Source organism: Pezoporus flaviventris, unplaced genomic scaffold (genome assembly GCF_033815535.1).
Source record: "Pezoporus flaviventris isolate CSIRO_AGI_PZ_B2104156 unplaced genomic scaffold, CSIRO_AGI_Pfla_v1 ptg000002l, whole genome shotgun sequence".
NCBI classification, from domain to species: Eukaryota; Metazoa; Chordata; class Aves; order Psittaciformes; family Psittacidae; genus Pezoporus; species Pezoporus flaviventris.
Window position 1 is genome coordinate 31,241,380 of NW_026892550.1, and position 138,865 is coordinate 31,380,244.

General features: G+C 41.7%; 4 protein-coding genes and 1 long non-coding RNA gene across 11 annotated transcripts; 3 read left to right on the plus strand and 2 right to left on the minus strand.

Moving 5' to 3' along the window:
- Positions 1–38,071: 38,071 nt before the first annotated feature.
- LOC133279977 (uncharacterized) lies at positions 38,072–39,329 on the minus strand. The gene is made up of 2 exons (XR_009747027.1): positions 39,209–39,329; positions 38,072–38,553 (listed from the first exon to the last, which is right to left on the minus strand). It is a non-coding gene; the product is annotated as an uncharacterized LOC133279977 (long non-coding RNA).
- Positions 39,330–39,455: 126 nt separating this feature from the next.
- Positions 39,456–77,845, plus strand: ACSL1 (acyl-CoA synthetase long chain family member 1). Of its 3 annotated transcripts, XM_061474214.1 has the most exons (22): positions 39,461–39,579; positions 44,172–44,267; positions 48,619–48,846; positions 53,602–53,716; positions 54,139–54,203; positions 55,473–55,574; positions 58,632–58,731; positions 58,889–59,067; positions 61,806–61,838; positions 61,991–62,042; positions 62,828–62,901; positions 63,892–63,969; positions 66,197–66,331; positions 67,952–68,086; positions 68,798–68,893; positions 69,897–69,969; positions 70,647–70,735; positions 74,571–74,687; positions 75,035–75,178; positions 75,764–75,865; positions 75,942–76,013; positions 76,203–77,845. In XM_061474214.1, the coding sequence occupies exons 3-22, from the start codon at positions 48,652–48,654 to the stop codon at positions 76,341–76,343; spliced, it is 2,097 nt and encodes a 698-aa protein (XP_061330198.1). In that variant the 5' UTR covers positions 39,461–39,579; positions 44,172–44,267; positions 48,619–48,651; the 3' UTR covers positions 76,344–77,845. The 3 variants fall into 3 exon arrangements, with proteins under 3 accessions (XP_061330206.1, XP_061330198.1, XP_061330215.1); XM_061474222.1 differs by lacking the exon at positions 44,172–44,267 and having other exon boundaries at positions 39,456–39,579; XM_061474231.1 differs by lacking the exons at positions 39,461–39,579; positions 44,172–44,267 and adding an exon at positions 40,341–40,365.
- A 1,376-nt stretch (positions 77,846–79,221) lies between these two features.
- CENPU (centromere protein U) lies at positions 79,222–91,567 on the plus strand. Its single transcript, XM_061474199.1, has 12 exons — positions 79,222–79,367; positions 79,530–79,668; positions 80,674–80,788; positions 82,152–82,257; positions 83,103–83,193; positions 84,293–84,365; positions 85,395–85,512; positions 85,905–85,983; positions 87,079–87,126; positions 88,911–88,972; positions 90,203–90,359; positions 91,051–91,567. Exons 2-12 carry the CDS (start codon positions 79,618–79,620, stop codon positions 91,186–91,188), a joined length of 1,038 nt encoding a protein of 345 aa, XP_061330183.1. The 5' UTR covers positions 79,222–79,367; positions 79,530–79,617; the 3' UTR covers positions 91,189–91,567.
- On the minus strand, positions 91,513–107,163 carry PRIMPOL (primase and DNA directed polymerase). Of its 5 annotated transcripts, none has more exons than XM_061474151.1 (13): positions 107,051–107,163; positions 102,981–103,165; positions 102,506–102,597; positions 101,408–101,549; positions 100,557–100,704; positions 98,294–98,584; positions 96,493–96,655; positions 95,254–95,351; positions 94,765–94,851; positions 94,574–94,682; positions 93,387–93,469; positions 93,256–93,302; positions 91,513–92,172 (listed from the first exon to the last, which is right to left on the minus strand). In XM_061474151.1, exons 1-13 carry the CDS (start codon positions 107,091–107,093, stop codon positions 91,885–91,887), a joined length of 1,776 nt encoding a protein of 591 aa, XP_061330135.1. In that variant the 5' UTR covers positions 107,094–107,163; the 3' UTR covers positions 91,513–91,884. The 5 variants fall into 5 exon arrangements, with proteins under 5 accessions (XP_061330135.1, XP_061330162.1, XP_061330144.1 ...); XM_061474169.1 differs by having other exon boundaries at positions 91,878–92,015; XM_061474178.1 differs by lacking the exon at positions 107,051–107,163 and having other exon boundaries at positions 101,408–101,544; positions 102,981–103,121.
- A 1,282-nt stretch (positions 107,164–108,445) lies between these two features.
- On the plus strand, positions 108,446–118,641 carry CASP3 (caspase 3). Its single transcript, XM_061474244.1, has 8 exons — positions 108,446–109,391; positions 110,109–110,245; positions 111,310–111,405; positions 114,050–114,174; positions 114,654–114,782; positions 116,725–116,900; positions 117,373–117,490; positions 118,384–118,641. Exons 3-8 carry the CDS (start codon positions 111,329–111,331, stop codon positions 118,608–118,610), a joined length of 852 nt encoding a protein of 283 aa, XP_061330228.1. The 5' UTR covers positions 108,446–109,391; positions 110,109–110,245; positions 111,310–111,328; the 3' UTR covers positions 118,611–118,641.
- Positions 118,642–138,865: the final 20,224 nt, after the last annotated feature.

Here is a 138,865-nt window from a genome sequence, read left to right on the forward strand (position 1 = left end):
AGGCATGAGGATAGTTTGCAAAGCCCAGATTTGTATGACTTATAAGGAAATGCTCTGGAGCAAATAGAAAGCAAATGAGTTTTCATGAGCATGAGATTGTCAGAGGATAATGATTCACTGTTCAGCTGAAGGAAGAGAAAGGGTAAAAAATATATGGGTGAAAAAAATGGTGAGCTAAGGGGAGTGTGTTTCAGATCCTGAATCACTTCTGTATAAGCCGTGCTGACAGCTACTCTGTTTTTTGAGGATTGTTCCAAATTCATCATCACTTGTCTTGAAATGAACTTGAATGGTCCTAAAAATAGCTTGGTACTGGAGATGCCAGTCTTTCCAGTAATTTCACTAAGATGTCATGAAGATTACTGGCTATGCGAAGCAATCCTCTACCCTCATTTCCATGGGAAGATGATGTTCTGTCTGCTGCAATACAGTGCTTTAGGAAACGGCATCCTCTCAATTTCTACAATTTCCAGTGTGTCCTAGCTATCTTTGAAGATAACCCCTACTTATGACTGACAACTGCAGAGGTAGGAAGGTCTCCTGTTCTCTAACCTAATAGGTGAGCCATTCAAAAAGATGAACAGGGATCTCACCAAGTGCTGTGCCAACAGAACAGATTTTTCCAGGTAATGGGGTAAAGCAGCAACTTGAGGATCCCTATAAGCTGGCTAAATCTCAGAAAGGTCTCCTGACAGCATCTTTCCCCTGCTGCCCATAGATCTGTGCAGAAGGAGCCTGATAAGAGTTTTTCCCACTCTGGTAAGAGTCACACTGATTCTAGCAAAAGCCAGGAATCTGGAGAAACCCTATTTCAGCAAAACCAGCCCACAGGAATGCAATTTGTAGTAGCTAAAGAGGAATCTCTTAGGTATCTTCATGAGTGAAGCATCTGAAATGCGAAAATCCTGGTCACCTTGGACAAACAGGTGCTCCAGCTGCATCAGTCAGCCTGCAGTATGTGTAACAGCTCTGAGAACAACCAGAAAGTCCATTGTTCCAAACCCTTGGAAACCTAATAAATGGCAGCTTAATGAAGCAGTAGACTTTGCTGATGCCTGAGCACATCCCACATTGTTGTTTATGTGGAAGCACTTGCAGATGTTTGGCATAGAAATCAAACATACAAAGCCAACATACTGCACTTCAGCAAAGTGTGTGCTGTCACCTAAAAACACACAGTGGAAGAGAGAAAGAGTTCATCCCGGGGAGCAATGTTTTAGCAGCTTTCTCTAGTGTTATCATGGCCTGCAGAGCTCCACGTTTCTTCATGCTATCTTCAGACAGTCTTCCTTGTGCCCTGCTCCTGGCTGCCAGTGTGCACTGCCTGGGAAGAGAGAACCTTCTACTAATTAACAATTAACTGAAAAAAAAAGAAATTAAATTTTTAAAACATGTAGAAGTAAAACTTACCTGACTTTAATCCTTCACCTGAATGGCCGCGTTATCCTTTCTGCCTTGTTTGGCAACTGGCAATCCTAGGTGAAGAAACCAGTTGAGGAAAGAGTCCTGTTGTGGCAGATCTGATTTACAGGGCTGGGCTGGGTTGCACAAGCTCCTGCTCCACTGGGGAGGCCAATGGGGCCACCAGCAGCTTAACCCACTGCTCCATGAGCAGGCTCCTTTGCTTGACTAATTGTCTAACAAGGGAGAAGGGTGATGAGAGATAAAAATTGAAGCTGGTGCTTCCACAGTGAAAGTTTTTCTCTTGTGCCTGCTCTGCACAGGGCTGTGTAACAGCTGCTTGTGTGTAAGTGGTGAACTTGCAGGTCTAGCACCTTGGTAGGCACCTGCTGCTTGCTCAGTTCTCTTAGCACAGAGCCCCAGCCGGAGGAGACTACCAAAGCACTGCCCATCAGCAGAGAGGAACACTGCATTTTAGTAACAAGGCATCCAGGGAAATTTTGACAACTGTTTTATGCAGACGGAGTTAGCAACATTCACAAGTACATAGGGTACCCAGTGGCAGTTGTAAATAGTAGACTGGGAAAGGAATATCATCAAGTTCCTCCAAGAAAACTATTTTCCTAGCATCTTTTTGTCATTTTCCATTCCCTTTCTGTCCTTTCTTTTGGAATCCCTCCCTCCACTTCTTCATTCTCTCACATGGGGCCAGGATGTACACAAGCAGTCTTCTGCAGATTGCTGTTCCTTCTGATTAGTGTTTTCATGGAGGTGGAAGTCACAACTTCCCCTGTTTGTGTTGGACCTGTGATCAAAAACCCATAGCAAACACGTATTAGCTTGGCAATTAGGAAACCAGGCTGTCTAAAGATGGTATTGGTCCCGGGTATTCTCTTCCAGAGCAAAACTAATTCTATTACACAATCACTGTGCCTTTTAACTCCAAAACAGTCCATTTGAATCTATCGGAGTAATTTCATTAGCACCAGAGGGCATTAAATTATGTCTCTGATGGCGCTGAAAGCCTCTGTTTTCACATGGTGGCAGTTTCAGCCTATTTGATGCTTTTATTTAGACCTGCATGTTCATCTGCTTGATTCTCTAAGCACAGAATAAAAACAACTGAAGTGTCAGTACAAACCTTCTTAATGGCTGTAATGATTTTTGCATTGAATTAATATTGATTTCCAGGGAAAAGGCAACTTTATGTTTTAAGGCAGCTAGTGTCTGCAGAAGACTGTGGTTTTTCAGATGTGTGTGGAATCAAAAGGTTAAATTCAGCTCTACTGTATTTCTTCTGAACTTAGTGAACTTACATTAAGGATAGATTGGAGCAAATGTTTCTGGACAGCTGTCAATCTGCTCTGGTCTTTAACCTCAGTGTTACAAAAGCTCTAAATTAGGTCTTGGGGTTCAGTTTGGTAACTGAGGGAGATTTCTTCTTTGATCACAGCTACTGAGTACACAAAAGACTACATGAGCTGCACAAACATCTTCTAATGCTGATGTTCAAGCACAAGCTATTGCCAGACAGGTGTCAGAAGGATCCGTAAGTGATCCAAAAGCCAGGGAATGTGTACCATGCAGTAGGGCATGGGGCAGGGAGCCCACAGCTAGCACCAGCTGAGATGTACTCTTGGCAGTGCTGTATGGAGGTGCCAGCTGCTGTCTGGGAAGTAGCAAAGCCTGTTAGCCAAGTTGGGCATCTTGGTATTGTGCTATATGGCATATCTGGGACATACCTGGGAACATTAATGTGCTACTGCTCAGGAGACAGCAAAAGACCAGCTCATGATCGTCTTACAATATTTATTACATAATGCTCAACTTCTTTTTTGAGGGGTTTTTGTTTTTTGCAAAGCTATGGGAGTCCAGAAAAGAGAAAGAAGCAGCTTTCATTAATTACTTTTATACAGACATTCTTCACTGGAAGAAGTTTGCTTACTGCACCGTGAAGACACCTTCTCTTTCATTCAAAGCGCTTTTTTTATGTGCTGCTGTTGTGTTATGTGCAGCCTGTTGGAGAGGGAGAAAAAGTACAGCCTCAGGCAGAAGAGGTAAAGGGAGAAAGAGGAAGACATTAAAAGAAAATTTAGGAAGAAAACCAGACTGATTTTCTTGATTTGATCTATTATACTAAGGCATAATTGTTCAAAGAAGCTGCATTAACAGTCACCTTTAAACACCCTGGGCAGAAAGCTCAAGGGAGCACTGTAGGAAATTGTCCAACCCTGGTAAAAGGGAGAAGTACATTGCTTATTGAGCAATTCTCCATTTGTAATCCTTGTTAAATTTCACTCTGATCACTGAGCACTGATTGGATGTGATAGCAGAACTCCTGCATTTTTCAGGTCAGATAGCTCTTCCTCTTCTTCTAAGAACTAAATTTTCCAGTACTATTTTGGGGTTCAGATGCCTTTATTTAGCAGTGTATATTTCAGTTTCCAGACACACAGAAGTGTATTTTGTAACATGCTTGCTGAAGACAAGTTGCCAGTATTCAGTATCCCTTAAGGTGTATGGTCAGAAAGTTCAGGGTTTTTAGAAGTTTAAACCAGATGAGCTCAGGTACTTGTTTAAGTATTTTGCTAAATAAGGCTGCATCAAAAACTGTTTCTTTTCCAGTGGAATTTGTACTCTCAAATCAGTGCGAAAGATTTCTCAGTGAGGTGCTTAACTTGATAAGCGAATAGCCAAACAGCTAAATAAGCTATTCCTGAAGGATTTTTGTTTTCCTGTGGTTCTCAGAAAACAGCATGCATGGAAGGTGACACAATCTGACCTCTAAATGCTGTCAGGATTGGTAAACAGTCCAGGGTATCTCCCACAGAACAGGAAAGCTCTTCCAACAGATACAGGCTTGTTGCATCAATACTAGGTTTACAATAAATAGTGGATTTGAGTTTTTCCAGTATTTGACCTACTTTTTACTGTCCTTTTGGTAGAAAATCATGTTTTCTCTGTCTGACTTTTTCAGTATTTGTGGGCTGTATTTGAAAAGGAGCTTTGAGCCTCACCCCAGGTGTCCCAATGGAGAAGCAGAGTCCTGACCCTTCACTTAATCACAAGGATGCCTTGCGCAATGCTAGAGGTAATTTACATCCCTCAAAACAGGATCCAAGGTTGAGCCACTTTTGTGCTGCAGCCAGGTGGTTGCTCTTGCCAGACACAGAGGAGACAGTGGCTGCCTTCCTTCTTGTCACCAATGCACTGGTGCCTGCGTTCCTTTGAGTAGCTTTTCCTGTATGGTTTTTCCTTGTTTCTTGGTTGGATACTTTGACTTCTACAGGTCCATTTCACCTTTTCAAGTCCTGCACAGTTGCCGTTCATCCTTTCTAATGCATCATGCTAGGAATTAGACTCCTGGTGCCTCCTGATGAAAGCCGGGTTAATTCTGAGCATTCTTCAGATCCATAATAAGGCACTCAGAAATGCTGGATAGACTATGCCATGCTAGCAGATTTGATGTTTTTCTCCAGGATTTGGTCCAGAGTAGCTCATCTGACAGCTGCAAATCACAGTTCATAAGAGTCCAAACAGCATGTATTTGACTTGGATTGAAATGTCAGCCAGGTCTGGACTTTGCTCTTCACTGTCCTTTCATTCTGTGTGTTGTACAGGTTTGTAGTCTAAATCACTAATAATCTATCTGAGGATTTATAAGTCAACATTTTCCAAGGGAGCAGGGGGAGAGGGAGGCCCTTTCACCAAGAGCTTGGAGTACTAAGGCCACAACAATGCTGACACGTGAAATACAGAAGAAGACCTTGGCACTGGCTATCTTTCCAGAGCATTCCCTGATTTTCTGTGGACTTTGGCACTGCTTTCCTTCAGGTCTCTCTGACTGATATCTGCTTTCATCTGCTGCTTCAGATTCTCCTCTGTGTAAAGCTGTCCTGTGTCAGTGTGATGGGGGTGCCCTTCTTTGGCTGGGAAATTTTCTTTGCTTTGTCCCAAGTTCATTCTGAATCTCCCTGTGGCATCTTGCTAAATGTTGTCTTGTCTGAGATCTGAGTCATGTCTCCTTTTAGATGTTCACCGAGCTTCTCAAAGGTAGCTCTTCTTGCACTTAAAAGCATACCACTTGCAGGTCTCAATTTTATGAGGCACCTTACTCATAATTTTTTTGTATAACATTGCACAGTTGGCTTCAGCTGCCTTGGTTAACTGGAAGCTCCTTCAAACCCCTTTTGAGCTGCCTGTTAGCAGAAATCAGACTAATTTCTGATTGCCATCGTTTTTGCTGGGACTCAGGGCTTGTAGGTAGAACAGAGGTGACGTCTTCTCCAAGGCGATTCTCCTGGTTTCTTTTCTTGGTTCAGTAAACACTAGGAGTCAGGGCTCTGGCAGAGATCTGTGTCTTTTGGTGTCTGGGCTCTACCTGTGCAACACTAGGACCTATTTTACAGCAGCCTAGTAAAGATCTGTTTCCCTACAAGAGTGACTTGCTTTTGCCCTCTCACTCAGCACATGGAGGTGACAGGCAGTCCAGTGAGGACTGGAGAAAAAAAAGGTGGTGTGATGGCTCAAAAGTGATTGAGCTGCGGAGAAGATGTGGCAGGATGGATGTATTTTGTTTGGTAACAAGGTGAGATGGCCAGTCCCTGTGAGACACTGATGGACAGGTAGACGTTTTTAGTGGGGCAGTGCATTTTATTAAGGAGGAACTCAAGCAGCAAACCTGGTTTATTCTGACATTTCAACACTGAAAGATAATATTGATCCACCTACAACCATACCTCCTTATTCTGTTTCTCTGGTGCTTTAGGTATTTGTTTTCCCTCTTGAGGTGTAAAAAAGAAGAGGAATACTAACCCAAAATGTAGTGTAAATATGTAATGTCTTAGGAATTACTTCCTAAGGTAGTACTAGGTGGGATTCTTGGAAGTATTGCCATTTCTTTTGATCTATGCCTTGCAACTAGAGACTCTCCTGGTAAGAGGTGTGGTGATATTTAGACCGGTTTGTTTACATCATTTGAAAGTAGCCTTTAAGCTAGGGATTTAACCTTTTGCTGTTACTCAAGACAATGTCATTGAAATCAGGAGTTGTAGCTGAATACATATTATCCTGATTGAGTCAGGCTGCACTTTGCATTTTAGATAAAATAGAAGCATTGTATCCTGAAATTTTCACTAAAAGGTCTCTAAATGCAATAAGGGATTTTAAGAACACATGGGTATATTTAAACCTTAAATGTGTTTAAGAAAAACATTGTTTAAAAATGCCATCATGCTATGGGGCTAAACCAGATTTGAGGCACCCCTGCCTGCATTTGTGTGAATGTCTGTTTTATATGGAATTGCAGCATTGTTTACAGATTTTTTACAACTAATGTGATACAAATAAGCTTTACAAGCAGTAGACAGGTATGATCTGTTTCAAAAGGATAATTGAGTTAAAACTGTATAAACTGCTGTGACGTGCTTGGTTTTCCTCAGCAACACATTGAGAACATTTTGTGGCTTGGGATAAAGGCTGTTAGAAGGATTTCAGTGGGACCACAAAGCCGCTTTAACTGCCAGACAGCTGTGCAGGGACTCCTCCAGTCTTTGACTGGGTTGTGTAAACCTAGTCTGATCTGGTTAGCCTTTAGATATATGGGCCCACCTATAAATTACAATACTCATATTTACGTGGGCCCTCAGCCAACAGTGAGAAGCACGGGTGAGTTAGCATGTTGAAATGTGCAGATGTGCGCATTAATATGCAAGAATGTTAATGTTTCTGAATGTCTTCCATCAAAATCTGTGCTTGTCTTATTCCTGGGAGACCTGAGGTTTTTGGTTTGTTTGGCTTTCTTTGAATGCAAAATCACTTAATGGGCACCCTGTGCAGGTTGTACCATTATTGTGAAAATGAGAGCCAGCTTTTGTAACCTCCTCCCTTCTTTATTAGGCTCTCTCTTGCCTCAGTGATCCTCTCATTATCTGTACCAATGGGAGCAGAGCAATCCTATTTTGTCCCCTCAGGGCACCTCAGCATTTGTGAATGGTTAACTCTGATCTCAGATAACTGGTTGCTTTCTTGCAGGAAGCCCAAACCAACAACATTATTTTAACCTTTTACCTACATAAATTTTCCCATAACAACTATGGTTCCCTCTGCTCTGTCTCCCTTGCACGCCGAGCAAAAGATTTGTCAGTATTCCCAGTAAATATGTAACACCTGTTACACGCAAAGGACATACACGCACTCCCTGCAAAATACTCTCCTCCCTGACACGTTATTCGGGAGTTGTTGCTGCTTAAGAAATGCAAAGATGACCCTTTTAAACAGTTTTGCAGTTTATGGATGGGTACATGTTGCTCCAACGTGTGTCACAACGAGGTTGGCAAAGACAGCCTGAAAGAGAGTATGGGCCTGAATTGCTACAAAAGTCTGATGAAATGCTGTGGAAAAAGCAGTGTTGCAAGGCAGGCAGAGGTGAGCCGCAGGCACAGCACTGGGGCTGCAGAGAGGACAAGTCCAGGCCGCAGGAAACTCAATCAGAATGTGTAAAGGTCAGAAAGTCAGCCTCAAGTGTGGCAAGCTGTGCTGCGCCCCTCTTGCTGGTGACCCTGAGAAAGGAGCCCAGCTAAGCCTAGCTGTACAGATCTAATGTGATCTGCAAGGTCAGGATGCATCTTAGATGTCTTTTGCTGATCAGCGTGTTTAAAATATAGCTTGCATCCACAGCAAGCTTCATGGACCTGACCTCCTCCGCTCAAAGGAACTGTATAGGGGCTGATGGAACTTTGTAAGAAGGGCACCTGGACTATCTTGGCTGCTGCACATAGGGATGTGGCCACAGAGTTTGCAGGGACATGGCAGGCTGCACTTTTATATTGAAAATGTCAAAAGGGAAAAAGAAAATGTTATGGTGAGTAAATGGTGAGGTGGAGGACAGAGACTGTTAAAACTGATGCAAATTTATGACTAGTTTTACTGAGCTGTAGGAAAAAACACAATGACCTACAGATCACAGGTTTGAAATCTCTGCATACCGAGCCAGGAATTAAACCAGTAATTGTTCAGACACAATTGTTTTCAGCATGAAGGTTGTTGCTTTCAAGGAACACTGCCATTCTGCTTACCCATCTTAAGATTCCAGCGCAATCTTCTCCTTTCCTTCCACTTAGCTTGAGGGCCAGTAAGACAGTTGAGCAAACCAAATACTTAAAAACAAAATAGGAAGGAATTATGTTCTTATGTAAAGCAGCCAAGCTATGAAATGTTCTGCCATAGGTGACTGAAATGTTGTTGTTAATTATCGTAGTGCCTAGAACGTTGCTCTTGGACCAGGTGCTACTATGTTCTGAGCAAATATTCCAACCCCAGGGAGCTCAGTCTGGGACAAAGGCTAAAGGCCTTTTGGGAGGGTAGAAGGAAACTAAGAAGCTCTAGTACAGCTTGATAGATGGTAGTCCCAGCACACCTTTATTAAAGGTTTTTCTGAAGGGCTTCTTCTTAATGCAGTGTATTAAGAAAGTATTGAAATGGAAGGATGTAGGAAAATATGGGAACACCTCAGGAAGGCTGTGCCTAAGCGTGGCTGTCAGTATCTGGGAAAGCCTTTTAAGATTGCAGTGGGAGGTGAAAATGGCTGGTTTAGGACCTGGGCAAGGGGAGGTGATGGGAGAAGGTGTGAGCTACATCCATCATCTACATAGGACTCACCAAGGCAAGTGAGGAGTTAGAGGAAAGAGCAGTGCATCAGGGAGCAAAGGCTTTTAAGCATGCAGGGGAGCAGCTGGTCCTTTACCAAGCAGTGAGTCCAGGAGCATGATACCCAGCTGATGTACTGGGTCCCAGCAGAAAAGGAGCAGGTAGGGTTTAAAGCTCCTTTCAGGACTACTTGCTTGCCCAAGGAAGAGCCCTGCAGTATAGCTACACTTGTTGCTAGTGGTTCCCCTCTGGATTATTTTGGGGGAAGCACTGATGCTTGCTCTGAAAGTATGCTATTTTGTCGAGGGATTTAAATGCTCTTTTTCCTCTCTTTTTTGTGGAATAAGCTCTGGCTGACAGATTTTGTTTGTTTGCTTTGTTTTGGGGGTGGTGCTGAGATTGTTGTGATTTTTCTGTTTTGTTCTGTTGTAGTAGTGGTGGCATTTGTTATCTTAGGTTGGAAGCAAAATCAGGCCCTGTGAAGATGAAGAAATTCTGATCTGGAGGATAAAAGGAGAGTTGTGGGGAAATTAATATGGTTAAATTTTCTTGGATTAAATCAGCAAGATCTTGTGCAAAGAGAACTGGTGGAGAGGCATAATACAGAGGAGATGGTGTCTCTGGAAGAGGAAAGAACACTGTTGTGATGAGGAGGACTATCCTTGCTACAGGATTTCTCTCAGAGATGGTCTGTAGCATCAATCCAGGCAACAGGTGTTAGGCGGAAAGAAGTTGAAATGGGAGGGAAGGGGAAAGGAATCAAAAGTATAAGAGGACACAGAATGGTGAGAAATAGCACCATGCTAATGGATAAGAGAAGGTGAAGCCAAAAAAGAAGAGCTAATGTGTACTCATTGCTTGCAAATCAGATCTCATGGGATGAAGGAGTGTCTCAGGAAAAAGCGTAGGGAGTTGGTTCCCAAAGAGCACCCATACATTAGATGAGGAACTGGAGACAAACTGTTTGCAAACAACATTTTAGTTCAACACCCTTCTTTAGAATGGAAGAAAAAAGGGCTGTGAATAAACTGGAGTTGTGATAATAATAAGAAGGATGGAGTGGTTGCTTGAGCAGAAAATGGAACTGCTGTGGATGTGACAAATTGAGAAGACAGAGGAAGAAGAGTTTTGAATCAGAAGGCTGGTGGGAAAGAACTACATGAAGTTTAGATAATCACATGGCAGAGAAGAGATTGTACAGGTCTATATGAGGATGATGGAGATAGTGGGGATTACAAGCAGCAGCAGCAGAGCAAAGACTACCCGCCTTCAGTCTGTTCTCCTCCCTTTCTTGGGTCTGATCCAAGCTAAGAAGTGTGAGAAAAATTAGATACTGTACTGGATTTTAAGGTCAGGGTATATTTGTCTTTGTAAGTTTAGCTGCAGTGCTTGAAGGCAGAAGCCTTGAGTGTGATTAAGCATCCCTTTCTTGACTTATTTTCAAACACAGTGATCTTCTTTCAGCCAAATGGGTTGGGTTTTGGCATCATTTGGGATTAATTTAACTGCAAACAAAAGAATGTCTGGTTTCCGTTTTGACCTCATGGTTCATAACACAGTTTTACTCACTCTGAAGTTTTTCCTACTCGCTTGTGATTCCTAAACAGAGCAGGTATTTTCCCTTTGTCTCTCTGAAACCATTTTCTTATGACTGTTTGTGGAGTAAACTAAATGTGTAGATGCCAGATGTGAGATAAAATATACCTGTGGTGGCATGTAAGAGAGCCCTAGTGTTGAGAGCACATACACTGACGTGTTACACTCAGCTTTCTTTGGAACCAAAGTAAACAGGTAGGATTAAACAGTGAATTAGAATTAGTTTTGCAAGAATACCCATATAACCATTCCATAAACAAACTTAACAATACAAAAAGATGCAGAGAATGATACTAGCCTAGCACTCCCTTCCCCTTCTCTTTCCCAACCTGTTTTGAGATGAAATCTGATTTACTAAAATGGTATCTGCTAATACATAACAGCTCACAACAGCTGAATTCCTTTGTGTGAATCTCTGCTATTGGTTTATGATGTGATGCCAGCCTATTCTTAAACACTTCTAGTAAAAGCCACACAGGAGAGATATATGGATTTATCAAATGAAACCGATTTGAAGGCTATTTTAGTCTAATCATTTTGATTTCTTTGTGCAGACAAACTTTGAGTTTTCATGCAGCAACATGTCTGCTTGCACCACACTATGTCAAAATGCTTGGAGAGTGGTAGGTACAAACACGTGTAAACGTAAAATTAATGTCACACCCAATCAACCACAAAGTCAATAAATGAATCAGGAAAGGTAATCCCTTTTGAAGACCAGAGTAAATACAGGGTATTTCTGTGCCCTCTGATAACAGTTTATTGGAGTACCTCATCACTGTTAGGTAGTACCAGCACAGTGGTCTGCAAAGCAGAACTTGGTTGTTACCCAGTTTTAGAGAAGGGGAACACTGATACTGAGTGTCTTGTTCAGGAGTCCTGAGATAACTTCAGATCTCATGGTCATACCCGAATTTCTGTCTCTTTATAGTATGTTAAACTAGTTGCTAATGTGTAAATATGGCATTAGATGCAAGCAAAGTTGACAGTTTCCCAAGGGTAGACAGGCATGGGCAAAAAGAACGGAAAAACTCCTGAAGGAGGAGTTGGGGGGACACAACACACCGAGTTGTTTTCTCTCCTCTTTTCTCCCCAGGTCAGCAGCACCATATATGTGTATTTTGCAGGTGATGAGAAGGGGAACAAGACTAGGCCGAATACTGTGAGCACTCATGCATGCAAGGAGCTGAACTAAACATCTAGCTGTTCCTGGGATCAGGAAGCTCACTTAGCTTTATCACTGTCAGGTTCTCTGAGGCAGCAGTGCCTGTCAGAACCCTTCTGCCCCTGCTGCTCTGTTGAATTTTGGCCTCTCCAAAGGGGAGAGCAAAACATGCAATTGTGCTTCATCCTCAGAGCAAGCACAGTTCAGCTGTGCCTAGACTGCTGAGAAATACTGAGCACTCAGGATCAAGCCGTGTGCGATTGGTACAACAGGGCTGCCAGAGCAAAGTCAAACCTCTGGCTATATGTAAGAAGAGAAACCATTGGACTTGCAACAGTGGACTTCAGACTGTACTTAGGGGTAATAGTTTGACTACAGACTTAAGCCGGCAGAAAATCTATGACCAAGGCAACCTTGGTTAGTGGAGCTCAGAGGACATAAATCATGCTTTGAAGCATTGCCTTTGGGAACATTTGTAATGTCTTATTCTGCACCTTTCAAAAGACAGACAAAGCATTTAAATGGAGTATTTGTTTTCTGAGGATATTCAGGATCAAAAAGAAGTCATGAAGCAATAAAATAACTTAATAAACAAAGTATTAATATAAAAGCATATCACCCTGTGTAACATAATGCGAAAGTTATCAATAACTGGTCATCCTCAGAAATTTGCAAAAGAAGGAATCCCTCTCAACACAAATATTTTCAGGACAATGTAATCAGGTTTCACGACTGCAGTATGTCGGGAATAGAGACAATTTTCCCTACTACTCTGAGAATGTTATAACAACATCCCCAAAATGCAAAAGTTCGTGGCCTTGGAAGTGGTCCGTGCCTTATTTTATCTACCATTAGTTGATCAATGCCATCCTTTGATAAATCTGTGCCACCTTAATGCAGAGTGGATCAGGAGAGCTAGGTATGCCATGCTAGCTGAGCTCTACTAAACTACAGTGATGTGGCCACCCCACCATTTTCACTCACTGCCTTGGAGCTGATGGCAGAAGGATTTGGTGACCTCTGTGAAGTATAATATAGGACGCATATGTATAAAGTCCACAGATTCTGATGATTCCATAGCAAGAGAGAGTGGCTTATAGATTAAATATATAGCCAAATGAGAAGTGTGCTGGAAGGGTTCCATCAAGAAGTCTCCTCAAAGCCAGTAAGATGTGTTCCACAAGATGAGAGCTGCCTGTAGGTGAGAGTGCCCTGCCTGGGCAGCAGGGGAGGGAGTGCTGAGGGCTTTCAGGTCATAGAATCGTAGAATCATAGAATTGTTAGGGTTGGAAAGGACCTTAAGATCATCTAGTTCCAACCCCCCTGCCGTGGGCAGGGACACCTTATGCTAAATCGTATCACCCACGGCCTCGTCCAACCTGGCCTTGAACACTGCCATGGAGGTGTAGCTTGTTCCTTGTTCAACATAAGCCTCTTTCAGAGCTACAGGAGCTGTCTTGTCCTTTCTGCAGACTCTCTTCCTCCTGACGGCTGAAGGGGCAATGTGAGATCAAGCACCTGACGGCTGTGAGCCAAGGTAGGTAGACTTTGCCTCCCATAGCTTGCTAGGGAGATGCTCAGTGGCTGTGGATTAACTACATGTGGGGTTGTAATGAACCCTTTTGAGTTTTCAAAGCCATGAGGGGCTGTGTGACTGCTTCAGTATTCCTGCAGAAGCTGCAAGGTGGGTAAAACTGTAATGATGAAAGTTTCTAAGTGTAGTTGTAGCACAGACAAAAGGCTTCAAAACAATGCCTGAATGTCTCTCAGTCATGCTTAACGTTGAGTGAATAAAACCCTTGCCACATCCCTTGCCATATGTATATATGACAATTTGCATGCTCTCCCAAGCTTGGAACAAAAATAACTTGGTGACAAATAATCTTTATGTGATAATTTGAAATTATTTTCTCTACAACTGTTGGTCTACAAGCTGTATTTCAATGATATAAATTACATCCAGAAATCTCTTAATGAAGTGAATTTTCTAGAACATGTGACTATTCCAGCGCTTGTGGGCAGGTGGGGAAAGAGTGGCTGACTTGAAATTCAGGGTTAAGATCCAGTTTAAGTTATTGGTGGTTCTGTGGAAGGCAGAAAGGGCAAGACTAGGTGTGAGACAGGCGTGATTACATTTGGATCACAAATCAGATAGCAGTTTCAGAGTGCTGGTGGCAGTGCCCTTTGTCAGTGACCGCGGCTTTCCGTGGTGATATTGGGAAGGCATGTGCACCGTTTCGGTGTGGCTCAGGCACACTAATGCCACTGTGCCAGTAATAGCAGTGCACAGATCAGCTGAGGACATGCAGCTGCGTTTCCATCCAATGCACTAGAGCAGCTGACATGGAGTTCGTGGCATCCAGGCACTCTGATGCCAGTGTGAAAGAAGAGAGGACAGTACCTGAGCTAGCCCAAAGCCTGCCACTGCAGTGTTAGCTTGTCACAGCTTCACATAGAAATTCGACCTAGCAAACCTTAGGCTGCTACCATCTGATGCAAGGTAACTTTTGATTCGATAGCAGGAGTTGTGAAACTAGATTTATTGTTGGGAAACCACAACAATATCCATATCGTCTAATATCTAGGGTGGTGACAAGCTGGTGTTATGAAAACCTTTTGAACACTTTGTATGGAAACAAAGATGGAATCAGTGCAGAGCCAAGCGTTCATGAAACTGCTGGGGCAGCTTCTCCACTGCATCTAGTCTTTGCTGGGTGCAAAGGGTGGATGCCCAGGTACGTGCAGGCCTGGGTAGGGGTGGAGGGCACTCCTTAGGAGAAGCAAAACTGGCCACTCTGCTTCAGGGAGCATTTCTCATCTGTGCAGGCTCTGCTTTTCAATTGCCTGTGACTGGAACCCTGGACTGTGTTCTACCTGACTTCAGCATGAGGGCATGACTGCAATAATTTACCAGCAGCAGCAACCTGGAGAGCTACCTGTATTACAGTCACAAGGGCAGTACAGTCCTATACGTCATCTGCATTTTAAATATGCATCTGTGCTGTACTGACTACAGAGAAACCGAGGTGTCAGATAAGAGTATGTGATGACTGAAATGCAACTGCAGACCGAGGTTGCAGTGCAGGCAGACAGACAAAAAACAGGTAGAGCCTCTTTGTAATACCTGAACTTACTTTGTCTTTAGCAGCCAGGAGATTTGAATTACGTCTATATTATGTGAATGAAGCATAGCTCACTCAAATGGCAAATCAGCAGTGTTATTTTGAATTAAATATCGAGCAATTTTATGGAAAATAAAGTCCAAAAGCATGCAAGAGGCATGGAGCATGTATGGTGTGTGGGGTGTGCTCGTATACATGGTCATGACCGTGCTGGGGATGGAGAAGGGAGCAAGGAGCAGGGAGGGGCAGGCTTGATTGGATGTGAATAATGGGCTTGATTTCCAAGCTTTTCATCACGAAGCCTCTTCCAGACTGAAAACTTTCCCGTTCTTCCTGTCTAAAAGCAGATTTCATGGCAAAACAATTCCAAGACTTTGGCTGTCATCCAAACATACTTGGAGCTGTAGTATTTTAGCTGGTCAGCAGGCTCCTTTAATTTTTCTGTCATGCAGCCAAGATCTTGCTGTATAAAGATAATCCCCAGTTCAGCTTTACCATCTGAAATTACTTCTCCTTAGGAAACAGTGCTGTAGGAAAAATAGTGTTTGGTCTTAGTGACTTTCTGTAGACTGCTAACTGATAAATCAGTGTGATTTATGTATATATCAGCTATATCTTGTCTCTTAATAGGAGTATAACAAACTGATAAGTTTTGTGTAAAAATAGCAGGTGACAGATATTTACATGAATTTCTGTAGGCAGCAGAGAGGGAGATTCTTCATTGTAAAGAGTACTTTTAAACTTTTAAAAACTCTTTCTTATGAAACTATTATTATGCACCTTTATTGTAATCAATAATAATGTGGGCTTGTGGGAAGAAAAGTCATGTGATGGCAGGCTACGTGAAATGAAGTTGTAAACTGTACTGTTGCTACTTCACTTTTTGGTCTAGTCTGCATGTGTCTTGAATCATTTTAAGGGCAGGATCCAGAAACCCTGATTGATAAAAGTAACCTGACTGCAGGCAACAGGGTTGCTCCCTGTAAACCATTTTGTCTGCAAGGGCAGGATGCACACACCCTGAAATTACAGCAGTTAAGTTGGATGGTAATGCATTAGAAAGTATTTATTCTGCTCTGTTTAATTTCTTTTTTGGATTCATTGAGCTCAGCTTTCTTGTTCTTCGTCACTAAAATCTGGGGAGGTGACTGTGGTGAGCAGAGCCTTGCAGGGCTGAGTACTGGGGGCTGGATCTCTATACACTGTATGAGCTTAGACCAGAAGAGTTGCTTCTGCTGCAACACCCTCATGGTGCTGGGCAGATGCTCCATGCCTGCACTGAAAACACAAGATTTCCAGTCTTTTCATTTTGTTTTTTTTGGATGGGTGGTGGCAGGAGGGGAGCTCATGTCACTAAAATGAACAATAGTATAAAAAGGTTTTAAGTCACTTTATGCATGACTGTTTCTGGATGTGGATTTTACCCCTTCCTCTGAGGGGGTAGACTACGCTGCTCAGAATCACAGTTAGCTTTTTGTGTCTGTTTTGCTTACTGATTATTCTGCAAGGCCTTGGGCTTTGATTGTCAATGCATGTTGTTTCCAGAAAGCAATAATAATTGAACAATTGCAGTGGTCTGGGTTGCAGGCATCTACATTAGCTTGTGTTGACAACTACTTTATTGTGTAAGTTCCTATATAGTGTCTGTCCTTTTCAAGGACTGGCTGTGGGGAGACTGCTTTGCCTTCAATGGGGTGGCATTATTTTCTGCAAAGCAGTGAAGTTGAAATGTGCCCGTGTCCAAAATTCCTCTGGGCTATCATTTTTAGTATGCTTGCACTAATGTCTCCTGATCGATTCTACTAAAATGGTCTTATCAATGACATTCAGGAGATACAGCTTATTGTTTTCCTCTTTGTTTTCTTGTTCCATCTGGCCATAACTGTGTCACATTCAAAAGAGGACTGCTGGCTTTCCAATGACAATAAGGTTCCCACTGTGCACACTTAACTGGGTGAAATTTCTGTGCTTACTTTTAACCAGCATCGCTACTTCACAGATTCTTGTAAGCAGTGCATGTCAAGTATGTGAGGAGCTGCCAGCAGTTGCATTGTAATAACTTGGAGGGTTTTTACCATCTCCAGAAGGATACTGATTTTCAGTTCGTGATCTTCTCTATATTCACTAAGTAGTTTGTGTGGTTTTAGAAAAATAGTATCTCTGTTCACACTGAATATGACTGCTATTCTGCTTGTGAGAAAACCAGCTCCGGAAGCAGCACTGTGTGTATAAACTACGTTTACATTTACTTACTTTTACTTCACATCCTGTGGAGCTGCGTTTGGCTTCCTTCTCACTTTCCTGCCTACCCTCCCCCCATATTTACCAGGTAAATCTCAAATCTGACATGTTTTTTCCCAGGATGCTCTTGTTCCTGTGGTAGTCTCTGATGTTCCTCCTGTGTGCAGCCTAGTAACTCCTCAAGCCTGTCCCAGCAGTGGGACAACTGTCCAGGGAATGCCATCTAGAAGTCTGGAGGACCTCTCATCTCCCATCAAGTGATGTGCAAGTTTTCACCCAAACCTTGCATCTAGGATTCCTTTTACTACTGTTTTCACCTGGCCTTTATATGGTCTCACTACATCTTTTTGCAGCACTGTCATTTTTAGTGGGTCATTAAAGGCAAGTGATACTGCTTATTTAACGCTGCCTCCTTCTACAGTTTACTCCTCCTGAAAGGCCTTCATGCTGACAAAGAGGTTTGTCCATAGTAGATGAGTGTAAGATGGAGGCTTTACCCTGGAAAGAGGCTAATTTGAACAAGTTTTCAACGTATCTCAGGGTCTTTAAATGAGCTTAAATTCACTTTAAAGAATAAAAATAAAAAAATCCAGCATCAGTGACACCCCCACCCCAAGTTCAACAGAAAAAATAATTTATGAGAGAACAAAAAGTAAATGTTACCACTGGAACTCCAGGCTTCTGCTCATCAGTTTAAAGGGAGAATAATTGCTGGAGCTCAGTGCCGTTATCCTGGGGTTTTGTGGTCACAAAGGGGAATCTGAGTCTGAACTCCAAAATTTGCATCTCATCCCTCGATTATCATTAGCTCCAGAGAGTTGTGCTGCATTTGTGCCAGTGTGTCTGACAGATTCCAACACTAGTTATTATTTTTACAACTCGAAGGAGCCCCTGATCTCTTCTTCTGCAGTGTGCAAACAGAAAGCAGAAAAAGGAGTCCCTCTCCTCCTCAGATAAACTCTGACCCAATTCAGGCTAATCCTGGGAAGGGTAAGTGCCGTCAAAATCTGCCGGGGAGTTTCAAGAGGAAGAGGACACAGAAGAGCTTTGTGTAACATACCGACGTATGTCAAAGCTTAGTCATGTATTAGCTCAGCATAGATGACGTCAGCCACTCTACATCCAGCCTTAGCTTCATTCTTTCAGATATTTTAGTGTTATGGAGGTTTTGGGGGATGGGGGGGGTGATGGAGAAAGATACAAGATGAAAAGTCAGCTTCAACTCATGATTCTGCTTAAAGTGACCAAAAATCCCCAAGCACAAAATCCTGTTCCACCAGTAGCTTTTGCCTAAACGTGGATGTTGTAGACCTTTTTCTTGACAGTTAGAAAAGAGAATTTTTGCTTCCTTTTGTAATGATCACTGTACAGAGATGATTGAACACGTTTTGTGCTCTGGCTGCAATTATACTGCATGAATCCTGAAAGATTATGAAGGGCACAAAGGCCTGAGTATCATTTTAGAAACAAGAGGCCTCAGTGCTGATGTATTAGTAGGGAAAGCCCAAGGGTTAAGTTCATGACTTTGCCATGTGTTTGAACGTGAGACTCGCTGGCTTTGATGCCGAGTCGACAACGTGATTCAAGTTGGGGTGTGCCTACATCATTTCTAAGAATGTCTGCAAGAAAAAGAATTGAGGAGTTTGTCAAGCTGTGGGCAACAAGAGAGTAAAAAAAAAGTCAGTGCTCCGGTTGCAAAAGGAAGACTTGTTTTTATTGACCTCTACTGCAATAATCTTAGATATCAAATGTATTTTATGCAATTAAAAAAAATCAAAGATGACAGTTACAGAGTAAACAGAGTACTGGCATTATTCTGCTTTGAAGATTGTTTTGTTGCTTTTAGTGGTTACTAAGACAAATACTTGATATTGGGAAATTTATAAAAGGGAATGTACAGAGAATGGGTAGGATTGTGGGGTTTTGTATTTCTGTTTGTTTGGGGTTTGGTTTTTTTTTGTAGGCAGTACTCAAGAAGTGACTTTAGCACTAAAGGGAATTACAAAAATACCAGCTGCAGCAGTCCATCCTGAGTGAAGAGGCACAGCCAAGGCACAGCTGGCGAAAGAAGGTTTTGTCAGGGCACTTACTAACCACCATCGACATGGCAAGACTCCTTACATTTCTGGGTGAAATAAACCATGCCAGCTCTTTCGAGTGTCATTGTGTTGACATCAGGGACCCTTGCCAAACTGTGTTGATATGGGATTGTATCTTCTGCCACCTTTCCCTGAATTACATTAGGGAGGTTTTGCAACACAGATCTGATCTGTTTAAGTTAAAATAAAAGTAAAGATTCTTCTTTTTCAAGCTTATTCTCTAATATTTAGGCACTAGAGTAACAGAGAACAAGTATATACTTTTGCCACTTTTCATTGGAATCTTAGAAGTAGGCATGCAGGCAGAAACATTCTGGGGTTTTGCTCTATTCTTGTTACTCATTTTGCTGTGTGGCCAAATCAGTGCACTCCTCTTTGCCCTTCTTTCTCAATCTGTGAAATGGAGATAATGCAGCTTTGAGATTTGGGATGGCTGGGCAGTGCCATTGCAGGCTAAATCCCAGGGCAGTTTCAGAAACCTGAAGGAGTCAGCATCACTGTGGCTTAGTTGGGAACAGTCCTGGTTTGGTCCGGGTATGTGTCAGCACAAAAATTGACCTCAGGAGGGTATGTCTGAAACTGTGACTTTTCTACTAGTGATTATAATGCTGTGAAATACGAGGAAAGATACGTGTTGTTAATGGAGACGTATTTTTGATGCAATCAGAGATGTGTCTTGTGGCTGGTTCTGTGGTAGCTGTAGATCTGGAAGGAAATTAGGAAATGTGGTTGTGAAACAAAAAAAAAGATGTTGACTGTCTCACTAGGAGACAAATACTCTCTTTTCCATAGGAAACCAGGAATTGACTGCTTTATTTAGTAACTGGAAATGAGATATATTCAACTTCAAAGGGAGTTCTTGAAAGGCTGGCTCAGTTATACCAGTCTCTCCTCAGTCACACTCCAGTTTACCCTCTGGGGAGTCCTGTAAAGTTGTCTGTGGTTTGTTTATAGCCCCACCACCTCCTGACTAAGACTTCAGAGGAGGTGCTGGAAAGATAGCTGTACCTGCAGGCAGCACCTGGGGAATTGTCTTTCTGTCAGAGCAGAGGCTGTTAAGCTCCCATGTTATTGCCCTCATTCCTCTCTGCTTTGAAGGGAACAGAGTGTATCTGAATGACTCTTTGAGTTTATATGTGGTTTATAGGCATTGTTTTTCAAGAAAATGGCAGCAGAAAGAGATCAGACAAAATCTGTGCAGAAGAGATTTAACATACTTGTAAGGCTTTAGTCTAATGTGACATGTTAGCTGAAAAGTAAAATCTCAGAGAACATTTATTGGCGTGATAGGAGGCTGGTGTCCTCACAAGTACTTGTTTCTAGCTCTCCATTCCCCCTGTAAGCCCTGCAAGGACCCCATGCCAGAGCTTTGGCTGCATAGCTGATGGCCAGTGTAGCTGGTATACTCTCAGTTTCTTACTGAATGGTGCTTGGGATAGGAAGGGGGCATCAGAGAACTGATGCATGCAAGGAGTAAAATTATAGCTGAAAGTTGTCTCTTTTCAGTTTTAAGCCTTTAGGATTTGCAGGCTCCCACTGACCACACTTGGCTCACTGCACAACCCCCAGGAAGTTTCTTAATATACCAGAATCTTGTGCTGACACAGAAAGGGTCAGGGCTTCCTCTTCTCTTACTGCATGACATGCGTAAGAGGCTGATGATCCATTGCACCACAGGTAACTCCAACCAGGAGTTACTACCTGCTTGCACCTCTCTGCACATGAGAACTTGCCTTGAGGCAGGGCAGTGTGGGCTAGAGCCTGTCCTTGTCTCTCTCTCAAAAGCAGGGAGGGGAGATGCAGCCTCATAGAATGTAAGCCCTAGCACAAAGGAGAACTGGGCTGAGCATCATGCTAGTGCTCCCGCTGTGGCTTCCCCCCATGGTGTCCTCAGGGCTCTGTGGTGTGCTTGGCCCCTGAAAAGCGGAGGCCAGAGCTGCTGACAAAGAAGTGTGTCACCACCCCTGCTCCCAGAAGCTTGTTGTTCAGATTCTGATCTAGAGTGGGAGTGGAATTCGGGATCTTTTCTTGGGTGGTTATTCTCCCTGCTGTATGCACAGCCTGCTGCTTAGGGCAGGGGGAAAAATAGGGCAACGGCAAGCTTGTGGGTTGTCTTCTTGAAGCTGGGGTGTGTAAACCGTGCTGATACTATGCTTGGGAAGAGAGCTGGGCATGGGAAGAGAGGTTAGGCTGTGTGCTGGGGTTAGATGGCTGGTGTTCCAGAGGGAGACCAAGCAGGAAAACTACTGCCAGGGAAGAGGAATGGGAATAAAGGAGAAGGAAGAGGGATTACTTGCCAAGAGAGGGAGACTGGAGCAGGGAGCTCTTGCTGTAGAATCAGAATTTGGCATCACTGATCCGTTGTGGATCCTGGGAGTAAGGGAACAAAAAACTGTGCTGACATAGAGCCTGTTTGGAAAGATGCCTGCAGGCTCAACAGCCAGGTGGTTTGTGTTCACAGGCATGGTGAGGCTGAGGGAAAAGCGGCTATCTGCTGCTATCTGACCATTGGCCAAACTACATACTTAAAACAAATAGCAACTTAGGTCAGTGACCAAGTTTTATAGCCTAGGTTTGTGCAAGGGTCAGGTACTGCCCTGTCTCCTAGATTCCTGCCTCCTGCAGAGGGTGTTATTTTTGTTCCTGTCTCAGAACTGTCATCAATAAGATACAAAGTCGGCGCACTTGGTTTTTAGGTGTGTCCAAACTTTCTGACCTAACTGCAGTGCATAGGTGTCATTCATGTCTTCCTGTTTGTCCTTCCCTGGTAGCATCGAAAGCTTTTTCCCTTCCTCCAGCACTTATGTGAATTAGCTGAGTTTATCTGAGTGCTTGAAGCCTAGTCACGGCAGTTTGGCCTCAGGGTTGCTGAAGCACAGCTTAACCTAGTCAGACCTCAGACCCTGGCCTTGCACTACAGGAGCTCCCTGAATTTAAAAGGAGCTCCTCTTTAAAGGCAGCTGCAGTATTAAGATACCTTTGTACTGGAGAGGGCAGCTCAGGACTCCTTGTTTCTTTGACATGTCCTTGCGCAAACATGCCAGTGCATGGATAAACCTGAACAAATACTAGTTTTCTTGGACTTCCACAGGGAGCACGGGTGAACATATGGCTCAAGCCCTTGCTCTATCAGACTGCTCTGGCATGAGGCGCTTCCCAGCAGCATGGCTGGAAAGTGGAAAGCTATGAGTGGTGGTGAATGCAAAACTCAGCTGCTCTAAGGAGGTGTCAACTCTATAAACAAGCCTTTAAGTGCTAAAGTTTCTCTCTCCAGTCAGGAAAGGGAGGGAATAGCCCACCTGCAGACAATTTAATGCTAAACACTTCTCCCCTTCCCAGTTCATTAAAATACAACATACTTGAACTGACCCCAGAGTAGAGTTTTTACCCAGAAGAGAGGGCAGGTGCCAGGGGTTCACTGGACTTTTACCACTATTGCTGAATTTATGCAGAAGATGGTCTGGTTTTGATGGCTGTGATCAGTAGTGCAGAAACATGAGAGAGAGCTGCCTTTGGATGGGGTGGGTTTAGAGTTGGGGGCTAAATCTCTGATGTAGTTCTTACCACTATGTGCAAACGTGTTAAGGAGAAAGGAAACAAAAGGTATGTAATTACCAGACAGTTACAGTGAAAGATGGAAAATAATTTCCAACCCATAACCTTTAAATGACTTTGTAAACCTTGCAGGTTTCCAACTGCTTGTGTGGTGTGGATGTAAGTGGGTAACGATGCAAATGAAGCATTAGCAATCCACACTAATAAACTGATATTAGAAACTGAATTAGCTGATAAGGGTAATCCAGAGGAGTAGGAGCTTCTGGAATACCTTCTTTTAGCATGTTACTGTAGCTACCATTTTGTTTGTGTGGTCACAGAGTTTTTCCTCCTAGCTGGGCTAGTCAGGAGGTAAGAGGCAGCTGTACAGAGCCATGTAAGAGGGTAGGTCAGAGTTGTGGTTGCTACCTATGAAGACTAAGGGCTTGCTTGGAGATGTTGTTACAACTGTCTTCACTGTAGTGCTCACCTCTCTTGTGCTTCGACGAATTGTGTGGGATGGATCATGTCAGAGCTCTTACAGCATTGCTCCCTGTCTCCTTGTGGATATTCCCTCTTGGGTTTTATGGTTTTGCAGTGCTGATCAAATGCCCTGCCAGTATTGAAATTCACTGAAAATTGGCCTTGCTTTTTATCTTGTCTCTCTCACCCAAACCCCTAGTGCTCTTCTTCCTGTGTGCTTGAGATTTTTGCTTTGTTTAAAGTGATAAAGCCTTCATAATAAAATCCAGGCTTGCATTTTAACCTGTTAGGGCCTACCATAGAAAGGGAGTCCTAAATAGCTGTTAAGATAATTGAGAGTTTGCTTAAAACTGTCAGAACAGCCCTTCCTATCAGTCAGAAGGTACCTTGGGCCATCTGATTCAGGTTCAGCCTAAGCACTCTGTTACTCATTCCTCTCTCACTGAAGGTTTATTACTGATGCTTGTAAAGAGCTTTCGTGGTAAAAGATGTAGATATTCGAGATGTGGATCTCAATATTGTACTCAGAATTCATCACCTATATGTAGGTGCTTTGTACTAGTTATTTCCAGATGGAATTGCATTTCCTGGAAAATGGTATAACTAGTAGGGGAGTAGAAAAAGTGTAAGGAAGCTTGCCAAGGAACCCAGTGAGTCCTGGGGTTGTCAAGCTTCCCATTGTACAAACAGATGTGAACACCATAAGATAGCAAAATATCAATATTCAGATAAGCTAATACTATAACATTTCCATCAAAACAACACTCAGATGCTTTTTCTTTCAACAGGTGATGCATGCAAGCAGCGCAGCATGTTTGTGCATGTATGAGGTTTCAAAATTTAAGTGGCTGTGTAAGCAAAGCTGAGTAGGGGGTTAGGGAAGAGTAGCCTGTTATGGCAAAGGATCAGTGCGAGTTCATATGTTTTTGGAGGTCTGGGGATGACTGAACTTCACTTCAGTCTCAAATCACTATGTGGAAGAGAGGATTGCTGGAAAGACTGATTATTGGTCCTAATTTCTCCCAGAAATTAGAGGTTAAAGAAGTTTTGTCTGTCTTCACACAAATGAAGCTTGCAAGCTTTTTTGAGAAGAAAACTGCACGGTTTCTTGAAGGAACTGAGGAGGAGTCAAGTGCACTGACCTACAGTATTTGGCATTTGACTAGGCCTGAAGGCATTTCAAGGTATGGGATGCTGCAGAGCGTCGACAATGTTGGGAGTATCACCTGGAGCTGGAGACATCTCTGCTTCTTTTCTCCTGCAGGACAGTAGGGATAGCACTAACTTCCTACCTTCTAATGGCCACAAATGATAATGAACAGCTCTCCACAGTTGCACAGTGGCACTGGCTTGGAACTCAAAGTGAAGGCAAGTCTTTGGTCATTGCTTATTTGCAGCTGTTCCCTTGCAGGCGATGCACACTGAGTTCTGCAGAGCCTGCTATGAGGAGTCTTGGATCTGCTGTATTGCAGGGAAATAAAGCTGAAGCACAGTCTACAGGGACTGTCTGCAGAGCTGTACTATGTCATGTTCTGCTGTGACAAGGAGATAAATGGCCACCAAAGGCTGAGTCTCCTAGTGACTGCAGAGAGGGAGCTGTGCTCGTTGTATTTCTCAGGTCATGCTTGATCTATAATCAGCTATTCAAAGCCATCTAGGCTCATTTGTCCATTTAAGTGGAGTGTCAGCTCTGGGCTAATCTTGCCAGTTATCTGTCTTGTACCACCCAGAGCACTAGCACAGATGTCTCTGTAGCACTTATGCATCTGGGTGTTTTTTTATTCTGTTTATACCTATGATTGCTTTATTTTGCTGCACCCTGTGAGGATGCATGTGAGCTGCCTGCAGGGCCTGGTTGAACTGAATGGGAAGGCTTTGGAAGGCTTCACCTGGTCAGGGTTTTGCACCCAAGGGCAGGGTGGATGCTTTATCACAAGAATGGTGATTTTATCCCAAGCCTGTGGAAAGGTGCTTGATCTTCTTTCCTTATAACCTTGCTTAACACAGCAGCTGATCTTGAAGGTTTTCATTTTTCTCTTTCCTAGCTCAAAGCCATGCTCCTGAGAGCCAAACTGGGAGTGATTCCCAGTCCAGATGAGATACTACCTCTCAGGGGTACCTACTGCCCTGGAGAGAGAAGCAAAGTCTATGGACAGTTTTAAGTGACCCAGTGATGTTAGTTTCGAAAGTTTTCGCTGGCTTTCTCTTTTTATTCCATCTGGGATTTGGATTACCCAGCAGTGCATGTGTCAGCTCAACCCTGTGACCTACAGGGTAACCAAGGTTCCCTAAAGGGGATAAATGTTGTTTTAAACACTGGATCTTTCAACTTGGTTCGCAGTTTACCAATGTGATATGCAACTTGTGTAAGACTGATCGTTTCTAATGCTATAGAATAAAGGTTGATGCCAAGACTGGCCTGATGTCCTGGTGTGGGAGATGTGGAATAAATGTGCTGGGGTAGTAGTGTATCAGAGGAAAGGGCTCCTCCTAGAAAATGCTGCCTTGGTGTGACAGCAGCATCTACACTGTCAATGCACTGGAACAAAACACGAGTTAGGAAGTAGTGATTAAGATATTAAAACAAATTTTCATCAAGTTACCCTGTGCTTACCCTGACAATATCTTCTTCCTACCCACAATTAAAAAATTTTGCTGTTGCTATTGACTTCACCTGGAAAACACTCTGGATATTATCAGGGCAAGCAGCCTGTTGAAATTTAGGATGGATATACCATTAGATGCCCGGTGCTTTAGTTATGATGTTAAAATACTGATAAGGTGTGTAGTCACTACAGCCTGTACTATTTATTTGCAAGCCCATTCAGTCAGGGTAAGATCCTGGTTGCATGTTTCTCAGTTGTGCAGAGATCTTTTGATTAAACATGTCTCTATAATCTTCGTGAATTTAATTTGCACTGTGTACTTTCAGGTGCTGTACATGTAAATGAGAATATTCCCCATTTTGTCAGTCACATGATGAACCTGGATATTGGTTGAACACTTTCTTTTCTTTCCACTCAACCTAAGTATTCTTGTTGCTTATGAAATTCGTAGCAAGTCTAATATTGTTAAATACAGGTTGTTTTCTGGATAAGTCTACTTAAAATGTATGCACACAAACTGGGTATGAAATCGGATAAAGGAAGCTGGAAGTCTATAAGATAGCATCATGTTGAAAATGAATGTTTCATAACCACCCTGAAATACAGTATATGAGGTCTAGACTTATTTATAATACTTGGAAACAGGAAAGAGAATTACTAATCCTGACTAACCTATCCCAAGCAAGTGCTTTTCTATAACCCAAAGGACTGAAATAAAATCCATTGGTTTGCTTGCTTTGGAAAAGAATCAGTTTTTCTGCATGGAAGGAAGCAGGACAGAAAAGTGGCTTCTGGGGAAAAAAAGGGGGAATTTAACAGGGCTGCAAATCCCCCGTGGTTCTCCCTGCTGAGCACATCTTCTCACTCTTGGCCTTCTTCCCACTTTGCAAGGAAACAAGGATCCTAACACAAGGTTTTATTAAAAACCCACACTTTCCCCTGAGAGGCTGGAACACTTTTGTGCCAGAGAGTTACTGAAAGAAGGAGAAAGTGAGCATTTTACTGAGCAAGGGTGCCTGAGGAGGAATGAACTCTCTTTGTTTTTTGTTGTTTGGGTTTTGGTTTTTTAATTTATTAAGGAATTAGGTCTGGATTTGGAGTTTCTGGTTAAAGAGGAAACATTAGGCAAATTGGAGATGACCTTTTTACAGACCTCACCATGTGAAAAGCCAGGGGAATCTTCTCCTGTATTTCAGCGGAAGTAGGGCTGAGTCAGACTAACCTGAGGGTCCCTCAGCACCAAAAGTTAACTTCTTTCTGTTGGGCTGGGAGTCATTTGTAAGAATTATGATGCTCAAAAATAATTACATAAATCTTGAAATTGGAATGTTATCTGGAAGATGCAAGTAGCTTCCTATGAGTTTGAAACAGTGTTTTTGACCTTTCACTTTAAATTTTTTTCATGTTTTTAGTTCTTAATGATAATGAACAAATTACTTTTACAGCTGTGGTATCAAATAAGTAAAAACCAAGACCCTCCCTCCAAAAAAAATATATATTTAGAGTTCTGCTTCCCAAGATTTAGACTGCTGTCTCTGTAACCAGAGGTGCTTTGCAAATCCAGTTTGGTGAGGAGGCCCTTTTGTATTGGTATTTTTGCATTGTGTTTTGTATTACTCTATCACTGTAAAAGCTCAGTAATGGTTCTTTCTTGGGAAATATTTTGATGTCATGATGAATTTGGATTCTTGAAGTTTTAAAATTGTCAGAGACACTTTGGTCAAACCCATTTGCTTTGGTACTGTAAAAGTCTGTGGGAATCACTTATGGATGCTGAAAGGAAGTTTTTACTTGCTGGAGAACTTTCCTTACAAGACATGGTCGTTCTAAAGTTCTATGTGCATTTAAAATCCGATCGTACCAAGGTTAGATACAAGTGTGGAAAAGCAGTGCCATCCTACTGTAGATAAAGACTCACTAAGCAGCAATAGATATTCCAGGCAGTCCGCTGTACCTGAGGTGAATTATTAATATCCTGATCTATGTTCTGTTGAAGCTAAAGGGAAGTTTTTCATCAACTCCAGAAGAAGCTGAAGGAGCCTGTTAGCTGGCCTCAGTGTTCAATGTGGCCTGTGTGCATATGTAATCACACTACAGGACTGCTAAAAATGGAGTGCTGGCTTATTAGTTACTACAGTGATAAGGAGGAGATTATTGCTGTATATGGTCTGTTTGGGTTGGTTGAAAACGTTGAAGAGGATCTCTGCATTCCTGCTCCCCCTGCTTTGTATCTCCATTTCACTGTTCTTATCAAATTAACCTGTCAGAAATGTCCTCGTGGTTCGCACCCTAGGTTACAGTAGGCGATAACAAATTTCAGGGAACACCTGCTGCTGTGCTTTGGTTGGGTAGATTTTCGTGCAGTTTAGGATGATGTAGCTTTTACGTTGTGTTCTGAATGGCTGCGTGATGCTGCTGGATGCTGATGCATTTCTGTGGCATTCTAGGCGAGCTCAGACCTCCTTCTCATGACAGGGAAATCTCCTTCTGCACAAGGCAAAGCCATGCCCTCCGCCGCTTCCTGGGAATGTGATAAAGGTCCTTTCATCCCTGTGAAAGCAAGATCTCTGATAACTCAGCACAGTTCGTAACTGGCTGCTTCAGGGTTTGTGGCCTGGGCTTTGAAAAGGCGGTTTTTTTCCTGTGCTTAGTGGGGTAGATAACGGTCGAGAGGAAGTTGCATTTGACAAGCCTTTGAAGGCAAAAAGAGAATATTGAGTGTACTGAAGGAAAATGAATGAACTCGTAGTTTTACAAAGATTCAGCACTTACCACCGGCGGTTCAAGATGAGTCTGTGCTTAGTAAGAGGGATGTACTACGAGACACACCTGGTGGAACGTTGCTTTGATGTACTACGAGACACACCTGGTGGAACGTTGCTTTCTATCCAAAGAGGGTACAGGACATGGGTGTCATGCATGCTTATCCCCAGGGTGCTCTGCAGCCCCAGCTGAGGAGATCATAGCCCATCTGAAGGCATAGCAGAGCCCTGCCATTATAGAGGGAGGATAAAGCAATTTCCAATGAGGGGAAAAATATTACCACACTTCCTGGAAAAGTTACTGGCTTTTGGATTATTTTTTTTCCCCTTTATCTTTTGTTAACAGCTAATTTTAAATTTCTAAATTTTCTAATTTGTTCCCAGCTAATCTCTAAACTGTTACCTAAAGATTACCTGTGCTTTATATTGCCTGTTAGGGTGTGTTAGTTAAAGAGAGACGAGGGATGTTCTCATTTGCGCTCTTGTCATGTGAAAGAGCCTACGCAAGCTGCACGCTTATAACTTTTTAATGTCAAACCGTGCAGGGAATGTCATGGTTTAAACCCAGCTGGCAGCCAAGTACCACGCAGCTGTATAGGATGCTGAACTTTTAACCACATTTGAGATTTGCTAAGCAATTGTGAAGTTTTTTGTTTCACTCTTAAAAAACCATGGGGTTAGTGAAAAGCACAGCACCTGCATTTAACCCTGTAAATGGTCAGTTAATAATCTAAACACAAAAACAAGTAAGTAAAACCTTATTTGTCTGGGTTTATGAGATAATTTTCAGCTTGTCATTAACTCAGCCAAGCCAAACCAGTACGTTGCATTCCCCAATGATTTGTGCCAAATCACGTTTCAACCCTTAGCAATTTTAGCAAGAAGTCTATTTTAATTTTGCTTTCTTTTAAAGAAATGGACTCAGTGTTCCACACTAATCCTGCTGCCTCCTCCTCCTTCATGGTCACTTCAGAAAAAACCTGCCCTAAATGCGTGGGGTCTTGAAGCTCTGTCAGCAAGCCCTTGAGTAATGGAAACTGCACGTGTAGCTACCACAGTACCTGCTGCCACGCAGGTGAGATGGGAAAGAGAGTGCGGTTTTCACTCCCTGGCCAAGGGCTCCTTCAAGGCTTTGGGGTGAGCATTGCCACCCGTTGCCCTTTTTATACAGAAGCAGCCCCTCCAGGGGAAGCCAGTCCAGCCCAGGAGGACAGGAAAACACCCTGGCAGAGCAGTCTGGTTTAGAGTACACAACATCCCTGTGCCCGACACCAGAGCTTCACACACTGTCACCGATGCTGAGAGCCCCCGTCTCCGCCACGACCAGATACCCCAGGCAGTGCTGTCTGCTATTGCAGGGAGCATACCTTAAAGTTGCCCTTTTAAATTGGTTGGTTGTATGATTTCTCTTTAAATGTCTTTGTAATATTGATTGACTTCAAAATGCAAATAATGAATAGGGGGTCAAATAGGAAAAGAGACTGTAAAATGTTTATATCTCTTGAAGTAAAATAATTGCTTTTAGTTTACCTAGTCTAAACTGAAATTTGGCTTAATCCTGGCCAAAATCAGCACACCAATTTAAATAATTTTTATTTAACATTCAACTTCAAGTCTAAACTTAAAAAACATTGCTCTTTTTAGCAGTTGTATCAATCTATTGATTTCTTAGCTCCTAACTCTGCTTCTTTCTACAGGTAGGGAGAATATATATATGCTGCTGTCATGGTTTAACCCCAGCTGGCAACTAAGTACCATGCATCTGCTCACTCCTTCCCCACTAGTGAGATGGGGAAAAGAATCAAACAAAAAAAGGTAAAACCCATGGGTTGAGATGAGAACAGTTCAATAATTTAAATAAATAATACTAACACTAATGAAAATGGAGAGGGAGATAACAAGGATAGAGAGAGTTATAAAACCCAAGACAGACAAGTGATGCACAATACAATTGCTCACCACTCGCTGACTGATACCCAGCCTGACCCGAGCAGCGCTCAGTCCCTTCCAGGTAACTCCCCCCAGTCTATGTATTGGGCATGACATGCTGTGGTATGGAATACCCCTTTGGCTAGTTTGGGTCAGGTGCCCTGTCTCTGTTTCTTCCCAGCTTCTTGTGCCCCTCCTCACTGGCAGAGCATGAGAGACTGAAAAGTCTTTGATGAGAGTAAGCGCTGCTCAGCAACAACTAGAACATCAGTGCGTTATCAGCGCTGTTCCTAGACTGAAGCTGAAACACAGGACTGCCCCAGCTATTAGGAAGAAAATCAATTCTATCTCAGCTGAAACCAGGACAGCTGCCATACGTTTCGCCCTGTGAAAAAAAAAGTAATTATGTAAATAGTGACCCAACAACTGGGGTGTTTTGCCTGTATATCAAAATTCAGGCTGCTCACTTGTTTTTGAAGGTGCTGTATGCTTTTGTTGAAAACAGGTCCTAGCCACTGAGAAGCAACGATTGTGCTGGGTTGTTTGGTGGCATCTGGGACTCACTAGCCCATTCTGGAGGCTCTAGATCTGTTTCCTGAGTTAATATCTTGAGTTTGAAAGAGGCAAGGTCCATCATCCTTATTGATGCTTACAACAAAATTGGATTTTATAAAGGCAATGAAAAACATACTATGGTGAGATCCTGGTTAGGATTTTGAGGTGCTCATGTGTTGCTCATGTGTTGCTCAGGTCAGAACTGGCCAGTGTTTGTCTGCCTGGTCTGCTGGCAGAGTGCACAGTACTTGCATCCAGTTGAAACCTGTCTCTGTGTTCTGTAACATGCTGTAAGTGCCATCATACTTCATGTACTTTATGGATGCCACATTTATGGTAGTGATTAAGAGACTCAGATCTCTTAACCTGGTAGAGATTGAAGCCTCAGAAATACGTAAGAGATGTAGTCATATAAATTTTTATTATCACATAGAGGTTAAACAACCTTGGAATAGGATCTGCCACTCTTCCACTGTTTCATAGAAGAACATATATGGAAGGAACTTAATGTAGTTATTTTTGAGATACAGAAAATTAGAGGGGTTTGGGTTTAGTAGAAGTTTGTTGCTGATGATGGATATTTCTAGACAGATTTGGGGAAATCAGTTTTCTAAAGTACCAATATGTGGGTGTCTATGAATGTTATGTAAAAATAAAGCCAAGCACTTCAAATAATAATGTTTAAAATTATCAAGCAGTTTGTTACATGAGGTAGTACTCAAATATTCCTCCAGGCCCATCTCTATGTTAGAAATTGGAATTTCATTACCAGGTTGCATAGTAAAAGATATCCTTCCAAAGATAAAAGCCTACCCATCACTTTAAAAAGTGTTGGATGTAGCTGACTCTAGGAGGTTTGCATCTTAAAACATAAGAAAAGAAACTAGAGAATAAACTTGGACCATTATGCCTAAGCATGTTCATGAGCCCCTCCCACAAGACAAGAAGTTACACGTCATCTTTTCGTTGAGTCATTCCCCAGTAGTGACCGCTGATGTGCCACCTCCTGTCTTGTGCAGGGTAGGAGAAAGAAAGAAACCTCAAGCAACCTCCACATGTGCCTCTGGGCAACAGCTTGAACGCTGGCTAGGGGACAGCAGCTTGCAAGGACAAACATGCTCCTGTATGGGGCAAAGGGTCTTGCATCCGGTGCCAGGGATCCCTCTGCTCCAGCTGGGCTGCCGTGCTGTGTGAGGCAATGCAGGGTGGCACTGATGACAGGCCATGGCTTGAGCCAGGAAAGATTTGGGGCGTGATAAATGAGGTCTCCACGGTGGGTGGTAGGGATGGTATGTGTCATGAGTATGGCAGTTGGACAGGCTGGGGAAGCACCAGGTCAGAAACAATGGCTTGACCAGCTTGTACTGTTCAGGAATGGGATAGGGAAACTTCATTTCCAAGAAATACTCACTGTCCCAACTCTAAAGCTTGCTTGGGTCTGTGCACGATTGCAGGGTGCATGCTGGCCAGTGCTTTCAGGCAGGGAAATGGTGCCAATACCTTGTAGCTATTTTGTGTAGACAACTGGATGTGTGCTCAACATGTAATGTGATCGGGGGTAGTTCCTGATAAAACAGACAGGGCCAGACGATGCTCATTTTCCACTTATCGACACTGTTTTACCAAGGAGAGGCATATTCAGCCTGTTTTTCACATTTATTTCCTATAAATGCAAGTTTGCATAGGAAGGTTTGTTATTCACAAGCCAGACCTATTTGTTTTCCTGTGCAGCAACATCTTGGTGAATCACCCCATCCATGGAAATGTTTCCACCCATTTCCAGAGACAATACAGATGATTTATGATGAAGGGCCTTGACAAGTCGTTCTTTTAATCCGTGGATTGGCTTTTATCCCAAATGAAGATGTAGTTTTCTGACGTACCTTGTTGTGGAATACTTTAATAGGGTGTATGCTGGCCATGCTGATCTTATCCACGTCCTACAAGCCTTTTATTAAAAATATTCCCAGGGCTCGTCTTCCCAATAACGTTAACCTGTGTGTTGGCTCTAGCTCTCACCCTGTCTCAACACAGCCTTACACCAAAGCATGAAGGAGTGTGCAACCTCAGTTTTGTAGCCAAGAAGGAGCATTAACTAAAGCCTGAGCTACTTACTCATAGCTCAGCTGCCAGCCTGAGCTCCCTGCACTTAGTCCCCCTTTCCCACAGGAGGCAAGCACTGGAGCAGGGCTTGCCATGCATGGGAATCATAAGGTTTGTCCACCAGACTCTGCTTCAGCATCTTTTGGTGCTTGGTGACTTACATGAGTGGCTCCTGTGGATCTTCTCCCTCTGTTGAAGCCAGGTAGCTGATAACTTCCAAGGCCTGCTCACACATTATCTTGAACCGGCATCTGCAGGCTCAACCTTTTTTGGTATGTGGTGGGCTACAGCAGTAGAGATGTGGGGCCACCCTTTCAAAAGCAGAGCTCTGTTTACACACATGGTTTAAGTGTTGCGACATCAGTGTTATATGGAAATGCAAATGACAGACTTGATGTACATGTTCCAGTATGCAGACGTGTTTCATAAGAAATAAGGTTTGTTGAGGCTTTTTTAAACTTGGCGCTAATTTAAAATCAGGGCATCAAGATCACTATGTATAACCTCTTTGCCTTTTGGAAAGGCCTTGGTTCTCATTAATTCTGTGTTCCCTTTCTAACCCCTGTAGGCAGTAACACTGAGATGGAGGAGCCTGAATGAATCCTTGCAGTGGCGGAGCATGCTTTTTAGGTGCAAGTTTGAGGAGGCGAGCCCTTAAAAGCAAATGTTCCTTGCCATGGCATCTGGCTTGCTCCAGGGGCTGAATTTGTGCTTATGCACCAGTACTTCTTAGAAATAGTTGCAAAGCGGTGTGGGTATGTGAAGATGTGAAAACGTGCTGTGCATTTGGAGGTCATTGCTGCTGAGGGACATTCTGTATAATGCAGTCTGGCACTACTTGATGCTCTCGTGTTTGGTTTTGTGTTAAAGGTGTGCTAGTAAGCTGTAAACTCTACCAAATACAACCACTTACTCCTTTTAGCAGCCAGAAAATACCATGTTCCAGCAGAATGCTCCAGCAGAAGGGATGGTATTTTATTTTTTTGACACAGGTACTTTAGTTTTTAGTTGGAGTTTAAACATAATAAATATTTAACTTCTGAGCTTTCTTGCTTTAATGCTTTCTGTGTAATATTTTACTTAGTATTCAATTAAGCAGATGGAACATTATTGTCGGTTTATGTGTTTCTGTAGTAAGCTTTAGACATTGCAGCTTCTGTCTCAAGTAGATGTCAGAAGCAGAGCATGTAAACTTTGTCTTTTCTGTGTAATGCCTTTGACCCTCAAAAAAATAAACACACAGAGGAACAGTGACTGGGGAAAATATTTTCCAAGAGGAAAAGTGAAGTTGCCGTGTTTGTATTCCTCTGGCAGAAACAACCAGTAGAATATCCTTCTTACTCAAGTTGATTGTTTGGATGAAGCAAGTAGTAAACTTGCTAGTAAACATGTATAGCTTGGAGGAGAGAGCGGGGGAAATGAAGCCTGTGAACCAAAGTTCAGAGGAAGAAAAATGACTGGTGGCAAATGAACTGCCTTAAACACTAATCTGTTGTTGGTTTATCCTGGCTTTTCCAGTCCTGTGTCATTATATAGGTACCTTGTCATTTGAGGAAATAACACTTTTGTAAGCCTGACATAAGCAATCTGAATCAGTTACAGCCAGATTGTTTTCATTTTACTGGACAGAATGCTATTTCCATAGGACTTCTCTGTCTCCTTCCTATCTTCTGGGGTTCAAACTCACACCCCAGTGCTCTGGGAAGGGCAGTTGCTATGTGCTGAGTGTAAACTAAATGGGGACTTTGTCAGTTCATGCAGCTGCTGCCATCAGAAAATCCCAAACAATAAACTGCATATTTGTCCTCAAGGGGCTAGGGAGCAGGAGAAGGAGAACTATTTGGTAAACAGACAGTAACAGAAAGTGGAAGGAAGAGCAGGAACAGCTGAAAAATCCTTCCTGTGTTAAAAAAAAAACCCACAAAATCTTCAAAACCCAACAAAATCATTATGTTTAAAAACATGCAGTTGTTTCTTAAGTTGGCTTTGTAGTTTTTTTTCGATTTTTCCTGAAAAATGTCTCTCTATATTTATGTAGCCGTGTGTGTATGGGTATCTATCATGTCTCTATTCCAGTATGCAACAGAAGTTCTGCAATTTTTTCTTTCCTGTGTTTTCAAACAGATGATTTTGTAAACATTTTATTTTGCTGGTTAGGAATCTTGTGTATTTCATGGAACTTTTATACGTTCATGACTTCTTATTTCTGTCTTTCTAAGTTGAAGAACTATTTAAGTGTGACCATAATAAGTGTGACCATAATAAGTGTGACCAAGCCATGGTTTAGGCTGGCCCTGAGCAGACCTTTATTCAGAGCCCTGTCAATACAGCTTATTCATGACATCAGTGTGTTTGAGTTTGTGTTATTTGTGTGTAAGGAAGACAGATGACTGTGGTCTTCAAGAATCCTTCCAAATACTTTTTTCTCTCTGACCTAGGATAGAGTTTCCTATTTCTGCATAGCTCTTATTTTTTTGGATATTGTGCCCTATATGATGTATTGTTTCTTAGATGAAAATGCACGTGTATAATGACATAGACCTGGAAAAAAAATGGCATAAAAATAACCAGATTCAGTTGTCCTCAACAATGAGTTCATCTGCTGCAAGCCTAAGATATCTTATTCTAGTCTCTTCTTCACACACTACCGTTTTGTTCCAGCTCTAACTGTCATACAAGCTCAAAGAAACTGAAGTCCCCAAGTCACTGTCTTTCAATGTGTGGCAGGAATATGTGTGCTCACAGCCAGAAGGCCACCCATATCCCGGGCTGTGTCAAAAGAAGTGTGACAAGGGGTAATGGTTTTAAACTAAAAGACAGGAGCTTTAGACTAGATACTAGGAAGCAAGTGTTTACAATGAGGCTGGTGAAACACTGGCATGGGTTGCCCAGAGAGGTGATAAATGTCCCATCCCTGGAAACATCCAAGGCCAGGCTGGATGGGGCTCTGAGCAACTTGATCTAGATGAAGATGTCCCTGCCCATGGCAGGGGGAGTGGACTAGATGATCTTTAAAGGTACCTTCCAACCTAAACGACTTCATGATTTTATGAATACCCCAGGTGACATGCAGCCAGACGTGTGCCATATATTTATGTGAGATTGGGGCACATTGGTGTTGCTGCCAGGGCTCTGGGGACACCTGCAGACCTTAATGGCCTTGAGCAGGCTTGTGTGGGACCCTCACCCATGCTCCTGCCCAGTGGTCCAGGGGATCCACTTAAGCTATACCATACCCAGCCCTGCCCCTCCTCTCCCAGATTCCTGTGTTTTTCCTGGATGGAATCTGGAGGGACATCCAGCCCTGTCTCCCTAGACATGTGTCCCAACCTTGTCTCCAGTCCTAGTGCTGGCTCCTGCTGTTGCCCACTGGGTCTCCACATGGGCCCTAGCCCTGAACTGTCACCTCAGCTTGCCTAGGGCTGTTGGTAAAAGCACTTGGTGTCACCCGGCACACTGGGGGTAGAGCATTGCCTTTGCTGGAGTTGCCCTCAGCTCCCTGCTTACTCCCTGCTACAGAGTCTTCCTGCTCCCTGGCATTTCCTATCAGGACTTACATTCTCTTTCTCAAGTGTGTGAAACAGTTACAAATGTAAAACGAGCATTATTTCATTTCCCACTAGGAAGGGGGTTGACAAGACATAAGTAACTATGCCTGCTCCATGGACCCAGTAGCTCATGTTTTTTAATTGCAATGTACGCTAGACATTTTGAAGGGCTTATTTACATAACATTTCTTTGTTTTTTTTTTCTCTTGGGATTCCACACAAGTGTTAGCAGATGCAGATACAGTATGGTAGAAGGCTGGGCAATCTGTTTTGTATAAAAATTATACACTTGGGATAACCCAATTCAGTACAGTGATGTGCATGCCCTGTAAATCAAAATAAAAAGAACACAGCTGAGATATTTTTTCTGGCAGATGCTTAATTTATTTTGTCAATGACAGCAAAGATAGGTATGTAAGAATAGTACTTTGATATCAATAATATTGATAAATACTAGTGCTATACTATTGACAGATACTAGTGCTAAAGAGGTTATAATATCCATACATTGCTGAAACAGAAATCCTCTGGTTTGGGTAATCTATTTAGAGGATGCTTGGCCTGTTGAGGTAATGGTCTTGGAGAGAAGAGAAGTCCAAGGAAGCTGATTGACGTTTTGAGGATCACCTTCTCCAAGCTCCGTAGTGGTCCATCCTCATGTGCAGACAGTCAAGCAGAGACGATCCTTTCCCTCTCCTCAGCACTGGGAAGGCCACACCTGGAATGCTACATCCAATCTGGGCTCCCCAGTACAAAAGAGACACGGACATACTGTAGAGAGTTCAGTGAAGGGCCACAAACATGGTAAACAGACTGGAGCTTAGCCACCACAGATCACAGGAGCCCCAGCTTCCTTAGCTCCCTGTGTAAGACAGTCCGATATTGTCATTGTAGGTGTACTGATCCTACTTCCCTGTTGCCTGTGTATGTTTTCCTACATTGTTTGGTTGAGACAAGGTCCCTCTCTTTTCTGAACAGCTGTGAAAAAAAGCCAATTTCAGAGAGTAATGTAGTCCATGGATCTATAATCTTGTGTCAAGTAGGAGTAGAGAGGTGATCCCTGGCATTAGTGAGATGCCTATTTAAATATTGCATCACTGGAACTTTCACAGTCTCATGTTGATGACAGGATTCATGAAAAGGTAAGTACAAGTGACAGACTTTTTAGAAACTCTCTTTCCAGTGAGAGAAGAGAAAATCAGTTCCCCAAAGTTTCCCTGAGAGAAGGCTAAAACGTGGCCTCCGTCTTCAGAAACCCAGATGTGGAGAAAGATGTGATAATGAAGGAACAATTAGTGTAGTAGATACAATCATAATATGTTTTTCTGTTTGGCAGATGGAACCTAGATGCATTTGGCACAAAACATAGTCACCAGTGCCTGAGACAGTGTATTTCTACATCACTCTATTCCTTCAAAACCCTGGACGTAGTGCAAAAACCACTTGGCAGAGACTGGCTGTGTCTACATGCGCATGAAGTGTGGTGCAATAGGAACAAACCAGCAGAGCCCGACCATGGCAGAGCAGCTAAAGTCTATGCTGACAGTGCTCTAGGGCTTTACCCGGACAGGCTCTAGTGGTGCCATGGACTCCATGCCCATTAGCAGATGCAGCCAGTCAGATGCACTCCTGGATTCTCCGCTTCCACTTTCTTTCCCAGGAAAGGATTTTATTTTGCATTTTAGAGCCACTCCACAGTGTGAACCCAAGTTCAGTTAAGTGGGGACCATCAGCAGCTTCACAAGTGCTCTCCCCCTTTGTGCTATAAAGCGAAATACCTTGTTCTTTTGTTAAAAACTCTAATTTGCAGGAAGTCGTATGCTTGGTATACTCCAGTATAAACTGAAGCATCAGGGAATGGTGGTTCTCTTCCTGTAAAATAAAAGCACCTCCAGTAATTTACAAATTATAGATATATATATATGAATGTGTACTGCTGCATCCTCCACACACACTTAAATACATCCAAATAATACCAACGAAAAACAAGAAAACTATGGCAATGCAGAGTGTGCAACACAGTGGGACTTTGAGATGTGGCTGATGATTTACAGGTCGAACGGACTACAGAAGCACCTGGCCAAACTAAAACCAGCTACCCATCAGAGGTGGGTGATGAAGCCCTGACTGCCTCTGCTTTACCAGGGAGCACCTCAAACCCGCAGCCCCCTCACGAACAAGGTGAACAGATGATTCCGTAGGCTTCAACAAGGTCACTGTCCCCTTCCAACGCTTTCATACTGAAGCACAGGTCCTTGTGGCCTAGGTATGCGGGATGCAGATGTCTTTGCGAAACTGTAGGAACAGCTTCCCCTGCCAGCTGTCAGCTCGGATCCGTAAGGTGTGAAGCGGCGCTCCCAGCAGAGCCCATGCTCTCACTCCCCTGCGCTTCCCCCACCGTTTGTGCCCGCACGTACGTTGTTTCCACCGCCCTCCCCGCAGAGCTGTATGGGTTACTGAGGCACGGGCCGGCCGACACACCGCAGCGCTGCCGCGGGCGGTACACAACCGGCCCCAGGTCCTCAGCAGGCCGGCGGCTCCCCCGTGCCCCGGCGGGGGAGAGGCAGGGTAAGGGGCGGGGCGGGGCGGGGCGGGAGGCTCGGGGGCGGGGCAGGCCCGGGCCCTAGTGCCCGCCGGGTGGCGCGAACGGGCGGGGGGGCGGGCTGGCGGAGGAGGCGGGCTCGGCACACGGACACGCCGCTCCCGCCGTGCTCGGCTTAAATAGGGCGGCGCCGAGGGAGCCGTGTACAGTCGTGGTCGTCGCCGTTGTTGCCGCCGCCGGCTGGAGGTGAGCGGGGCTTGGGGGTGCCGCCGCCACCCGTTCACGGGAGTGTAGGACGAGGATGAGGCCGTGTGCCCGGCTGCGCTGAGGAGTTGGCGCAGGGCCGGGGGCTGTCAGGGACGTGCTCGCCGCAACCTGCTCGGCCGCCGCTGAGGTGGGCTGGCTCCGCCGGGGCCTGCCGCAGCCACCGCCGCTACCCGGCCGTTCACCGCGGGGCTAGGGCTGCCTGCGCTGGTGCTGTCACCTGCGGGGCCGAGAGAGGGGCGGTGGGTGCCGGCAGGGCGGTGTTGGCGCCGATCCCCTCAGGCAGCCGCTGTGGGGATTTCCCTTCCGCCCCGCGGTGGGGGCAGCGTCCCGCGGAGCCGCCTTGGCTTCCCCTTGCACAAAAGCCTCCAGGAGAGCGAAGCCGGCTGCCCCTGGCCTCCCCCCGGCGCTGCGGCAGCTCCGGCTGGCAGGGCATTGTTCGGCGCCAGCGCTGCCCTCCCCACGGCACGGGCTCGGGCCAGGCCCCGTTCCCGGAAAAGCAGCCCCCCGCGCTGCCCGCAGCCCAGACCCGCAGTGGGGAGCGGGCTGGGGAGCACCGTGCTGCCCGCCAGCCTCAGCGCGTTATGTGTGGTTGCTGGACCCTGCCTTCAACTAGGTCGCTGTTACTGGCATGAGTGCAGCAGCATGTACTTGAAGCAGCTTTTTTGGCGGTTTGGTTTTTTTTAGATTGTTTTTTTTCTGTCTGTGCAGCTGAGAGCATGTATGGAAATGCAGCGTGAGGCACACTGGCCTAAAATGGAAGGTTCGGTGAGTTTGACTTTGCAGGCCTCCTCTGCTGTTAGGTAGGACTTGCAGTGCTACAGCGCAGGGATTTAGCTTGGTTGTATGGTGCTTTTGTTCGAGGGTGCATACATTTCTTGTTCTTGTTGAACAGGAATTGCAACACTTGAAACCTTCTGAATTTCTAAAGGGCACGTCTGTGAGTTGTTTGGGGTATTATAGACACCCTCTTGGACCACATAATCCTCGCTTGGGTTGGTGGCTGCAATATGATGGACATGTCCCGTGATAGGAAAGAGTGACATCTGAAGAAACTGCTATAAAAATCCTGTGGTTATATGCCTGTACCTGGACCACAGAGCTATTTCATGTGGTGTTAACAGACTTTTTCTTTCATCCGTGTTGCTTTACAGGGAGCCATACAGTCTTCTGAGCCTGTTCAGGAGTATTTGTATTTGCCTCTCTGCTTTGGAATGTGCTGTCAAACTCAGAAGCTGAGATTTCTCAGCTCAAGAGATTTGGATCTGACTTCTTGGATTAAGAAATTCTGAGTGTAAGAAAGCACTGAGTTTACTGAAACATACCTGCTCTTCTTGCAACAATAGCAGTTTTAGTAATGCAAAAACTGAAATATAGAATTGCTCATGAAACCATGCTGTGACTGCCTTATCCTTTATAAAGTCCAAGGATATCTAGCTTGCTTGTGTTGGAATACATCTGAGGATGGCTGATGAGGAAAACCTAAAGCCTGCAGTTGCAAGTAGCTGTTGTGTGTAATGTAATCAAGGTCTTGAGCCAATAGTTTTAGCCTATTCCAAGGACTACATGATTATAATGAATTTAAAAGGCACCTTCTAAATTTGGTGGATGCTGTTTTACATCTACAAATTGGCCAAGATGAGGTTTGAGGTAAGTGCTTTTGAAGCGAATCCCCAAGTAACTTTTTGCTTCAAGGGCAAGTACAAGGTTGGCATCAGTGGAAAAGCAAAGCCAGTAGTTCAAAATGAAAGGAAAGACAACTTTGAAGTAGTTATCCAGGTGACTCTCTTGTTGAATAAAGTCTCTGTAGCTGATTGCTACCTCATTGCTACACTAAAAATAAATACCCCATGGGATTTTCTGAAGGAGATAGAGGTGGGTTATACCTTCTCTGTCCTTAGTGTATCAATCCCCAGTGGTGAAGAGTCAAATGGCTTGTCTTTCTCTCTTTCCCTCCAAGAAAACAACCCTGTGACTATTGTAATCTATAGCAGATAGGAGTTGTCTTTTGTTTTTCTAAAGCTTGGTAATACAGTTAAATGGGTGGACTCAGGCTAATGACAAGATTTGTCAAATGCGCAGCAGAAAGAGAGATATTCTGGCCCCAGGAAATATGTTGCTTGATAAATTAGGCTTCTGGTAGTCCAATGAATAGACTGCCTCCTATATCTTACTTCCCTGCTGTGCTAAATTACAAGTTCTGATATGTTAAATCTTGTAATATGTTAAATGTAACCAGTGGTAACTCTCCAGAAATCCTCATAAAAATGAGGGGAGATTGTTCATTGCATGCAGGCTCGCAATACATGTGGCTGAGGGGAGCAGTGCTGTGCAGCACTGACCTTTACAGGCAGTAGGCTGAACCCTGGTTGCAGATGGGGGGTTTGCATTTCTGCAGGTCCTGCCTGACTCCTAGAACAAGGACACTTGATAACACAAGGCTTCTGCTCTTCCTTGCTGCCTTTCATGTTGGGAGCTATTAATCTACAGAGTAAAGTATTCCCTTGGGGTTAGGATTTGAGTCTTGGTAGTACTGGAAGTTTGCTCAAAACCAACTGAAAAGAACTTGCATGGCTTTATAGAGTTAGAGGAAAACCGGGTTTTGTTTTTTTAGTTGGACTCCTTAAGGTTTAGAGCAGAAGTGCATGATGTCCCACTTTCAGAAAAGGACTTCTGTCTTTTTTTGTATGAATTACTGTCTTAAACCCAAAACTCTTAAGCTTTTTAGTTTGATACTGCATGTGCCTTATGTTGAAAACTTGGCCTCTGCAGTTGGGCTGCATTAATAGGCTAGTGAGGATGGATTAGTTTCCTAGGAAAGCTAGATGAAAATGCTTACTATCTCTTACTCAGAGGAAATGCAGGGATACCTTAATACCCGAGGTCAAGAGGTTACTGGGTATGTCATAATCGTTCTTATGATGCTGGTGTTAGGAGGTCACTTGGTGAGCCAGTTGCTTCTTTTAAGTACTTGCTGATCTGGCCAGCCTCAGTGTTAAGGGTTATACTTTTTTAAAACATCCTTCTGAATGTAAACACTACCTGGTGTGATGCAGTGTGGCTTACTGTGCCTAACCCAGGTTGCCTTCTGCTAGACTTGAGGTGACAGAAGTGTGAGCAAGAAACTCATTCTTGCAGAGTCTTGGGTGAGTACTTGGGGCATGTGTTAACCTGATGTAGCATACTGAGCTATCTGAAAACTAGCCTTTTCCTCAGAGGGCTAGAATGAATAAGTTTGAAGGATCTATTCCAGCTGTTAATGCCGCAAGAAAGCTTCTAGTTTGTAGAAATTTGCTTCTGTAGGGTGATTTTCATCTACACTGTATTTGGATTGAGGTTAAATTAGAGTAATGCCATGATATACTTGCAAATAGAAGTTCTAGGGATGGAATTCTAGTGGAAAGTAATTTTAGCTGCAAGATAGATGTTTGTAAGTATATTCTGTGGTCTCAGAAGGTTGGAAGCTAATAAGACTGACATGTCAATGTGTGCATAGGCATGGATCAAAGGAAGCTTAAATCAATCACTGTCTTAAAGGTTTTAGTGGGAACTATAGGTTTTCCTTAATTTTACAGGGTTACTAAGTGCTGTTTGACAGCTATAGTTGCACAAAAGGCATTAAGTAGCTTCTTGTCATGTGGTTCAGCTCCTGAACTTGAATAAACTCCAGTGACCTCACTGGTGTGCACTCAGATTACTTGTTGGACATCATTAAGAGGCAAGAATCCAGGTGTTGTTCCATAGGGTTGCAGCCAAATGTCTGAGGACAGGGCTGTGACTTTTTTTGTTGCTGGGCATAGAGCCTTGACACATCAGTAGTGTATGTACTGCTTCTTAAGGGCTGCAGCAAGAGTCTTACCTTCAGCTGCAGCTTATGAAGTAAATCACCATGGCCCATTTGATGGGGCTGAATCCAGCTTCTAGGCTGCTTCCCTCTAGTCCTGCCTTGTCCCAAATGCAGGAACAGAAACTGAACCAGCAGAGGCCATCTGAACCATTATGTGATGCCCTGTGGTTACTCAAAGCCAGACTGGGGAGCCTAAGTGGGGTTGGAGGTGGGGAGGGTGGTGAATATTAAGGACCTGCTTGTTCCATTCTGTGCATGGGATACATTCCTCACTAACAGCTTTTTAGCTCCTCCCTCTTTACTGTTGCTGGAAAGTGTATTTGTCAGCTGCTGTTTTAAAAGGAGGGTTTGTATCTCCAAAGCCTGGCTGGGTGATCTAAGCGATTCTGGGTAAGATATTTAGGTATTTTAATGGGGGAATAGGGAGCAGTGGAGGAGCAGAAGGAGGTTGGAAGGTGGGTGGAGGAGGAGGGTGATGGTGGCAGCAGAAAAGTAGTGGATTAGACAGTTCAATGTTAGTAGGTTTGTTCAGGAGCAGTTTAGTCCTTTGTGGCTAAAGAGAGACTGTCACAGCATACATGCGATGACAGGCTGCACCACAGGAGACATCTTGCTGTTGCATTAATGTTATATAAGCCTTAAACTGAGGATTCTCATTTGCTGTACCTTGAGGTTAGTTGCGGTTTCCCTCCTTTCCTCCTGTGGTTACAGTTTGGTGCTGTTACAGGCAGTTGCAAGACCTCTGTCAATTTACTGCCTTGACTGCAGGACGGGGGAAATCCTGGGAGGACTTGCGTGTGGTGTTTGGAGTTGCATGTTTAAGGTTTGTATTACAACAGTCCATCTCTTTCAGGAGTTGTGCTGTCTTGTTTCCTTCTGGGAGTTAATGGTTACTTTTTCATCTAGACAAAAGTTGACCTAGCTGAGAACTAGCATCAGAACTAACCCAGGAAAACGGTGTTTGCCAGATCACTTCCCCAGTGTGAGCACACTACCAGTTGAGTGCCTGGCCAGCACAATGAGGGTTGTGGGAGCATGTATATGGGACAGGTTGGACTGATTAGAATTTAAGATGATTATACATGTACTCTGAGATTAGGATTATGTATTTTATTTGGACAAAAGGATTTCTCTTGTTAATAGCCAAAGCTATTTGTTTCACTCTCTTTTATGCTCAATAAAGAAGCTAGAATATAATTCTCTACTTCATCTTTCAAAAAATGAGTGATGAAAGACTTAAGTAAAACAGATCCATGGGAGCTCTGCAGCATAACCTGTAACAGTAAGAAAACAACAATCTGCAATGGCAAGTAGCTGTGAGGATAGCTCAAAGGTATATGGGTCAACTTGTCTTGTAGCTTTCTCCTGCCTTCAAGAAGCTGTGAAAATAACACAGCCACATCTTTTATGCCATGTGGTAGACCTTCCTTTATAGCAGGCCACTGCGGCACTGGTGTGCTGTTCATCTAAATATCGTGATGGAGAGGAGGAAAAGCCATTGGTTCTTGGGGTTGTTTTTTCTTTGCAATGCAAGGGGTGACGGCTGCTCTCCTGTTGTCTTCTGTTGCGCTCAAATGATGTCTGGTTATGGATAGACAATAGGCAGGCTGATGCCTGCTGTAAATAGCCCATTGTGTGCTGAGAGTAGGAGCAGCAAAGAACAGCAGTCCTCCCAACTTCGGTCATTGCCTTGAGATACTGGCTCTGCTGTAAGGAATGAGTCTTGGGTGCTGTGGGGGGTGTGTGCATGTGTGTGAGGGAAGAGCTGGCTTTGCATGAGATGTACAGAGCTCCTTAACCAAACTGATGTGAGGAGTTCAGATGGATGCTTTCATGGGTTGGATTTCAGGAACTGTTTCTGTGGTGGTGGCCAAGACAGGCAGCTATCTCTGAAGCAGTTTTCCCCTGTTATTAAACCTACTTTTGCATATACTTTTCTGTATTTTTTCTGAACTTGAAGACAAACCAAGGTCTACTGGTTGCATCAAGGAAAAAGTGTTTTTGACCTCAAACATTGTCTCTTCTGCTGGAAGTGTTTTGCTACATATATCAACCTAAGTATTGCAGGCTGGTATTTCTCTTACTGGGGATCTTCTTCCTGGGGTTCTCCATCTGTAACTTCCAATCACTTGCTGTATCATTTCTCTCACTGGGCCTCAGTTTGAGTGTCTTTTCCTTGTGGTTGAGATCCTGTCTGGATGAGAAGCAAGTGCAGGACCTGAGTTTGTGAAGTGACCATGGCTTTTCTGCTTGTAATCAGTAAGCAGGCTTTGCTGGGCCTTTCCTTGGGGAAAAGGACTGTAAGCCAGATCCTTGCTCCACTGGGAAGATCTTTGTATTTCAGTCTAAAAGCTCTAAACTGCTCTTCTTGGTCTCAGGCAAGATCCTGGCTGTCTCATGCAATCAGAGTATGAGCTAAGTAACCATTAAGATGGATCAAAGAACACTCGGAAGCATCAAAGCCCCATTCTTTGATGGGGCGCATTTGGATCCATATGTTAAAAATGCAGATAAATTCACCCTGTTGCATCCGGCTTCATCTTAAATACAGAAAACAAGAGTTGATATGACTTAACAGATAGTGTTAAAGCTAGGAATTGCTTAGTCTTGCAGAAAACTGTCCTAATCTTATTTGTTGGGGTTTTTTTTGTGCTGATGAGGCAGAAAGTGTAATAAAGTCATCCCTTAATATAAACCTAAGCAGTAAAATGCATCATTATATAACTGATAATTTGCAGTGTACCTGCTCAAGAAAGGTTTGTGATACAGGCTGCTCTACAAACAAGTTTTCAAGGAAATGAAAAGCAGTGGTGTGCAGCTGAAATTGCAGCAGTGCCTTGACTACAATGGGACTGTTCTGTGAATGAAATGGTCATGTTTATTTCAGTTCTTGTTAGCTGTGATGGCATCACAGCCTTTTGAAAGAGTAACTCTCTAATTACATTGCATTCCTAAATCAATAGTCTGTGTGCAGGACAAGTCATGACTAAAGCTGAGAGGAAAGCAAGTATCTGTTGTTCTAAAAGTCAAAGGTGCTTATTGTGGGGATTGAGGAGGACTGATCTTAACCCTTACGTACATTTATAGTCCCCTTTTATTCCTAGTTTCATAACATGGTGTCTATGATATATGCAGAATTAACTTATGAACCAAGAGTTCCTTGTTGGAATTACTCTTTATTCTTATTGTTCATCGGTGTATATTAAGAGGTAGTTATCATACCTGCTTTGATGCTTAAAAAGCAATAGCATGGTAATACTAAAGTAACTGATTTATTTTTTATGCTGGGGGAAGACAAAGGTGTTCCTAGTTAATATTTCAGTTCTTCTCTCCTTCCATTACTACAGCCGGATGTGTTGTGGATTTTGAGTATAGGCTGCTGTGTATCACAGTGCAAATAACCAAAGGGCATTTCTGTAGTGCCCCTGTACTAGGTATCTAGGTGATACAGTCCTGCACCCTAAGGCTATGCTGTAAAAGAAAAGGGAGCAGGGAGAGAGAGGACAGTGCCTGAAGGCTGGGAAGCCTCCAATGGGCCTGGGGCCATTCCAGAGGTGGAACTTGATTCCATCCTGATGCTGCCCCCATTCATGACCTTACTTCAGCCTGTCCTTCTGCTAACATTGTGAAACCATGGGCCCTTTGAACTAATTTTATGGCTTTTTTTTTTTTCTATTGGTAGCAAATCCTTGTCCAAATACTGGTTAGACATTTTGTGAACAAGACAACTCTTCTGCTGCCTGGTTGGGTAACTGATTGCAGCAGTAAAGATTTCAAGGGCGGGCTGTAAACTAGAGATTTTCCTTTAGCAATCTGAAATCTTAGCCTTGTCCGGTTGGTTTTAAAACTAATAAGCATAGAAGTCTGCCTGTTTGGATTGCAGTGTCTCTTACACTGCCATCCTGCAGCAGTGTATGGTTACATGGTATGTTCTATCTATTTAAACACTTATTTTGACGTTCTGTAGGGCCTTGGTTTAATTTTATGGTCTGTAGGACATGGCTGGACCTAAATCATCTAAGCAAATAACTCCTGCTCTTCAATCAAGCAGGAAAGTGTTGCTTCCCCCCACCCCACCCTGACAGCAGCCTTTGTCAGCTGTCCCTATGTGGCCGGAGGCTGGGCTGGTGACAGCGGCTGTGAGCAGTGCTGCCAGCCGGGGGGGCAGGCGGGCGCCGTTCAGCAGGCGGTGGGGTGCCTGGGTGCGGGTTGCCATTGGCCCGGAGCAGGCTGGCTGCCTGCTGCTTACCTCTCACCTACTGGGCAGGAGCTGGTGGGTTTGACATGTGACGAATGTCCCGGGAGACCTTGGCTGTAGAGGAGTACACCAGCTGAGCTGATGGCAATCCGTTCCGTCCCCCCCATGGCTGGTTCTTGCTCTGGAATATCCGTGTCAGAAAGCACTGGCAGGGAGCAGCCTCTGTCAACTCTTCCTTCTGTGTGAACACGACAAATCGAACGTGCTTCCTGTGCTTGATTATATTGCTGTGTGCTGCTGCCTTGGGCCTCCTTAGATGCTGCTTTAGCATGCCTCATGACCGCAGATAATTTGCTGGCATGGTGCTGGGAGAAATAGGAAGCTTGCTAGCACAAGAGGAGTTATGGAAGGATGTTGGCTTTGAAAGCAGCTTGCTGTAGTGAGCTTTCTGTACATGACTGAAGGGAGAGTAAAAAGAGTTTATTTTCCTGGATTTAAGAGATGAAAAATCCTGCTCCTGCTATGCTACTGTAGGATTAGGATGCTCTCTATTACGTTAAGGCAAGCAAGTTAACATCTTACAGCCCTGACCTCTCTCTCCCAAACTTCCCTGTTTGACACTGTTTAAACAGTCTCCTGGTGCAGCTATTCTACAAATAACTAGTTTGCATTTGTGAAATGCTGTCCGTCAACAAAATGATTGCCTCTTTCTATTTTGAAATGCAGTGTCTGTTAAAAGCCGTATTAAAACCCTAAAGGAATTGCCTCCTGTCAGCCCCACTTTTCTGGAGTATGAACTACTAATTACTTGCTTATTTAATTGCAATACAGCAGTCTAAAGGTATTGCCTGCTGAGTGGCAGATAATTTTGATAGTGGGAAGCCAGTAGGACAATGCATACATCACTCTCCCACAACAACAGTTAACTGAAAGGGGATTTCAAATCTTTCTGTGTAACTTTCTTTCATATCACCAGATTCCAGCATCGCGACAACTGCACTGAATTGCAATGCAAGCACATGAGTTGTTTAGACACCTACGAATGCCAGAACTTGGGGATGTCAGGCAGTATGTGCGCACCCTTCCGACCAATACGCTTATGGGCTTCGGTGCTTTCGCAGCTCTCACAACTTACTGGTATGCAACAAGACCAAAAGCACTAAAACCACCATGTGATCTAGCAATGCAATCTGTGGAAGTAGAGGTAAGTGACGCTTGGTGGATGCTGTTGTTCACTGTTGTTCACTGAATGCTGTTCATTTTGAAGCCTAAAGGTGGCATTGAGAGAGACCAAACACTGATTTATAGATGAATGTTTCTAAACCTGTAGTGTGTGGGGAATATATTTCAGGGTGTGTTTGGTCTGGGGGGTTATTTGAAATATGGCCTGAACTCAGTTTTTTGGCTTTCTGAATTTGAGAACTGGTTTGAGGGTTATTGAGGACATGGTGGTAGTAACTAGCATGGGAGAAGAAGATTCTGCTAAATTCTGGATGTGCTAGCTTAGCTTTTGTCTTATGCTTTTTAGAGGCAGGCAGAGTTATTGTTAGGTGGTGGTTGTTTTTTTTTTTTAATAGTGAAGCAAAATGTGGGAACAGTCTGACTAGGAGGAACTGCTGCTTAGAAGCAAATACAGGCAACTGATTACATGGATGGGGATCCCCAAGCAGCAGTTTTATCAATTCCCCTATCAACTATAGAGTCAAGATTTTACCAGTTATTCTTTCAAGAGTGCCTCTGTGTTTCTTCAGGGTAGACCAAGGTGTTTTCTCCTTTTAAGGAAGGAGAGAGCTTTGAAAGGCTGTGATCTTAAAGGGAGATAATTACAAAACATAGGATTGTAAGGCTGACAGTTTCTTGCGTTACTCTTGATAGTCAGATGCTACCATCACAGATTTTCTTAACACTTGCAACTGAACTCCCACCTTATAGCACATTCTTCTGTGTGGATAGAGTGTACCTAGTTGTCCTGTATCAAATGCAATTAACATGACTTTGTCTTTAAGAGTAGATGCGACTACAAACTCATGTAAACATATATGGCAAAGCAGTTTGGAATTTGGAGTAGGTAAACTTTAATGAACTTCAGCAAAGCAAATGCCTGTCATAGTCTCAAATCAGGCATTTTCTTTGCAATGTTTTGTGATATTGAGGTTGAAGAATGAAGCATTAGTTGGCCTCTCCATTCAAAATCTTAGTTAGTACTATTTATTTCCTATTCTTCCCTGTATGGCATGCAGTAAGCTTACTGTAACATATGTTACTATAGCAAGTAATGGTCTGATACTAGAAGTATACAAAGGGGAAAGTAAAACATACTCTGGTAATGTAATAATTGCCCAGAATGCCCATTTTCAAAAGGTATTTATATACATGTGTATAGTAAGGGTTCAGAAGTTAGTTCTTCTCTTGGTGAGCTTTCCCAATCCTAGCAGCAGCCACTTAGTGGGTGCAATAGTCTTGTAGAACAGCATGTTTTGGTGGCTGGAATAAACTAGCAGGGAGAGCTTTTTCCAGCAGTGGGGGGCCTCACTAGTCAGTATGGCCTTCAACAGATTTGAGGGGGGTGTGTTGCATTGGAAGATGGTAAAACTGTGGCTCTTAACTGGCCATAAACCCAATGACAGATGCTTATTTGCTTGAGAATCTTGGCAGCCTTCTCAGTTCAGTGCCTTTACTTCTTCAGCACTGCTGGATTCTGTAATTGAAATAATTATTTGGTAGTATGAGACGTCACTGAACTGCTTAACACATCATTGATCCATATTGTACTAATTAACATCTCTCTGATCAGAGCAATAGAGATATAACAGCATTATTTTTCATTTTCTCTTTAGAAAGTTCATTTTAATAGGAAGACTGAACAGTAGTAAAACTTAAATGAGCACCAGTTGAGTGCGTTAGCATGTCTTGGTGATAAAGAGCTCATGTTTTGAGAACAGGTTAAAATGAGCAAGATCAATCCAGTTTTGTCTATTGACAGTTCAGTTACAGCCTTTAATGTTGTAAACTGTACCAAATTAATCAAATGAGAATGTATGTTTTGAAGAAAGTTTCAAGTGTCTGTTAGAATTAGTACTGCTGTAACAGTAACAAGGGTGTAGTACAGGGCTTGGTATTCAGTTTCTCATTACATTTTGCTTAGAATTTCATTCAGCTTACTCCATTCTCTTAAACATGTGTTAAGATGGATTCTCTTCCATTGAAGAAAAATACCAAATACTGCTCTCAAGTTCTGGCTTAACATTGTTTTTTCTGGCTAAGTAATACAATATTAAAATGTCTTAAGGAGTAAGCAGTGTGGTCCAAAAAAAAGGTATGGCAGGAGGCAGTTAATTTTCTCTGCTGTTTTAATATCTAATCTACTTGTTCATTAGTGGTAACAATTTTGAACTATAAATAGGCTTATGCTTAATTCTTACTTGTGGTATATTTCCTTGGCCCAGCAAAGTTTAAATGACTGGACTAGGGTTTCTAAGTGTTCTGATAATAGATCTTAATAACTTTCTGTGGGAGGAAAATGATCCTATTTACTGCTGCTCCAGGTAACTTCCCATCTCTGGAAAGTTTAGATTTAGTAGGCTGACACCCAGTTACCCATTTTAACAATCACTGAATGAGCATGGAGACCGCACACTTGGTTGAATATTGATACAAAAAGTTACTGAAAGATACACTCTTTTAGAGTAGATGGCACAATTAATAGAGTACAGTCTTTAAAGTATGCATTCTAAGATTACATTTCACTGAAAGAAACCCTCTTGTGTTCAGAGTTCCCAATCTAATCTCTCTTCAGTGGATCTTCTCAGAAGTATAGGTGAAAATCTTTCAGGATCCACTTGAATCCCTTCCGTGTAGGAAGGGAGACAAGATTAATGAAGGGTTACTCTAAATAAAGCCTGACTAGTGCAAGGCAGCATTGCTGAGACTCATGCTGTACTCAGTCATGCACTATATTAAGAATTTCAGTGCTACAGTGATGGTAGAAATAGGGCATTTGTCCTGTGTTTTGCAAGCTTGTGCACCCTTAATGTCTGTAGTTGTAGGCTTATTTGCATCTGTCTGCTTGTGGATTGCTCTTTCCTCTGGTGACTGGTAGCTGCACAACTTTGGCTGTTGAGTGCCTGTGTATGGCTGTCAAATATTAAATATTGCTTTAAAGCCCCAAATACTTCTGTTTGGCTCAATTTCAGCTAAGGCATGAAGGAAGGAATATAAATAAACACTAGGATGTCAGTGTTTTCTAGTAGTAAGTGTCTTCTGCATTTGTCACCTGCTTTTTTTTCTTCCTTTAGCATGGAAGACATGGAGAGAAGTATTCAACTCATGAAAACTTTTAAACCTAATTACATTTTCCTGATACATTACCAGAACTCTAGCTTTCCTTGTCTTTCAGGAATCACTTGATTAGACATGTGCTTGTCTCCATATGAAGTAATCAGCCTTAGCTGTTGCATGCTTATCTAGGGATTGGTATGCTTTAAATTATAATGGCTGGTTTGAAAACTCTAGTTTATACTTCTTGCTGCTCAGAATATGCATGTTGGTGACCTAAGCACCACTTGCTAGTATACTTTCTCTCTCAGGAAAATGAAAATTTGGTCTCTTGCCTCTGGAGGCATGGTGGAGCCAACAGTATATTTTGACATTACTGCTAATCCTAAGCAGCCTGTGTCAACAAGAAGCAAACCCTTGGCTTGAACAAAGGAGTGGCAAGCACTGCATTACACATAGTGTTTTGTGAAAACAAGCTAGACTTGTTTTAGTGTTGTTTTTTCTCTTCTCTCTGCCTCTAATGTACTAGCTCCTTTCTGTGGACACGGGCAATATGACATCTTCTGCAGATGAACCTGTGTTTATCTAGTTTCTATAGGAACAGATGCACTCTGGTTTTCTAGGGTACTTTGAAAACAGGAAAATATACTAATGGCCAGGAAAAGCCTATTGCATATGAACAGGTTTTTGAGGTTGTGGATGAAGAACAACTCTGGCATAGATTTAGCTAGTTCATGATTTGACTTTTGTAAAAGAGCCAGGAGTTGACAGCAGCCACTGATAGAGAATCTTATTCTCTATCTAAACCCTCTGTTTAACCAGCTAGGTTCTTCTGCTAAGAACTCCTTTGCAGGTGTCTGTTACCATAGCAGGACTAATAAAGATGGCCCAATAGTACTTACATAACAGCAATTTGTGAAACATGATTGGTATAAAATGAGATGATTTAATCACTCTAGAAAAGGCTGGTTTTGTATTGACTTCCAATTGTAGCCTGTGTTAAATGCTCACCTGCTGAAAGATGGTGATTTTAATCCTCAAGGTGGTATTGTCTTGACTGCCTCTGACAAGATCAGGAGGAAGCCTTTTTCGTAAGATGGAACTTTAAATTGGATTAAAGGGTTCAGTTTTTATCTGCTATAGAGTATTTCACTTATGAGAACACTTGTTCAGGGTGGTGTTGTCCACCCTTAATCATTTAGGCTTTGAAACCGCAGTTTGAAGTGTGATTATATTTTGTAATCTTAATCAGAAAAGTAGATTAGGATCTCAGCATTAATACTGTATCTAGAGAGTTGAAGCTGGAGTGATTTAGAAAGCTTGATGGGATTAATTGTGATACATACTGCAATAATAGTGTAAAGCATTTCTTAAGAAAAACCCCATAAGGACTGTCAAAGGGTATTCTGTCGCTTATTTGTTCTGTACTGTTATAGGTAGCTGAGGAGGAATAAGATTTTTGCCTGGCAGGTTTTTACTAATGCAGGGAGCAGTCTGACTCTTTAAACAAAGTCCTGGGAAGCCTTGCCAGTCTCTTCACTGAACTAAAAAGAACTGAAGTTCTCCGAAGTTGAATTTGCCAAGGCTCATAACAATTTAATGGATGAGGTGTTTTTATTTCTTCAGGAAATTCCTGTTCATTTATAATAAACAAGTGTCTAACCTTCCTAATTGGTTTCCTTAGGGTGGTGAACATGCTCGAAGGTCCTCTCTTCTTAGCAGCAATGAACTGTTGATTTACTACTACGATGATGTGAGAACAGTTTATGATATCTTCCAAAGGGGTGTGCAAGTATCAAGTAAGTCTTAAGCTAAAGATACCTTTTTTCAACAATGTGTCAAGAACTAAAGGTCTGGGCTCATTTGAAATGCACTTGGGGATAGGGGATGTCTATCTAGCAATATGATAAATGTATTGGATGTAATTTTTCTTGCAGGCAAATATAACTGACCTCTTGTGAAGCAGAGCTGTGTGAATAAAGTCAGTGCTGTGTTCCTTTAGCCTAAACCAACCTTGTCTCTATGCCTCTCCCCAGCTTCCCTTCCTGACACCCCCCACCCCACCATTCCACTCCCTCCAGAAAAGAACCAGCCAACTGGGTTTGTCTCTGAAGGTGTCTGCAAAGAATCTAGAGGCTTACCCCCATGCATGTAGTTAGTGTGATGTCAGGACAGAGGAGTCGGGTTAAGTTTTGAGTAATTTCTGATCATCTTTTTTTAGATAATGGTCCATGTCTAGGTGTTAGAAAACCAAACCAGCCATATGAGTGGATTTCCTACAAAGAGGTAAGTCTCTAATCCAGTGCTAGACCTGCTTTTGCTTGCTGAGACCATTGATACAACATCCAGTAATGTGATATAACAAATCTTAATTATTTATAGATGTTTTAAAGCTGTAGTAGAATATTGCAGGAAGGTTCTAGCTTCAACTACAGTGTCTTGAATAGCATCAGATACTCTTCTCCCTTGCATGTATCTCCTGCACTTAACTTGGTTTGTTAAATTTTTCAGAATTTGTTACCTTGGCAGGTTTTAGCATTTCATTGCTGAATTGTTTAGGACTTGGGGGCTGCCTCTAAAAGGCTGTAGCTTTGAAGTAGTATTCTGGGACTCAGACTGCTACTACTTTAGGTGCTTAATTCTGAAACCTTCATTTTACACTAGGAAAGATCTTATCTGCAGGTGTTCCTTGTGCTTCTTGACAACTTGTCTCCATAGTGCTGAATGATGTTTGTATAGGGTGCTAAAAGATATGCTTCTAACTACTGGCATGCTCCTTAATGATAGCTAAAAATACCTTTATGCAAATCTTTGTTCACAGCTGTGCACTTCTAGGTTGTTCCTGATTTAATCTGTTGTTCAAATTTGCATAAACCTTGCCTGTTACATACTGTTAGGGTCATTAAACACCTTTTGTATGTAGCAGACCTCACTTTTTCCAAGGTGATTTTGCCGGACACTTGCTAGGTGCAACCTGTCTGTATTTGCTGTTTGAATCATGTGACTAACATGGATTCAGGTCATGTGCTATGTGGAAAGAATTTAGAAAATTGCTTTCCCAGGTTTCCTTTATAGACCTAGCTGTGTTTTGCCTCCTTGTTCCCTTCCTTTTTGAAGGGGAAAATGCTATTCCCATAAGCACTGTGAATGAAGCAGAAGGATGGCATATGTGTAGTGCCTTAGGCTGAGCAAAAATATAATCCTAAATCATTCCATGATCACTTGTGTAGTTCCATACAGATGCAACAAAACAGCCTTTTCTGTGTATGAGCCTAACATTTGAACCTACACTTAATACTTTCAAGTCCAACTGGATTAAGTGCCTTTTCTGCTGCATATTGAGTTCAAGTGGTGTATCTACAGTCAGTGCAGTGTAATGGCACTGCAGTGTTTCAGTTATCAAAGTCGCAGAGGACATCCAAAATAGCCTAAAAAACTTCGTCTGCTTCATACCAGTTATTGGCCTTCTTTTTGTTAGACCCAAGATAGAATAATGTTGAGGGGTATAAACTGAGCTTGCTCTCAATATTTTTGTTTGCTTTTTTGCCTCTACAGGCTTTAGACAGAGCTGAGTGTGTGGGCTCTGCGTTACTCCACCGAGGCTTCAAACCATCTCACGTTCAATACATAGGAATCTTTTCACAAAACAGACCTGAGGTAACTTGACAGTGTGTGTATTGGTAGTATAGCTGTTATTGAAGTGTGCCACTCCTCTATCTGTTGCTTTTTGGCAGTGTGCTGAACTTCCCTATTAGGAGTCCATGTGGTGTTGGACAAGCCTATAAAGGCTGACACTGTAGAACCACAAGCCATAAACTTTGTCTTTAGCTAACAAAACCAGCTAGCTGACACAATTATTAGAGTCCTGGTGTTCTGCTCCCAAAGCTGAATGCAGAATGTTGGATAGCAGGAAGAGAATTGGGGAATCCAGAAGAACTGAACTCATTCTCCTCTTTCCAGTTTATAGAGGAAACCTGTTTAATGGGAAGCTAATGTTGTACTTAGAGAATGTAATCACCATTTGTTGTCTCTTAAAAAGTGACACTGGAGTGCAAGGTAATTGAAAGTGGTTGGAAGTAATAAGGTTGTGTTAAAATGTTTCAAATCACTTAGTGATTAAATATTTGGACAAATAATAGGGGAATTTGGACAAATATAGGAGATATTAAATATTTGGACAAATAAAGACCCTGGGCACAAAGATTCTGGGAGGCAGAGCTGCTTAAGAAGGCAAAATTGGAAGTTAATTGCAGTTTAATAAAGGGGCATAAATACTAAAGAGAGACATAATCAAAGAAGACCTGATAAAGCAAAATGATGTTACAAACCTGAGACAACTTTGGGATATTTAGATTGATTAGCTGGTGTCTATCCATTTTAACCCAGAAGTGGTTCTAGATTACTGTTTCTAAAAATATTATGGAATATTCTGTAAATATTTGTTCTCTGGAGTTGTTTATTAAACATAGGTTAGAGAAACTCAGTCCTATTAGATAATTTATGTGCTTAGTGGCCTGAGCTGGTACTTGCTGTGTTGGCTAATACAAACCTGTACTGAGAGGGGACTGTTTCTTAAGTTTTGTCAGAATTATGCTGTCACTCTTGATTAAATGCTCCCAGCTGGATGCCATTATACAGAGCCATCTACAGTGTTGACAGCATTAGGAATTGTATCAGTGTCTTGGTCGTGCTGGAAAACAGCTTGCTGCTGGGTGTCTTCTGATTTCAAGTTTGCCATTGAGCCTTCCCTCCTGTCATTAAAATGCAAGTTATGTGATAAGTGACCTTGACCCCCTTCCTCCTCTTCCAACCTACAACACGAACTCCCCTAACTCTAGCCTTGTATGGATGAAGTAAACACAGTTTCAAGACTCTTAAATTTGCAGTTGTTTGCTTGGGTTTTCCTGCTGGAATTCTGGTTCTAACAGCTACTTTTTTTTTTTCCTGTAATAAAGGCTGGGATATCTTCAACTAGGAAGCTGTTAAATGACATGGTGTGACTGATTTTTCAGTCTCCTGAAAAAAGTAGCATTATGAACTGGAAGTGAAAAAGGGAGCTGTGGGAGTGTTTTACCAGTTTGAACTGTTTCTCTGTAGACATCTGTGTGCAAAGTCTTTGGCTGCAAGGCCAGTGGATTTTCTGAAAGAGAGCACAGTAGTGTGATCTGCTCTTGGATCACAGAGACAAAATGTGCTTGAGTTGCATTGCTCCAGCAGGCTTTGGGTTGGGTCAGGAATGAGCTGGAAAGACTTGTTTAAAGCAGCAATTTTAAATCTGGGGTTTTCCCTGCTGAAAACTACTGAATGGGTGTTGTAACATCCCCAGTATAATTGCTAATCCAGACATGAGATTGAGATTATTTTTTTTGTGTGAAATGATTCACATTTGTCAGTTCATGGAACAGCTGCTGGGGAAGCCCCCTAATGGGGAAAATCCTAGTATGTTACTTGCTTAAATGTTCACTAAAAAAACCAAACTTGGATTTATAAATAAAAATATTACTTTCTCTGAGTAACTGGAGAACAGATGATCACAACAGAAAGTTGTGTTTTGGACTGAGAGAACGGGAAAGGGAAATAATACAAGGGTCCCTTAAAAGAAGGTCAGAGCCATGTCAGAAAACAAATTGAAACTTCTAGGCTGTTGTCTGTATTCAATACTAGATGCTTGCTTGGACTTTGAGAGAGACCTCAAATGTTAAGGTTTGATACTTGTATTGAACTATTCTTAAATTTAGGAGGAAAAATGAAAGAAAAATATATTGATAGTCCAGAAAATGAAGATGCTGGCTGTTGTATTGAGCATGATGGTGTGCAAAAGTTGTTGAAGGCTGCAACAAGAAGCTTTTATCACTGTGCAGCTTCTTAAATCCAACAAAGTAGACTCCCACCCTATTAAGATACCTACTTCAGGCTGCTGAACAGCAATACAGCAGCCCCCTTGTTACAGGTACAGGTAGGGTATTCAGTGGACCCTTTTATGGCTAGTATAGATGTGCCTGCTTAGACTTACCAGTATTCTTAATGTCTACATTGAAGTCTAGTTACTTGTTAGCTGGCCTTGAAGTAGTCTTATTAAGAAGTCTTTTTGGACAAGGTGTACAACTTGCCTATCACAGAAATTTTTTCATAAAAATCCCCTGCATTTAAAGTGGTCTTAATAAGTAGAGAACTTAAGTCAGGAAACTTGCCCCTAATAAACAGTTTGTAAAACTGGCATTTAGCAATTTTGTCAACATAGATGCTGTATTAGATATTACATATTACATGGAAGAAGCAGCTGAGTGATGTTTTAAAGTTGTCATCATAGGGGAGTGAGCTACTATCAGAAAAAATAATTGCATGATTGTCTTGCTTTGACAGTATTTTGGGTGAAATCAGGCTTGCTGTAAAGCATTGTCAGCTTGCAACACACTGTAAGTCTACAGTATCCATTATGTTTATTGAGCACTGCACTTGTTAGCAGGCAGATCTCTTGGGGCAGAGTTGAATTTTATTGAATTGGATTCTTTCCCATAGCTCATTTATTTTTAACTCCACAAATAAAAAAAATCTTAGTAGGTCTTCAAAGTAAACAAATTATGCAAACTGCCACTTGTCCAAATGAGCTCTGTCCTGCTGGCTTTCTTGATAGAATCCAAATGACTCTTTCTTGGAGGTCTGTTATGATAAGCAAACACATAATGACTTGCATCTCTTTTTTTTTTCCTGCAGTGGGTTATCATTGAGCAGGGATGCTATGCATACTCCATGGTGGTGGTGCCACTCTATGATACACTGGGAACTGAAGCTATAACGTACATTGTGAACAAAGGTAGGACATTTTTAGTACTTCAGCAAGTGAATGTTTGATTGCAGAACTGAGGGCAGAACTGTAGCCTTCTTCAGAGAAGTCTTCCATTACGTGTTCTGAAGTATGTATGGATCTAGCCTAAAATTGCCATTCTGACAATGTCATTCTCTTTCATCAGCTGACTTGTCATTGGTTTTCTGTGACAAACCTGACAAGGCCAAACTTCTGCTAACCAGTGTGGAAAAGGGCGAAGCTCCAATACTCAACACTATTGTTATTATGGAGTCTTTTGGCATGGATCTTGTGGAACGTGGCAAAAAGTGTGGGGTGGAAGTCTTCAGCATGAGAGAAATAGAGGTAAGCATGGCTAACCTACATTACTGCTTTCCTCCCATTTACTTGTGGAGGAAGATGACTGTTGAACAGATTTTTAGGACTGTGAACAGAATGTTGTGGATTAGTTTCAAAATACTCAACTATCTCTTGGATTGAAGTTTAGACAAAAATATAAGAAAGAAAGCAGTTTGCTAATAGTATTTGATAATGCTCAAAATGTAAAAGTGTATATGCCAAGACCGTAGAATGACAGCTTGTTAACATAGTCCAGACTGAACATTTGATCTGAGTGTTCAGGCTTGCCCATGATACATGATAATTATAAACTGTGACTAATACTTCAGAAATACTATTTCAAAAAAGAGCCTGTGTAGGTTTTGGTCTTGTGAAAAATGGTAGTTTCCCCTGTATAGTGATTTCCCAAAAAGTTTTATGGGTAGGAGGAAAATGGCAGTGAACTGTTCCAGGGGAAGTTTATGGTAACGTAGGGGTATGAAACTGCCAGGTTCGGGAAGTAGAAACCATTTTGCTTAGCCACCTAATGTTTAAGTCTTGGTTTTGCTTGCAATTAGTTTGTCTGCATAAACATCTTATGCAAGTTTATTTCATAACTTCACTTGTTATTTGGAGAACTCTGTCCCATGATCAACATGCATAAAGTATATCTTTACTGTGAGACTGTGAAATGGGGCTTAACCTAGTTCTAGCTAGGACTTCTGAGGAAGGCTTGGTTCACTAGGACTTGAATATCTCAAAGTAAGTGAGCTTGTCTTGTGCAGGTGTCAGGAACTGTGTGAAATACCTCATTTCACTGAACTAATTTCCACAGCAAGTCTTAACTGCTGTGTTAACAGGGCCACCTTCTGGTAAAGGTAAAAAATGCTAGCATGTCTTTGAAAGAGGTAACTCACAGCTAGCTAGCCCCAGCAAAATCAGGTTGAAATGGGGCTAAAAACATTATGTGGATTAAGTGACTTTATAGCTCATTGGCAAAAGGGTTGGGTTAAGCTTAGAAAAAGATTGGCCCAACTGCAAGTTGGTACATGAAAATTGGCTTCTTTCCTTGATTTAACTCCAGTTTTTTGCAAAGGAAGGTGCTTTTCACTTGATCTTCCAATTACAGAAAAACAAAACTGGGGATGAATGTTAGCTTGAAGTTAGAAATTTAGATGCTTAAGTAGTGACTACCAGTAGTACTTTGTAGCTCTTACTTCACAAAAATGCTTGATGTTTGGATTAATGCAGTAATAGATGCTCCAAGAGCCTCTTGTCTAAATCTTGTCTAAAGTTAGGCAAACTTAAACATTTCTAATAGTGTTTCTGTGAGCAGGAATAAGTTTTTTCTCATGCTTCTTCTTTTTCCCTTTTTTTTTAAGGGGTAGAGGCTTTTAATGTCTCCCAAAAGACAACCATGAACTGTTTAGAAGCTTAGATTAGAATAGAAGGATTATTTCTAGCTTTACTTGTTTTCTGGATCTCTGGATTAAGCTTATTGCTCAGCTGTGCTTTATAGGTTATGTGACCTGTTCCTCTATCTCCCAGATGCCATAAGCTTGATTTCTGATGCATAATATCTGTATGTATGCTGTGGTTACTTAGAGCTGAGTAGCTGTGAATAAATGGCTTCTCAATAGGAAAAGTTCTGATCTAGGAGATCAAAAGAAGTGTGTGGAGATTTTAGCTGTATATTCAGTAAATACCAGTTCTTGCTCAAAACAGGCTGTAGGGAAGTATTGAGGCTCTGGTGGTACTGGAAATACAGATGCTGTTTTGAGCATTGTCATAGTGGCAAATTTTTCTATAAAGGTACTGTTTCAAAAGTACAAACTTACAAGTATGGGAATGTTAACTTTTCCCAGACATAGCTTATTTCTTAAGGTTACCCAAGTAGGTACTTCATAGTAAAAGAAATCTAGGGCTAGTAAAGGAATGCATAGTACTATTGTGTACTTAAAATGTAAAAGCAATGGTGAAGTTGATATGTCTGCCCTCAAAGGGTGTTTCCAAAGCTATACTTTAAAAAACTCCATTTTAATTTGCCTAAATCCTTAAGGTTGTATTGTTTCTACTCTTAAATAAGCATGACAGTAATAATTCTTGACTTAAACCTTTGAAGGTCACAGATACCAGAATATTGGCATTCAGATATTCCCTCTTAATGGTATCAGTTCCTTTTTGCCTAAAGAACTATGACATTACTAAGTCAGACTGGAATGGGGAGGGAAGAGGGAAGGTGGAGAGGGAAGGAGGAGAGAATCTTGTGTTGTCTTATGTATAAAAGGAATACAAACCACTTGTGGTAATCATGGGGAAAACCAGTCTTCCTTTTCACAAGCAGTGATGCTGGTGTGAGATGCTTATTGAAATTAATCTTGCTTCATCTACTTAGCAGTTGTTAGTGGCACATGTCTTCTGCATGATGTATAGGATTGATTGCCTGTTGTAGCTTGTCACAACACTGCTTAACCTTGAGCTCCTGTAGAGAGTTAAACTTTTGGTTTAGTAGCTGGAAAAAAAAAATGAATTTGAGATTAGTTATCGCTTTTGTATTTGTAGAACATGACAGTTATTCTATATATCTTTAAAATGTCCTTAAAGCCTTTGTTACTCTTTGGAAGTTAAAATGTCTTAATAGACAGTCTAGGTAACAAAGTATTATGGTGTTTGGTAATATTAGTCTGGTAAATTTAAAGTAAAAGTTACATGCTTATATCTAAGCTGTCTGTATCCCCTTTTTCCCCTTTCTCTCCTTTCTGTAGGAGCTGGGAAGAACACACAGGCAAAAACCTATAGTAAGTATGAAATTAGTGTAAGTGACAATCTGAAAGCTAGACAGCAAGCAGATCTCCGATCGCTTATAAGTAACACTAATATTTCAGTGTTTTGTCCAGGAAAATCTTTCCTTGCCATCTTAACCATAGTAATATTTTCTTAACTCTCATAGCCTCCAAAGCCAGAAGATCTAGCAGTCATCTGTTTCACCAGTGGAACAACAGGTACACCTCATTACATTATGCAGAATTTATTATCCTGTATGTGCAAAATCAATTCAGAAGCCCTCCTACTTTTTTTCAAGACTCCCCTACTGCTGCGTCTTTTTGGCAAGTAGTAGCTGGGGAAGTTTTATGGTAAGGCTTGCTTTGATTTTTTCCTATTGATCAATACAGAGTTTTATAATATTAATGTTATATTATATTAGATCTTAATTTTTTTGGCATAAGAACTGGATGTGTATTTCCATTGTAAGTGCTCTCCTTCATACTTCAATTCTTCTATAGTCCTTTTTCTTTTTGTACTGTACAAGCAGAATTTGTTCCTTAGCTCTAAGCAACTTCGCGTAAGACCAAAACAGACTATCTAGATGTCTATCCTGGCTGAAACCAGGGCAGTGTCACACACTTGACATTTATGAGTTAATACCAAAGACTGGCAGGGAGCAAAAGGGAAGAAAAGCTACATTTTTACAGCAGATGTGAGACTAGAAATTGGTCTGGGTTTGATAGCTGTATCTTCACAGAAATCTTGGATTTTGAACAAGAGAAGCACAACAATTTAAGGATTTTATTTCCTTATGGAATTTGAGGTGCTTAGTGCAACCTTAACTGTTACTAGCTATTCTTGAAAGTATTAGCAAGTTCTCTGCCTTTGTTAAATCAATATTGAAGGAAAGATTTTAATATCAAAGAAGGGACTGATTCACACACTCTTAATTTTACCTCTGCTTGGTAACCTAAAGGATCTAAAAATTTGACTGTTGTGTCCTGATGTGCTTCTTCCTTAGGAAACCCCAAAGGAGCTATGATCACTCATCAAAACATAGTCAGCAATGCTTCAGCTTTTCTGAAAACTACAGAGGTAAACCACAAAGTTTAACATTGTGGATGGGAAGAATTTCATGAGTAAAACCAACATTGAAACCTTGTTAACTTTGGTCTTTTTAGTAAAATTCAAGTGGAAATGTATCTTGACAGCACTCTGCCCATGCTAGGTCAGAAGTTGAATGTTTGCTGGTTTCTTCTGTCAGCATCAAGAACTTGACAAATTTACAATTTGCTCTGATCCAGGCAAAATGTTAAAGATCCTGATGTGGATCTGCACTACGTTCTGCCATGGGCTTATACTGTCTGTAAATAGTGAAAGCTCTGTATCAGAGGGTTTGTGTAGGGGCTAAACTTTTCCACTAAGAATGGAAGAAGCTATAATGTATTTTACCCCCAACCCCAAAAATGCTTAAAGCCCTTGCACAAATGAGCAAGCAAAATAACTGTATTTTTACTTGATACAGTGTTAACTTTTAGTTTACAGTAGACTACTAAAGTTCATTTGCAGGGTAGCTAAGATGGTTCTAATGCATACAGATGTAATTAAAAGTACAACTGCACTTATTCTAAATACAGTACATATAGAATTGTCTTTAAATTAAGCAACTGGTCTCACAATTAGATCATGTAAGGCACTTTTGATATCAACCCTATGCTAAATTGGATTAGCAAGGTGACTTAAGATGGCAGTGTGTATTTTTTTACTACTTCAATCTTTCTGTCCCCATCTCCCCCCACAATGTATATAACTTCCTGTAGTTTCTATCAGAATTTGTTTCTAGTTATAATATGAATGGTAAATTTGGTTCTGTATTCAACTCTAAAAGAGTACCGTTTCTGCAGTGTTTACTCATGCTACAAGTTATTCCTGTAGTATTTTGATGAAAGAAAAACAATACAGCTTTATTACAAACAAAACTTGAAGCAGGGGTTGTCCTTTAGACACTAGGTTTCATTGTTGTGTTTAACTTGAGCAAAATAGAGAATCAATGAGAATGAAACTTAATTTTACTAACACTTTCAGAAAACATTTCTACCTTCGCATGATGATGTTCTGATATCATTCCTGCCCTTGGCTCATATGTTTGAGAGAATTGTTGAGGTAAGCATTTGTTTGTCATTCTGAACTATCGAAAAGCTTACTTTACTTACAGAATGCATGTATCTTGAATCAGTGTTACACACTATTCCTTTTTGACTCCTGCTCATGTGTATGAAAGCTTGAGGTAAGGTTCAGGAAAGCAGTATTGTAAACAATATCCAGTAAGTACCAGACAATTAGCTTTCATGCTGAAACATAATCATCAACCCTAGAGCTAGGATTAATGAACTGGCTTACTAAAACATGAGACAGTTTCAAAAAAATCCCTCTAATATAGTCAGTGCACTATTAAAAATCCATGCATTTTTAGTCTACAGACACCACAAATTTTTATTTATAATGTGGCATCCTGGTTGCTTACACAGAACTAATTTTATATTGGTTAAACTTACCATTGCTTCAAGAAATAATAAAGAGGAAGGGATTTGGTTTTAGTGGAGTTCTCTTCTAGGAGATGAAAATTACCTGTGATGCTATTTAATGACAGACTTTGAAACTCTCTTGGATAGCTCGTTTTACCATATAGCAAAACCTGGGGCTTAATTTCTGAGAATGATGGAGCTCAGGTTGTCTTAATACGGGCAGTCTTAAGGATCTCTGAGCCCATAGTTAGGTGGCATGCATTAGTGAAAAGATGTAATTTCCTTCTGATATACAGTAGAGGCACAGGTATTTAATTACTGTACCTACTGAAGTTGAATTAAGATCTCTCCCTTAGGTGAGACTGCAAGTATGTATATTGAAGGTAGTTGTGCCCCAGTTTATGTAGTGAAATAAATAGCCTCTGTGCAAGCGTGAAAAGGTACCTGGACCCAGAAATTGTCCTGTGATTTCAGTTAGGAAACCTGAGCTTTCTACAGAGTGTGTACATATGCACATGTAAAAGTGTTTAAGTTATGAAGATTGGGAATAGAGTGTAACTGAGGAGTACAGGTGCCCTTAGGCTTTTGGCCTTTTTCTGTTGGTAACCTGGATACCAGTTATGCTTCAGTGTCCATTTTACTGATGCCTGCCTTGCACCAGAAGGTACAAGCTGTAGGTAACAGCTTGATCCGCTCTTGATCATGTGGTAGAAATAGGATGTGAACCTGTGTTCTAAAGGATAAAATGAGAAGAAAGTGTTTAGATCTCAGTATTCCTCTGCTGTTTGCGGTCTTTACAAAGTAGGTGATTGCAAGCAAGAACACTTTTGGTAGAAAGGAGAAAAGATTTGTTACTGTTTGGGGTAGGTATGAACACAGGCTCTGTGAGAAGCAATCTTTAGAGTTCTACCCCAGTCATAAACCTGATGTTAGCAGATTTTTGGCTTCCTTAGAAAGCTAGGAAGCCTTGATAGGAGAAATGCACTTGCTTCTCAGTCCATTTGGACTGATGCAGTTGCTGTTTTTTAGCAGATCGTGGCAAAGTGTGGGTGAAGGCCAAAACTGATACTCTGTCTTGTGCAGAAAAGATGAGGATGGATGGTAGGGAATGAAGGATGTGTACAAAATAAAAACAGGTATAGATATACACAAGAGGAACAGAGGTTTTGTTTAACAGAATAAATGAAACCCAAACAAAATAGAGATGGGGGTGTATAGGTGAGGGGGTGGAGCTTCTAGACTTGTAACAGACTATAGAACACAGCAGGATTAAGTCTGCCTTTCTTGGTGTAGGTCTGAAGGGATGCAGAAATAAGCAATGGTCTGCTAGACTCTTCTAAATAGCATCTTGATCTCCTAACAACAAATCCTCTGCTTGCATCAGTTCTATGAAATGAGAAGGAAAACCAGAATGCAAGTGAATGGAAATCAAGTAGCATAAGGCAAAAATCCCTGCTGGATCAGTAAATAGCATGTGCTGATTTCAAATGCAGAAATGCAGTTTCCTAGTACATAGCAGGGAACAAACAGGTCTAGTATTTTTAAATAAGCTTGTTAAAGAGGAGTTCTGCTTTTTGATCTTTTGCTACCTCTGAGTCACTGGCATTGCCTTATTTGGCCAACTGCCCCTTTTAGATAGGGGCTTTTATGCTGTATATTATTCTGTCAAAGTCTTTAGCCTGTGTACACCAGGCATGCTGTGGTCTTTCTAGTCCCATCCCATAATGTCAGAATGCTGCAGAACTAGCCCAGAAGCTTGAGAGGACTTAAGGTGGATCCCATGAAGTCTGCCCTGCATAGGTGGTGTATAATGTGTTCCAGCTTCATATATCTTGTGTCTTCAATGTTTACTTTTTTTCTAACAGTGTGTGATTCTGTGCCATGGAGCTCGGATAGGATTCTTTCAGGGGGATATCAGACTACTTATGGATGACCTGAAAACACTGCAGCCAACTGTATTTCCTGTAGTACCAAGGCTGTTGAACAGAATGTTTGATAAGGTAAGTCTATAGGCATGAGTCTAAACCTGTGCAGGGCTTTAAGAGACTTCATGAAGTGTGTGCTGCCAGGGTAGGAGTAACTGTGCTCTGGAATGTTAAATCTGTCTGCTAACCAATTTGTGTATCTGCTTCTAAAAGAGGGCTGAAAGTACTGGGAGTACCGTAATACCGGTTGTATTAAAATATTTCTGTGCAGTAAATACTAGTGTTAAAGAGTCTGACTAGGGGACTTGGTTACCTCTAGCTTGATTAATGATGTACTGTTTTGCTCAGAGCAAGTTATTTAAGTCTACTCTAGTACATGACCATGAGGCTTAGCATCTGCATGCCATGCTTTTAGCATCTGACTCATGGAGTGGAATTTGCACACCAAGGTCAGGTGTTTGCCTCTTTGCATAGACGCATACAAGTTTCTTACACAGCAGCCACTGTGTTCCAGCAGGGAGATCTATAAACCAGCCAGTCAGCAGTGCTGGGGACAGGGTGTGTCAGCAGCTCTGCTCTCTCTGGTGGTTGCTGTTTGGCTGCTCAGGGTCACCTGAGGTGGGAATTCAGAAGCAAGTTTTTTCCTGGACTTCATATTTTAAAGTCATCCTTTTGTATATGGGTGACTGACTATTCTTAGGGTACAGTCAGAGCAGTTGAAGGATACAACAAGAAGCCCAGTGACTGCTAAAGAAATTGCAGAGCTTGTCTATGCTGTCTTAGCCAGGAAAGTGTTCTAATCCTGAGACTGGAGGAACAGCAAGTAATACAAGGTTATGTTTGGCCACAGGAACAAATAGTGCAACTCTGATCCATTTGGAGGGGAGGAAATCCTGAGACCAGCCTGTAGTGCTTAAAATGTAGGCACTCATTCTGCTCACGCATTCTTGTACTGGAATTTTAGAAGTAGAGCCAAAGCTTGGGACACACTTCTTTCATGATGTCCTCTTGCTTGTTAACTCTGGTGCCCTGAGGCTTTCACACTTGTATGGCACTGTTTCAACTTCACCCAGCCTTGCAGTAACATAGCAGGTGAAGTCAACAAGTGGGAAATTGGCGTTGTAGGGGGTGCCATAATGCTGAAGAGCTGCTGGGTCTTTCTCTTTCCAAGTAAATATACAATCTGTGGCCTGTTGAATCTGCTTTTTGACTTCCTGAGAACAACTAGAAGGAGCCTTTGAAAAGTGATCTAGAAGGTGAGTTTGTATGTGCGAGACAGACCTCTCTGGTATCTCTGAAGGGACCTGTATTTCTTAAGAAACCCTTCTTACTTTAAGCATTATGGTGGTGTGCTTTTTAGAATATGCTGAGGATTATAATCAATTTGAATTTTAATCATCGTGGAATAGAAAAGGCAAACATCTGTTTCATTCATTTAAATGAAGAAACTATATACTGAAACAGCATCACAGTTTGATGGGACACAAGAATTGGTTAAGTACTAACTGGTGAGCATCTCTGAACTGAGGTAGAGGCAAAGATAAAGATCCGCAAGTATTTCTTACTGGAATTAAGATTACCTCCCAATAAAGGTTGTTTAATTGGTTTTCATTGTTAAGAGTCTCTAAGCATGCTTCTGTAAGAAAATGGGAATGCTAGTTTGTGAGGCTTCTAACCACAGATCTTTCTTTATAGATTTTTGGACAGGCAGATACAACAATAAAGAGGTGGATGCTGGATTTTGCTTCCAAGAGGAAAGAAGCAGAACTCAAAAGTGGTATAGTTAGAAATAACAGTTTCTGGGACAAAGTCATCTTCCGCAAAATACAGGTACACTTGAAAGCCTCTGAATTTAAGTTTCTAGATGTTGAGTTGCATATGAATAGTTACAGTGTGGTGTGACTTTCATCATTAACTGGCTACTCCAAAGCTGGTTTGTTTTATTTCCAACTTTGCTTTTTCAACCCCCTTAGTTCTAATAGTATCAGCTAACTGTGAGATACTCTAAAACAGTCTGGTGCTTCTCTCTCTTACCACTTTGGGAGCAATTGCTGTCCTTCTGAAGGAGGAATGCTAAATGTGACAGGGCCACCTGTAGCCCCTACTGCCTCCTCACTGTTGGTCACTAGTAAGTTACACCTGCTATTATATCTGGCACTCACTTGCTATGGCCTTAACTCTGGTTGTACAACATGCCCTGTGGCTGCTTTTTATAGCATTCAGTATGTATAGAAGCTGATACAAGGCAGTTAAAAATAAAGCTGTTGATGTAAGGCCGCAGCTTAAGCTGTTCAGGCTTTTGACAGCCTGCACTGCAGTGATACCATAAGCATAGTCTTTGTAGGTACTGTATGTCTGAGATGCCATTTATGCAGTCAAAAACACTGCAAGAAAGACAGCTTGCAATACGGGACTAAACTTTAATCTGTTAACACTTGTGGGTAGCACTGTAGGTGAATACTGGGTGAGGGTGGGAAGGAAAAAGACTCTGGAAATCTCTAAAATGCTTTTGGTGTCCACAGTCTCTTGTATCTGTTGTAGGCAAGTTTGGGAGGAAGAGTAAAGCTGATGATTACAGGAGCAGCACCTGTATCTGCAAGTGTATTGACCTTCCTGAGAACAGCTCTTGGCTGTCAGGTGAGTTTCCTGGCCATAATCTTAAACCGTAAGTATTTTAATACCCAATTCCAGCTATGATGATAGAACATTTCAAGTAGTCTGATCATATGGATAACTCTTTCTGGCATTCTTGTTGGAGACTATGCAAGTATGTACTCCTTTCCAGAGTTTCTCTGTCCCCTGAGATTTATGCATTCATCCTAAAGTCTTTATTACAGTTTAGCTGACATAACCAACTAAACTGTATTAAGGGGAAGACTGGCGGGGGGGGGGGGGGCGGGGAGGGCTGCTATAAGCAATAATTCATTTTCTTGGATTAAATTCCTGGGGTTTGCCTCACAGAAGCATTTGTAACTACTGTAGAGAATTGAATCAATATGATGATACTGTAGTCTTCCTGCTTTGAAGATGAACTGGGGAGAATCAGACTGTACACATTGCATCTGTCTTTAGAACCTCCTCAAAATATATGCTTTTTGAGCTAAAATCTGCTTAACAGTGGCACAGGATGGAACAAATATGTTGAAACAAATTTAAAGAATTAAAAGCGCTCTAAAATGAGGCTTCTGTGGCTTGAAGTTAATCAGTAGTGTGCAGGTGTAGCAATGCATTCTGCACAGAAAAGGGAAGTCTGTCTTCTGTTTAATTGCAGAGCTGTGATGGCCATAGGGATTCTGTTCCTGGCTGTCTTGGACAAACCGGTTGTTAAATGATGTGAATGAAGTCATTGTTAGTACTGTTAGTCTTTGTTTCTTCCTCTTGCTCCCTCTGTTTTCTGTTTTCATCTCTACAAGTGTCATATAGCGTGTGAAACTTTTGAGTAACTATTAGAACTGAATGTGGAATATTAGCACTTAAAGATTGTGCACTGTGATAAAACTCTAATAGCTATTTCTTTCTAGAAAATGCTGGGGGTTTTGCTGAACTCAAATTTAAATTCAGGAAAAAGCAAAATACTAATTTCACTTTAATAAACTGCATGTTGAAAAGTAAATCTTAATGTTTTGGTTTCACATCCTAGTTCTATGAAGGTTATGGGCAGACTGAATGCACAGCTGGATGCTCACTGTCACTGCCTGGTGACTGGACAGCAGGTATGGTGTTCGACAGTCTGCCTGTCTATTAAATTTCAGGATGCTGTTAAAGGTCCCTGATGGCATTAGTCTTCAGCTTAAAGCTCTCATAAAACATAAGATTCTATTTTTCTTCAAGTGAAGTAAAATAATTTTGATGGGATCCCTTCAAGTTTCTACCCCTAAAGAACTAGGAAGGTTCAGTAATCCAAACTTTTAGTAGGCTTTGTTCTTTTAAGTTGAAGTGGATTTAGGAGATGGGAGGTCAGTATCAACCCTTGTCATTTTTACAGAACAGGAATCTACTGTGTATAAACACATTGCTGGAAATTTAAATGGCATTTTTTGGTGTTGGAACAAATAGTCTGCATTTGTCAGCTGCTACATTTCTAGCGCCCTACCTGAAATAAGACTGATAACTGAAACTATAGTGGGCCTTACACTACTTGTGTTCATAGAGTGAGGATCCCCATTATAAGAAAAAGAAATCCTGAGTACATGGTGCAACTTGTAACATTCTAGGGATATCTGAGAATCTGATTTTTCAGTTCCAGCAAAATTAAGCTATTACTGTACTGGTATTGGTGTCGTATATTATCAGAAATCAGTTTTCCATCTTTTTTACTTTAGCATGTAACCAGCTTCTTGTTTTAAGAACCTGACTTGAAAAGCAGTTCTAATGTTACTTTGCCTAATAGGTCATGTTGGAGCGCCCATGCCATGCAGCATCATCAAGCTTGTTGATGTACAAGAAATGAACTACTTGGCTGCCAAAGGAGAGGGTGAGGTAAGCAATTTCGGCAGGTCACTATAAGCCTCTTATGAAACCTTGGAAAATGTTTTTTTTTCTTCATGAAATAACAGCTCACTGTCTGAGCTTAGTACAAGTGCTAAACAAGGCTTGCTACCTAAAATCAAAAATGCCTGCATGCAATGTCAGCTAACAATTCACAGAAGCAAAGTAGGAATCGTGTATTGCAAGAAAAAGCTGCTTACTGTGGGGTAACAGATTACTATGTATTTATGACTGTATGGCTAACATGCCATCTTCCAGCTGTGGGAGAGCTGCGAAGCTACCTATCTCATACTGCATTTATCCTCCAGTAAAATGCTAGGGATCCTCCTCCTCTTCCCCTGTCCTACGTCAGCAGTAGCAGTCATTTTTCTCCTTCTTGGTAGCTGGTGCAGTGCTGTGTTTTGACTTCCAGCCTGGGAACAGTGCTGGTGATACCGATGTTTTCGGTTGTTGCTAAGTGATGTTTACCCTGACCAAGGACTTTGTGAGGCTCATGCTCTGCCAGGGAGGAGGGGAAGCCGTGAGGAAGCAGAGATGGGGCGCCTGACCCAGGCTAGCCAAGGAGGTATTCCATAACACAGCATGTCATGCCTGGGGTGGGGGCTAACTGGGAGTTACCCAGAAGGACACGGGCTTCCGGGTGGGACTCGTTTCTTAGCTGGTGGTATTGTATTCTCTTCCTTTGTTATTTTCCCTTATCATTGTTGTCGTTGGTGGTAGCGGTGGTGATTTGTGTTGTACATTGGTTGCTGGACTGTTCTTGTCTCAACCCGTAGGAGTTGCACTCTTTCGATCCTCCTCCCCATTCCTCTGGGAGTGGGGAGGGGGAGAGCCCCGGGGGGGAGGGGGGAGCCTCAATTGCTCTCAGCCTGGCAGCACTCACTGGGAGTGAGTGAACAAGCTGTCTGGTTAGGGTTTAAACCATGACATCCCCCCACCCCAGCCAAGTGCTAGCAAACATGCTGATGTATGTAGCTTGTTACCTAGCTTGAGATGTGAGATGAGGAACTCTAAAGTGGCTGGAACACCATTAGGAGAAACGGAGCTAAAATGTCATGAAGGCTGCTAATGACTTGTGACAACTGCTTGTACATTCTTAACTATTTTCCTGCAGCTTGCACAAATTGAACATGTATGTCTTCAAATTGCACTCTGAGGACTCAGCTTCTGTGTGTAATGCTATATGCTGTCTCTTTCAGTATTCCCAAGTAAAATATATACAGCGTGAACTTTGTGTGTATACTTTGAACAGATATTCATGAAGTAATTTATTTTCCCCAAGCATTGAAAGCAAATTAACTGTGGTGTCTTTTACATGCTTTTGAGAGGTCTTGGGCAGCTGAGGAGTGAGAAAGGAATAAATAAAAAGTAGCTTAAGCAAGTCACTAATTTGTGACTGCAAACAATTTATAATCTTAATTGTTCTGGTTGTGGTTTCTATGAGACTAGAAGCAAGTCATTAGGCTTTAATTCCCAGAAATACTTAAGGATTTAGTTGGGCTTGGTGGTGGGAAAATGCTGGCAAGTGGAGAGCTATGTCAGGATTCTTTCCTGTATTGTATATGACCCCACGTTTACTATTCGATGATCCTATGTTCTATGTTTAGTCATTTTCTGCTTCACTTTAAATATGCTTCTAAAGCTTGGTCTGCTAGAGGAACTGAGTATAAATTCTTATCATGAGAAACAGTTATGTGTTTTTTAAAAAAAGACCCAAAACAGTCTTGCAAATTTGCTGTGTTAGGAGTTACTCTGGACTTGAATAAATATGGTAGTACCTTAATATATCAGATACCATCTTAGTCTTTCAGTCCTAACTTCCTCAGTGTGAACTATTCTGTATTTAACAAATTAAGTGTAACTTGTTTCACAGAACTGAAGCTCATAGCTATAGAATTGGCTCCCACTATCTTTGGCCAAAGTACATCTCCCTCCTCACTGTCTGTTCTTCAGCTGGATTAAGTACTCCTAGTCCTCCTTGCTGAGAGTAAGCTTTCGGTGTTCTCCATTCTGTCAGCCTTGCTTTTTGCTTTTACCAGTTATCCATGTTCAAGAAGGAAAAATTTGTGAATAGAAGTGTATATAATCACATGCAGATGAGATCTTAGTGCCAGTTAGCAGCAGACAAACAAATGGTTTGCTGTCTCTACTGGGAAAAGCTGTCATCTACTGCCATCCTGTGATTGTAGGAGCCATGGAAATTGAAACATTTGATCAGTCAGCCTTTGGCTTGACTGAGACACAAAGATCTCCTCTACTCATATCATTCCAGTTAAGCTTTATCTTATAGCAGAAATGACTTGGTTCATAAACCATGACCTTGGTTTGATCACAAGTTTGGTGCTGTTTTGACAAGGTCATCAGAACCCTCACTAACACTCAGATTGCCCTCTTACTGACAACACCTCTGTTTGTTGTATTGTAGCTCACAAGTGTGCCTATGTTTTATGTTGAGGTAAACACTGAAAGTAGTTGAGATGAGTTTTATTAAGGATTGGTCTATTTCTTCTATGAACTGTGTAATTTCTTCTTCTGGTCTGAGAATTTATAATAGTGTCTGAAGATTCTTTAGCCACTTCCTTGCCTGTTTTATAATTTTACTAATCCCCCAGACTAATAATTGGCCTATATTTTATCCACCCCTATTGATATTTATTATCCAGTTAACTTTAAAACTGGATTTTCTGTCCCATTCTTCTAGGGTTGTTCTAGAGCCCTGATATTATGCCTCAGACCAGACCCTTCTCACTGTCTTCCTGCATCCACACATACCAAGCTGGTGTGATGGCTTGAATCCTTTGTTGCTTCTGAGGACTGCTCTGTAAAGGTTTCAGGGATTTTAGACTCTTGATTCACAAACAGTTGTGTGCAGTGGGCATCTTAAGCAAGACTGAAGCAAAACTTAATCTCGCATATATCTCTGTCTTCATTTATAAGGAGGTATTCTTATAGTCCTGCAGATCCTTAAATAACAAGGGTTCTGTTCTGTGTCCTACTCTCCACCGAAAAAAGGTTACACAACCTTGGCTGTTACAGTCAGAAAATACTTAAATCTGGCATCATCTCTGGATACTTCAGGCTCTACTCAATGCTCCTGATTAGTTGCTTTACTTCTATGTTCTCGTACTTACAAATGCTCTACTAATTGTTTTAATTTAGCTTGTAAGGTCTAACTTGATTCCTTGACAACCTCTTAACTTACAAACCTTTAATCTTTTTGGTCTTTTTTTTCATACTTTGTAAGCATACTTTCTGATCCTAATAATGCCCATGCCTCCAGAGAAGTTGTTCTTGGTTTTCTGTTGGGTATGGAAACCCAGGCAACCTTCAGGCCACAGAAATTGCAGGTTCCCATTATAGACAGGTCTTGAGTGCTCGAAGCCCTAAAGTATTAACTGCTTTACTTTGGGACAGCAAGCATGTATTTTGTTTGATATGCAATTTTTTATCACTAGTTTTAGCACAATAACACTGCTGCTTACCAAAGCTGAAACACGCATGCTACCAGGCTGAGGGGTAATATTTCTGGATTCAGCAGAATTTCTTCAGATAAATAAAAATTTCGTTTGATAAATTCAGATAGCAGCTATGAACACTGCTGCTAGACTAGAAGAGAACAGATGCTTCCAATTGCTTATTATACTTTATGCCAATGGAAAATGTTAGGTCTCCAAAAACCATGAGGAGAAATTTCTGTACTAATGCATAAACTTCACTTTGTGTTTTTAGCAGGGGTTATTTAGAACAACTGGAGAAAGCATTCATTGCAAGTAGTGTTTGCTAATCTCCCTTCATAGTATGTACACTAATAAATGGCTGTTTTCAGGTGTGTGTAAAAGGGCCAAATGTATTTCGTGGCTATTTGAAAGATCCAGAAAAAACAGCAGAAGCTCTGGACAAAGATGGCTGGCTTCATACAGGAGATATCGGGAAATGGCTACCAGTAAGTTAACTTTTATAGCTAAAATGTACTTCTGCAGTTATGAGCAGTGATTTGACTGAAAATATCTGGTATTGAACACAATGAATTAGGTGAAAGATAATGTTAGGAGGACAATTACTGTTCTAGATAAATTTGTGTGCCTGGGGATTAAAGTGTTAGCAGTGCCAATCCTGAGGCCTTCTGTAGTTTAGGTTAGCTGATGCAAAGCCTGTTTACTTCTAATATCAGTCTGACAGTGCTCTGGCTCTAGCACTCTTTTACTGTACTAGTATGGCATGCTTAAACTGTGAAGATTGGTGTTTTCACTTGAAGTGCCTCTTCTGAGTGGAAGTTATGTCTGTCAACAGAATGGTACATTGAAGATCATTGACCGGAAAAAACACATATTTAAATTAGCCCAGGGAGAGTACATAGCACCAGAGAAGATAGAAAGTGTGTATCTGAGATGTGAAGCACTTGCTCAGGTGTTTGTCCATGGAGAGAGCTTGCAGGTAAGTATTATTTAGGTAATTAAAAATAAATTCAAGAAGAGACTACAGAAGTCATCTTTTCCTCATTCCTCCACCCCAGACTTCAGGACTGAAACCATAAATTTTTGACATTACACATTTGGTTCTTTTGACACATTTTTGTACTTTCGGCTCCAGCAGTTATATAGCATGTATCTGGATTTAATTTCAGACAGTAGTGAAGCTGGATTAATTTGGGTATTAAAGGCTGTTTGTAAGTTGCTAACAGCATGCAGGGGAAGGAGGAAAAAAACCAACAAAACCCCACAACACAAAACCATGAGGGTGGGGGGAGCCCCCCACCACCACCAAAAAAACCTATCTAAATCCAAGATGTCCATGTTTTTACAAGTGTAAACTGAACTGTGTTTCTTAAGGAGAATAATTCTCTTAAATACAAATTCTGAACTGCACTCCTATGTTCAAGTAGCCGTAAGTTGCTGACTTTATAGCAGGATGAGAAATGCTGTCCAAAACCTAATGCTGAGTAGTATGAAAGGACTAGGAACTAAAGTGTTGACTTTGAAAGAAGAAAAGCTTGACAAAAATTCTTTTTTTTTTTTTTAGGCCTTCTTAGTAGCCATTGTAATACCTGATCCTGAGAATTTGCGCAACTGGGCCAAGAAAAAGGGATTTGAAGGCTCATATGAAGAGCTATGCAGAAACAAGGTGAGTCATATCTAACTACAGTTAACTGTTCTGCACCAACTTTTTCAAGCTGTACAATGTATTCCTGTATCCACAGGAGCTTAAAAACTGTATTTTGGAAGACATGGTGAGGATTGGGAAAGAATCTGGTTTGAAGTCATTTGAACAGGTAAGATGCTTGTGAGTATGATTCTGTGACTCAAACACCCAGTTCTTTAAACTTGTCAACACCAATATAATCTGGCTCTCCAGAAACTGCTTTTAATTTGCATCTGGGCTTTATGATGTCTGGGTAATTCTTTAATAGCTTTGTCTACTCCAAGGAATGCAGCTTGGCCAGTAACTGTTTACTTTCCAGGTCAAAGACATTGCCATGCACAGTGAAATGTTTTCTATTGAAAACGGCCTGCTGACACCAACACTGAAGGCGAAGAGACCAGAACTGCGAAAATATTTCCAGTCACAGATAAATGAACTCTATGCCAATGCCAAAATGTAACTGACAATGGAATGAGGGAAGTGGCACATGTCTGATGTCTACTGTTGGCCTTCGTATCTGTAATCTGACTACAGTAAACATAGGGAAGGAAACTGTGCAATCATTAACTTGTACAAAAATGGGTACTTGCCATAGGAACACTGAAGAAATGGAACACTGCCTTACTGTCAAGTTGTGTTGCATACTGTTTTTATGGTGACCTGCAATTTCCTAAAAGAGCCTTAACTATAAATGGTAACTATATCTAAGTTATTTAAGACTTCCTTGGCCAAAAATGGGACTCTCCTTCACCAAGGAGCTAAGGTTTTCTTATTGCCAGCATGTTTGCTGCCTGCAGTGTATTTTGCAGTTAGCAATTCCACAAAGGATTTGGCAGGTTTGAAAATGCCTCTAAGTATCTTGCATCCTCAAAAGGATTACTTAATCTGTTCAAAAAGAAAAAGACAAAACCCCCAACCACCAAAAACCCAAACCTTTACAGTTGTATTGCTGGTATCACATCTTGCATTAGTCCTAATGTTAACTGGGGCAAAACATCTGAATGGGTTTTTCCTTCCCTTCTATATCTGCAGCCAGTTCTGAGATCTATTTTTATAAGGTAAAAGTCAGAACTTCACACAAAGGAAATTGATGAATGCAGGTTCCTCAGAGTAACTCTGCATATGATGGCTCTGCACTGAAAGTGTGGATGCAGTTAATTCAGCAAGTGTGGTCTTTGCTGCATGAACACAAATTCCAGAATAGTGCCAGCCTGGTAAATGAAAGATCCTAACTCTGGCAAGAACACTAGAGACTTATAAACAAAACCATTCAGGAGGCTGGCTATGCTAACAGTCAGGTAAACTGCACCTGTACTAGCCACTCATTTCCCTGTAATGAGCGTGTATTTAAAATGCATTTTAAAAATGTGCCAGGTCTGTAAGCAGAAGAGCTTCTGACATAACCTCTGTTTTCTGTGCTTTATGTATGAGCCACTGAGTATTCTTCACTGAATAGCAAAATAGATCAGGTAGAATGTTTTTGCCTGATGCTTTGCAGCAATTGGAAGTATTTATGTATGCCAACAGAATTGTGTGTTGGCACAGGCTAGGTATTTGTTCAGGGATAAAAACCTAATTCCAGATAAACTACAAAATAACTAGTTTTTGTTTGAGAAATCAGCAGAAATAAGCCTTATTAAAGCAGAAGTCTTTTACTATCCTTAACGGTTGGTTTTGCATTAGCATTCATTGCTGTTTTAAAAAAAACATGGATCTATGTAAAATACAAGCACAACAAGGTTTGCACTAAGATTTGTGTGTGATTGTAATGCACTACTCTGTAGCATAATTTCATACATGTGTGCAATTAAGGTACACAAATCAAAGTCAACTGTTAGAGCAGTAGTTTGTTACATTGGAATTCAAATGTTTGCTTAGTGTTGGCTATTTCTATGTTTTATAAAACCAAAACAATTTTCAAAACCAATGAAGGAAACCAAAATAAATATTTCTGCATTTCAACTTGGTCAAGTGTTTGTTTATCAAGGCACGATGCTGCTGACTAACAAGCCCGGGTTCACTGTGTAACTGACAAGCTGTAGAACTTCACTGCTACAAACATACTAAATGGAGGACAAATACTGATTGTTGACACTTTACTTCTGGAAAGTAACTTTCTGCTTTGGTCTGATATTTGTGTAGGCTTTTGGCCAGTGTCTGTAAGCAAGGGACTCTGTTGTATGTAACTTGCTCCATCAGGATTCCTAAGCACTAGAAGTCCTTTGTCTTCAGTATGGTTTCTGATGGTTAAGTAGCATTCTTATTATCAAAACTTCTGAGTGAAATGTGGAGTTTTCTGAAACTCTTAGGCTGGGAGGTAGTGGTTGTCCTTCCTGTGTTGTCATCATTCTTCCCCTTCCCCCTTCTATTGTGTGTCTGGCTTCAATCAAGGGTATGCTATGAAAGACTTCATGGGCAGATTTATCAGACCAAGGTATGTGAAGCATCACCGCCAAAGCAAGGTGTAGAGCACACTGTGAACACAGATGTTACTGTGAAATAATAAGCACACTTCTCTTCCTAGCCATGGTAGACTTTCTCCTTTTGAGTAATTTCATGTGTTCCTTTATTTCTTCCCTACTGAAGGAAATATAAACCCAATTTTTGTCACTTGGCAAGATAGCGATGTGTCCCCCCACCTCTCCTCAGGGACATGGCTAAGTGAGGGGTGGGAGCTGGATCAAGTTTTATTCTCGACTAGTTTCTTAACTGCTGCAAGGTTTTGACTTTGTTTTCTGTAGGCAGGTATGAAGTTGGAGATGGCTAGTGCATTGGCCTGGCTCTGTAATGCCACCTATGCACAGAAGAAAACAGGGTTTGGGTGGGTTAGGTGAATTCATGTGAACACTGACTCCACCTGTGCTGCTAGATGAGTTAAAAATAAAACCTTGGTATCTGGAATGGGGAAACACGACGCTACAGCACCTGTCAGGGCACGGTTTGGACTGAGCCGTGACCAGAGTGCAGGCAAACGTGTTACACGCAGGAACAAGCTGCTTCTGGCACCTCTGCCCCGGCTGCCGAGGGACCCCCACCGCCTCACCCCGACGCTTTCACCTGCCGCCAACCCGCACCGAGGCCCCACTGCAGCTTTCCCCTCGCCTCGGGGCACAACGTCCCTGCCACCTCCGCCACGGCGCCGCCGCCGCCGCTTCCCCCTTCACCTTCCGGTGCTGCCCCCGCTCATGGCGCCGCCCCTTCCCGCCAGAGGCGTGCCCGGTTCGAACCGCGGCGGGAAGGCGGCGGTGCCAGCGGCGGGTGGGTGCCCTGAGGGGGTCGGGCGGAGGGGCGCCCATGTCGGCAGGAGCCTCCCGCCGGGCGGTGGCGGTTGCGCGGGGCCGGGCTCCCGCTGTGGCCACCGACTGCTGTTTCCTGCTGCTGAGGCGGCGGGCCCGGCCGGGCGGGCTCTGGGCTGCTGGCGGTCGGGGACGGGGCCTGGTGTGCTCTGCCTGAGCGGATCGGCCCTAGGGAAGCAGAAGCGAAAGTATGAGCAGCGTTATACGCTAATGTGTTCGTTAAACACGTCTTGTTGCTCATTTAGACGTGCTGTGCCGGGTGTCGGGCTGGCCTAAGGAAGGGAGCTCTACTTGTGAAGTGAGTTATGCGTAATGCACCGAGTTAACAGCGATATCCCGTTCTCTCTCAGGTATTGAGACAGCAGATTCGTATCGGGGACAGTTTTTCAGTAGCTCTATCCTCAGCTGTATATTTAGCAGCATATACCCAATAGTGAAATGTCCTCAAGAAAGAAAATGAAGAGCAGTCATTCCAGCAAAATGTTAAAGGTAAGTTTTCCTAGCTTGAGCAGAATTGAGACAGTGAGTGGTTTAGTTTTACTGTGCTCTTACAGCCATCGTCTCTTGAGGTGGATGCACGGGTATTGATACAGGGCTCTGCGTGGGTGCTGGGAGCTCTGCACTGCAGTCCTTGCTCATGCAGGTTTGAGGTGAGAGGGATTTCCTTTTTTGCCTTTTTTTCATTTTTTTCCTTTATGACTAATACATCATCAGGCAGAACAGGTCACTGACTTTTAAACGGCCAAAAGTTTGAAAACGGTCTTGTAAAATTAAAGAGAACAGCTTATACAGGAAGTAGTTGATAGGTCGGTATTTGGTACCATAACTAAACTTGTGAGGCACTGCTAAGTGCTGGTAAAACTAAAAGCTCAGAAAGTCAGTGTTTTCTGTTTATAACTTCCCATCCTTGCACACACCCGTTAGTGATGAAATTCACTCACACACTTTGGATGCTAACGACACATCTACAACTATTTCATAAACTAGTGCCCGTCTCTACTTTCTGCTTTACAGAACTGCCTGTGCAATCCCTGATTTATAAATGCCACTTTCTATAGGAAGTTACGCCACTGCTTTTCAGGTTTTTAAAGTGAGAATAATTAAATTGGGAATTTATGTAATACAGAGATGAAAAAAAGAATATTTTAATGCCTGAAAAGAAAAAAGGCTGCAGATCATAGAAACTAGGTGTTAGACTGTTATAAGAGTTCTAAGCTTATACACTTAGCTTTATAAAATAAAGGGCACACTACAGTATAGTATCAAATAGTAGAATACATCAATTTTATATCATCACTTTTCCTAGAGGAAAAGAAACCCTATAGTCTGAGGAAGAAATACATACTTCAAATACTTTGTATCATGGCTCAGTAGTCAATATGGTCCTGGTTAAATGTATTTCTAGTCAAGCATTCTTGAAATTTATTGTCATATTTAATCTGTTTTACACTCAAAAACCTGGATGAACTAGCTATTAATTTCCTACCCATCCAGGAACGCAAACCCAACTCCCATCCTCGGAAATTACCTTCACTTGAGGAACCAGATGTCTCGATGATACAGAAGGTATCGCAAGGAAATCAGCTTGAGGAGCTTGATGATTCATTTGGTCAGTATTAACTTGAATGTCATTTAATGTACAGTTTTCATGAACCAACCAGATGGGCAAAATATTTTAATGCTTACCTAGGTAAATGTATTATTTCTTCGGCGGAGCAAATTATGGGCAGGAGAGACAGAGGGTTTTTTTGAGAGTGGTGTTCTTTTCTATCATTTAGGAAGTAACAAGAATAATGTTGTAATATGTGCAAGTAAAGTCTATGGAAAAATATTCTCTTCAAGTTTAATAATCTGAACGTTAGAATTTCCGCAATGTAACATTGCAACTGTATAAGAATTTACATTTAAAAATGAAAGATCAGTATCTTAAATTATTTATCCCTGTGTGAAGTCCTCAGTTATTAAATATAGATAGCTTTTATGTTACAAGGCCAATAATAAAAAAATTTGAAAAAACTCTGTAATTAGAAGCTACAGAGAAAATGCTGAGAGCTTTCGCAGCTGTAACGATTGTTTCTTCAAGGAAATTCCGGATAATATACATGCAGCTATTAGAAACAGCGCTGAAAATTAGCTACAAAAACCAGTATAGCAAAAGTGTTGTCATGAGAAAAGGGCTGGAAAATTAAATGCTCTTCTTTTTCTCTCTACTATGTCGTGTATTAGAACTATGAATAGAATGTCAACTAATGCTAATAATAGAATCATAGAATGGTTTGGTTTGGAAGAGACCTTAAAGGTCATCTAGTTCCAACCCCTCTGCCATGGGCAGGGATACTTTTCCAGTAGAACAGGTTGCTCAGTGTAAGGTAACACTAAATTTCTGTGGCAATGTGCTTGAAAAAAGAAATTGTACTATGGAAGACATAATAAAAACTTAAAGTGTTTGAACTTAAACAACGTTAGAACTTAAAGAAGTTCTGATGTATTTTGGTATCTACCTTCAAGATTTCTACACTTACCAATGTTCTGTAGCAGCTGTAACTGCTGCCTTACAACATCAGTAACGCAGCTAAAAAGATCCGTATTAAAAACAAAAGGTAAAATTTAGCAAGTAGTTGTTTAAGTGTGTAAAAGACTGATATGTGCCATAACAAAGAGAGACTTTAAGTAAACCGTGCAAAATACTTTGCTTGCTATGTGCCATGCATACCTACTGAGCTTTCCTGCACCTTTGGTTTCGGGTTGTAAGGAAATAGCAGGTGGGTGAGTATAGAAATTGTGAAGCTTTTCACAATATATATATCTTTCTAATCCTCAAAGAATGCTTTTAACGAGAGTTTCTTTGTATTACAATCAAACCATAAATACTCTAACTAAATGTTTAATGGCAGGCAGCACTAGCATGTCTGTACTCTTTGCCTGGACAGATGGGAACGGTTTTCACACAGCTCATTTTCTGTTCTTTATAGATCACCCTTTGCACAGTACTGCTCTGGATGCTTATGGAGAGGAACTTTCACAAAGCGAGTCACTTGGCCAGGTTTCAGAACCACAAAGGAAAAATACAGAAAGAAGGTCCGATGAAAAAAATCATTACCAGCATTTAGTTTAATCTTTCAATTTTGAGATTAAATGGGAAAAATGTTATGTTTGTCAGGTACTTTAACTTAAAATTTCCTAGATGAGAAGCAACACAGTAAGTAATGTTGGGAAATGTAGAAAAGTGAGAATAAATTAGTCTGCCTTCTGTAAGCAGTACATTGATTTAAGTACTTTCTGTATTTGTTTTTTTTAGTATGAAAAGATTTTCAAATACCTGTGTGAGGCATTGATCAGTTCTCTAAATGTTGGTGTCTAAGTTAAAAGATAGAAAAAAATAAAAATAAATAGAAACCAGTTAAATTCTATGCAACAAAGAAAATTATTTTTAAATATTTTAATGCAAATTTTAGTGCATTTCTCACTTGTTAAATCAAATTTGGTTTAAATCTGAAATAGTTCTGATTTGAATAAAATAGCAAGACAGTAACAGCGTTTGTATGGCGGGAGGATGTGTATTTTTCTTTATTACCAGCTCTGTTCCCCGCCAAGGAACCCTTCTCCATTCCTGCTAAAGTATCTTCACTAGTAATTCTGCCTCTGTTTTGAAGTTCCTGTTTAATACAACATGGCTTAGTTAGTGCTCAGTTAGCAATGGGTTTCTAAGTTGTCGCGAGGGTTGCTATTGAGGGATTAAGATTCTGCTCCCTGTATATGCCATTTGCAACTTCTTGTTGCAACTCTACTCTGGGGAGCACAAACTAAATGACATAGTGCTACAAAATATTCCCCAGAACACAAGGCTTTGTTGTGTAAGTGGTTGAAGATTGTTCTTTCTCAGTGTATAGTGGGTTTACATGTGGATGTTTTTCTTTTCCTAGTAAAGAAACACCTTGCTCAAAAACATCTGATGGTGATGTTCGGAAATGCAGCGCAGCTGATTCTGAGGATAAATCCCTTACAGACAATGTGGTACAGAAAAAGTTGCATGAGTATTATCAGTCAATTTAATTTTAGCTTGCTTCATGCCATGCTTGCATTGGAGGGCTGGAGGAAGAGGAAGACCTTTCATTCATTTCTTAGTACTGCCTTAGTACTTAATGATATCTGAAATAATTTATTCCTCAAGGTATTTCTGTGAGATGACCAGGTGAAATGCTTAAAGCTACAGTGATCATGTCAACAGGGAATATAACAACCTGTTGTTCCTGGATCCAGTAGCCTGTTCTGTTGCTCATTTAGGAATATGTTATTTTAAATAACTTTTTTCTATCTGGAATAGATGTTCTTAAGGAATGGTGTACAAATGGAATATAAATCCTTTGTATTTGTTCAGCATTGAAGTAAAACATATCTATGAGAGAATTGAATAGTGACAAAATTGATTTTTAATATATAGTAGAATAAAACAAAATCCACTCCTTTTTTTGTTTTTCCACACTCAGACCACAGTTTGTGTAAAATGTTTTTAGCCCACTTAGTTTTCAGGCACACAGAGGAAATTAACTGTCTGCAGGCTTGAGAAAGTAGGCCTATGACAAAAAAAGTTATGCAGTAGTTTGCTTAAAAGTTCTTTATGTATTGAAATTTCTTGGAATTGTTGAAAAGTGTGTTCTAAAGTTCAGTACAAGGTGTTAGTCTTTCATCAGTAAAGTACACCTATGCAGGACTCTGTAGAAATGCTGTTGGTGTCCCAAAATAGTCAGAGTAGAGAAAGGATTTGGACAGAATGTGGGTGAAAAGGAAAATGAGCAGGTGCTATTGATCAGAGAACTGTTAATCCTGGGTGATGGCTGTGCTGAACCGAGGGTCCCAATGCTCCTTAAGATGTTTCTAGTCCTACAGCACAGGCAGTGGCTGACATATCAGCTGGCCAGTGGGATCAGGCAGCTGCTGTCCTTCAGCATGGTGGTCACTGTGCTGAGATTGTGGTGAAATAGGCCTAGGTAAATGTTACTGAGCTTTCAGTCAGGAAATGTTTTCCTGTGTTCTGCCTAACTGCCGTCTCTCAGAATTTTAAGTGAATAAACCAATGGGTTTTCTGGAAATTAATCTACTTTTTCTATCACAGAAATCTCAGAATACTACTCAATTCCAGGCAAAAGAGAAGCAGCCTTCAGAGGAGAACACATCAGATCCTTCTGGTAAAGTAGACTTCAAAACACCTGTATAGCTTTTTCTTATTCAAGATGAATGCTTTTCCATAACACAATGGTTTTAGTTTCTGGCATGTAGCAACATACTGCTTCTAGAAATGGGAGAGTTTAGTTTCAGGTTTGGAACAGACACTCATTAGCAATGGTTAAATTGAGGGTCTGGTGTGCCACACAGATTCCCGTGGTTTGCATCTCTGCAATTGCCTGGACTTACTCTCTTAGGGGTAAATCATAGGTGTGCATCATCAGTCATACTCAGCTTGGCTCCCTTTGGAGTGAAGTCTGGCCCATGGATGTGGAACTGTAAGACACGTCAGTACATCCCTTAGTCTGTAAGCCTGGAGCACCAGCTGTGGGGCAGAACCTGGAGTGCCCCTGACTTTGTGTGTCGGCACAGCTGTTGGTATAAAGACCTTTGAGGTAGGGAACATCAAGAGTGGCATTTTTCAGCAGAGAGAGACTTTCTCAGGTGTCATCTTGCTTCCTTTGAACAGTATCCCGTCACATTCAAGTACTAGATTTACATTTGGGAGTGTGTGAAGAAACACAGTTTAACTTTTTGTGGAATTAGTTAATAACACTACTGCAAAGGTTAAAAAAAACAATTATATATAGGGGTTTTTTGAAGCATACATGGTATTAATACAAAATGTATACAAATATAACAACTCATGATTCTTTTGAGTAATGCAGGTTTATCAAACTCAGGCTAATAGTTTTTACAGCACAAACAGTTGTATCTATCTACCCTGTGTAGTTTATCAGTTGGTTTAATAACGTGCTCCTGGACTTGCTTGGAATGATGAATAGAAAGTTCTTTATGATTGATCATCCAAATCTGAAGTATTCACAAATAACTGTATCATAATTGTTCAGCCAAAGAAAGATATGTTCCTCTTTTATTAAAATATTCCTAACTTTTAGATGGCTATTTTAATAGTGAGCACAATCACTTTTCCATTATATTATAATGTGTTCCTAAATTGTGCAATACTTGTCTTTATTCTGTGGTTTCAGTGGATAGTCCATGTTCTGTACAGGTTTGGTGTCCCAAAGAGGTGAAGAGATCTCCTAGAGATATTACAGAATTGGATGTTGTTCTGACTGAATTTGAGAAGATAACAGCAAATTACAGGTAAATATTCTGCTTTCCTATGGCTGAATACTCAAAAGTGTTAAAAACAAATTATCTGTGTTTTGCTAATAGGCTGTCCTTCAGGGGATGCACTCTTGAATGGTTACATGCTGATGGTATTTTAATGATTATTAGGTTTCTGTGATACAAATATTTTTTGTATGTGATCTTGAGGTGGTCTCTAGGGATTCGGTATTTTTCCAAACATAAGAACAACACATTTCAGCTGATGTTTTTCAGTGTAGAAAATTAAGCTATTGCTAGTACATGGAAGATCTCCAGTAACCTGTGCTACTAGCTGCTTAACTCTGGGTTTTATTCATTACTCCAAGGATGAGATTTCTCCTTTACTAAACCAAATGGTTTGTGTTTTGTCTCTCTGACTTCTCCAGACAAAGCACAGAATCAGACATTTGCAGAAAAGCTATCAATAGCTTCTGCGCTGCCTTCAAGGACGAAATCACTGATCTTGTAAGTGCATCGTAAATAAAATCAATTGTGTGGTAGCGATTATAGAGATATATATTACACTGGAGTCAAAATGCTTATGGTTTTATATTGTCCTTTACATATTTATTTTATGATACTTTAAATGTTCTAATCTCTTGTCAGGATGAATGCTTTGAATACAGTTTGTTGGTGTGCAGGTTGTGATTTGCTGCCTCTGTGCTGGCTTTCATGAGAATTGCCTTTAGGCACAGCATTGCTCTCACTGATTCAGTAGAATGGTTTGGGTTGGAAGGGACCTTAAAGATCATCCAGTTCCAACCCCCTTGCTATGGGCAGGGACACCTTCCACTACACCAGGTTGCTCAAAGCCCCATCCAGCATGGCCTGTAAGTACATTGCAAAGTTGTCAGTTTTTGAGAATAGGGAAGCATCTAATAATCCTGTTTGACATCTATAAAGCTTTATCTAGTAAAACTGGAGAGCTGCATAATTTGACTGATCAGTTCTGCCAAACACTGGGCTCACAGATTAGTTTTTAAAGGTTGGTGATTTAATGGTTGTATTGTGTCTCAGTGACTCTTGTCTAGAGGCCTGGCTAAGGTCTCTGACAGGAAAAATTGCCCTTTTTTAATTAACACTTTGAACCTAACTGTAAAAAAGATGATTAGCTTGGAGGACTAACATTTCTTCTCACTAATAAACATGAATAAATAAACTCAGAACTTTGTAGGAGTTATGAGAAGTATAATGGATAAGTACTAAAACTACCAAGTGATTCATTAAAATGAGCAGGTTCTAAAACTGCTAGATTTACACATTTATATATAAAGTTATATAAAAATTAAGCTAGGTAGTACTCCACTAATTGGTACAAGGAGTATTACTTGCACTGACTGGTGCAAGATGATTTATTTTGTGCATGAGTCTTCCTCTGGCATGAGGAGGGGAAAGAACTGATACACAACTGACATTTGTAATCTTCATTTGAAACAGTGCTGGGGATTTTTAATCACCTATTTATGTCATTTCAAAGTAGTTCTTGCAACTCTGTTTTTAGGAGGATAAAGATGAAATAAAGATCCATAGTCAGTCTGTAATTCTTCTTTTCCTCTGTAGATAGTGGAAGTCCAGAAATTCGAGAATATGAAGAAAAAAAATGCCAAGGTAAATGCATATCCATCACTAGATTGTACAGCATACAGGGATGAGCACTGAAATTTTGAGAAGTTGACCAGAAGGAATAAAATAATTTGCCAAAGCAGTGTACTGTACTGCAGAATCAATTGCACAAATAGAGGATATGGAACCTATCCTGGTTTCACCTGGGACAGAGTTGATTTTCTTCCTAGTAGCTGGTGCAGTGCTGTGTTTTGGCTTTAGTCTGAGAACAGCGCTGATAATGCACCAGTGTTTTAGTTGTTGCTCAGTAGCACTTGCTCTGATCAAGGACTTCTCAGTCTCATGCTCTGCCGGGGAGGAGGGAAAGCCAGGAGGAAGCAGAGACAGGACACCTGACCCAAACTAGCCAAAGGGGCACGTCCCGTACCACGTCATCCCCAGTGTATAAACTGGAGGCAGTTACCCGGAAGGCCCAGATCACTGCTTGGGTTGGGCTGGGTATCCGTTGGTGGGTAGTGAGCAGTTGTGTTGTACATCACTTGTTTGTTGTGTTGTTTTGTTTTGTTTTTTTTTGGGGGGGGGCTATTCCTTCCTCTCTCTATTTCCTATTATATTTATTATTAATAACAAATTATTAAAATGTCCTTGCTCAACCCATGGGTTTTACCTTTTTTCCAATTTTCCTCCCCATCCCACTGGGGCAGAGGGTGGAGTGAGCAATTGGCTCAGGTGTGGTACTTAGTTCCTGCTGGGCTTAAACCACAACAGACCCACCAGAGGCTTTTTGGAAAAGATCTGAGTAAATACAATGGATTGGAAACTCCATACGTATACTGCTATAGTGGTGTAAAAAGAGGTGTCTATGATTGTGAGTTGTTCCTTTTCATGAATAATTAATGAAATTAATGATGGTGAAGCCTCTGGAGAGCCAATTAAATATTGAGAGCTAACCTCCAAGAAATATAGATGTTCAGAGGAAGGCAGTTCCTCTGTTCATTCAGAGCGAGTAGGAACTGACTGAACATGTGACGGGGGAACAACAACATGAGGAGGAACTAGTGTCAGAGCAGAGAAAGGTTGCAGTGGTTTCATCAGGAGAGAGGTGACTGCCTTACCATAGCAGGTTGAGCACTGTCTGTTGGAGGTTTTCTGCCCAGATTAACATCTTGTGCCAACTTTTCAATGACAAAATAGTTTTTAACAAGTAAAGTCAACAAAAACCTTATTCTGGGCGGTAGCAATTAATGTGCTAAAGTCTAGCTAGTTGGAGGTGATATGGTAAACTACTGGGCATATAAAATGAAAACCTTAATATACATCTGGCATTCACAGCCACTCAGAGTTAATCTTATTTTGCCTCTTGTACATCTCTTTAAAATCAGATTTTTAGTTGCTAAATTTACATTTATGATTTGTTTTGGTTTAAGTTGGATGTTGTATTAATGAAAGCTTAACTATACTTAGTTCCTTGGTTATGGCAGCCATACATTCTTATTAGTCTGCATTTTTAAGACAGAAACAAACAAAACCTTGGTAGAATTGGTCATCTTTGGGTTCAAAATGTCAGAAACTCCTTTTGTATGCTTGTAGATCCAGTGTTCCTTAAGAGAAATTTTGGATGCAGACGAGAGTTTGACGTTTTAAAGAGCTTGGAAGTGTTTAAAATAGAAATGTATAGTATGGCAGTTTATAAGGTTTGGTATCTGGGAATATTCAGCACCAAGAATCAGAAGCATAAAACTTCAAAGGAAAAAAGTCAACAAAATTGAAGTTATTTGCCTTTGAAGTTACAACACCATTTCAAAGATTTTTCTCACTGTTTGCTTCAGGTATTAACAGACATGAGAAAGAAAAGGCAGCAACTCTTTCAACTTGGACAAGAGCAATTTGGGTATGTTTCTGAGGCCCAGGAGTAGCCTGAAGAACTTAAGAAGTCTGCTATTTTGTAACCCAGAAGCGAAAGTAATGGGTTTTTTGTTCTTTCATATTATTTTGATGAAACTCTACTCTTGGATTGCTTTGTTTTTGCAAAAGCTCAGGATAACCTGATACAACTCAGGACAGTCATTCCTACAAGTTCCCTTTGGTAACTGGTTACTGGGATGGTATTTCAGACCGTATAATCATAAGAAAAACACAAACATTACAATTTGAATCATAAATTTACAAAGGTAATACCGAGGGCTCTTTTTTGGTTTTGAGCTGGGAGAATGTGTTTCACCTTTGCAATTTGGCAGGGATGCCTCTGGGTACATGGTTTACTTCCATCTCATGTGGCCACACAATTCCTTCTCTAACTCGGCATTAATCTTAAGTATCATCCAGATGTGCAACACAAAAGTTAAGTTCTTTGGAAGAACCACTGGACTGCCACATAACCCGTTTGTTAGTTGTGGCAAGGTTTATACCAAAGCTATCTGGAGCACACGCACTGTAAGTCAACTCTGTGGGGAACCACTGCCTTGGATCCACAAAGGCAGATTAAAGCCCCTTTCTCTATGGCCATGAGAGCCTGTCTGTGTTTTCTTTGGAGTACTATGGATAAACTTCACTCGAGGAACACATTAAAGGCATCCCTCAGGGTTTAAACCCCCTCACAGGCTGACACTGTCTTCGCATCTTTTTATTTGTTGCCTTTTAATCCTTTGATCACCTGAAAAAAGGTTTTTTGCTGCAACACTGTTAAATGACTGCTGCTGTTGCTTGTGGAGTGCAGTTTTAATGGATTGCGCCTTCCCTTTTACTTAGGCAAAGGTGCATGTACTTGGGGCTCCTGAGTATGCTTCAGCATAAGCACCCAACAAAACACCTCAGCCTGCAAGCAGGTGTGTGTGGAACATCAGGTACTTCACTTGAAAAAAACTCAAGTGCTTTAGAGAGAGTGGCTATATTGTCAGACTCAGAAATGAGATTTGGGAAAAAGGTTTGTGTCTTGTGTGGATTTGGACTCATGCTGTCATTTAAAGACTAAGCTGGTTGGTCTAGTTAAACACTATGTTACACTAACCTATGTTTTGTATTTTGACCCACCTTTCCCTGGAATCTTCAGAGGAAATATGTTCATAAGTTACTCATGAAATAAATATGCAGATGTAATAATCAAAGCCTTGATCTTTTTCAGAGTGGAGCCACAACTGATACGCCTACAAACAGAATATGCTGAGGTACAGGAAAGGCAATCTGCCTTGAGGCAAGCAACTGAATTACTTACTCATTTAAAGGAGCTACAGCAAGACTGTTTGGATTATAGAGAAGAAAATCCAACAGAAAAAGTGGTTGTAAGTACATATTTTGTGTGTGTTCCTGAACCGTTCTGGATCAGCCCTCCTGCCCTTTTTTTTTCCTAGACTGATGGGCATTTCTATTAATGTTTAACTTACTTACATTAAATAGCAGTATTTTGTTAATTGTCTTTGTGGGAGCAACTTGAGGATCACTGCTGCAACTGTACTGTGGTATCTCATTCATTTTTTTTGGCCCCATGTTAGAAACTAAAGTATTTCAGAGGATTCTGCTAGCTTGTTGTCTGTGTCCAGGAATTCAAAGGACACAGAAGCATAGCAGCTGTCCTCAGGTTTTAACATTTTTTATAGAAATCAAAGAACAATTAACAGTGAGAAACAAGTAATCAATTCCTTTTATTGTTACTGATCAAAGGTGGGAAATGCTCTGGTATTTACATGTGTGTTCTGTAAGGTGTTTAATTATAAAGACAGTAACTTCTCATGTAGTCTTGGCACTCCTGTCACCATGGCTTATGACTTGGTGGTGTTTTCTGTTGACAGCACTCAATGCCTGTCTGTGTAAGGGAGATCCTCCCGTTTCAGAAGCCTCTCTAATGTTGGCTGTTTTACACTTTCAGAAATCACCTTGCACCATTTCAGATAGAGGAAAAATAAATACAGATCTGTAAGTGATTTTTCCAAGAGTTAAAAAGATTGCCTTTTAATTTTATTTCCTTATCAACAGTATGGAACTTCCAGCCTCCCTGCTCTTCTGGTGGAGTCACGGAGAATTCTAGGAGCAGAAAAACACTTTCAGAATATTAATGTGAAACTGGAAGAGGCTCTGGCTGTACAAAGAGAGAAGTTATCAGAGAAACATTAAGTGTTTTTTAATAGACTTTTTGACATTTGCACATAACAGTTACTACAATGGTCAGTGCTTAAAGCTTGTTTAATCATTGCTGCTCTATGTTGCTTCAGTGTTTAAAAGAAATCAGTGACTTAACCAGAGGTTTTATCTTTCTATAGTTAAATAGTCTGTGTGAGAACGTACTCAGGATGGCAGTGAAATTAATGAAACAGGTATTCCAGTTAAAGTAGTAAAATTCTTATGTGCTCTGTGAACAATGTTGGGTATTAATCTTGGGCTTTTAAAGTAATGTGATCTTGAAAGCAATATGTATTTTTAAATGAGAAGACATACAAATTTAATAAAAAGGTTTGTTTATTTGAAATAAGTAATTTCCATTTCTGAAAGTAAAGACATCTGCCTTGGTTTGTCAGGAGAACTTGGACATACAACTAATAAAATAGAAACCACACAGCAGAGAGTGTTAAAAGTGCTAAACTTGGAGCAGCGTTCATCACAAGTTTTCAGTCCAGTACTCTTCAGCCTTCATATAGTCTTCCATGATCTCCTCATGCCTGTTGAAGACCATCCAGTTGAGAGGACACTTGGTTGTTGGCAATTACTCAGTTCTTTGTCTTACAGCTCTGCAAGAGCGCTTTTGAACTATATCACAGTATCTGTCACAGAAGGCATGCAAGAGGCAAACGTCCCTGCTAGCCAAGTCAGTGGTTAGTTGCTTTCTTTATTGCAGGTGTCCTGTTTCCTTAAAGCTTCCAAAAGAATTTCATCAGGGATTTCTTCCATGGCATAATTCAGACTGTCATTTGCAGCTTCAGCTAGTTCCACATCTTCGGTAGCTTCTAGGAAACAGGCATCATCGCTTGCACTGTCCCACTTGCTGTCTGACAACAGGAAGCCTTGAGACAAGCTTTTTTCTACAGATACTGAGGTATTTGACAAGTCTGACACATCAGAATGGGGCTTTATTTCTATGTTCCTGCTTTCACACTCTTCTTCCTTTTAGAAACAAGAATCCTACTTACTACATATGAAAATGGTCTTCATATCTTTAACTGCTCTGACCTGAAAGTTTGAAACTCATACTGTCACATCTAATGGATACTACAGAAAGCTGGCCAACAAGAAAGATGTTCCAGTGCATTGATTTATAATCACATTAACCAGTGGAAGCCTATTTTAATAGGAATAGAAATATGCTGTTTTTCTAGCAAACTACAAGTAGTCTGATGAATACAACTTCTTAAAATAATACAAGGTTAAAACCAATTTTAGTGTCTGTTTAAAGATTCTGTTGGGACCTGAAAATGCATTGAAATTACACTTTCTGTGAAATAACACTATTTAATATAAAGTTAATTATAACACATCAATAGCTAACACAACAGCTATTGATTATCTGCTTCAGTAGAGCTTGATGTGGCATTCTGCAGTGTGAAATTTAAGCATGTGAAATTTAAAAGTTGCAGAGATGCCAACTCTTACTGCCTCCTCAGTGGAAAAATTGCTATGTTCAGGGTTTAGAATCCAGGTGCAGTATTCAGTTGGTTTAAATATTCTACCTGTGTGGGTAAACATAACTGCTTTAATACACTAAAATGGAATTTAGTGGACTTCAAATTTGAGCGTCACTGACTTAAATTTGACTCGGACTCAAGTGGTCCGTGAGCACTTCTATTTTAGCTGGTCCAGCATGAAGTCAAAAGTGCACAGCAGAGCTTAATGCAGGCAGTTTCTCCATTCTGCACCTGGAGTGCTCTTGTGGTTTATGCAATGGGAACTACTGCCCAGAGCAAAACAAAAAAGTCTTTAGTCCCAGGGGAAGGTAGGCTATTGCAGTAACTCAGTATATAAAGCTAATGTAGCTTTATCTGTGCTGACAGGTTTTGTACTGGATCTCCTGTTGGAGAACTTAAAAATGAATATATGGAGCTACCCCACCAGCACAGCTGCTCTGGGGAGCTATTCTGTACCAGTGTAACTACTGTAAGGAGCTCAACAGGCTCAGCAGGGATTTCCAGTGAGCTCCAGAGACAGCTTTATTCACAAGAACTGTAGCATATTGACAGGACAAAAACATACCTGTTTGAAAAGAAATGGGAGACAGATCCTAGGTGGTAATGGAAAACCTAAATCAAATACATGGCATGAATTAAGGTAAGCATTCCAAAAAAGTATTAAGCGTAATTGCTTTGAAATCCCAGAATACATACTTTGTGATTTGAAGTTTTTTTCTCTGCAGACTGGATCATGACACTTCTGATACCAGACTTCCTTCTTTAGATCTACCACAATCCTAAAAATGAAGCAATTTATTTTTTAGTAACACAAATTAAGTGAATGCAGAGAGAAGGAAACTAACACTAAATAAACAGGTTTCATTTGTCCCCATCTGTGGATATTGCTTTTCATTCTCTGAAATGCTTACTGCATACTTGTTTTGTACAGGCCCTAATTTTTTAGAATAAACTTCAGGTTTCTTAAGTTAAAAATGCATTTATTTTAAGAGTAGCAGTGAAATTTATTCATTACACAAAGCTTGGAAGAAAAAGTCATTACAGTAAGATTAGTATATGGGACACAGTAAGATTAGTATATGGCATATACACAGATAAGTGCAAGGTAAGGTTTTGTTGCTGTTGCTGTTAGAGTTAATTTCATTATAAAAGACAGATAAAAGCACTATTTCCTGTCAACTGATTAGACAACCCTGCTTTTTCAGCTGTGATTTAGAAACACCAAGTTCATCTAGCATAGTGGCTGTGGACAGGTTTTTTTATACCTTTGTTTCTCCAAAACACATTCGTTGCAGTTATTTTAAAGGTTATATAAAATTATTTTCAAGTTAAAATATTTCCACTGATGATATATTGCAATTCTAATGTCATCTGAAAAACCTGACTTTGCAAGATTTCTTTTGCTAATCTGTAAGAAGTCTGAGTCCTTGTAGAGCGACGAGCAAAACTCACCCTGACTGCCATGGGGGCAGGAGTTGCCCTTGTCCTTTTAATAACGTTAAGATGCAATGTAATGAATTTTAAAGTGTTCTGTTTTCTTTATCTTACTTGTGACTGCTCAGCTTCCTTGCTAAGCAGCATCAAAGCACAGTACCACTTAATAGCTTTAATATACTCTGCTTTGTATGTGACCATCTTCAGGCACATATTTTAAATAGGATGAAGATTACTTCATAGAAATATTAGAAATACAAGTTCGGTTATCACAGAGTACATTGAGGGTTTTGGTTGGTTGATTTTTAAAAGCATAGTATCCTCACAAAGAAACAGCCCAGAAATTGGTAACAGCTGCCAATTCTATCCATAATTTTTCAGCATTATTATAGAATAACAGTTGAGCAGGACAATAAAGCTGTTTTGCAGCGAATAGTTACAGAACGTACATTATGTTGTTACTTTTGTGAGCTCTTCCAATATTTGCACACCACCGGTAACCAGAAATATCATACACAAGTATTTCATCTGGAGAGAAATAATTCCATCGCCGTATTCCTGGGGGAAATTAAAAAGAGAATTAATTACTGAAAAATACTGCTGCAGAATACTCATTTGTAAATAGCAAAATGGTCTTTACCTCCTTGTACCCCATCTTTATTAACCAAAGAACGAACAAAACAATCAATTTCTGGATATGGTGAATCCTGATAACCATCCATGGAATCTGTTAAAACAAAGGCCACGTATATGCCTAGTTACTCGTTTTGCCATTGCCATATGCAACTGTAACACTGCAACACATTGTATAGCCCATAGACAGAAAATGTACATGAATCACACCAAATCCTTAAATAAAAACAGGCTAAATCCACTGTTATTTTCCTGTAGATCTTTAAATTGCTACTGCCACCCCCAAGGAGCCAGGGGAAAGGGGACAAAGCATGGCTGCCATGGAAGCTCATTGAGAGGAGGTTCAGCGGCTGCCAGTCACATGCTGCACAGCATCCGTCAGTGCAGCTGCATGCTGCCTCCTGCAGAAAGCTTGCCGAAGAAAAGCCCTCCTCGAGGTTATCAGGTGTGTCAGTCACAGTATATCCAGTGAAAGAGTAGAAAAGGCTTGGAGTACCTCTACTGCTTTTGGTATTCTGACTGTTCAAAACCGCAGACATGTTCCCCTCCTCCTCTGAAAGGCCAGATGACAGAACTTTTGTGTCATCCCTCACTCTGAAGAGAATACAAAGGAAAATCTCTGATTCTTACAGCACAACATGGTATGGTGTAACATACTGCAACGTACCACAGTATGCCATGACATAACACAGTCCAAGGCTACAGGCTACAGGCATCCCTGCAGGAGCAGGTGGCTGGACCAACTGACATCCAGAGGTCCCTGGCAGCCTCAGCCAGCCTGTGAGGCTGTCTGTAACCTTTCCCTATCCCTGTGGCACTTCTTTCATTTAAAGACTGCTGGTCCACCCTCATGCAGCAGTACTTGCTCCAGATATAATATATATATATATATATATATATACACACACACTTTGAAAGGTCTCAGATGTTTTTTTCTCTTTAAAATGAGCTACTTTTCCTTGTCATATTACTAGCTGGAAGGCAGATGATCAGACAAGACTCAATTCAACACAGCAGTTCTCATACATATTTATGACAGATTCAGCTGATGCCTGTGATCTGAACACATGACACCATTTATGCTACCGGGCTATGGGCTAGCAAACATTTCAGGATATGAAAACTTCAGTCACAACAAATACCTGTTTTTAATAAAAATATTATACACAATACCATACAGCTGTATGTAGTACTTTGACTTTCTGCTTTCTGCTGCAGTAATGACTAGGATCATCTTAATGTACCGTCAATACAGGGTAAGATATATCAGAGGTTTAGATACAGAAAACTTGATTATTGTATATACCAGTATCCAGCCTAAGGAGGTATCTGTACCAAAAAGGCAATCTGGTATGGAAATAAACATGTACAAAAATCCTTTATTTTTTTTAATCAGACTTAAGACAATATTTACTGTTTATATTTGAGTAGAAATAAACTTTTTCCTCTCAAAACTATACAGAATCCAACCAAAATTAACAAGTTATCATTTCAGCATGTGCGTATAGAGAGATAAGGCACAACTCAGAAGCCAAACCACGCATTCTGTAGTGTTCTTCAAACTTTTAAAGAGACTCGAGAAAAAGGAATTCTACTGGAAACTTCTAAATTACCCTGTAACAATGTCCACGGAAGAACTGCCCATTGATAATAATTATTCACAACTGCCACAGGAGAAAAATCACTAAAATACATGTTTAAAAATACTTAAATGCCACCAGAATGAAACGATTACCTAACATTGCAGACCAAGGAGGAAAGAAAATACTCTTCTTCCATGGAGACATTCTGTTCACACTTAGGGACAAATTTATTATCCTCTGCTATCTTCAGAATCACGTTTTTTCCTGCTTTTGACGATTTATACATCCGGAAATTTCTATTCTTTGTGTAAACTCCTACAGGAAACCAGATATTTCTTAACATAATGCTGGCTAGGGTTTAAGATACTGAGCACTTCTAAATGAAATCCTTTCCCTGAGACTCTGCTAAGGGTCTAAGGAATGGACAAAAACTATTACTAACTTTGGTTCACATCCCATAGAAGAAACGCAACACAGTGAGAACACGCACACAGGTACATCTTTTATGTTACAGAAGAATTAAAACGCTCAAGACCTCTCATAGACATTTTAATCATTCTGACATTCTCATTCCTAAAAGCTTCCCTTCAGTACAAGAAATTAATGCTTTCATGCTAACTTTGTGAAATTCCACTTGAGAATAAAAACCTGCACAATTATTTTAATCAGAAAGGACTTCATAAAACTTTGTTTTCTGTGGACCAGACACCACTTATCTGAAGCATTTATCAGGAAAATTTGATTCCAACCTCAAACCACAAAAAAATGAACACCTATCTTAAACACTGCCTGATATGTCTATTTATTGAGGAGGTGAGAGCTTTCTTTGTGGGTTGCATTTAATTTTCATGATGATAAAAGAGCTTAAAGAACTCGTTCAACAAGAATGTCACATAGCTTTCTATCACTGCAGCTAATCCAATTTTCGCTTTCCGGTTTTGAGGTAATGTGTGTAAGAAATGCTGAGCATGGTTAATTTGGGGAGACTAACACCAAATTCTTAAAAGATGATGCACTGAACTATTTTGTTTTCTGTAATTTCCATTCACTAATATGCTTGGAGGAATCCTGAACAGTAGGTACAAAGTAATCCTTCTGACTCAGTAACGGAGAAGCCTACTATATGGCTAACTTTGTAATTACGTTTCAGCAAATCAGACATAATGAAGAGGCCAGCAATAAAAGTGATCCTGAATTCCATGAGAAGAATTTGAAGGGGGTTTTTCAGAGAAATCTGAGGAAAAAAAGCAAGATGAAGTCCTCAAGTACGTAACACACTGCTGTGTAAACACATGCTAACCTCTTTCCATTTCATTAAGCCAAGGCAAACAGCAGAGACACCAGACACAGGGATGGAGAAGGGTGCAACTTTCAAACTTTAGTCTGACTGTGGGCATTGTGCTCCTGGAGATTTTTAACATTTTTATACCATGAACAGGTGAAACCCAGCGGGGCCATGAAGTGCCCAACCCCGCATTTCTATTCTTCTGTCTTTAAAATCTAACAACTGCCATTCCAAAGAGGGGAGGAAGGCTCAATGCATGCACGAAGAACAATACAGAAGGCCACACCTTCCATAATGAAGCAGCTTCTAATTCAACTGAAATGACAAAAATGCAATATAGATGCTATCCTCTTCTAATCCAACTAAGAGCACCAAGTCCTTAGGAACAAAACTAGAGTCTTGTGTGGCAAGAGTTTCTTCAAACTTCAGAACCAAAGAGTTAAATATAATAATTGAAGAAGTTAAATGGACCAGAATTTAAGAGTACTTTAAGTACAGCATTTATCATCACAGTTGCAGCATATATTGTATTTGGCTTAAATTCTGACTGAAGGGACAACAATATAAACACTGCTGTTCCTACTGTCTGTAATCAAAGATTAAGGAACATCTGTTTTTGCAACCTCTGTATCATCCCAAAGAGGTTTAAAAGCACTTCTTATACTTACCTAGATCTACAAGAAGTTGCTTGTTGCCAGCTTTATCATTTACTAATAGAAAGGAAAATTCCAAATTTTCTCCCTGGTATGATGTTTCTGTATCCTTTGTTTTGTGAGCAATGGCTGGCCAGTCTTTAGAGGCATCTCCAACAGCTGTGAGGTTTGTAAGAGAGCCATCTGATCCAACTCCTTCTGCAGAGCACTGGAAAATATGTCCTGCTCCTTCTTCTGGAATCACAGCAGCAGCGTTGCTCTCTATTAACCTTACGGCAGGCTGCAGAATCCTCCTCACAAAGTTACCTTAAAAACAAACAGGAAAACCTCAACACAAACAACATCATTTAATAGTCAAGAAAGACCAACAGTTCCTGTGCACACATTTTGCAAAACAGCCAAGCTGGAAGTGGTTGGAGTTTGGGGTCTCTTTCCACCTTCTGGATTTAAAAGGAAAAAATTACGTCTTTGACCAGCCCAGAGTATAAAATGGCTCTGGTCCATGACTGAGAAAACCATGCTTGGCAAGAAGTTTACTAAACTTTGTTAAACATAAGAAAATAAACAATTGTGCATATATCAACTGCATCATACAGCCACAATCTTCCCCTTTGCAATTTTACTACTGTTGTGGTTTAAGTCCAGTCAGTAACTCAGAACCACGCAGTCACTCGCTCACTCCCCCCCTTCCTCCTCCTTGCTCCCGGAGGGATGGGGAGAATCGAAAGAATGTAACTCCCACGGGTTGAGATAAGAACAGTCCAGTAACTAAGGTATAACACAAACCACTGCTGCTGCCACCAATAATAATAATAATGATAAGAGAAACAACAAGGGAAGAGAATACAACTGCTCACCACCTGCTGACCGATACCCAGCCTGACCCAGCAGTCATCTAGCCCTTCCGGGTAACTGCCCCCAGTTTATATATTGGGCATGACGTGCTGTGGTATGGAATACCTCTTTGGTCAGTTTGGGTCAGGCGTCCTGTCTCTGCTTCCTCCTGGCTTCCCCTCCTCCCTGGCAGAGCATGAGGCTCACAAAGTCCTTGGCCAGAGTAAACATTACTGAGCAGCATCTAAAAACATCGGTGTTTTCAGCGCTGTTCCCAGGCTGAAAGTCAAAAACACAGCACTGCACCAGCTACTAAGAAGGAGAAAAATGACTGCTACTGCTGAACCCAGGTCAACTACTGAGAATGGAGAGACCTAAGAAGCGAGGTGGCTTGCCACTTTTGACCACTGACAGTATTTTGTATTTTTATACGTAAATTCATTGATCTCTACAGTATCTTTACACTTTCTCACATGAGCTATGAACTCAGTCCCTGTATTTTAACTCTAACTAGTAACTAATTCCAATTATATACTAAATGGTTTTAATCATATTTAATTTTAAGCCCATGCACTTTGTGCATGTCTCCTGACATTAAATGCTTATGAAACAATATAATCCAAGATGTGGTAGTCCATATCCTAGTTTATCCCACATAAATACCACTAACTGATCTTAAATATTTATTAGATAGAACACAATGATTAATTTAAAAGAAGGACAACACTTCAATGTGTCTAAAAATTGTATTACCCCTTTTAAGTTTAATATTAGACAAAATCTTTCAGATTTTGTATATTTTCCTATAGATTCTGGGAAATTACTTTATGAAGTTATCTGCCTTTTTAGGTTTTTACTACAGCAAAGGCAAAGGCAGAACATGAATACACAATCTCTGTATTTTAAGCCTGACAGTAAACATGAAAAAGTCACATCACAGTGGAGACACGTAACACTTAACTAATGGGCCAGAATGAACAGTTCAAGCACTTACTGAAAGAACAGACTTACAGTTTACTTAACAAGATTACAGGTTAAAATTGCTGTCATATCAAATTATTTATTAACCATATAACCATTTAAGAGTTTTATAGTGGCAGAGAAGTTAAAGACCATACTTTTGAACTAAAAATTGCAGTAATCCCATTTAATCTTTGGGGCTTGTAGCTGTTACCACAGTGTCACATAGGAAATAACTGCTCTGTGTCCACTCGGGGCTGGCACCCAATATTATAAGCAACCACAAATGCTAATTATAGAAAAAGTAGAAGATGAGTTGAGAAATAATGAGGCTTAATGAAATTGAAATCGTTAGTAATTTCTGCTGGGAATAGGTATTCGTTTCCACATATAAACCCATTAAATATTCAAATGTGAGAAGGCATTGTACAAAGTCAAAACATCACTTGTTATTTCTAGGTGTAAGAGAAAAGAACACACTTACCAACATGAATATTATCCTTAAATACAGCTTTTTGGGGTAGAAATATTAAATGTCGACTAAATTTTTCATCAGTACTGGAATCTAAATTCAAGACTTCATTGGCTGAACAATTTACACCATAAAGTTCTTTTAACTTTTTGTTGACAAGCTGAAATTACAAACATTAATTATGCTATTTTCTCTAGCATTTTTAAAAGTAGCATCTATAAAACCTAACACAAATGCAGACTCTACATCTTTTTTCCCCACTTTATTTTTCTCATTTTGAGCATACAATTAATTCAAACTAGCTCATAACTCATAGCAAATTTAAGCAAATTTGACACAAATTGTATTTGCTGAAATAAACAAGTCACTAAATATACGAACAGTGATAAGCTGAGCAGATTTTCAGTTTTTCAGGTCAAAGTCTAATTTAGTGGCTTATATATATGACTGAATATGATATATGACTGTATCAGCTGGCAAAATAAATGAGCAGAGGAGTATATGAATTAAACTTTTATCAATGCTACTCTGAAAAATACTTAAATATTCCTTCAGTTTTACAGCTTTGAAGTGGCAGAGCACATAAATCAATCTGCAAAAGCAAGCTTATATCAGTAAACCTGTACAGCACTGTACAGTGAATACAAGCATTCCAACAAATACAGTTCTCTATTTTTCACTTTTACGTACAGAGAGCCTTTCCTTTCATTAAAACAGTACTTTTTACTTAATTAAAGATAACCACTAGGCCTACAATACCTTTTCATTTTGCTAAAGAATAATGAAGTGGTGAATACTTTGGTTTCATATTGATTTAGGAATGAATTTGTAATAATCTACAACATGACTTTGCTCCAATTTACCTCAATTAACTTTGCAACCATACTCTTGCCATCTGCATCAGGATTTGCTGGTTTATAGAACTCCAAATCAAAATAAAGTTTGCAAGGATCTTTTTCAGGAATTACTTCATAGCAGTGCATAAGACTTGTTTTATAACCTTTGCTAAGGAAAAACAAAAGCAAATCACAGCCTCGCAAGATAAATATTACACATACTTGTCAGTTGCAAACAAGGATCACACAACATTCTTTCATTTTTCAGTCTATCACCCATATTTAAAAAGAATCAACGTAGCAACCCTCTAATCCTTTGAAAAAAACTCTAACTTCAGCATCAAGTTTCAACAAAGACATTTGTCTGGCCTAGAATTTAATTTGTATTCTCCTCCCCACGACCCCCAAGCCTTACCACACATACTGTCAAAAGAAATGCTGTTGAGACCTTAAGGAATGACAGAAAAAAACCCCTTAAAACTCAAAAGTAAAATTTAGTAAGTTAGCACTGAGATTACACAGACTTTTTTTCCACCTAAATTAAAAATTAATCTAATTTTAAATAGAGAAAAAAAAAAAGCTTACTTTTCATATAAAAATTGACTCTTAGATTTCTTTTACTTCATAACCAAATGTTTTATTGTAAAACAAATAAAAGGAAAAAAAAGTTTAGCATATAATTGAATTGCCAATACTTGAAACTACTGAACACAAACCCACAAACCAGTAACTACCATTTATATTAATACCCATTTAAATGAAAATATGACTAATCATAGAAATATGTTTGTGTCACATTGGCATGATTTCCTGAGGAAACCTGACAGCAAAAGCAAATCTACTGCTATTAGATTTAAGTCCATTAGACATAGACCTTAATTCACAGGGAATAATTGCAGTCTGCATCTCTAAAGAAAGTTCAAACCCAGCAGAAAATAGGTTGGTTTGTCCTTATGAATTTTTCCCCATGGCCAATATGAAACCTCTGCTACCCATTACAGCTCTGTCAGAGCAGCAGATGGCTACTGAGGATAGCTACCCAGTAAGAGGTATTACTGGATAACAGTGTAACCACTACACTACTATCTTATAGTAACATCCAGGATACCTTTTACAAATACTCACGTGTAATAAAACCAAAGCTCTTCATATGATGTCACAAGGTAAAACCTCGATCCACTTTGTGTCCTCTTTTCCAAGGCAAATACATGAACGCACTTTTAAAGTAAAAATATTGAAGTTTTTTTTAATTCAAAGAACCAGTTAAAGTTTTCACATTCTCCTGCCAATCCTGATAGCTTGTTCATCTTCAGAAGGAACAAATCACTACACTGTTACCAAAAGCACTTTTACTGCTAGAGGTTAACATCACATACCAATTTGTATGTTAGATTAGTACTTCTCAGAGGTACCGACAGTGTAGCATGATCTCTTACAAAGACAATAAAACTACTTGCTGTTTCAGGATTGGGAAGAAGGGAAAAAAAAAAAAAAAGATCTTGCAATCTGATAAAGATCTTATCGACAAACAGGCTTTTAAGTGAAGCTCAACCTAGAAAGTACCTAAAGAATAGAGACATTTACCAAACAAATAATATACCTCTTTGCAGGTTTTTACATAATTGAAAGCATCAGCCTGATGACAAAATATTTTCCAAACAGGGGATGGCAAAAAGGGTTTGGACAGTCTTGGTTTATAAACTGGAGGAAGAGGGTTACTTTCATAGTAAGACGCTAGTTCTTCTATTTCCTTCAGTCTTTCTTCCCAGCTTCTCTTCATTTGTCCTGAAGCAATAACAAATAGTCAAACAACTATCAATTTCTGTTTGTGACTCAATTTTAATATATCCTGTACTTATCACAGCTTTGAATTCTAGTTTTGTTGAACGTAATTTATTTATTGAGAGTAGCCAGTATTCCAAATCAACACCTAATCTTGCTTGATACTCATTTTAACATTAAATCTTTCCACACAGTTTTAGATATGAGATCTCCATATTAGTACTATCAAAGGTAAACAAGAGTAGACACAGTAAGGAAGGTGTAGGAAGCTTCATTTTTGTTTACAGAATAGTATTATATTCCTTCTCAAAAAAATACACAAACCGTGTTAACCAGCCACACAGCATCCGTAAGGAGTGAAAAAATACTACTATTTCTGATTAATGGTTGGAAAGACAAATGAAATAATTAATTTGCATAAGTAGCACAGCACTTGAGATTCTGAGAAAAATTAAGATATCTGACTCCAGCTCTGAGCGTTGTATCTCAAGGATGTGAAATCCAAAATGAGGGCTCCATTCTCCACTGCCAACCATTGCTACTCAGTAATACTGCTTAAAATCTCATGTACTTTCATGCAAATTTAAGGTAGCAATCTTATCTCTTTTCAAGAAATAGCACCTGATGCAGTAGTGCTTGCTATCTTGCAGCCTTTCAACTTAGTTCCACAAGTAATCCAAATGTTATGAAGTAATGTAGGAAAGCACAAACACAAGATTAGCATACATATAATTATTTGCAAGTTTAATTAACTTCTTTTTTTTTTCTGGAAAATTTATTGCCCCTCTGAACACTTGCAAATCAGTAAAGAGCATTGCTAAGAAACTGTGAAACAGAGAAAGAGGGTCAAGAAGTAACAAAGATGAAGGGGTATCTTTTAGTTTTGCCCTGCAGTAACTACTTGGTTCTTGTAACTTCACAGTTGCAATGAAAGATAAAAATGAGACAAACATGACACTGACCCTGCTCAAAAGTATTCAAATGTTTAACAAGCTGAATATACAAGGTGAGTTTGAGTATTTAAATATTCCTGTGGGCCCTGAAGCTCAAATTTTACATCCTCTGAATGCCCCTTTGAGTTTTCCACAGTAAAGGTTCCTACATTTCTGACCACTGTACATCTAGGCTTGTCTGTCTTTTGATATTTTAGTGCCTATGTCAAGTCTAAGTAACAGAATGTTTTTTTTCTACCTGGGCTCAAACATATTATCTCTGCAGACCTTGCCAGTCTCCTGACACATGAATTTCCTCCACTTCCTTTTCATGCAATCAGTTTCTTCTTTGGGAATGAAAAATGAAATTATAGACATTAATCAGCAATTCTCATAAGTGCTAGCAGAACCCTCAGTTTCATTTTTATGCTGTTGTCTCTGCTGTAAATGAATTGGGTGCAAAACACTTTCCCACATGGTGGCCATTAAAAACAAGGGAAACAAAAGACAATTTCCATAATTCAGTATTCATTTTAAACTTCCTAGTTAAATCAGGATATATTTTTGCAGATACATGGCTGAGTGGATATCTGAACCTGGGAGAAGGCTAGTAACCCTTACCTTAAACTGAGATCTATCACTATTCTTGCAGTCCAAACACTCTCAGATTCTCAGCAGCCCAATATATCTTTCCAAGGTAACTTCATCTATACCTAATACATGTATTTAGAGCATGTGCGATTTACCCTTACAGACTAAGTGGAACACAGAGTAAGCAGCCTTCTGAGTTTACTGGGAAATTCCTACTTCATCCTCCTCTCTTCTGTCCTACCAGAAGTAAAGGGAGTCCTTATTTTCATTTTACTTGCCAGAAAAAAATGCCATCACTGACACATTTGGACTTCAGTGTTTCTGACTCAGCAGGATGTTCGCATAAAATGCTGGGAAAATGTGTCTCCTGGGAGATGACTTAACTTGTTATTTCATTTTCCTTTTTTGAGGGAAGAAGTGATGGTGTCAGCAGACATCTTGTGTTTTGATACTTTAGGGTATCAGTACCTTGGGAGGCTTTTTGGGTTGTTTGGGGTTTTTTAGACCGATGGACTTTCCGTTCCAGAAATGATTATCTGCTCTCTCATGCTATGGGGGAAAGACAAATGCATCACTTCATGGTATGTGTTCCTGCATTGTAGCAAGAAAAACACCACCACAGAAAACACACACACCAAAAAACCCGAACAACCTATGCTAAAAAATCTGTAATGATTATGACAAAACACACTATACACAGCTGCTGAGAAATGAAGCTTAAACACGCTAGTCATCTGCTACTCAAAATAATAGGATTACATTGGTGTCTTGGCCAGTGTGGATGATGCAACATCAGCTATAGATTTCAGCCTTAGAATAATATATTGAATAACTCTCCCCAGTACTAAATTCCTTAATGTTAGTGAGAGTTAGCTTAGTTATACTAAACTGTGGCATACTGAAATGTACTATTCATCTTCCCTCAACAATAACAAGGAGCATCAAATTTTCACCTTAAGCTTCTAATAGAAGTAGCTTCTACAATTCAGATTTGAGGAATTTTGTGCAAAATTCAGAATATTACACCTGGTGATGCAACCTCGAGAAGTAGGCTAGTGCCTGCTGGGAGAAGCTGGAAAACTTAAGTTTCTCATGTTAAATGTACTATGATCCTGCAATCAAAGGTCAATGTACAAATATGAAACTAATTGACCTGAAAGCTGATAAGGAAGCTGAAACCTCAGCTTCAGAGAGCTGTTGTGTAAGGCTGAACGGCAGGGCAGTAGGATGCTAGCAGGCAGGTATACTCAGACTACATCTGTCAATTGATTCTATAATTTCCAAGCTTCCACCATGAGGTGGTGGGAGAAAAACCCCATAGTAAGTGGAAAGTGCTGCTCTGATACAGTCCAGTACATCCATGCTTTCCCAGCTCACTGAAATCTTATAGCTTCTCATTCTCATCCCCATGAACTACTCAAGATGGTGATTATCTTTATAAATGCACATTCTGTCAGAAAAGTAGATGTTTTTCAGCACATAGAGGAACTACAACAATAGATCAAACGCAAGAGTTTGGGTTACACAGTCAAATGTTACAGCATTAAGTGCAGCTGTAACAAACAGACTCAGCATTTGCACCCACGGGAGCTTCGCATGGGCACTCCTGTGTGCTTGGTGTAGGGGGAGTCTGGGCGTGATGGCAGCTGAAGGGCATGGCTGTTTATCATAAATCATCACAGAATGGTCCTTACAGATCATCCAGTTCCAACCCCCTGCCATGGGAAGGGACACCTTCCACTAGACCAAGTTGCCCAAAGCTCCATCCAGCCTGGCCTTGAGCACTGCCAGGGATGGAGCATTTGCCACTTACCTGGGCAACTCTTCCAGTGCCTCAGAATCCTCACAGTAAAGAACTTCTTCCTTATATCTAACCTGAACTTTCCCTGTTTAGGTTTAAACCCGTTACCCCCTATCCTAGCACTGCAGTCCCTGACGAAGAGTCCCTCCCCAGCATCCCTGTAGGCCCCCTTCAGATACTGGAAGGCTGCTATGAGGTCTTCACGCAGCCTTCTCTTCTCCAGGCTGTTAATCCAAATCTACCCTCTTTCAGCCTAAAGCCATTCCCCTGCTCCTAACCTCACATGCCCTTTCCCGCCAAGTTTCCCCGGTATGACTGGGCACACCGATGGGCTCGGCCAGCCGCTGGGACGGCGGGAGTCCCAGCCCGGCAAGCCGAGGCGGGGAGAGGAGGAGCAAGGCCGCGCGCCTCCTCGGCCATGGCGCTCGGCTCAGCCGCACGCCACTTGCCCTGCTCGGAACCGGAGCCACCCCGCACGGCGGGGCGCAACCATGTAGGGGAGAAAGGGAGATACGCGGGAAAGAGGACCTGCAGCGAAGGCAGTCCCCGCAAACACCGACTCACCATCACGACCCGCACTCCCCCGCCACCAGCGCCCGACCGACATGACGTGACTCCGGGGCACGGCGCGGCCCCGCGCGGGGAGGAGCTACAGGGACCGAGGTGCAATCGCGGTCAGCGGCCGCCCTCCCGCCCCGCCGCGTACCGCGGAAGGCAGGGGGGAGCGCAGCGCCGGTGGAGCGGGTAAGGTGGCAGCTGAGGTGAGTGGTGGCGGCGGGGGACGGTGGCTGGGTCGAACGAAAGTGTGGTAGGGTCGGGGTAGGGCTGGTGCCCGTGAGGGGCGTGTCTGTGGCTCTCCGGCTCCGAGGGGCCTCGGTCTGGCGGAGCCACGCGCGCCTTGTCCGCAGGGAGCGGGCTGAGGGGAGCCGGAGCCTCTCTAGAGCCGGGCCGGAGGAGAGCCGCGGCTCGCCCGAGGCGGGGCGGGCCCGACTGGGAGCGCCGCCTGCCCGCTCCTCGGCTGCCCGCGGGCTCCCGCCACGGCCGGTCCTGGTGCCTGTTGCGGGCGGATGTTGTCCCTCCGCCCGAGGTAGCGCCCTGCCTACCGGCTGCGGCGGGGAACACCGGCCGCGGTGCCACGCCAGCGCCCTTCGGCTCCCGGCCTCCCCCTCCGGGGCCGGGAACGCAGCTGCTGCTTTCCCAGAAGCTTAAGGCGGACAGTTTGCTCATTTAAGCTTGTTTTTGTGGAGAAGCTGCCTAAACAAAGGGGGCGGGGGATGGGGAGAGGAGCTTTAATTTTAAACTGGTTTCCGGTGGCCTTGCCTTACACTGTTAGCTAACGGGAAACACGGGGTCAGAACCTGCATTTGGATCCACCAAAGTAAAGCTTTGGAGACAAGCGGTTAAAACTCGTCTAGACAACAGCTCTGTCTGACAAAGAGTGAGCGTGCGGCGGCCGGGAGGCACCACCACGAGGTGAAGGTTATAGGGACGGTGGAGAGGGCCCTGTCCGAGGTCTGTTGTGTCCTGTTCCCTGCTGGGGTGAAGAATAGCTCTCATTTTTTACCTTTCCACCCGTAATTCTCTCCTTTAAGTATCTACTCATCATTTGGTAGGTTTGAAAATAACACACCGTGTCCTTAGGACTAAGGAGCCTGGCAAGGCTGTATCTGTTGTGGTGGTGCTGTGTTTAATAGGTATGGGTGAATTAGTAAGCAAGGCATCCATCTATTCTCAGAGTGATTTTAGGTCTTGCTGATTTTGCAGATAAGTGCTGACTGTTTGCTTTTGGAAAATCAGAGTACTGGCTCGATGTCAGTGCCTCCCAACAACCACATCCAGACCAGAAGTACTGTGAAGGCCTATTGTCAATGCTTCATCTGTGACAGCAGTATTTATTTAACAGGGGGATAATGCCACACAGAAAATGAAATGGTGTATTTCAAATTTTTTTAGTTGCTTGGGGGTTTTTATGTCAGCTTCTATGTTTTCCTTCCATTATTAGTTAGATAATTATTTGTTACCATTATACATCATAGAATGGAAAATTCTTAATCTGCCTGTCTGCATTAGTATCATAATGTGCCATGTATATATTTATGTACGTAAAATACCTTCTCTGAATGCTTGGCATTTTCTCTTGCAGTCACGTGAGGTGGAAAACTGCCCATCTCTAATCTTTAAGGACATGATTACAATACTGCTTTCTGTTTTGGACATGTATTTTAATACTGCTGCAATCATTGCTTTGTAGCAGCTGGCGTATACTGAACATGTGTTGTCTTGACTCCTGTGGTTTGCATATTTCAAGATACAGTTGGTAACTAGAGCCAGTTCAGTTATTTGCTTCCTTCCCTGTCTGAGAAGCTTTGGTATTATTTTTATCACTACATCATTATTTTTCTTGTGTCTTCATAAAGAAACCTGATGGTTCTTATGGCAGTGGTGAGATATGACAGTGTTAATTTATTTTCATTAGGCCAGGTAAATAAGTAAATCCAGCCTGGCATGGAATAAAAATATTTTCTTATTTACCTAAACTTAAAATAATAACAAGGAGCAGAATAACAATTTAACGTTAAATTTTTAATTGCTTTGTCCCAGTCTTCAGCCCCATCCTTAAAAGCATGAGATCATCCTCTATAGGGAAATGTGTATTCTACTTGACAGAACATGACATCACTGCATTACCTAAACCAAGATGAGGCAATTCTTAGTAGTCTGTTAGAATCAGCACCAGCTGAGCATTGCTGTTACTCTGACTAGTGCTTTAGAGCAGAAAACATAACTGCTGGTTAAAACGTACATTTGAGTGCCTAGTAACAAAAAGGATATCTCTTTGTGGATGTCTTTTGTTCTTTAAAAAAGTGCAGGTGAATTGGTGCTCAGAAATTGATGGATATTAAAGGTGAGTTACAGATTCTAATCTGAAGATAAAGCGTGTGTTATTTAAAATACCTGATTTATTATGCCCGTTTTTTCTTCACTATCTGTCTAGTTTCTGTAAAGACTCTTAGACAAGCTGTGTTTTACATTGTTCAGAAATAAAGTTCTGTAGTTCATTGTAATTGTGGGGTTTGCTAGCTACTTCAGATTTCATTGTTTCTTTGGGATTGGATCAAGGACAACAGTTCTAGAGGTTTGAGTTTTAAGGTTGCAAAAGGTTTGAGGAGATAAGTCTCAATTTAGGTCACTTAATATTGAAGATCTTTCTTACTGTTTGCAGCATGAAACATTTGTGTTACAGAAGCATTCATGTCCCAGTTTATTAGGTTTCCAGTTTGCCTACTTAAGCCTGCTGCTGTTCACCAGTTTACTAAAACAAATCCCTAATGGAATGCAACAGTTTGGTTGGATTTTCAACTGATGTGAACCAAAGGCAGCCTAGTGATCCACTTATCCTCCCTAAGAATTCCAGGGTCTTACCTATTGGGTGGAATTGTTAGCTTTCCCTATACCTCACCTCAGTCTTTCTCTAAGTAGTCATTGGTAGCCCAGTTGGCAAGTGACTGCATAGTACTTCATTGCTGGTGGGAGTTAAAAGCCATGAAAAATGTAACACAATAAGCTATTCTAGAAATTTTATTTCTAAATATCAAGCTTATTTGATACTTTTGTCATTTAGTTTTCAGGGAATTTCCTGTGTGCTGCTAATTTATGTGATAACAGTTCTTAAGTCTGGAATCATTTTGTGAGCAAGAAAATATCTCATTTACATCAGTGCTCCAAGATACAAGGACGTAGTATTCAGAGTAACTAGATGTAAGTAAATGTCTTATTGTAAGAACCAAAGAAAGAAAGATGGGTATAGATACCATTAATATATCTGCTAAGTGAATATCTTTTAAGTTATTGCATTGTAGTACCTTGCTTTTTTCTTTTCACTTCCAAGCATATATTACTTTATCCTCTTTATCCTCTCTGGCTATTCAGCTTTATGATGCTTAATCCTTTTATGAATCCTGAGTTAAAAGTTAACTTGTGGTAATGTGTTCCATGGGTGCAGAGTAATTGAGAGGGAGGTTTATTGCATTTAAATTGATTTCTGCCTTGGTATCAATGATCATTTCTTGTCCTGTGTTCTGATTAAGAGTAAATAGCAGCCCACAGCACAGAGTTATTTCATCAACTATTTAAAGTTGTGTTGTTGTGGTTTATGTTATTTATGTTGCAGTTGCCTTCACATGGGTTTATGTTATTTATGTTGCAGTTGCCTTCACCTACACCAATTAGGATTGGATCCAGTGATGTTTCAGTTGAAACTGAATGCAGAGAAATTATTTATTTCCCCAGATACTATGACCTGAAATCCAGTCTTCTATGTTAGTCTTTGCATTGATTGGCTTTGGATCTCAATTTCTGTCTTACTGATGTGGAACAATCCATAAATGACATTAACAGTCACAATAACAAAATGATACTGATGCATGTAGGGACATTACAATATTTTAAAGATTTTTTCCAGTTTGTCTCTTATCCTGCTTTTCTTAGGCATTTTTAATGATTTGGCCACAGGGATCTGCAGACTATTTTTCCAAGACTTAATGTAGAATGCAGTAATCTAAAAGAATATTTCATGTTCTTCTTTCAAGTATGAGATATGTGGGGATACTCAGAAATCCTGGGGTTTTTTGGCTGCCAATACTAATACTCCTAGACTAAAGTTATTCTGTGTGAATATCCCCTTTTAACATTAGTGTACTCCCCAGTTCTAAAGAGTTGCTTTCTGATGGTGTAAGGCTTTAATGAAACCAAACAAAAATCTGAAGGTAGCATTTCATATGAGTATAAGCTATCATATATTTCTATTTTCTTATGTTTTCAAGCTGACAATTGAGAGCCATAATGGCAGACACAGGAGATGGCCCACATTCAGGGGAAGATCTGGCAGACGCAAAATCTATTCCTAGAGGTTCCAAAGGGTAAGTGAGCTACTTTTGGTTTAAGTCTTCACTTTAATTCTTGAGGAATCATGTGCTGTAACAGAAGGCGAGAGCCATAGAAGTAATGCTAAAAGCAAATATTTCAATTATGGTAAATTATAATAATCATAAATGACTATTAGAAGAGTTTTACTACTTATGAAAATACACAGTCTCTAACAGGCCATGTATACGTGCAAGGAGCTAAAAAGCAACACCTGAGATGCAGTTAGACTTAGCTTCACAGTATTATCAAGTTGTTATCTGTTCTGAAAAACAGACTTCTCTATCTCACCCTGTGCTAAATGTTCACCCCTTTCCTTGAACTGCTTCTAGAGCTTACCGGAACCAGTGACAGACAGTTCAGCTGCTTGAACTGACCTGCTGGAGGGTTTTATGTGCAGAAGCACAAGAGGAACTTAAAGGGGTGGAAGGAAGGAAACGCAGGCCTGTTCTTCCTGGTTGTTATGCTGGTGTAGCACTATCATCAGATGGCACTCTCTAGGAACTTAATATTTCAATGAAAATTAGATTTAAGAGCATTACAGACTTCTTATCTGTAGAATACCCATATGCTTAAATGAGAAAATCCATACTAAACTCAGCATATATGGACTGAGTAAAATTAACAGATGTTTCAGTCATGAGTGGTGGTATAGTTGGTGTGTTCATTGAGGTAGAATTACAGCTGCATATAGAGTCTTGGTCTTTCTAGGTTTCGAATGTTTATTTGTGAAAATTAAATGAGGAAATGACTTTTGGCTAGAATTCAGAATAGATTTACAATCTCAGAGCTCCTAGTACATAGCTTTCAAAAGATGGTAGTAAAAAAAAAAAAAAAACAAACCGATTTCTTGTTGATATAGTAGTTGGTTTTCTTAAACTGATTTTTTTATGCTCTGCTATGTAGAGGCATTACCATTTTAGACATAGTTCTTCCGTGATTCTTTAAAATTTAAACTTGTAACAAGTTGAACAGAAGATTAATACAACTACAGATGTCTCTTCTCCTCTCCTTCCCTCCCCTCCCCCCCCCCCCCCCCCATTATTTGTGTATGTGCACATTTTCCTGAACTTGAAACAAAAGGTTTATTTGGGAACATAACAGGCAGTTTTATTTATTTTAACCTCTGGGCAAGTACAGTCTTCACTAGTCTTAAATCGGATCTAACAACTTATTTCACAGACATAACTTAGAATCACAGAATGGTTTGAGTTGGAACAGACCTTAAAGATCATCCATTTCCAACCGCCCTGCCACAAGCATGGACACCTTCCACTAGATCAGGTGGCTTAAAGCCCTGTCAAGCCTGGCCTTGAACACTGCTGGGGAGTGGGCATCCACAAGTTCTCTGGGCAACCTGTTCCAGTGCCTCACCACTCTCACAGTAAAGAATTTCTTCTTTATATCTAGAATCACAGAATTGTTAGGGTTAGAAAGGACCTTAAGATCATCTAGTTCCAATCTCTCTGCCACAAGTAGGAACACTTTCTGCTAGACCAAGTTGCTCAAAGCCCCGTCCAACTTGGCCTTCCAACCTCAGGGGATGGGGCGCCCACAGCTTCTCTGGGCAGCCTGTTCCAGTGTCTCTGATGTAAGGAAAAATTTCTTCCTTACATCTAGTATCATAGAATGACTGTATGGTTAAGGTTGGAAAGGACCTTAAGATCACCTAGTTCCAACCCCCCTGTCATGGGCAGGTACACCTCACACTAGACCTTGTCACCCAAGGCTCTGTCCAATCTGGCCTCGAACACGGCCAGGGATGGAGCATTTACCACTTCTTTTGGGCAACTGTTCCAGTGTCTCACCACTCTCACAGTAAAGGATATCTTCCTAATATCTAATCAAAGTCTATCCTCTTTTATCTTAAACCCATTTCCCCTGTCCTATCCCTACATGTCCTATTAAAAAGTTCCTCTCAAGTCTACTTGTAGCCCCCTGTAGATACTGGAAGGCTAATCTAAGGTATCCCCAGAGCCTTCTTTTCTCTAGGCTGAACAAGCCCAACTCTCTCAGCCTGTCCTCATATGAGAGGTGCTCAAGCCCACTGAGCATCTTCATGGCCTTTCTCTGGACCTGCATGAGCAGATCCTTGTCTTTCTTATGCTGAGTGTCCTGGAGCTGAATGCAGTACTCCAGGTAGGCTCTCATAAGAGTGGAGTAGAGGGGGAGAATCACCTCCTTCAACCTGCTGGTCATGCCTATTTTGATGTAGCCCAGGATGCCGTTGGCTTTCTGGGTTTTCTGGGCTTTCTAGCGCATGTTGCCAGCTCATGTTCAGTTTTTCATCTGCTAATACCTCCAAGTCCTTCTCAGGGCTGCTCTGAATCCACTCATCATCCAGCCAACATCGGTGTCTGAGATTGCCCCAGTGCAGATGCAGGACCTTAACACTTTGCCTTGTTGAAATTCCTGAGGTTTGCACAGGCCCATCTCTCTAGCCTGTCAAGGTTCCTCTGGGTTCCTTTGCCTCCAGAGTAAACACACCACTCAGCTTGGTGTCATTGGCAAACTTGCTGAGGGAAGTTCTAGGGAACAAGGAGCAAATCTTACCAATTTCATTGGTTTTGGTTATTATTTTGAAACTAGAGAGGGAAGATCAGAAATTAACACTTTAAAGTTTGTCTGATTTCTATACAGAAAGAACCTATCTGCTAGCAAGTCCATGGACTCTGGAATTGTGCCGGACCACAGTTACAGAATGGATTATCCAGAGATGGGGGAATGTGTAATAATAAACAATAAGAACTTCCACAGAAAGACTGGTACTACTTTCAAATGTTAAAGTTTTTTTCCTTAATTTAGATCGATTAGTGGAATGTAGTATTCTTCAAAATTAAATACGCAGACCAATTTGGGTTGCAACCTCGAATTGTTGTGTGAATGGGTGTGATTCATTCTTCCAAAGGTGCATAGAGGGAACACATTAGGGTATAGCAGTAATGGGGGGAATTTGGTAGGAAAGACAAGTCTATCTTACCATTTAGTCATGATTTCTGTTTTGCAAATAAAATCCTTTTATGTCTTTTATTAGTAGATATAAAAATAAGGAGTAGATAAATCTACAATAAACCTACAGGGAGAGGGAGATTGTGTGCATGTATAACAGTGCAGTACTTTTTCTGTTAAGAGTGGAGCTGGAATAATGTTCCAGACTGATACAGGTAGAAGTGAGAAGAATTTGGCTCAATATGACCATGCCATCTATATCATATAAAAAATAATGCATTCCTCTTACGTATAGGGATGTTAGCCCGTTCGGGTACAGATGCGGATGCTGCAAGTGTCAGAGAAGTTTTTATGAAGCTGGGGTATAAAATAAAGATCAACAATGATCTTTCATGTGTGGACATTTTTGAACTATTGAAACGTGGTAAGTAGTAATATGTTCAGTGTGTGTATTAAATCAACCACTGTTTCCAACTACATCTGTAGCCCTAACATCTCTTCTTCCATGGTTCTTTTAGATAATACTTCACACCTACTGATGATTTATTGCTAAGGATGGCATGTGCATCACAGTTTCTATGTTTGTTCATCTTTGCTGTCTCTTCATCTTTTGTGTCGTGACTGTTGTCTCCGTATCCTTTCTCATCTTCTAAGGAAGGCCAGAAAAAAGGCTGAAACTTAAATGCAGACTGATTCATATTCTGACCCTGGGATCACTGAAGTTCTGTGAGTTGGAAAGAATCCTGCTTAATTGGGTAGAGGGATTCTGTGCTATATGCTCAGTGGTGTGGCCCAAGATATGTTCTCATCCAGGGGCTTCAGATGGAGGGACCAGAACTGCAGGCGTGTGGACTAAATTACTCTTAGAGAAACAATTTGTGTTTTGTTTGACTTGTGAAACAAAACACCCTTTTGTCAACTGAGAGCTTTATACTAGTGTTAGTCTTAGTCCTGCTTTGTTTGGACTTGGCTACATCTAGACTAGTAAATTAAACAATGCCTGGAGATAATCTGTAGCCCTGGAACCCGGTGTATTCTAGTTGCAAGGTTCTCTGGCATGACTGTGGCTGATGCCTACCCGTGCTCTCCCAGACTGTTCCAGGTCACAGTTAAACAGTAAAAATGTTCTAGGGATTATTCCCAACATACAGTTAGCCTACAACAATCATGTTTGGGTTTGGCTTTTTTTGTTGTTGTTAATGTATTTGCTAACATAGATGTCAGTTCTTTCGTGCCAGTTAATGTTTATGTCAGAGAATGCTCCCAAGCATGATTAATTTATTAGCATAGTTGTAGCCAGTCACCAGTATGTTGACAGTAGCTGAAGGTTCCAAGGCCTCTGTCTTACCTTGGTATAAGGCCTCCAAATAGACAGTGTAAACCACAGACTGCAGCCTAACTAGAGATTCACAAAAAGCAGCCTTTCCTGACTCTTCTAGATGCAGTGCTTGTAGAAATGCCCTAGTGTGCATTGCTTGAGGAAAAGATAAATACTTCATTTTTTTTTCCAGAATAGAAATTCAGTGTTCTGGCAAGCTCTAAACAGAAGCTTTTGGGACTATTATGCTTTCCATCTACTCTTGCATCTTCTTGAGTTTCCCGCTCAGAATTCCTTTTGGATCCTTTCTTTTAAACCATGTTTGTGGTTTTTTTTCATATATTTAAAAGAATTGTCTTGATCCTTAAGTACAATCCCCACAATGTCAGGCAACAAAAGACATCAGAGAATATCTGTTCTGTGCTCATTGTGTACCACAAGATGGGGAAAAAAAAAATCTATCAAGGCTTTATATCAGTCTTAAATGTCTGTAAGTACAAAAATCAGAAGCTTGAAAAATCTTTCTAGACCTTGCTAGAGGGCCAAAGTGAAAGAGTGAAGTACTAGAACCTAAGTCCCTGCAGCAGCAACAGCTTTCATGCCACTTTAATTGCCCATGTAATATAAGTAGTTGGAGTGTCTCTGGAAGGAGAGATGAGACTTCCTTATCCTTTCCCAAAACTCAGAACTTCCTATCAGTCCAATCTCAGATCATGAGACTGACCATTACTGCATGAGTGAGGTGTGCCAATCAGACTTTGATACACTGTGGGAACACCCTCTTTGTCTCGTCAGGGTGTTCCTGGCCTAGTTCTGAGGCCATGTCTTAGAATGTGTAGAGTTGGCCTTTAATTTGGGGTTTTCTCTCTCCAGTCTTCTGAATTAAAGTAGGCTGGCTCCTTTTGTTGAAGTAGTGAAAACTGGTTGGAGGTTTCTAAATACAGGAGTTAGTTCTTAAAGACTTCTGTTGCACAGGAGGCATCAAGTGTTCAAAGCTTTTAGGGAATGCAAGAACTTACGACAGTTATCTTTCCTTTTTTCCTTCAAGTTTCTGAAGAAGACCACAGCAACCGAAGCAGTTTTGTTTGCGTGTTGCTAAGCCATGGTGATGAAGGAGTCATCTATGGTACAGATGGCCCTCTTGAACTGAAAGTACTAACAAGCCTTTTCAGAGGTGACAGGTGCAGAAGTTTAGCAGGAAAACCCAAGCTCTTCTTCATTCAGGTGATGTACAGCTGAACAGTCATCATCAAAACAGCTGAATACTTTAAGAAAAATACTGTTCCCATTAATTATTAGTGCAGATAAAATAATTCTGAAATGGATTTAAATGGAATTACTTTCAGAATAAGATTCTCTTCAGGTTTAAAAGTGGCATAGTCTGCCCTATTAGGTACGCAGTACTTGTCGTAGCTGAGATTGCATTATCTTAATTCCTTGGATTATATAAAATCTTTGTAAGCACTAGCCCATCTTGTAGTGAGTTTCACCATAGAATACACCATAGAATTAATACGTATTTTAAGCAAACTGTGCAGTTGATTAAATAAATGCTAGTTAGTTTTCTTCTCTAATAGAAATGTGACATACAAATTCTTGTTATTTTTGTTTTAATTGGAATATTATCATCCTTAAAATGGATGCCTTTATTTCTTTGGTTTTTATTTTATTTCCCATTCTTCTTTCCACCAAATAGGCTTGTAGAGGGACAGAATTAGATTCTGGTATTGAGACAGACAGTGGATCAGAAGAAACGATGTGTCAGAAAATACCTGTAGAAGCAGATTTCCTCTATGCATATTCCACAGCTCCAGGTGAGAAACTTGCAAAGAAATTTTTGTTCCTCAAATCTATGTATACAGTCTGTATTGATGTTGTAAATGAGAACTTGCAGTTGTATCCAGTCAACTGGGTAACCACTTGTTCTCTTTCATGTATTTTTCTTCCCTCAATCGTTCTTTTCTCCCTGATCTGATTTCTTTTTGAGGTAGTTGCTATTCTGAATTCCTACAAAACAAACAAACTAACCCTGAATGTGCATCTTTCTCACTAGCAAACCCTCAAATGTTCATCTTCTATAAGTTTAGTTAACCTGAGTTGTGAATGTAATTTACAGCAGGAAGTAAAAGGTGCATTGATTCTGAGAGAACAAAACAATAGGATCTGTAGATGCATATACAGAAGTAGGTGACAAACACCTACTGCCTATCAATTCTTCTATTTTCACTGCAGCCGTAAGCAAAATCAGTAGCAACAGAGCCAGTAGTATGGCCCTTACATTACCAGCTAGCAGAAACAGGTTTTAGTCTTTAATTCACACATGTAGTCCTGAAGGAAGTAACCCTGAAATCTGTTTTGCATCTTGGCTTCATCTCTCCTGTCACCTCTCCTTCATGCATATGTATTCTGTGAAGAAGTAGTAAGTGATTCTTAGCTGAGACTGTTGCAGTGAAGATAATTTTCCTGCCTTTTGATTTTCTACCTACCTTAAGTTTTCTTAGATTGAAAAAAGATGAGAGGATTAGAAAAATCTTTTGAGTTGCAATTTGGGGAGCTTATAAAAATCTAAATTTTGATTACTGGTTTTGAGTTTTTGTTTGAAAACATGGATTGCTATTGGAAACAATGCTTTGTTTCCCTAATCACAGTCCTGTCCTGTATCAGAGGCTGCTACATCTGATCAGTTTGACATCTCTCTTTTCCACAGGCTATTACTCCTGGAGGAATGCAGCTGAGGGCTCCTGGTTCATTCAGTCACTTTGTAAAATGCTGAGGGAACATGCAAGGAAACTTGAACTCATGCAGATTTTAACTCGTGTAAATCGCAAAGTAGCAGAGTACGAGTCCTTCTCAACTCGGCAGGATTTTAATGCAAAGAAACAGATTCCATGCATTGTCTCTATGCTTACCAAAGAATTTTACTTCCCTTCGTAAAAAAAAAAAAAAATCACCTTGTAATTTTTCAGGGCATGTTTTTAGCTGTAATTTATATGCAATGTTAGTATGGAATACCACTTTTAAGTCTGAATTACTGTTGACTACTTTGTGTGGCATAATGAACTGTATCAAAGTTAGGTATGTCCATTATTAGAAGGAAAGCAAGGTATGGCTGTGTTAGGAATGCAAACTTGAGTAGCTGAAGCACAGGCAAATTTGGAAGTGGTGCTCTGAGTATCTCAAAAAATTAGGAAGAGGAGCCTGAAGGAAGATCACTTATCATATGTATTTGGTGCTATATTTCACTTTCCTGAAGGCACAGAGGAAAGAAATAGTTCTTGAAAATAGTTCAGTTTCATATCTTTGCCAAAAGGAAGAAGATTCAGAATATGATACGTTTACTAATGATGGTAATATGATAGTATTGTCTTTGTACATTTCTTCTGAACTCAGTTCTTGAAGTTTAGGTTATAACTAACCTAAACTGGTTTTATAACTTAGGCATAAACTATGGAAAGTGGCTGTTCCATTTTTTGCATACAATTAGGAACCCTGTTCAGAATACAGTCAAATTTTTTGCTGATCATTTTCTATCTCTTTGTACAGAGTATTAGGTAAAGCAATTATATCAACATGTAGCTATTTCAAAATAAGTTTTATATTCTGACCTTGAAGCTGAGTGACTAAGGGACCAGTCTTCCAAAATTTCCTTTCCTGCAGCTCCCTAAGGGGGGAGCCGTTGGGGCATATTTTGAGCTGTAAGTGTTGGTGAAAAAGGAAGCCTGCATTCTGAACAGGCTGCTTTCCTCTTTCTGGTCATAAATAGGAGTGAGTTTGCTTTGTGCTGTGTGCCTACCACATTTAACCTGTGTGGAAACCCAGATTTGTGGTAATGGAGAAACTTCACTTCTTAACTCTAATATCAGATTGAGAAAATGACAAGACAAATAGTAAATGTGTATATCTTGACTGAATTTTGTGGAACTGGCTTTTACAAAATTGTAAAACATTTTTATTGATGTTTCAGCTTGTCTCAGTCTTTAAGATTAGAGGAAGACAATGGTAAATGATTCTATGGTGCTTGCAAAAAAGACTTAAAACTCTAGCATAAACAATGTTAGCAAATTTGTGTTCAAATCCAGAGGCATTTGGGATTTGTTTTTTTTTACTTAAATTAAATACTGTTTCCTAAATTGTATCATGTTTTTCTATGTTTATTATTTGTTTAGGATCTGATGGCTTTTGCAAATTAATTTTAACTTTAATTATGTCCCTTTTTCTCAAAACACAACTTTCCCTTTTCTTCCCCGTCTGCCTGACCACCTGAAGTTGAAAAGAAGCTGCTTTAAAGCATTGTGTACCCTATAGCAGGTAACAAGAGCTGTGATTGAGACATGGGAAATGCAGGTTCAAAAGTTATGCAAAGGAGGAAATTTTAAACAACATTGATGAGTTCTCTGCTGACTGCCTGCTGAATAGGAGGAATCTTTACTCTCTTGTAGAAGTCTTTCATTAGAAAGTGTTAGTCTATTTTAACTGACTAAAACCTCAGTTGCAGGCAGATTTTATTACCCACACTGCTGTTGAAAAACTAAATAGGGCCCTGTTAAACATACCTAAAAATAACATTTACAAAAACCTGTATGTAGGTTTCTTCATGTAGGTTGTGAATTACAGCGAGCAGCTGCACAGTTATATGTTGTAAATGACTGACAGTGCTTCAGTTAATCTATGCCAAAGTAACTGGGAATAGGCATGTTCCTTGAATTCTTAGTTATTTTGCAATGAAAAAGTCCTGTCACAGAGTCTGCTCTTTCCTCAGATTTAATCCTTCTTGATCCTTCTTGGTCCTTTAAAGGATAAATGATTCTACAGCTTCTCCAATAGTATTTAAAATACAGGAAACCAAAGCTAAGCTACAAGTAACCAGTCATTTAGGAGGACGTAGAGGTAGGGCTTAGGGAAAGAGGTAGTACGCCTGACGATCCCTTCCTCTCAGTGCAAGACCTGACAGTAAATTCCTTCACAGTGACAGGAGGGCTGCTGTTCAGTCAGTGGGACCTGTGGGTGGAGACAGAGTGCGCTGGAGAAGGGAGAGCAACAGTGTCCTTGTATGCTCGCTCCTTTTGGCAAGGAGGTCTGACTTGAGCTGGCAAGCCTAGTTCATGGTAGTTGGGAAAATGAGATCTAGTCGAAAAGTTGAATTCAGGAAAGAGGCAGTGGGGTGGGAGATTGTAATAGAGTAAGCGTTTAGGAAAGACATGAGGAAAATAGGACAATTTACCTATAGGTTACCTATAGGGTGATGCGTGGTGTGTGAGCACCCCACAGAAATAGATGAAGGCCACAGTATAGAGGCGCAATTGCCAGTTAATCACTGCAGTAGGTTTTGGCTGAATAAATCACAGAAAATTGGAACACTGAGCTGGAGGAGTGGAAGCAAAGTGAAAGGAGGGATTGTAAAATGTAATGAGAAAGAGGAATCTGCCTTTGAGAGAAGCAACAGGTGACTCATGCTAAAAACCCAGCAGAAAACACGTGTCAGAGGGGAGCAGGATGAGGCTGTTGATGCTGTGTTGTTTGTGTGAGCACTCTTGAGTGTCTGTTTTAAGTATGTGTAGATTACATCACATCAGCCTTGCTAATGGTTTGACCTGGGGACATGGAGTTGCAGGAACCTTACCTGAGGCTGGTAGATACGGCTTGATCTGTTTTTTCCCTAATGTATCTTCTGAAAAAAAAAACAATAACAAAGCAAAATACCAAACCAAAACCAACCAACCAACCAAACAAGACCCCAAGCAAAGCTTTGGGACAACACTGTCCAACACACTTCTGAAATGTGAGGGAGGCCACTGTTTAGTTTTTCCAGAAAGGGACAGCAGCACTTTTGCTATGGCAAGAGGCTGAGGGAGCTGGGCTTGTTCAGCCTGGAGAAGAGAAGGTTCTGAGGAGACCTTATAGCAGTTTCCAGTACCTAAAGGGGGACTGCAAGAAATCTGAAAGGGGGACTTTTCATGAGAGCATGCAGTGACAGGACAAGGGGGAATAGTTTTAAGCTGGAAGATTTGGTTTAGACATTACGAAGAAATCATTCACTATGAGAGTGGTGAGGCCCTGGCACAGGTTGCTCAGAGAAGTTGTGGATGCCCCATCGCTGGAAGTGTTCAAGGCCAGGTTGGTGGGACACCGTCCACTAGACCAGGAGCAACCTGGTGGCAAGAGGGGTAGGGGGGTTGGAACTAGGTGACATTTAAGGTCCCTTCCAACCCAAACCAGTCTATGATTCTGTGAATAAACATTAAATACAGAGACCTTCACAGAGACCAAGGATGAAAGGCTGAGTAAAAACACTTGCATGAAAGTGTTACACAATTGAATATACTAATTGATGGGAACAGTTCATTGCTTCCCTGGGGAAGGCTTTCACGCAAAGTGTAGCTGCAGTTTCTGAGCTGAGCTGGGAAGCACACACCTGTGTTTTCATGTGAACTTGCACAGCTAACTGGATCATCAGTTAAATCAAAGGCTTTTAAAAAGCCTGACTTTAGTATTTTGCTGATTCAAAAAGCCATGAGACCCACAAACCTTTCCTAAATCAATGGTGGATTAACAAAGATGGCATATGATGCACTTAATGATTTTTACTGTTTGCTCTTCTAGCAAAACTTTTCTAAAAGATCAATTTTATTTATTTCAAATGCATTTGATGCTAAGAAATGGAAGGATGAAGAAAATAAAGACCAAGGCTAAAACCTGGGAGGCAGTTCATGCTGCCTGGTTTATACCAGGTCAAATGCTCCCTTCTGGGTATGCACATCCTTATACTGAACGCAGTCAGTCCATCCCCTTCCCACAGTAGCCTCTGAGTGCATATTTCAAATCTAGTTTTGTTAAAAGGAAAAAAAAAGGGCATGCCAAGCACTGATCCTGGTACGTCCTGTGGAAAAGGCCTGCCCTTGAGATAAGAACCCACACTTCTGGTGCTCTGCTATCCCAGCTGAAACCGGGACACTCCATAACAGAATAAAACCCATGCAGATTACTCAAAAATGCAATTTTTGTGTTGCTCAGATTGGAGAGGAGAAGGTTCTGGGGAGACCTTATTGTGGCCTCCCAGTACTTAAAGGGGGGCCTAAAAGAAAGATGGGGAGAGGCTGTTTACCAGGGCCTGTTACAATAGGATAAGGGATAATGGTTTTAAACTGAAAGAGGGTAAATTCAGACTAGATATAGGGAAGGAATTTTTTACCATGAGGGTGGTAAAACAGTGGAACAGGTTGCCCAGAGACTTGGTAGATGTCCCATTGCTGGAAACGTTCAAGGTCAGGTTGGGAGAGGCTCTGAGCAACCTGATCTAGTTGAAGATGTCCCTGCTTATTTCAGGGGGTTGAAACTAGAGGAGCTTTAAAGGTCTTTTCCAATCCAAACCATTCTATGATGCATTAGCTAGTTATTAGATCCTTTTATATATATATATAATGCATTCCTCTTGGAAGTATATATGGTTTCTCCTTAATTTTAAACTAGATTACTATGCATTTATATGCAATTTATATTTTTAATTATAATTTCACATTTATTTATTTTCTGCTGAAGCCTGGCAGTATGCATATGAAATCACTTTTAGAGATATTAGCAGTATGAGTAATAATGGCTAAATTATGACAGTATCACAGTATCACACAGTATCACAGTATGTTAGAGATTGGAAGGGACCTCAAAAGATCATCTAGTCCAATCCCCCTGCCGGAGCAGGAACACCTAGATAATGTTACACAGGAATGTGTCCAGGCGGGTTTTGAATATCTCCAGGGTAGGAGACTCCACAACCTCCCTGGGCAGCCTGTTCCAGTGTTCTGTCACCCTCACTGAGAAGAAGTTTCTTCTCAAGTTTAAGTGGATCCTCTTGTGTTCCAGTTTGTACCCATTACCCCTTGTCCTATCATTGTTTGCCACTGAGTAGAGCCTGGCTCCGTCCTCGTGACACTCCCCCTTTATATATTTATAGACACTTATAAGGTCACCCCTCAGTCTCCTCTTCTCCAAACTATAGAGACCCAGCTCCCTCAGTCTTTCCTCATAAGGGAGATGCTCCACTCCCCTAATCATCTTCGTTGCCCTGCGCTGGACTCTCTCCAGCAGCTCCCTGTCCTTCTTGAACTGAGGGGCCCAGAACTGGACACAATATTCCAGATGCGGTCTCACCAGGGCAGGGTAGAGGGGAAGGAGGACCTCTCTCGACCTACTAACCACCCCCCTTCTAATACACCCCAGGATGCCATTGGCCTTCTTGGCCACAAGGGCAGAGTGTTGGCTCATGGTCATCCTGTCGTCCACTAGGACCCCCAGGTCCCTCTCCCCTCCACTGCTCTCTAACAGGTCGTTCCCCAACCTATACTGGAACCTGGGGTTGTTCCTGCCCAGATGCAGGACTCTACACTTTCCCTTGTTATATTTCATCAAGTTATTCCCTGCCCAACTCTCCAGCCTGTCCAGGTCTCGCTGGATGGCAGCACAGCCTTCTGGCGTGTCAGCCACTCCTCCCAGCTTAGTGTCATCAGCAAACTTGCTGATAGTACACTCAATTCCCTCATCTAAATCACTGATGAATATATTAAATAATACTGGTCCCAGTACTGACCCTTGAGGCACTCCACTAGTTACAGGCCTGCAACTAGACTCCGCCCCATAGACTACAACTCTCTGGCTTCTCTCCTTCAGCCAGTTCACAGTCCACCTCACTACCTGATCATCCAGACCACACTTCCTCAATTTAGCTGTGAGGATGCTGTGGGAGACTGTGTCAAATGCTTTGCTGAAGTCAAGGTAGACCACATCCACCGCTCTGCCATCATCCATCCACCGTGTTATTTCCTCATAAAAGGCTAAGAGATTGGTCAAACATGATTTCCCCCTGGCGAAGCCATGTTGACTGCCCCTCATAACCCTCTTATCCTTGATATGCCTTAAGATGGCACCAAGGATAAGGTGTTCCATCACTTTCCCAGGAATGGAGGTGAGGCTGACCGGTCTATAGTTACCCGGGTCCTCCTTCTTGCCCTTTTTGAAGACTGGAGTGACATTTGCTTTCCTCCAGTCCTCAGGCACCTCTCCCGTTTCCCAAGACTTGGTAAAGATGATGGAGAGTGGTCTAGCAATGACTTCCGCCAGTTCCCTCAGCACCCGCGGGTGCATCCCATCTGGACCCATGGATTTATGGATGTCCAGATTGCTCAACCGGTCTCTAACCCATTCCTCATTGACTAAGGCAAACCGCTCCATCGACCTGACTTCATCTGAGGTCTCAGAGGTACAGGGCTCTTCAGGACTGCCTGCAGCAGAGTAGACAGAGACAAAGAAGGCATTCAGTAACTCTGCCATCTCTGTATCTTCTGTCACCAGGGCACCCATCCCGTTCATCAGTGGGCCTACATTGCCTCTGGTGTTAGTTTTATCTGCCATGTATTTGAAAAAGCTCTTTCTGCTGTCCTTGACCCCTCTCGCCAGGTTTAATTCTAAGGAGTCCTTAGTCATCCCAGCTGCCTTCCTACATCCTCTAGCAGCAGCCTTATATTCCTCCCAAGTGGCCAGCCCCTCCTTCCATGACCTGTAAACTCTCCTCTTCCACTTGAGCATACCCAGCAATTCCCTATTTAGCCACGCAGGCCTCCTGGCCCTCTTCCTTCACTTCCTACGTGTCGGGATGCTCTGATCTTGAGCTTGGAAAAAGCAATCCTTGAATGCCAGCCAACTATCTTGGGCCCCTTTACCTTCAAGCAGCCTTGCCCATGGGATTTCCCCTAGCAATTGCTTGAAAAGGCCAAAGTTTGCCCTGCTAAAGTCCAGGGTTGCAATTCTACTTGGTATTCTACTAGTCCTACCACACAAGATCCTGAACTCCACCATCTCGTGGTCGCTGCAACCACAGCAGTCCTCAACCTTTACTGCTTCGACCAGATCCTCCTTGTTAGTGAGGATGAGATCCAGCAGCGCTCCTCTCCTGGTCGGCTCATCCACCATTTGCAGGAGGAAGTTATCATCCATACACTGGAGGAACCTCCTGGACTGCGGCTGGGTTGCCGAGTGGTCCTTCCAGCAAACATCAGGGAAGTTAAAATCCCCCACGACGACCACAGCCTGTGACTGTGAGGCCGCTCTCAGCTGCCTGTAGAAGGCCTCATCAACTTCCTCACCCTGATCTGGTGGTCTGTAACAGACACCCACAACAGTATCCCCCCTGCCAGCCTGCCCCTTAATTCTCACCCACAGACTCTCAACTCGCTCGCCATCTGTCCCTGGACAGAACTCAGTGCATTGTAGTTGCTCCCGCACACAAAGAGCAACCCCACCACCCCTCCTGGCTGGCCTGTCTTTCCTGAAAAGGACATAGCCCTCCATGACTGTATTCCAGTCATGTGAGCTGTCCCACCACATCTCTGTAATTGCCACCAGATCATAGTCTCCTGACTTAACACATAGGTTTCTAACTCCTCCTGCTTATTTCCCATGCTGCGCGCATTGCTGCACAGACATTCCAGGGAGCGAGCTGAGCGCACCGATTTCACCCTAGGATTACAGGAGGCCTCCCAGTCTTCATCAATTCTGGGAAAATACATTGCTATAAGGAATGCTACTCATTACCCGGGAGAAGTACCTTTCAGCTGTGTATTTCTTCCTGCTACTGTCTGCGCGCTGCAGGACTGTCACAGCAGCATTTCACTGTTTCCTAGAGGTAACAGGGCTGGAGATCAACTACTGCTTCATCACCACAGGGTGTCACTGCAGATAGCACTATAGAGGCCAAGCTCACATTAATGAACCATTCAAAAGCAAAACCAGAATCCTCCTGAATGAAGCAACCCCGTCACAGCTCTCAGGGGTTGGTTGCTGCCTGTCAGCTTGAGTGTTTATTACATCCTGGGACTTGCATCCTGAAGTACGTGAGAACATCGTGTTGCTGTCTCCCTGTCTCAGTGCGTATCAGAGTAAACCAGGATCAGCTTGTTTTGAGGCAAAGAGCATTGTCTCTGCTGTCCTAGACCTACCTAGAGAACACTTCCAACCATGCAGCATTCTTCCCTGCAGTTACCTGCCATACCACTGATAGTGCTGTGATGTGTAGTGAAAAAAAACCCCACAGCACCTCCACGAAACTTCTGCCATACCTGTGGTGACTGTCCTTAAGCAGAAGGATGGTGCGATAGCTTGCTTTGCTGTATTGTGAAAGGAGATTACTGGAAGCAGAAGAACTTGACTCTTAAATTTTGTTTTTATATCTTAAAGATCAAATTCTGAAGTTGGCATTTTCCTGGGTAATCACAAAAAAAAAAGACCTGACTTTTCCACTCAGGTGAAATATGACTTATTCTTGTTGGACGCCAAGACGTTCTGTCATGGAAAGGTCACATAATTAAAGCGCCTCGAAAGGAAACAAGGTGCACAGCTGTTGTTTTCCACCGTGTTTTTGTTTAGTGTTTGCAGGCAAGATTTGGCCTCAGATTCAATAGTTCACCGCTGCTGACCCTGGCGGTGCTCTGCCTCTTCCTGCTGTGCACAAGACTAGAATGTTTCTGCCCAACTGAACATGGTGAGCACCACAGGGACTTACCTACTGAAATTCAATAGCATGGGGTGAGTAGAAGACCGACCTAGATGATTTGATAGGTCCTCCTGGCTTCAAATTATATACAGAAAGGGGCCTCACAAAGCTGTCTCACTACTTCTAAGGGAGGACCAGATAACAGGTTTTCCTGCATATGCATAAAGCTACAGTGTTACTGAGGGGTTTGAGAGTATCTGATGCAAGTATGTATCCATGGATGAAAAGCACTTCTATGGATAAAGAGTGGTACGATAGTGCTCCATGACCATTAAGAAAATACTGATTCCATTTATTTAACCACAAGACATTTAAAGAGAGCAGTGGAAACAACCAGCACTGTGCAATTTACGCTCTTCTGTACAAAACCATGATTAATGCTAAACACTGACTTACAGGGGGATTTAAATTTGTAGGATCCTTCTTAAGAGAAACAGACATTTCCTCTTTCGCTCTCTGTCTACTTCTGGTACTAAGCAAGGAACATTTTGGGTTCCCTTTTATTCCATTCAGGTAAAAGCAGCTTCCCCAAACACAGAGCCCTCACCTCTGCATGATGCAATTCAAAAGGTTGGATAAAGGGAGATTTAACTCCTGTGTATAGGGCGGTTCTCTTGCAGAGCCCCTTCACCCTTCTTTGCCTCCTCATCCTCAACTGTTTCTCTCTGCTCTGCTCTCCCACTTTGCCTCTGCTGAGGCTGTGGGATTTCTGGGTGAGGGCTGACCTTCAGGGGATAGGGATGCTGCTGCTGGTGCTGCTGCTGCTGCAGGAGGTCCTGAGCCCAGATGTGCACTCAGAGACTCGCTTCCTCACCTGATGTCTGGCCCCATTGTCCAGACTGCTGGTAGACAAGTGACCCCATGTGTGTGGCCTTCTCCATTCAGCCTGCCTGTTATTAAGACCTCAGGAAGGCAATAAATAACCCCAAGTGAGCTGTGGTCTCTCTGCCTTTCAAGCTTGACATTGTAAGCAGACACAGGTGACCCAAGAGTCCATAATTCTTGGTTAACCTTTTCTTGCCCAGGATAGGGTCTATATAGGTTTACAAGATTACATCTATTACGATAAAAATGTCTCCTGAGATCTATGGAAGATAGGAAAAGCATCAGAAGCAGGAAACAGCTTTACTGAGCCTTCAGTGGCACACTAGGAGCTGGTGCCACTTCTCTTGTGTTATGCTTAGTAGCTGGCACTTGTACTGAGCAAAAGTATCTAGAAGTGAAATGAAAACCAGACTCTTCCCTGTATTTCATGCCTGCAATCCTCCTAGGGGTTTTATGTGATGTATAAGCCTCACTGGCCAGCATGCTGCTGTAGCCGGGTGTCCTGGTTGCTCTGTATCTCTAAGGGCCGCTGCTGCACAGGGCTTAGTGGTGTGCAGGACTCCGGGTTCCTGTAGGCAAGCCCAAGGGGTGGCCCTGTCTTCCCTTTGTAAGTGATGGAAGAAGGAGTGGGGTTTGGTTGTGCTGAAACCAGTTAAAAAAATGACAAGTGGTTTAGCTGCCCAGAGTGTCAGGGTTTGTGATGACAGCAGGACAACAGCCACATACTGCTGAAACCCCCAGCAGCAGGGAGTGACAGGAGCCCTCTGAGCATCACCTATGCCCATGGTCCCAAGCTGGGTACTGCGAGGGCTGTATGCCCTGGGGCCAGGTGCAGGCTGGGTGAGCTGGGGAGACCCTGCTGTGGTCTATGGTGTGCAGGCTTGACCTGCTGAGGCTTCTTTTGATCAAATGCAGGCATTTTTTGATCATTTTTTCCCAAGGGTACTTCTGTGGGAGGGAGCAGGAAGGGCAGGGGATGCGAGAGGGGCAGCAGCGAGGTGGGAGACCCAAGAGGGAGGTGGCACCTTTGACTGCAGCCTTTCAATACCGCCCAGCAGCTCTGGAAACCTCTGGAGCAGAAGAGGCTTTGTAGCAGTGTGTCAGCTACTCTCTTTTAACTTGGAAGTTGACCTTAGGAATGTAATCAGAGAGCTGATTATAAATAGTTTGCACAGTTGTTGATGAGATTAAAATGTGCTGTGGCAGGCGGTTCAAAGCAGAGGGTTACTCCAGTGTGTGCCCGGGATGCTGCACCCTCATCATCTACGGCTGCACAGCAGGCCTGAAAAAGGGGAAGTGGCTCAACAAATGGTCCTGGGGCAGGGGGGGAAGAGGAAGCAGCCTGGCTTACAAAACTGGGGTGAGGGACAAGGGGAAACAGGACAGGGAGCAGAGAAAATTAACAAGGAGGGAGGACAGTCATGGTGAGGGAACCAGCAAAAGCCTAAAACTCAGCAGAATGCCCTGAATGGCAGAACTAAAAAGCGCCAGCTGAACCATCGGTGCTAATTCGTGTTCAGATGGCAGTGTGTGATGGAGCTTGGGAGAAAGAGAAGGAAAAGGAGGTGGGGGAAGAAGCGCAAGAGATGGGTGACCCAGGAGGTCAGGGCACCTGCTCTAGCCGAGAGCTATGGCAGCACCATGAGGTGGGCACAGAATGTCCCCAGGAACGTCTGTGGTTGTATCCTGTGGTACAGTGGTTGCATCAGCCACAAGTCTGGGCAGGAGCTGCTGCCAGACCTGTACTGCCTCAGTGAGTGGAGGAAAGCCACTGCCTCTTGAAAAGCCCCGAACTTCAAAACCTCAAAGACTTCACAAGTGATGGACAAGGAAGGAACGCGCAAGCAGGTCAAGTGGGGCAGGAAAAGGAGGCAAGGAGATGGTGCTGGGCAGTGTAAAAGGCAGCACTATCAACCTGCTGTGGGGCTTTCTGCAGTTGCTGTGAAGAGTTTGAAGGATAAAATGGAGAGGTGTCAGGAGCTGAGTAGGATGCTGCTTTAGAGTGTTATCCAAATGGGAGGGCAGCTGGGAAGGAAGCAGAGGAGTGCTTGTTGGACAGCAGGGCAAGGATGGCTTTGGCAGGCAGTGGGGGACCAGGAATGGCCTTGAAAGCCATTGAAAGACAAGCAGGCTGTGTCAGAAATCCGTATTTGGAAGAGAATGGTGAAGCAGCAGAAGATGCAAGAGGAACAGGGCGATGACCAGTGGAGGGCTAGCAAAGCCACTGGTACAGTCACCTCCAGGAAGCTGCTGTCCATGGGGAAAACCACCTGTGTAAGGCCCCAGAAGCGTAGTGGTGGTGGCCAAAACGTGGAGCTCTTGAGCGTGAATTGTAGCTGTGTATCCAGCCCTGGAAAGGCCAGGCCATGGGATACTTTGCAGGCGAATGTGTAGGTAAGGTGAGCTCTGCCAGCATCCCCAGTTGCCGAGGTGCTGAGGTCCCCCATGCTGGTCCCTGCCAGCTCATGGTGCAGGCAGATCTACAGACAGGTATTACTGAGAACAGATGGACCTGGAAGCTGCAGGTTTCTTTCTGCCCTGCCTCTGAGGGTCACACGGATTTTAGTTTGACAGAAGAACAGTGTTAGAGCAGGGAGTGGATCCATCAGTCAGCAGCACAGGAAGTGGAGTCAGGTTAGTGTTTGTGGATGAAGTAATCCCCAAGAAGTGTGTCAGAATGAGAGGAAGAGACCAGTGTGAAGCATCCCCCATTCACTGCTGAAAGCTGGAGGATTTGGGAGAGAAAATGCTCGTCTGTGTAATTAATAGATGGCAGAATTTTGATGACAGAAGCATCAAAAACAATGCTCTGAAGGATTCAGAGGACTGCTCTCAGAGATGCTACAAAGCACATTATTTTCTTTCACTTACTTTAAACAAAGTAGTAATTACCAGCCTTTTCCTGGTGACTGAAACATATAGAGCAACTGAGTATCTTATTGCTGATACTTGAATTCATGCACAACATAACAGCAGCAACTTTCACAGATGCCAAGCTCTATAAACCGATTTAAATCAACATAATATTCCCATTTATCCAGTCTTCTCAAGCTCTGGCTGGTGCTGTGCCCCTATGGCTGGACTTCAGCATCCCTTGCTGAGAATTTTTAAGGCTCAGCATTACCAGATTGTAAAAGCAATCCATAACCTGAAGGAGACATATTTTTCCTTCCCAAGGTCTCAGCAGAGTGAGAAAATGAACGCTCTTCACTGACATAAAGCAAGGCAATAGAGCTACTAAAAATAATGCTTCTATGAACAGTGAAACGTCAGTCATCGAATTTCCTGTGGCTTTATGCTTCCTGTTTATGTTCCTTTCATGCCACGTGTACAAAGGGTGAGCTCTCCAGGGCTTTCTGGGTGCTTTGTACAGTCCTGGCCTCCCAGCACTGCAGCTCCTCTGCACTTCTCCTCCAGGCAGCAGAGGTGAGGGCCAGGGAGAAGGGGCATTGACAAAACGCAGCCTCTTTTCTTTAGGAAAGCTGGCTGAAAGCAACAAAAGCAAAATCAAAACCCTCACGAGAACAACTGACTCCTGTGCACATGCTACTTCTCTGGGGAAGAGGGACAGTGACAGCTGCTATGGGTGATTTGTTCTTGCACTGATTATCAAGTGGGGCTCCAGCACCCAGGGATTGATGTGGTGTTGGAACCTGCGCACAGTGAAACAGAGTGAAAGCAGTGCAAAGAGAGCATGACCTTCTAGGAGTCATTCGTTTTATTGCCGGAGGTGATTTGAAAATAAAACCCACCCTAAATTTCACAGGGTTGATAATAACCCCAGTAAACCACCACCTTTCTTTTGCTATCTAGCATCTACATTACAAGCACGAAGCATTGGGGAGCTTCATGGGGAGCCAATTTTCCCAGTGGCCTTACTCAGGGTTAAAAAAGCCACATTGCTTATAATCAGATGTGCAGCTGAATCATGATAATAGGGGAATAAAACCACTTTAGTATCAAGCTTAAGCTGAGAAAACAAGATTGCAGCATAGCTGTAGATGTAGATGCTGGCACTGAGTGAGAAGGCAGTCCTGTGCAAGGGCCCTGCAAAAGATCCAAGTAAAACGTCACAAACCTCTGGAATACCAAGGTATGAGTTGAAAAAGTGTGAAAATAGAGAGGCAAGCCTCCCCTCTCTGAGGCGTTCTGGCTGTGTCCTGATCTCCGCGTAACTGCAGGAGATAAGGTGCCTGCAGTGGAGTCCACCATTTACCTCCTTTCTAGAACAGAGGATCGTTTGTTTTGCCATCTTGCAAAATACCTCAATCCCTGATTGCGGGCACAAGTCAAAAGCCCTGCAGATGCTACCCATTTCCAGGCTACGTTTACTCCACGTCTTGAAGCCATCCAACAGACAGTAGCACGGCCACAACAAAACTCAACCCACTGAGATCCCACGGGGAATTTGATTGGGAAATGGGAAAAATGAAACTCGGATCTAATGAGACTGAAGTGAGATGAAGGGGTAAAAAACCATCAAGGAGAATTTATCCCTGGGTTTTCAGTGCTGTTTTAAGGCACAGGCAGCCCTGCTAACCTCACCAGCATTGTGACGGGCAGTGAGGTCTCACCCGCGTGCCCCACCTTAGCCAGAGTTCCTGGCAGTGCACTGGGGCATGCAACATTCTGAGGGTTTAATTTCCAGGCAGGATTAGCTGGCTTCGGCGTGCCAAAATTAAGACAGGCATGTTGGGTCAGGGCTGCACCTCTGCTGTTCCCAGTTTACCATACACACGGAACAACAGAGATGGCCTGTGGACAGGAGCCTTGCGATGATGAACACTCCACGAACCCTCCAAACCCTGTGGCTTTTGTCTTTCAGGCATTTCCTTAGGTTAGTAAAATAACCATCAGCTTTGTCTGCAAGCAACAGCATCTGAGTTCTGGTGGGTGGTGGGAGATGAGATGAGGAGCAACCTCGCAGGGCTGAGCTTTTAGAGAGGCCATGTCTTTCACCAGCACCGCTAATAAAGTGGGAGAAAAGGGCATTTTGAGCAACCTGTCTTCTTTTGCCTTTCTCAGTGCCCTCAGCGCATCAGGAATTCCACAACGCAGAGCCTGTGACTTCAGGAGAAAAACAATAGTGCATCCTGATCTTCTTTTTTTTTCATTGATATTCTGGTTTAGACATTCTGTCAGATCAAGGGACAGAAGAGGAACAGTGAAGTTGAAGTGCTTGACATGAGTGATCAGATGGGACAATTATCTCATCTTCTCAGAGCTACCTTCAGTGTTTGCTCCCTTTTGCACATGAAACCATATAATGCAGCAGCATTTAGCTTTGGCCAAAGGGGAGAAGCCGTTCAGCGAGACAGGTTCTGACTTCCTGCTTGGAAAAGTGAGAGAAATGTTGCTGACGAGTGAGACAAAAAAAATCTCACCACTCTGGACAACGGGCCATGGACGAGCACCTGCAGCCAAGCAAGTATTGGTAGATGGGCTGAAATGTTCTTTTCAAGGAACAAGATTCCCCCGATTGGGAAAAGAAGGGAGATAATGTGAAGCAAACTTTAAATACACAGCCAGAAGAAAGAGGGAAGCCTGTGCAAACACCACCAGCAGAGCTGCTAACAGCTTTTGTGTGTATGTTCTCTGCAAATGTTCCACAAATTATTTACAACTGGTTTATGTGCATTAAGCATTGGCTTGCCAAACAGTGAAACATTACGCTTTATTTGAAGCTGACTGAGAACTGTTAACACCTGCTTATCAGGCTTTTATGTATCTAGCCCAAGGTGTAATTTATAAGGCTTTCCCACACAGAGAACTCTTGACTTTTCAGCCAGATCCACTCCACAAGTGAAATGGTGGTGCGGGAGGAAAAGAAATGCAGTGAAATTACATATAATTGCTTTGTCTCCACCTCTATTATACAGTGAGCAGGTGAGTCAGCATTCCCATAGAACTGCTTCACTGGGTAAGGAGGAGCTCTGCCTCGGCCTGACAGATGTCTGCCCTTGCCTCTGCTTTTGGTATCTGCATACTCGAACTTCCCTGCAGGGCTGCTTGCTGCTTATCAGCGCCATAACATGCATACCTGTGGAGTACTCCTTTCTGCTTTCATTAGAAGGAGATATTTCATCTCATGATTTCATCTCATCCCACATGTAATTGTTTAAAGCAAGGTGCAAATGGGCAAATAGTAACCACAAGTATCTGAGTTGTGTTTTTCAAAACAGTTCCACTAATTTAATGTACAACTGAGTCCAGCTGGGTTCATGGGTCTAGGTGTCTTGCCATGTCTTACAGAGCTGAGGAAGCAAGCCTTATCCCAGCTTTAAGTCGCCTAAATAGCTGGTTCTGGTTGTTGTTTATTTCCTTGAGATGCAGAAAACACAAATACAAACAAACTGAGCTACTGGAGAGCTGCTGTAAGGAGCACTATTATTTCTTCTAGCACTGAATAAAAGCAGAGCTCCTGAGAAATGGAGACATGTTTGTGCCAGACACTGTGTAAGACTGAGTAAGACGAGACAGCTTATCTCAGGGATCTTGTCGTCCACACAGACGTACAACACACAGTCTGAGAGAGTAAGAGTAGTGGGGAAACCTCGCAGAGGGCAGGTGAGGCTGGGAAGGTAACTTGCATTTCCTAAGCCTGAGCTGCACTGACTCCACCAGCCTACATCCAGAGACCATCCCTCTGAAGATCAACGTTGATTAATCTCCTGATTGTTTTCTCATTTGGGCATTTTAGCTCTGCCCTGCATGGCAATGGTTTTTTATTTGTCTGCTTCTCTCTACTCTGCGCTTGGGAAGTCAGCAAGTAGAATGCATTGTGAGCCCTGCCTCTGCACTGCATGGCGCTAATTAAAGAAGCCATTCAAAATAAAGCTCCTACTCATATTCTCTATTAATAGCCAACAGCTTTCCTCCTCCCTCCCCTCCCACACCTCTTTCTTTTAAAGCCACCCTGTCCAGGGGTTTGAGATCCCTTGTACTCAAATACCAACTCATCATATTTGCAGTGGCATTCCCCAAAGGCAGCTTCCTGGGAAACATGCCCCATTGATACCCTGGCAACCCCATCAAGACCTTAGTAGCAATAGCAAATTCTGGGAATCGATGACTTAAAAGTGATGTTGGCTTTCACTATGACATGACAGGTTTCTTGTTCAGCCCTGATGCTCCCTCTGAAAGAGCCTCTCCTTGGTTACATGGGCTTAGCAAACCTGAGAGCAGAGCAACGGCCAGAGCGACAGAGATGACTTGTCAAGAGAGAAGTGCAGTGAGATGGGTTGCAGGAGACATGAATCATGGGTGAACTGCGCTCCAGAAACAGCTCAGCAGGGCCAGCTGCTGCCTTTCAGAACACAAACTTGCTGGACTCAATGGACTAGCACCAAAGGGCCAACAGAGCAGCTCAGCTTCACTTACTTCAGTGTATTCAGAAGAAGCTGCATCTGCTCCTGCTTTGGGAGGATGGAGTTGGGTGTACAGAGGCTATGGAGAAGCTCCCTACAGATTGGTGCTGCCAGCCTGAATGCAGTCAGGTAGTCAGCAGATGGGGATCGTTATCCAAAAACTACCTTTCTGTTAATAATTGAGAACCAAAATGATGGTACAGTCAGCTCCACAAAAAGACAGGATAAAGCCCCACAACAAGAGAAAAATTCATAAATATTGTTAAACTCTTCAAAAACATCATTAAACTTTAAAAAATAAGCTGCATGGATTATTTACCTTCTGGAAGTTAAAGGATTCCCAGTTTCAAGTTTTTCTCACAAAAATTCAGGCCAGGCCAGAACAGTGACTCTTCTGTGAAGGAAAGGCAGGATGCTAATGGAAACAACTGATTCCGGTAGCTGGACCCCGAAGGAAGGTGATTTAGAAAGTTGCAAACTTTGGCAATTCTGCAGAGAAAAAGCTGTGAATATTTGATGCTTATGGGTTAAATTTTCTGATGTTAAAGCTTCCAGGTCTTACTGAAAGAGCAAAGCCACTCGAGGTAAAAGTCTCATTTGGAGCGAATGAGTCACCGCTGAAAGTTAAGTTTAGAAAAGTAAAGCTGCCCACTCCCTTTACCTTTCAGCATCAAAAAAAGATAATCGCAACAGAAGATTTAACTTCTGGTATATATATCCTGTGAACTTGTAATGCTAGAAGGCCTAGTAGGAAATGCCTTTGTTAATGCCTTGAATATGCCCCATAGAGATATTTGAACATGCCTGTTGAGATTTGCTGAAGGCAATGAGAAGAAATGGCAAGAGCAAGGTACAGATTCTGCTCAATGGTTTGGCTAGTCTTTCTCAAGGAAGCCAACTGTGTTTTATTTGACCAAAACCAATTAGTGTCATTCACGGCATTGCCACTTTGTGACTAAACAGTCCTCTGAGCATGATATTAAATTATTAATACGGCTTTAAGCATTTTTCCCCCCACAATATTTGCTGATACATAAACTACAGTCTTTTTCACAGCTGGCTTATTCTGTAAATAAATTAAAAGCACATACTAGAAATGGCAACAGCACTGTAAAAGCCAGCCCCAGCTGCTCTTCCCATTGCTCGGAAGGAGGTTTTGGAGCAGCACCAAGCACTTCCCCTGGTCCTGAGCCATTTGCAGGCATTCCCAGTCAGGCCTTTTTTCATGCTTAGGACAAGGGCATCATCTGAACAGCTTCTATCCCCTAGAAATTTGTGGCTTAGGGGGCTGCTTGAGGCAGAGTTGGTGTCCTTGCCTTTAACCCCCATGGTTTTTTTCTTTTATTCTGTGAATGCATATGGGTGCTTTTATGGATCCCCTGTGAACTTTTGGCACCTCAAAGCAGGATATCCTACTGTTTAACTATCTGCTAAATGAAAATCCACCTCCTTCTGTTTGCTTTATTTCTGCCATCTGCTAGTTTCACTTGATGCTTTCTAGTTCTTACATTAGAAAAGAAAAAAAAATAATTCAACCCTACTCTTCTCTACTTCACGATTGTATGTTCCCTCTTATCTGTTTTCTGTTGGTTATCCCTGCTCCATCCAAAATAATCCTGATCACTTGAATCCTTGAAGCACTCTACACTAACATTAAGGTCTCTCCATATTTTTAATTATCTTTGTTGCTCTTGTCTGGATCTTTTTCATTTCTGCCACATTTGAGCCAGAGCTGCTGGAGGCAGGCACTCTGCAGCCCTCCCATGTTCTCCATTGCACTCTGTCCTGGCAGGGCCCACAAGCTTTGTGACAGCACATGAGCACCAATCCAATCCTTCCATGGAGTTGTTATAACTACAAGGTATTATTTCTGAATGGCAACAAGCTGGTTAGAGATTTCTCGCTTTCAATCACTTTACTGCTCTCTAATCACACCTGCCATAGTAACTATCTCCACCCTGGTCACAGACTCATTGATACCATCTTAATACTTACTGTTCTCCTAGTTAGACTTAGGTGTATGAAAATTTGGCTTTAGTTGCTGGAGTTAGCTGATCCGACTTCTGGCATGGAGTCTATGGCCCCTTTCCCTCCAGCCACAGCCAGCCTAGTCTGACCCTCCTGTACAAGCCATGTCCTGTCACTACCATGTCCTGCTGATTACCTTCTCTCACAACACATCTATTTAGTCAATGTGCCAGTCCAAAGCCAGGAGTTCCGGGTCCTTCATCCTCATTCCACTGTGGCTTCATGGAAATCAGTCCTTCTTCTCTACTATTCTGGACATATCTGGGAGTATCTGCCATGTGAACATGACCCTTCCTTGCTGTTCCTTTGCAGCTGCTCTGGGGACCTGTGTTCCTCTCCACTGGTGTGGACCTCTCTGTCCTCCTGTGTTTCTGGAGAAGTTTTGGAGGTGCCTGATTTTACTGTCCTGTCTAGTACCCTACATCTTGCTTCCAAAACCTCTGCCCTTTATTACTTCACTGGTGCACTTGGGGACCATAGATACCTTCTAGGCCCCAGCATTTTTTGGAAGGTGGTGGGTTCCTGACATCTGTGACTCCTTTCCAGTATAAATCATTCTGTGATTGTGCTCTCCTCAGTGCAAGAAGAGCACCCTCTGGAACAGGAAGACTCATCAGCCGCAGGGGTGGACTCCCCACCACGTCACTAGCTTGGTGTCCTCTGCATGTTCAGGGCTGCCGTCTCAGAGGGTCCTCAGCACCCAGCACCTGCGGAACAGCTCCCTCTCTATTTGCCATCCCACTGGAGAGCAAACTGCTCCTTACCCATTTGCCTGCACAACCCCTTGTGTGCCAGCATTCTTCCTACTGCTGATGCCTGTGCTTCATGTATCCACACATGTACCTGTACTGCTTCTTTACATTAATAGATGTATGTATGTATGTACATACTTATATATATAGCATGTGAGAGAAGTGTACACCTCTCACCCCCCCCCCCCCCCAGTCTTCTGTAATGACTACATTTCATATCTTTCTCAACTCCCCAGTGCTTGGGGCCTTTCTTTCATCAGCTATGAGTAAGGTTAGGCATGATGTATTGCAGCCTCTCCTCAGTTGATTTGATATGCTGTTGTTTGCAGAATACTCTTGGTCTCTACATAGACTCCATGACCAATAGCAGTTTGCAAAATCTGTTGAAATCCAAGAGGTATCTCTTGAAAGAATCCAGCTGCTTGAGACTCGCCGAGTTCAAAGGACCTGATCTAAAATTGTACTCCTTGCAGGACTGTCACATAGTCCTTTTCTAAAGGCAATGGCAGTCCCAGCACACGTATGTGCCAGTCTGAGACCACGGCTCCCACCTCAGCAGGGGGGGAAGACTCAAGGAGTGATGCGGTTAGTGCCTGGGGAGCTGAGCTGCCGGGATTCTCCGAGGTCTCCGGGAAAGCCTGCTCTGGGCCACGGGCTTGTGCACCCCAAGATAAAGCC

Excerpts from the sequence above, each read along its gene's own strand:
- ACSL1 (XM_061474222.1), top strand. The coding sequence starts at position 48,652 with ATGCAAGCACATGAGTTGTTTAGACACCTACGAATGCCAGAACTTGGG. Across the intron at positions 62,043-62,827 it reads TTTCACCAGTGGAACAACAG|GAAACCCCAAAGGAGCTATG; the intron begins GTACACCTCATT and ends CTTCTTCCTTAG. Across the intron at positions 75,866-75,941 it reads AAGAGCTATGCAGAAACAAG|GAGCTTAAAAACTGTATTTT; the intron begins GTGAGTCATATC and ends CTGTATCCACAG.
- CENPU (XM_061474199.1), top strand. The coding sequence starts at position 79,618 with ATGTCCTCAAGAAAGAAAATGAAGAGCAGTCATTCCAGCAAAATGTTA. Across the intron at positions 85,513-85,904 it reads AAGATAACAGCAAATTACAG|ACAAAGCACAGAATCAGACA; the intron begins GTAAATATTCTG and ends TGACTTCTCCAG. Across the intron at positions 87,127-88,910 it reads TGAAGAAAAAAAATGCCAAG|GTATTAACAGACATGAGAAA; the intron begins GTAAATGCATAT and ends TGTTTGCTTCAG.
- PRIMPOL (XM_061474151.1), bottom strand. The coding sequence starts at position 107,093 with ATGTCGGTCGGGCGCTGGTGGCGGGGGAGTGCGGGTCGTGATG. Across the intron at positions 100,705-101,407 it reads TGGTTGCAAAGTTAATTGAG|CTTGTCAACAAAAAGTTAAA; the intron begins GTAAATTGGAGC and ends TTGTAATTTCAG. Across the intron at positions 93,470-94,573 it reads CACAAAAGTAACAACATAAT|GATTGTGGTAGATCTAAAGA; the intron begins GTACGTTCTGTA and ends CTTCATTTTTAG.
- CASP3 (XM_061474244.1), top strand. The coding sequence starts at position 111,329 with ATGGCAGACACAGGAGATGGCCCACATTCAGGGGAAGATCTGGCAGAC. Across the intron at positions 111,406-114,049 it reads ATTCCTAGAGGTTCCAAAGG|AAAGAACCTATCTGCTAGCA; the intron begins GTAAGTGAGCTA and ends ATTTCTATACAG. Across the intron at positions 114,783-116,724 it reads TTTTGAACTATTGAAACGTG|TTTCTGAAGAAGACCACAGC; the intron begins GTAAGTAGTAAT and ends TTTTCCTTCAAG.